Source organism: Chlamydotis macqueenii, chromosome 7 (assembly GCF_036417535.1).
Source record: "Chlamydotis macqueenii isolate bChlMac1 chromosome 7, bChlMac1.mat, whole genome shotgun sequence".
Classification (NCBI taxonomy): Eukaryota; Metazoa; Chordata; class Aves; order Otidiformes; family Otididae; genus Chlamydotis; species Chlamydotis macqueenii.
The window spans coordinates 13,120,259-13,245,254 of record NC_141562.1 but is presented as its reverse complement, the minus strand read 5'-3'; the positions used below and the strand labels follow the sequence as shown (position 1 = coordinate 13,245,254).

The 124,996-nt window shown below is 38.5% G+C and overlaps 6 protein-coding genes across 15 annotated transcripts; 5 read left to right on the top strand and 1 right to left on the bottom strand.

Moving 5' to 3' along the window:
* Positions 1-10,872: 10,872 nt before the first annotated feature.
* Positions 10,873-27,748, top strand: SLC25A16 (solute carrier family 25 member 16). 5 transcript variants are annotated; one of them, XM_086752324.1, is made up of 9 exons: positions 10,873-11,090; positions 11,842-11,934; positions 14,152-14,285; positions 15,936-15,999; positions 21,827-21,948; positions 22,484-22,550; positions 23,361-23,523; positions 24,379-24,447; positions 26,131-27,748. In XM_086752324.1, the coding sequence occupies exons 1-9, from the start codon at positions 10,997-10,999 to the stop codon at positions 26,285-26,287; spliced, it is 963 nt and encodes a 320-aa protein (XP_086608450.1). In that variant the 5' UTR covers positions 10,873-10,996; the 3' UTR covers positions 26,288-27,748. The 5 variants fall into 5 exon arrangements, with proteins under 5 accessions (XP_086608450.1, XP_086608453.1, XP_086608452.1 ...); XM_086752327.1 differs by lacking the exon at positions 14,152-14,285 and having other exon boundaries at positions 21,870-21,948; XM_086752326.1 differs by lacking the exons at positions 24,379-24,447; positions 26,131-27,748 and adding an exon at positions 24,087-24,366.
* Positions 27,749-29,552: 1,804 nt separating this feature from the next.
* DNA2 (DNA replication helicase/nuclease 2) lies at positions 29,553-50,347 on the top strand. The gene is made up of 21 exons (XM_086752453.1): positions 29,553-29,563; positions 30,423-30,602; positions 31,651-31,834; positions 33,132-33,277; positions 34,845-34,970; positions 35,847-36,066; positions 36,597-36,714; positions 37,022-37,187; positions 38,462-38,656; positions 39,627-39,857; positions 40,344-40,460; positions 40,559-40,668; positions 41,741-41,850; positions 42,680-42,904; positions 44,019-44,212; positions 44,325-44,414; positions 44,505-44,697; positions 48,534-48,623; positions 49,230-49,412; positions 49,541-49,687; positions 50,291-50,347. The coding sequence occupies exons 1-21, from the start codon at positions 29,553-29,555 to the stop codon at positions 50,345-50,347; spliced, it is 3,093 nt and encodes a 1,030-aa protein (XP_086608579.1).
* A 2,109-nt stretch (positions 50,348-52,456) lies between these two features.
* RUFY2 (RUN and FYVE domain containing 2) lies at positions 52,457-78,625 on the top strand. Of its 2 annotated transcripts, XM_086752352.1 has the most exons (18): positions 52,457-52,573; positions 54,923-55,096; positions 55,584-55,701; positions 57,200-57,301; positions 58,631-58,754; positions 60,946-61,007; positions 61,596-61,661; positions 63,488-63,557; positions 64,819-64,920; positions 65,686-65,802; positions 66,417-66,584; positions 68,048-68,145; positions 72,072-72,191; positions 74,013-74,142; positions 74,733-74,827; positions 75,453-75,501; positions 76,144-76,221; positions 77,045-78,625. In XM_086752352.1, the coding sequence occupies exons 1-18, from the start codon at positions 52,570-52,572 to the stop codon at positions 77,186-77,188; spliced, it is 1,821 nt and encodes a 606-aa protein (XP_086608478.1). In that variant the 5' UTR covers positions 52,457-52,569; the 3' UTR covers positions 77,189-78,625. The 2 variants fall into 2 exon arrangements, with proteins under 2 accessions (XP_086608478.1, XP_086608479.1); XM_086752353.1 differs by lacking the exons at positions 72,072-72,191; positions 74,013-74,142; positions 74,733-74,827; ... (1 more) ...; positions 76,144-76,221; positions 77,045-78,625 and adding an exon at positions 69,013-70,433.
* A 1,570-nt stretch (positions 78,626-80,195) lies between these two features.
* Positions 80,196-87,698, bottom strand: HNRNPH3 (heterogeneous nuclear ribonucleoprotein H3). Of its 5 annotated transcripts, none has more exons than XM_086751772.1 (10): positions 87,519-87,698; positions 86,131-86,267; positions 85,465-85,603; positions 84,724-84,911; positions 84,226-84,312; positions 83,760-83,878; positions 82,361-82,496; positions 82,011-82,091; positions 81,840-81,926; positions 80,196-81,566 (listed from the first exon to the last, which is right to left on the bottom strand). In XM_086751772.1, exons 2-10 carry the CDS (start codon positions 86,246-86,248, stop codon positions 81,553-81,555), a joined length of 969 nt encoding a protein of 322 aa, XP_086607898.1. In that variant the 5' UTR covers positions 86,249-86,267; positions 87,519-87,698; the 3' UTR covers positions 80,196-81,552. The 5 variants fall into 5 exon arrangements, with proteins under 5 accessions (XP_086607898.1, XP_086607895.1, XP_086607897.1 ...); XM_086751769.1 differs by having other exon boundaries at positions 80,196-81,531; XM_086751771.1 differs by having other exon boundaries at positions 80,196-81,531; positions 84,769-84,911.
* Positions 87,699-87,893: 195 nt separating this feature from the next.
* PBLD (phenazine biosynthesis like protein domain containing) lies at positions 87,894-106,911 on the top strand. The gene is made up of 9 exons (XM_010129642.2): positions 87,894-88,425; positions 90,726-90,825; positions 94,739-94,837; positions 95,384-95,493; positions 95,651-95,680; positions 96,205-96,293; positions 97,498-97,676; positions 98,690-98,752; positions 104,566-106,911. Exons 1-9 carry the CDS (start codon positions 88,342-88,344, stop codon positions 104,676-104,678), a joined length of 867 nt encoding a protein of 288 aa, XP_010127944.2. The 5' UTR covers positions 87,894-88,341; the 3' UTR covers positions 104,679-106,911.
* A 16,488-nt stretch (positions 106,912-123,399) lies between these two features.
* ATOH7 (atonal bHLH transcription factor 7) lies at positions 123,400-123,855 on the top strand. Its single transcript, XM_010129653.2, has one exon. It carries the CDS (start codon positions 123,400-123,402, stop codon positions 123,853-123,855), a length of 456 nt encoding a protein of 151 aa, XP_010127955.1.
* The last annotated feature ends 1,141 nt before the right edge of the window (positions 123,856-124,996 follow it).

The following is a 124,996-nucleotide window of genomic DNA, read 5'->3' as shown; positions in this document are numbered from 1 at the left end:
AGTCTTGTAAAGAGGCCTCTCCCTCTTCCCAGGGCAGGTGGTGGGATTTTCCCAAGCTCCCTCCAAAGAGGGAGGTTCCCCCCTCACTCACCACCCTGTAGCCCCCCAGACCTCTCCTCCTGCAGTCCTGTTTCAAGTGGTGTTTCTGCAGTCTCACAGGCCATTCAAGAGTACTGTTTTCCATTTTACTACATGTAAATTTTCTGCTTTACCTTCCAGGATTATGCCACTCAAGGTATACTTTATCCACATATATTAAACCTTAAGTCAATATTTTCCAGCAGCGTAACTGCAAATCTGGGACAGGCACTGCAGGATGCCACCTCAGTTTCTCACAGACAAAAGCATACACTTAAAGCATAATCCTTTTCCCACTGACATCAGTAACACCAGATGATGTTGAGCAGACCAAGGACCATGGCCTTCATCCTAAATTTCTGATCTTGCTGGACCCAGGAGGCCACCTCTGTGCTTAGAGGATAAGCCTGGATAAGGCAGGACTGTGCCACCACGCCCCACTTCTCTCCGTTGTGTGGGGAGCTGAAGACTGCTGTGAAATACGCACTCTCAACAAATTCAGCAAGAGATGTCTATGTTTAGCATTTTGCAATGTCATGACTTCATGCACCTTGAAGCCTGCACAGTGAGTGATACAGAAAAAAAAAAATACCACAAAAAAAAACCCCTCTGGCTTTAGGGAAAGCTCTATTAGAATGATAAAAAAAAAGCATGGCAAGGAACCACACATGCTTAAACCACAAAACCAGATTAAGCCTCAGACAAACAACTGGCACCGAAAATCCATTGTGAAGACTCACACCGCATGTGCAAGCATCCTCCCTCCAGCCTAGGCAGGAGGCACCGGCTTGCTTTAACCTCTGCTCAGCCCAGCCAAACACTGATCTTAATGGGGGAACGCTAAAAAGTAAAAAGACATCAAGTAATTTCTAGGAGTTCAGCAAATGAAAGCCCATTCCACCAGAACACTCCAGGTACTTTTGAGTATTAAAAAAGCAAGCAGAACAAACAAAACCCCTCAGCTAATCATATGCACCTCTAATTCTGCATTTATGCTGTTTCAAACACTGCATTTCTTTTTGATAACATTTGACTCCATTCTTCAGGGGTTTTGCCTTCTCTTAAAAAAAAAAAAAAAACACCACGGTAAGTGAATTACCTTATCTCAAACTCAATTAAAAGAAGGGGGAGGTGGAGGGAAGAACCTTCAGGCAAAGATTAAGCCTGGAAAATTTCAGCCTGAAAGGTGTTTTGAAATGTAAGTAACTGAAAACAGAAAGCAGGATGGAAATGCTTAGGCCAGTTTTAACAGCCACGGGTAGCACGCCAGCCGTAATAAAACACTATCAGTGGGGATTCTGAATTATCACACAGTGAAGATACCATAAATATCAGAAAGTTCCCCCATTACCTGCTTTTCGCAACCCAGCCGGCCCTTGTCTCCTCCAAGCACAACCAACCCCTCCAGCCCAGAAGGACTGAGCCTTATCCTGAGAGCAACCACCACCCACCCTTGTGCTGCTGGAGAAACTGCTTCTGAAAAGCATAAACCAGCCTTCTCTACCTTTACAAACAGGGTCGACCAGGCTACCTGTTCAATTTTGCCCAGATCAAGAATAAACGTTGTGTTTTCTGGATTCAATCTCTACTCCTAATTTGTGTTGACTGACATTAATGAAAACAAGGTGATTACTGCACAGAACAGCTTTCTGCCTCTCCACAAGAGCACCTTAAAAAATAATACCGAGCACAGCTGGGAAGAGCTACTAGTTGGAAGGTATTTTTTTTTCCTGAATTATTATTTTCACAGGTTTCTCCACTGGCTTTAAAATTTAAAGAGACATCTTTGCCCTAGAAGTCTGCTCGGTCACGTTTAAATACCGAATGCTGCAAGTGCATCTTTGCCCAGTTTTGCCACTACAGCATTAAGGCTTTAGAAAGGAGCTCTTTGGCCAGATCCACGCTGGTCCATCTGCCCTGGCCAGCCTGTTTACACTCTTCTCTCCTCTTTAAAGGAGTAGCATCTCACCACACTGGGCTGCTGCTGCTACGTCGCTTTTTTAATACCTCTGGGGTGCAAGATAGGCTGGCTGGGTATAGGACAGGCAAGGCACACGACTGGTGTGACTGACTATCACTGTGCCTGGTCCCTTGGCAAACCCAGCATGCTTCGCCGCTCCCAGCTGCACCTTTGTCAGGTTAACCCGTCCTCCCTCTCCAGCAGGCCGTCTGCTCCCATTTTTCCTTACCCATCCCATTCGGCGGAAGGCATCCTTCTCCCCCGGCCCCATCACGAGCCCGACGGGGACCATCCCCCGCCAGCACCAAACCTCCAGTTGCGACAAGGCCACCACCTCTCGTCTCCCAGCTCCGAGAGCGGCCGGTGGGGGCTCTGGGCGCCCAGGAGCACCCCGAGGGGCTGCAGCCCCGCCGGGCTCCGGTTCCTTCAGCACGGGCAGGCGGGGGGTGAGGGGGAAGGGAAGGGGCAGGCAGGGCCCGCCGAGGGGGGGGAGGCAGCGGCTCCTCGTGGCCCGGCCCCACCACCGGCCGTGCCCCCTCCCCCGGGGCCGCAGACAATGGGGCCCGGCCCCAGCGGGAGCGCCGGGGTCCCGCAGCGCCCAGCTCCCCCCACCTCCAGCCCCGCACCCCGGAGGGTCGGTCAGGCCCTCGCTCGCCGGGGTGGAGGGGTGGCCGTGGGGGTTTCCCGGCCGGCTGGGTCCCTTTAATCGTCCCCTGCCCTCCGCTGAGGCTGCAGGCGGTTGCTCTCGCCTGGCGGGTTTTTCCAGGCAGGCTCTGGCTGCCGCAGCGCAAACAGGCTCCAGCACGGCCAGGGGGAGAGACCGGACTTTTTCGCTCTTTCGGCCAACAAACTGCGCTTTGCGTTTGAAATCAGCCCCTAGCCCGCCCGCCCAGAGCCTGCCTCCCTCCCTCCCCGCCTCGAAACGGCCCCTCAGCCCGGCCACGGGGGTGCCCCTGCCTCCCTCTCCCCACCCTACCTCAACTTTGCAAGCGGCTAAGCGAGAGGGGGAAGAAAAAAAATAAATAAATATGGGGGGGGGGGTCCGAAAGCAGAGGTCTCCCGCCCCCCGCCCCCCCCCCCCCCGGCCCCGTCCCGCACACGTACCAGGGCTCACAGGAAGGGGCGATGCTGGCATGGCTCGGGGGCGGGGAGGGGGGAGCGGGGAAGCGGGAGGGGGGGGTAGGCGAGGCGCGGTTCACGGCCCGGGCCCCCGTGGGCGGGCGGCTCCCATGGCGCGACGAGCCCCGGGCCGCGAAACGTGCTCTGGGCGGCGGCGGGGACGCGCCTCGCCCCTGGCCGGACCCTCCGGGAGGGAGCGGGGAGTGGAGGGGGGGGGGGGGGGCGGCTCGGCGGGGCGCTCGCCGCACCGAGCCCTCCCCGGCAGGCGGTAAAACGCGCCCTGGATCCCCTGCGGCTGGAGCGGGATTCACCGCCCACCCCACGCCCCCGCACCGCGGGGAGAGGCGGAGAGGGACCGGGGGAAAAGGGAGGGTGGCGGCGGTGCCGCCCCGGCTGCGCCCCGAGAGCCGCGGTCGGCGTGGCAGGCTGGGAGCGCCCGGGATTGTTTAACAACAAGAAAAATAAATAAAATGACGGTAATAAGAAAAACGCAAAATTACTCTGTTACTCGCAGAGGTTGAGGTTTGACAACACATACCTCCCGGTCAGCAACGGAGGTGACACCCTCTGAAATCACACCCCCCCCCTTTTTTTTTTAATGCTGGAAGAGGAAAATTCTCGTCAGTGGTGAGGGGTTCACCGGGGGCCAACCCCCACTGCCCTTACACGTGCCACCCAGGAGGCCCCGCAAACACCAGCGTCCACCCCGGCGTGGTTGTCCCACAAGTGGAGCAAACGCCCAGAAGCACTGGGGAAGACGCTGCTTGAGAGGAGGAAGAGCTGCTGAGCCACCCTCTCCCTCCTGCAAGGAGGAGAGAGAAGAAAAAAAAAAAAAAAAAAAGAGCCTTGCTCTCCCCATCCCCCACCTCATCCATCCAGAGCCACTGATGAGATTTGCTGCTCCTTCCCAGAGGAATCCCACTGAGCAAAATGGTATAGGAAGAGTCAGGTCCAGGCTTCTTACACAACTGACTATCACCACAGCCTTGTGTCGGAGTGGAAAGCAGGCCACCAAGTCTCACATCTCTTCAGACTGGAAAACAGATGTCAGAAATAGGATCTATGAAACAATATACTCTAGCAGTACTTTTCTTACAAAAAAAAAGAAGCTTCATTATTATTAAGACCCTAGCTGTTGTACTATAAAGCACTTCAAATGTGGACCAACCCATTCAAATGCGAGCCTGCAGAGAGGCTTTTCTACTACATACAAGAGAGCCGTACTGTCCACATCCACTCCTATTAAACAAAAAAAGCTTTAAATGCCAGTGTTTCACTATTTGATTGGCATGTGGGAAAGGAGAAGCAGTGGCACAGATCTGCACTGACTGTTGTTACTGCTGCAGTTCAGTACCAGCAGGTAGGTACCCCATCACCAATTTGTACCCCCATCCTCTTCTCTCCTCCCAGCTATTTCCTTGCAGTGAAAAAGGAATACAGTCTGGAAATCTTAGCCAAGCTTGCAGACACATTTCAGATGCAACAAGGTGAAACCAACAACGCATATACCTGAATTTTGAACATTTGCTCTCAGTGGCAGGTAGTTTTGGCAATGCACATGAGTTCTTTGCTAGATGTAACCATACCATCTCCTCCTTCATCTGACTGTTCAGTGAAAAGACTACTTTTCTAGAGGGCCAGATATCAATACTCCTGTCACCCCAAAGACCTGCCTTGCTAAGAGAAGTAATAAGCTATTTTTATAAGATAATCAGATTATTTGAGAAGGAACCATTGCTCTCCAAGTGCTGCACACAGGAAAAGTAGAAGGAACTGGAACTTAATGACAAAGCTCCACATAAACTGAATATATTTATTGGGAACATGGTAATAAGTTGGAAGTTACAGGCTTGAACAAAATGCAGAGCAGGAAATTAGTAACTTGGAGGAAAACAAGCAGGGGGGCTAACACTTGGTTAGAATAAGCAGGGTAATATGAACACCCAAACACCAACATGTACAATCACTGAACCATTAAAAACTCTGCTAAAAGCTGTGAAAAAAAAACCCAAGAATTAACAATTGTTCATTTTCACAGCCACAGACATATATGCTTGTCATCTGTCTCCTTCAACACTGGTTAATATGCTAGAAAGCAAGCAGCACCAGGGGCCAGTCTTTCCCAGAAACACTAAGATACTCAGCCTACTAAAACTAAAGCTGAGTATAAACATTTGAAGAAAGAGCTCACAGTAGTAACTGCCTAGGCAACAAAATGGTGGATTAAATTCTTTCACTAAAATGTGAAGTGAAGCACAAACCATGGAAATCACAGCCTCTGAATTTTCACTACCATTCAAAACAGAGATCCTGGTACTGTGACAGATACCTCTGTGAAACCATTCTGTGTTGCTCACATGGAGCATTAAGAACCACTAGAGAAGCAAAGGAGAACAGAACTGGAAACATCAATGTGCCATCGATATTTAGTCCAGATCTAGCATTTGCTTACATCTTAGATATACCATGCAGTTCTGGTCTGCTTAAAAGGCACAAAGTGGAACCTAAAAAGGCACAGAAAACAGTACTAAGGATGGCCAAAGGTACAAGGAGCAGCTAAGTTGCTTTCACCCTGGAAAGAAGGCAGTCTGAATGAAGTGGCAACCAGTGTATTATAAAAACAAGAGCCACATGTAAAGTGTTATCAGAGAGTGATCACTCACTGTTTCTCACAAGTAGAGGATATTAAGTCAAACAGATTTATAAGAACAGAAGACACCTACTGTTTCACACAATGTGTTGTCAAACAATAGAACTCACTGCTACAGCACACTGTAGATACAAAAAGCTCTTCAGGTTAAGGTTTTGTTAAAGCAAAATTAATGGAAGAAAGTTTAATTAACAGCTACATTACACAAAAGTACTATTTTGGCTATACATTACTGGAAGAGCATGTTGAGGAAAACTCCCCTGTATGCTACTCAAGCCTTCTTCCCTGGGTGTGTGGCTAGGCAAAGTTTAAAGCTGGTGGACCTTTGGTCCAACACAGTGCTACCATCTCTCTGGTTTTATTCGGAATAACACATTAATTGGTACTGACAAACAGAATTAATAAAACTGGATAGCATAATACCAAAGTGCATAAACCTGTAAGTAGTTCCTCATTGCAGGCAACTCCAGCAAAATTTGAGTCTGTGGTGGGTATCAGGGAGCCGTGAGGAACAGCCGCTTCCTGACAGACAGGGAGCCCCACACAATAACAGCGAGAAGGATAAGGACCTCGCTAGCCAGCACCCAGCCCCACTGTATCCACACAAAGCAAATAGGACAAGCCTGGGGCAGTATCCAGATTCAGCCAGGAGTCCAGATAATATCATCTTCCAGACAATAACACAGGCCTGAAGTTGAAGAGAGAAGCCAATCCGCAGGTCAGTGGCAGGTCTGGTGACCCAGCAGGCAAGTACAGACAGATACAATTCAAGTAGATACAGAACAAAATCCACAATAACCAAAAAGAGTCCACAACACACATCAATACTCCATGGCTGAGCTTAAATAGAACTCCTGGGCCCATGGGCAGAGGAGGTGGGTGGAGACCCCAGGTGCAGCTGGTCAGGCCCATTAAGGCTCTCCGGGCTGTGATCCTGGAAACAGAACTACCCAGGTACCTTGGCCCTAAATCTTGCAGAGTCATCTGGATCAGACCTCTGCAGTGGGCATGACGTCAGTCCAGGCTACAGAAGGTTAGACATGTCACTGACGCTGAAGCTGCATTAAGCCCTGCACAAACCAAAAGCCGTAGGAATTATAATGCAAAGACACCCATGCTGTCTCCTTGTGCGATTACAAAGCCTGGATTAAAGCATCTATCTTGCTAAGCCTCCCTCACATTTATCAGCTTGGACTCCAGTGTGACCAGCCTGCTCCCAGAACAGACATGACCTAGGAGGACGGGCAGACATGTCTGTCAGGTATGCTGCACTGATGTGGTGCTGTGCCTGTGAACCCAGCTGAACGCAAGCCAACCCCTGCTAATGCCTTTGTATTTGCAACACAGATGATCAGATAAATCACCCACAGCATTGTTAGTTGGCAGTATCTAAAGAGAAAAGTCTTGAACAACATGAGTTTAATACAGAAACTCTTTAATTCTAATTGTGGTTTTGACAATGACTTCCTTATTTAGTCTTTCTTGGCCTTGGTTCTGTAGATAGTATCTACCTGCCTGATTGGCACTGAAAAGAAGCTCACAGTTGCAAGCGTGCTGAGCACGGATAATTTAAGTGCTAATACTGTTTTACATGAAGTAAGGCCAGAAGGGACTGTGATTTCATCTTCCGATGCCCATTATAAGGGCCCATTGCATTTATTCTAAGCATTTCCTATCAGATGTTCCTGGCCCGCAGTGGACAGCAGTTTGCCCCCAGTTTCTGTTTTCATCGGAAATCTTGGCCCTTACTTCACTGCATGATTGTGCATGAGCAATATAAAGCATGAGTGCAGAACGATTGTGTTGTGCCTGGCCAGTAAACGCTACATCTGGGAAGACATGGCTAATTTTGCATGCACTGACCTGGCATTTTTGGATGCTTAAAGTCTACCGCACTTCTGCAGTAAGCCATGTGATACCAGAGGGCATGAAGTGTGTGCCTCTTCCCTGCACCTGAAAGAAAGGAAGAGGCTTGCTTAGCTTGAGAAATTTAGCACCACTGTATTTGCAGACTCAGTGACTTCGGAGAGTCAAGCATTTCTGTTCCTTAAAAGACCTCACTGACATGCTACAGGTAGGGACAGTTGGGGTCCTGAGGGTGCCAACAGGCATAAATGGCCCTGACCAGCCTCACCTGGGGCCTCCACCCACACACCTCCTCCATGGACCCAGGAGCTCCATTTAAGCTCAGGCCTGGTCAGGCCATCACTCCTTGTCTAAGCTATGCTATAGGTGTGTTTGGTTTGAGTTCTGGTTGTGGGGTTTTTTCCTTGTCTAATTATAGCTGCTAAATGGACCTCAGATTTGTCTCCAGTCTTGTTTTGGGCCTTATCTCCTGCTGTTCCTGACTGGCCTCTCCAGAGGGCCCTGGACCTCCTTTGTGCCCTTACTGTGAGTGTTGATGGAGCCTGTTCCCAGCACCCTGTTCTGCTGTAGGACTGTGCCCTATTTGAGTGGATGCCACTTGTGCTGTGGTTACCCTTGGTTCATAGCTCATCTCACCTCAGGAAGCAGCGCTGTCCTGTCTGCTTCCTGACAGAGACAAATAGAGCTCAATATGCCACACTGGCAAGGAACTGAGAGTTGTTCAGGTATTTCTAATCTGCAAGCCATAAGGCCTCTTGCAGAAGAAGGCAAAAAAGAATCCTCAAATTCCTGAGTCTCATGTGGGAAGAGTTCCGTACTTATAGTGGGTTTGGGGCAAATGAACTGACAACTAGGTAGATGTTACTTCAGGTTGCTAGCTGGTAAAAACCAGAAGCAATTATAAAGTGGGGAAAAAATCTGATTATTTGTATGCCTCTCTCAAAACAGAGCTTGATGTACATCAGCATTTTAAGAGCACTGAAAATCATCTTTTCAGCAACAGCTGCCATGAGAATAGCTTACCTAACTTTAGCCTTGATAACTTATTTTAGTTGATAAATACTTGAAACATGTTTACAAAACCAAGCATCCTCAATAACAAAAAATCCAGAAACAAATTATAGCTATTGGTTAAAACTACCTACCTGCTTGAATTTTTCTTGAAGTTAGCAGCGACGTATCTTGACTTTAATGTCTTCTCCTGTTTATCATCAATCTGCCAGGGAAGGATGACATAGCGTCAGATGTGAGTGTAACCTCAATGGCATTAAAAATGCTGGTGACTTTTAAGATTGTGTCATAAAAGAGAAGTTGCCAGAGAAATTTTGTAAAGGGCATAAACACTCCAAGGTAATAAGATGAAGTGACAGCAGTGAGAATATTAAGATCTGAATGTGCAAATAATGAAGTACTACAAAAGCTAGCAAAGAGAACAAAACTTCAGAGCATTTTATACCAGCAAGTATTTAAAAAAAAAAAAAGCTATACACATAAAGCTTCTTGCTGAATTCCAAAGTGTGTTAGTATATCTCTATGAGATGTTCTGTTTAATTTTGCAATGCAAGTTTCTTATTCCTTTCCTAAACAGTATGTGCTCATGGTACACAACTCCCTAAATTACAAGGGTTGACAAAGCACCTTCCTGAAACATCTTGCCTGTGAAGAAGTAACAGCCCATTTACGGAGTTATCTGATTTTTGTAGTCACTGGTGAAACTCTAGAAACTAGCAGACTTTCAGCTGCTAGTGTTGTTGCAACGCCTTTCTGTGTGAAATCAGTAAATAAATTAAGTTTCTACAGTTGGAGCTGTTAAAGCAGTATGATTGCTGCAGCAGGGGGGGAGGCTTTTCCTGAGCAGAATCCCAAAAGAACACAAATTGGCTGGGGAAAACTCGCCAACAGTAACTATGAAGCTTGCTTCAGTAACTTGCAGAACAGTTGCTTTTCCATCAGAGCTTTAAGTATCAGAGTGACTTCAACAAAAATTATGAATTTCCCAGGCATCTTAAAAAACTTTAAAAGGTCTTGAGAGTTTTCTGCTATAAAGGACATATTCCATACTTTCTGGAAGAAATCTGTCCTCCTTTGCTATATATTTTTTATTATTGGAAAAAAATGTGTGTTGTAACAGCCATTTCCCAAAGATATAAATGACATAATGATCAAACAGAGCAAAATAAATTTTCCCCAACGCTGAAGCAAACTTAATTTTAAGGAACGTAACATATTAAAGGAAAAAATGAGTAATTTCTGTTGAAGGCAGTTTGACACAAGCAGGAAGGAAAAAATATTCCAGCCAATCTATTTGGAAATGGGTTCATTTTACCTGTGCGAGCACTGAGATGTTTGACTGTCTTAATGTTAAAAGACTGACTTTTAAAAAAGGGATTTTTGGTATAGGAAATACTTGAAACTCGGGTCAAGATGTATGTGGCAAAAAGTGTCTAAGAAATATGTGAGTAACTGCAAAAACCAGAGAGAAAAGCTGACAGCATTAACTTTCTCACCATTGTCGGGCGTCAGGTATGTTCTTCTTCCTTAGACTGTGCACCAGCATTCAGAGAGTGTGGGGTTGTTGGTTTTTTTGTTTGTTTTTGTTGTTTGTTTTTTTTTTTTTTTCCAAGAGCTGAGGACAGAAGTTTAACTAAATGCCTCCTGGAAAGCCATATACACTGTATTGAACAGCCACCTTGCAGAAAACCTAAAAAAAATTGTAAAAAAATGTTGACAGCTGCAGAGATGATACCGAGTTTGACCTTCCTGATTCTATAAAAGCTGCGTGGCTTTTTTTTTTTGTATGTGATATCTACTTCCCTTTCTGATGCATTTTGAAACTTGACTACTAATGCTGAGTGTTTTTAGGTAGCTATGAAACTACAGACAAAAGAAATAGTAATGTTCTAGTACGAAGCTGCCGTAGCTGCTTACATGTTTAGAATAAATCGATGTCCCCTGTTGTATGGCTTAACTCAAGCTGGTTAGGCTTTGGCTGCACACCCCTACGGATCTAAAACCAGGTATTGGTTGGAGAAGGGCCTGGATGGCCGGTTTCAAGCAGCGGCCCCAAGCAAACGCCGCGCACCGGCACCGGGGGCGGGGAGGCGGTGGAGGGGCGGGCCGGGCCGGGCCGTGCCGCGCCGCCGCCGCCTCTGACGCGATCGGCAGGCGCCGCGGCGCGGCCCCGCGGTGCTCGACCATGGCTCGGCGCGGCCGGGACGGCAGTGACGGCGCGGGCCGCCCCGAGCTCCGCCCCGGCACCGCGCCTCGCCCGTTCGCCGCCTGAGGCAGCCGCCGCCGCCGCCTCCCGCACCCAGCCCTGCCCCATGGCTTCCCCGGCGGCGGCGGGGCCCGGCGCCGCGTTGCCTCCGGGCGCGGCGCGCCGCGATTTCTACTGGCTGCGCTCCTTCATCGCCGGAGGTGGGTGCCCCGGGCCGGCCCCCGCTCCGTCTCCGCGGGCTGCCGGGGGCGGGAGGCCGGGCTTTGCCGGGGGAGCCGAGCCGGGGGGCGGTGCGGCGGAGGTCACTTGCGTGTCAGCGCCCCCGGTAAAACTGCGGCGAAGAGCCCCGAGCATTTCGCCCGTTCCGAGAGCCCAGAGCCTCCTTGGGCGCGGGGAAGGTGGGCTGAAGATGAAGGTGGGGGACAGCCTAGCAAGCACAACCCCGCGTGATTCATCTCTGAGAGAAAAAAAAAAAACCACAAAACCCTGTTTGTTCGTCCTGTGGGGTGCTGTGCCAGCTGTCTGGTTTGCGAGGGGGCAGGAAGGTGTTGTGTTTATTGAAAGTTTTCACGTCAGGCTGTGGGGTCTGGCTCGGGGGTAGCGCAGGGTGCACGGCCGACACGTAGGCTGCTCCTCTGGGAGAGCAGCTATGGCTGTTTTCCACAGAAGGGATGGAGGAGAACTCCTGGGTAACTTTATCTGAAAGGTGTAGCTGAGCGATGGTGGCCTGGGTTTATATAATCAGGAAAAGTAGCTTATACATTTCATTAAGGCTTTAAGGCATTAGTAACATACTTCTAATAGAGGCTCTTTACCTGTCATTGAGGCTTTTTCCAGTTCCTGAGTTTCCTCTCCCTTCCATTTAAAAGTACCTTAGAAAAATTCCTTATTTTTCTGCTGATGTAAAGAACTATTGCATCCGGTCACTTTTCTTTTTCCCCTCTTGGAAAGGTGTTGCAGGATGTTGTGCCAAAACAACTACTGCACCACTGGATCGAGTAAAGATTTTGCTGCAAGCTCATAACCACCATTACAAACATCTAGGTAAGATGGCTGCTGCCTGTACAATTTTGGGTTTTAAATGCAATGTGTATGGTTTGGGTATGCTGATTTATTCACTGACGTGGCTGATCAGAAAAGGCGCGCATCGGACAGAAGGCTGTATCTGTCTGATCGGTCTCTGTGCCACTATTTAAAAAGAAAAAAAGAAAGCCTCATGTGAGTGAGTTGCCACATTGGTTGATGCGTTTGAGATTGAGATGTCAGAATAACTCTCAATAAGGCATGTAAGAGCTGGGCTTGGTCTTCCACTTCCCGAAGCCAGCAGGAGACTGGTGTTCACAGGTTCAAAGCTTGGATCGTTTATGTAAAAACTGGCAGGGCTGGTAACTGCTGCAGTCTGCTAGAGTGACTGCCAGTTCCCAGGGGCTGTGGGAACCGGTGCTTTGCAGAGCTTGGTAGCCCTCATTGCGAGACAGCGACCGCCGAATCTTGCAAGAACTGGCTTATGCTTGCAAACAGCAGCGTGGCTGACGCAAACTGAAGATAGAAGCGGATTTATGCTTGGCGTAAGGTACAGGTGATCTGCATGCGGCGTCTGTGTTGCATCATGGTGAGAGAATAAACTTGGGGTTGCCAGTACGTTCAGAACCATTCTGTGTGGGGCTGTAACAGTGCCCTCTTGTGCATAGTATTTGAGTTATTTTATGTCATCTGCTCTTGAAATATGTCATAATTTAAGTGTGTTACGGTTGTCAAGGAAAAGAAATATTTGGGTTGGTTAATTTTACATGTAATGAAACTTTGGAATTTTTAACTTAGACACTAAGTTTTTTTGAAAGGCTAGGAAAATGAATCTTGAAACAAAATTCATTGGATATGTATTCGCTTCCGCATACCAAAAAGGGAAACACAAGTAATGTGGTATTTTGGTGACACAGGCGCAAAAGGATGCACTAAAATCTGCAGTCTAAGAATTGAAGGCTGAAATAATTGATTTGACCGATACTTTAAAATTTTCTGTTTCCTTTGTACTGTGTCATAATTGGCAAGTAAAATCTTATGCTCTTCCCTGTTTGGGGGTTTTAGATATGATGCTGATTATTAAAAATGTGTCTGACTTGAATGCATGTCCTTGTTACATGTAGGCAAAAAAGAAAATTGAGTGGATGGGATACCTGTAAGTGCAGAGACACGATGGATTAGTTCATCGAAGTCCTCACTCAGTGTTTTTACTGCCTGTGCTCTGTGGAGTTCGTGCCACATGGATCTTGGAGCATATCTTTTAAGAAATAAAAACAATAACTCATCATTGCAGGGTAGAGAGAAATTCTAATCATGGCATAAGTATTTTCAGAGGCATATAATAACCGTGACATCTTAAAAATACATTCAATACTGTATTCTTAGAACCTCAGAGACTAATTAATACTTGTTTTATTTAAACCTCTAATGAAAGTTTGTCAACTACTTTTTTTTTTCTGCCTGAAAGATGTGTAAGCCTTTTTATTGTTCAGTTCTTAAATTATTAAGTAGTTGCATATGAATGAAAACTGTTTAACTGTTACATATTATTAATTTAAAAAAAAAAAGTCAATGTGATAGTAATTGTGTATAACTAATGATATGTTTATAATAAAACTGTAGGTTTTGCCCAAACTTTGTGTGATCTTGCATTATTTCCCACCTATTAAATGGGAATGGGATTGCTTCTTGTTGCAACAACTCTGGGACAGGAAGTGTTTAAGTTACAAGTAATGAGAGTCTTAAACTTGTTTACTTCATTTCCTCAGTGCTGGCATTTGATCTGTTACTTAGCATGTAGTAATGTTGGATTGCTTTCCCATAGTTTTAGATTTTTAAGTATTTATTTATTTATTTATTTCGAATTGTCTGACTAGCAAGTCAACTGGTTTCCTTCCATCTGTTGCTCGTGTGAGTTTCTGGGGGTGGATAGTGTCATCTGCCATAGGATTGCATGCAGTCCAGGCAAGTCGTGGGGCCTTGAATTGCGTGAATTCTGAAAGAGGTCCACTGCGTCTGGGAGGTGAGAAAGCTGATAAAACTTAACCTGAAACATCCTCCTCCTGGCAATGTTTGGGCATTGAAAGTGGATTTTCCACTCTCCCTAGTTACATAAGCAACATAATCCAGCCTGAGTTCTATGCATACTTTCTTATTGTCAGTTATATTTGCTTGATTTTTTTTTATTTCCCTCCCTCCAGTGTAATTGTTAAATACCTCTTTTTGTATTGCTGGCAGGAGTGTTTTCTACGTTGTGCGCTGTCCCCAAAAAGGAAGGTTACCTTGGGCTGTATAAAGGAAACGGGGCAATGATGATTAGAATATTTCCATATGGCGCAATTCAGTTTATGGCATTTGACCAATATAAAAAGGTAGTTGAATTTATTTTGTTTTCCTTTTCTTATTTTTCTGCGTACAATGAATACAGATTCTAAGTGATCAAAACTAACTGTCTTATTAATTAGCTGCATGTCTTTTCTAAGGTTATTTAACTTTATATGAATCTACCCATTAAAAATGTCAGGGCAACAGCGAAACTTTTTTCACTGTTGCTTAAGGAGAAAAAATCCCACTGATTTTGGTACCTTTGTATTGTTGAGAATAATACTTTTTTTTTTTTTTTTTTTAACAGAAGGAAAAGGTAATCTAAAGTCTGCTGCTATTTGTATTGCTGTAAGGGTAGCCCTTTGTGAATAATGTAGGAAAAAATGTAAAATGGAACCTGTTTATTCTATCGTGTTGGGATTCTTAGTACTTGATGGATGGAATAACTTGAAAGTTTGTCTGGATATGACTGTTACATTTGACCTGGCAAATGACTATGTCAGGCTCTAGATAAAAATTATCCGGAAGAGCAAATGCTCATTTCGGGGTCCCACAAGATTTGTGGATTCCTTTCTGCTCTCGTGCATTTACTCTTTAATACTAAGTACATAATGAATCCCTGCAACATCTTCTGGAGGTCAGGTGTTAGCATGAACATGTTTTTAAACATTGCTTGTATTTGGTGACAAATACCGTGTTAGCAATGAGGAATTCTGTGTTTGAAAGAACAGATTTAGTACCCAGTAAAGTAAATTGCATGATCTTTACTGAAGACAGTGAGATTGAAATTGTGATTCTCTTCCCTAAAGAGCAAATTTCAGAAGACTATTACAGAAAAAGTGACTGTAATGAGTTTCATGTGTTCTTTTTTTTTGTGGTGTAGTCATAAATGCTGTTGTTCTATGCTTTTTTTTTTAATGTTACATTGAATAAAAGACTGCCTGCCATGCTTCATAATGAAATGACTTATAAATCTGCAAATTTCAAGAAACCATTTAGCATCATAGCAGTTTCTTTTACCTATTAATTGATAACAAACATTAAAGATGTTTTGCAGGAATGCATAAAAGGGAAAAAAAACCCCCAGAATTCTTAAAGAAGGAAGATAACTTCATATCTTCTTTGTAGTAGAAACTGCTTCTTAAATAGTCTGTTATTTGATAAAAGCCTGGAAACTAATTTCTAACTTCCTTCCAAGACATAATGTAACTAAGGAAGTTCTTGCTCTCAAGTGCTTGTCTGATTTTTCTCTTTTTTTTTTCTTTTTTTTTTTTAAATCCAGTTAAACAATGTCTTAAAAATTATCTTCATAGCAGTACATTTCACATGCTGCGTATGGGAGAAAAATTTGCTCATCTCAAAAGTGTCACTTTTCAACTTTGCTCAGTGTCCTTTGCTCTCTATCATGCAACAAGGACAGTACTCAGTTTGCCTTGTTTGACACACATTAAAGATAACTAACTAAACAATTAATCTAGTTTCTGAAGTAAGCAGTACAAATACTCTCAACCAATCATTCTGCCTTGTTAGTGGAATTCTAGCACTTTCATGTTTTTAATAAGCTGGTTACAGCAGCAATGTTCAGAAAACTGTTCTTGGAACGAGCTAGAGTTTGCGTTAATGTGCTAATAAACTGTGTGATGTACTTCACTGTATCTTCTGGTATACAGCTATTGTAAATATTCCATATTTTGTAGGTAATAAAGAAACGACTTGGGATTTCAGGCCATGTGCATCGATTAATGGCTGGATCCATGGCAGGTATAGTTTTGTACTTGGATTTCAGACACCCCTTTTGCTGAAAAGTTAATATTTGTTTAGAGGATGATTTGATGTGTTTTCAGGTCAAACTGTTGCAAATTTGTATTAAGCAAAAATACTAGTAAATGGTTAATGTAACAAGTAGTTGCCTAATTGAAAAGAGTATTCTTTAAAATGTATTTGTTCAAGCATTGAATTCTGTGCTGTGTTGTAAAGCACAGCTTTTACAGTGTGTTTATTATGGCTTTTAAAGAATGGTAAATCCAGTGTCATCAAAACGAAGTATAAAGATGCAAGTTTTAGTAGAATTGGCTCGTCAGCCTGTCTGCCATTACTACTAGGTTGAATACAAGCCCCTCTAAATAGAGAGAAGTGCAGCACCTTAGATGGATGGATTCTTTGGGTTTGCCAGAAATGTCTGTCCTGTTCAATATCCAACGCAGTATTGTCATGATACTCTTTAAATCATGTGTGTGAACATTAAAAAACATCATTTATCAACTAATGTAATAGTAGTAGAAAAACCCATTTGTAAACTGCCAGTATATAGTATGAGTATACATTTCTGTTTTCTTCTCACTAGTCATTCAGCCACAAGTAGCAAAGAAAAAACAGGGAAAGGTAAATAATAGTGGACTGATTTTTAATCAAGGTGGTGTGCTTCATGTGTTTTTACTTTGTAAAACAGGCTTAATACTGCCTAGTGACAGTCCTTAAATAGTTGTGACATGAATATTGATATTTAGCTTCTTTTGGAATAAAAATAATGAGGTTTGTTAATACTACCTTTAGTTAAACTAGGGAGACCTTATGAAAGTATTTTGGCTTTGCATGCCATCATAGGAAAAGGAAAGAGAGGTAAATGAAACAATTCAAATACCCTAAAAACTAGCAAAAGTAATTTGGCAAGATATGTTCCAGAACTCGACTGGCTTTCTGTCTGAAAGAAGTGGAAAAAATACATAGGTTTTTTTTTCTTTATTTCTTTCCTCTTGGCTTTAATAGTACTAAAAAACACTTTTTTTTTTCCTTTTTCTTTCTCTTCCCCCCTCCCCCCCCCCCCCCCCTTCCCCAAAAGCTTATTAGCTTTTTCAGGAGCCTTGTCAAAGACCTGGGACCTGGCTTGTGAGGCACTGTGAAAACACTGAATAATCAGCTTAACTCTGTCAGTGTTGGACATGCTGGAATTCTTTGCATAGATAAATTAATAGCATCTGGCATAGTTTTAATCACCTTACTGGTTAAATCTGTTTTGTGTGGTTAGAGTACAAGAAATAAAATTAATTTACAGTACTATCTGGAAACCATGCTCGAATGAAATGCTTTGTGTGTTGCATTTAAGTACAATATACTCAATGAAGCCCAAAACTGCGTAGATGAGCTAGACTTAGGTGTGCAGTGAAATGAATGTAGCAGTCAGGAATAGTAATAGCATCACATGTGAGTGTCCTACTGTTTGTTTATGAGGTGAGGTTAACCGTTTTTTTCGGATATTCATTAGATAAAAGAAAGGAGGGTTTATATTGAGTATGCCAAGAAGATATGGAGGAGGAAGGAGGCATTAAGAAGAGTGTAGAGTTTGAAATCTGATACAGAAGTTCGTTTTTTTGTTTGTTTGTTTTTTTTCAGATTGAGGACTTTTAAAAGCATTTGTTAATGTTTCTTGCTTTAACTCCTGTGGCTTAATCTCTTGCTGGCTCCCGTACGGGATATTATTCTGTTTCTTCCAAGTTTAAATGAGTAAAGGAGAAGGTATGCTGCATGCACCCCAATGTTGGTGGAAAGGGCTCTTCACAGTTTCCTGGAACGCAATATTATGTAGTTGAAAATGGGTAACTTGTTTCCTTTTCCTTTTTGTCCCCTCTGCACCATCTAGCCGCACAACTGTCTGCTTTCACTTCCGTGTACGGTACTGGTACTTAAATCTTGCTTATGTCAGTGTTTCCGACATTACTAGCAGTCAACAGACCTGAATCAACTTCAAAGTAGTGGGAAACATTTGAGTATCTTCTGTAACTGATAAACAGGATCAAAAGCATATCCACGGGGAAAAACAAGGCAATGAGGATGGGGGTCGTGGAGTGAGAGAAAAGAAAAACGTATTGTAATGCATATATTTAAGGAGGCCAAGTTAAAGTTACTGTGGAAACTTTAACTCTGAATTTCCTGAGTCTTGTGTGATTCAAATTTCAGCTGTAACACCTCATTAACAGATAAATGGTCTATAACTTCTTTTAAGGAAAGACAGAGCTGGGGAGAAGATAGAGAAATCATAGAGGTCAGCGGGGTTTAGGAAACAAAATGATCAAGTAACATCTGTATCATAGGATGATTTTGCAAATCTCATTTTTGTTTTGTTTTCTAATTGAAAAATCTGAATTAGAACACAGAAATGTGTTACTTTCTCCCCGGCACTTAATTAACTTAACATCTAGGGTTTTTTGGCTTTTTTTTTTTTTTTTTAAAATCTAGAATAAACTCAAGTTTCATGAAACTAATACAGAAAGCATGTTTTTGTTTTAATCTTTTTACTTTTAGTAAAAGTGATTGGAAAATAGCACTGATCTAGGAGGATACCGTCTCAATTTTAAATAGTATGTAATTTACAGTTACCTATTTGAGTCACCATTTTAAAATAACCTGTGCTGTTTATTTCTGAATTGCACCTGAAGAAAGAATCAGAATTCTATATAGGAGGTCTAGAAATATTAGGACTTGTAAATTAGGCAGTTCTTTAGCCTGTCTGATAAATATTCTTTTGTCATTAGCTATTTTTCTGTATGTATAGTTCCCGAAGCTTTGTTTTGTTCAGAAGATGCCTCCTTGGTAAATTAATCTTTATACTAGTTAAGAAGGATATCTTCTGCAGTTCAAGGCTGTGACTTGTGCTTATCACTTTTTGAGCTGTATATCTCTGAATCACCTGGTAGTACTTAATTTGATCTACATAGTTACTGTTAAAGTACAAAGAGCATGATACAGAAGTCATAAAAACTTGTGTATCAGATATGTTTGCGGTACCTGATCTTTGTAAATGTATTTCACTTGGGTTTTTTTCTTGCTCCAGATGTTTTTTTTTTTAATTTTTATTTAAAAAAAAAAAAGAAAACTACTGAGAATAGAGGAATAGTAGGGAAATCAGGAGACAGAGAGAAATCCCTATACAGCTAATCTCACTGTTAACTCCCGGAGCCTGGGAAGAAAATCAAGGACAGTCTAATTCCTGTTGAGCTTCATTTACACTAAGTCTCAGTAAAGTTCTGTGTAAACCACTGTCTTGTTGCCAAGAGTGGTCAAAAGTGCTTGAGGACAAGATGGTAAATGAAGAATGGTCTTTCCCTGACTTCCAACTCAGCATTTGCAATGAAAGTCTGCTGTTTTTGAAGCACTTCCTTAAAGAAGGGAGAAGCTACATTATTATGATTGTTTGAGATCAGACACTGGGAATTGCAGTGTGTTTCTCAACTGTTGAGAGACTTCCAATTCTGTCCTGTTTAACCAACCATGGGAGAGATTTTTATTTGGCTCAACTTTCATGATTTGCAGTAGACTGTGCTTCCTGGAGATGAGGAATTAGCCTGAAGATGCTTTGGTCAGACTCCTGGTAACTCATAATATTTAGGGAGTAGAGATGTGTCCCAAAGCTGGCCGCCATTCCTCCCAGAAAGGACAGTGTCTTTTCTGAGCCCCAAAGGAAATCTTGATCCCTTGTATGGACATTTTGCTTATATGAACAGCAAGTAGTAATGTGGCATCTCCCAGTTGCTTTAAGAAAGCCTATTTTGTGGCTGATGTTAGAAAAACTTTTTTTTTTTTTTCCTTCAGAATTAATGGCTAAAGGTTTTTAAGATTTTTTTTTTTAAAGATCCTATCTTAATCATTACTACGTATGGTTTCTTTCAGTTCCATCTGTTTTTTTTTTTTCAATTGTACTGTTTTTGACCTGTGTTCACTAGTTAGTCCTGGATACATATCAGTGCATGATTGGGAAGAGAAAAGGGATAGAGTTGTCTGTTTTCTGAAGTGGGATGACTTTCCTGTGAACTCCCAAGCTCTGTAAAAGCTCTATTTATCTTTGAAAATTTTTTAACCTGCTTGAATTTGTCAATTTTACAATATTTCTGGAGATCTCAGGCAATTCATTAGGAAAATGCTGTAGTCTGAGGGATTGCATTTAATAATGTAGGTCAGAGGAAACAGTCCTAAAGTTGCTTTAGTGTTTTGCAGCTTCCAACTTTTGAACCCTATGGGTGAGACAACATCAGAAATCAACTACAGATGTCTGCTTTTTGTTCAGAGGAATCATCCAAAATCTCTGGAAGACATGTTTTTGTCTTCCAAAATAAATTACTGGCAGGATACTCCAGAAGGCAACAAAATTTATTCTCAATTGACAGCTGACCAGTGTCAGCTTTTTGGATAGCTCGCTTAGGGTGCTCTTTTTTTTTTTTCCTCCCCATCTAATCCTGGTATCTTCTGTTGAAGTTGTTTGGGGTTTTTTTTGTTGTTGTTGTTTTGGTTTGGTTTTTTTTTTGGTTTTTTTTTTTGTTTTTTTTTCTCTCCAGACATAAGTTATGAAGAGTTTATTTGCTGGAGTTGTGTTCTGCTTGGGATTTGTTGCTGGGTGTTGTTTTGTTTGGTTTTCTTTTGTTCCCCCCTCCCCCGTTGTGGTTTTCTGCTGACCTTGTGGAAAGGAGGGGAAATCATACACCTACAAAAAGAGATATCGTTAATAGACTCTTAAAACTTAAGAGGAAGTGGCAATTTCCTGTCAGCATAAAAAGTGTGCTTATCTTTTGTATGACCAATTTTAAGGATGATGTTTAGCTAAATCAGAGTGGCTGCCAGAAAACAATATCAATCACAAAGGTTTTTTGCTCTCTTGTTCTCCTTTTCCCAATTTTTTTGTTGTTGTTGTTTAGTGATGGTGGTATACCACCAGAAAATGATGACTGTTTTTATTACATAGCTTTAACTATTCCCTTCAAGACATTTGTTACCAATTGAGTGTTTTACCTCAAAAGCTATCAGTAGGAAGAAATCTGTTATTCAGGTAACTGTTAGAGGAGTTGTTCTCTGTACTGGAGTTATGTTTCCAAAATTACAAGTTGGTCAGCATCTAATCAGTTTTGAAGCAGTTCATAACTGGATGAATCCTAAGGTTTGATTTTGTTGGCATCTTAAGTCTAGAAATAGCTTTTTTGGTCAGAGTTTTAAAACAGGAATGCTGGTGTAACATCAACTATTAAAATGCAGTAATGCAGCACAGTTAAGTACTCTTCATCAGTACAATTCTGACTTTATTTTAAATGTCATTAGAATATATTTAGTATTTTCAGATGCAGTAGGTAGATCTATGTATCTATATCCAGTAATCACATAGAATTCTGACACAACCTTTTTGAAATTAAACATGTAAATTTGGTGGTTTGATTTTTTTTTTTTTAAGGTATGGTAGAATTAGGCTTCATGGTTGCAATCCAGTAAAGCTGATGCACTTGATTAGCGTGATGTTTCAGAGCCATGGACTTAAATAGGGTGAATACATGTGAATACAGTTAGGCCCATAAATCTTTGGAGAATCAAGGCCTAGGTGTGCAGCTTCAGTGAACACCAAGTATACACATAAATCTCGTGTGTGTTGCTGAAGTTAGTGTTGTGATTTGCTGATTGTAAGTGTCTAAGTCTTAAATCTTTAACAAAATAATTTGTATATGCTACTATATTCACTGCCACAGAAGGAAATTCTGATTTTCAAAGTAATCCTAGAATCAGATAAGGTGTAGGTGAGTTTTGTTTGCTTGTTTTGTTTTTGTTTTTAATAAAGGTATTACAGCAGTGATTTGTACTTACCCTCTTGATATGGTTAGAGTTCGTCTGGCGTTTCAAGTAAAAGGGGAACACAAGTACATGGGAATTATCCATGCATTCAAGATGATTTACACAAAGGTATTTTTTCTTTTAATCTTCAGTCCTGTCAAAGCAAAATACGCTCTTTAGAATGTTGCACTGCATTGAAAATAGTGGCATGGTGGAAAATAACATGACTTCGTTGCGTGCACATTGGTTTTTTTAATGTAAAAAATTATCTGGATGCTTCCTTCTACTTAGGCTGCTAAGATGTAGCTAAGACTCATGTAAGTGGGAGGTCAAAAACAGCAGAAAAGTTGCTTTTCAAGAACAAGTAGTAATAATACAAAAAAAAATTGGGGAGGAGGGATATGTATAATGCAGAAATGTCTCCTAGATTTTGATGTTGGATGTGGATTTTTCTCCTTTATTTTAACTTCTTTGTCTCCTATGAAGCCAGGCAGTTGTGCCCTCAATTCTTCAGGCACAAGGAATGGAACTTGATGTTAGCTCTGTGGTGCTAGATGATGCTAGTCAGATTGCTGTCATCTGAATCTGTAGGAACAGTCGTGTGACTTGTTAAGATATTTGTTGTATTTCTTGCCACAAATGTACTTGTATTTTTCTTTCAAAGGAAGGTGGTTTTAGTGGGTTCTACAGAGGGCTGATGCCAACTGTTGTAGGAATGGCGCCATATGCGGGTAAGTTAAAAACGGAACATAGCAGTCCTTCAGAAGTTATGTGCGCTACTAAATTTAACTAATATACTTGCACGTCTTGTTAATTAGCTTCTGTTAAAATAAAGGATTCTCATTTTTACTCGAATGGAGAGGGGAGGCCAGTAGAAACATTTGCAACTCTTCAATCTTAATCTAGAATTGATCGATGCGTGTTAAAGCATCTTCAGTAGGCAAAAAGTCTGGCTTTTCTGAACCTCGGAGTTGAGAGGGAGAGGAGTAAAGCAGTGGTTCTTCCTCTTCTGCCTCCCAGTTTTCCCACAAGAGGGCATGTAGGATATTTCTCTCAAACAGGTAGATCCATGAGAGAGTGCTCTATGCGTGGAGACTTAGAGCCTCTGTATTGGCTCCATCTCCTGGTGACTTTTATGTAAATACTTACACAAGCTAAAGCAGTGGGTGCCGTGGGATGGAGGAACATCAGAACTGCCCAGCTAAACTACGCTCATTCTTAAAAGATGAGAGATGTTCTTGAGTTAAAAAGACTTTAGAAGCTATTCTTAACAGCAATCTAGTAATTTAAAACCCGCAGTCTAGCTTATTTAAAGCATTATTTTAATGTTAGTTATAAACACTAATTCATTTGGACAGAAGTTACTGGAGAAGTTAAAAATATTATTTGTCTCTTTCTTTCTGCTTAAGAAAAACTTCTAAAAGAATTGGAAAATAGTTTCATTTTGTAATTGCAGCTTTTTGGTTATGATGATGATGCATCAACAAATAGTTTGCGCTTTTTTTTTTTGTGAAAGTACATAAAATTAAATTTCCTTTTAGGTTTTTCATTTTTTACCTTTGGTACCTTAAAGAGCATTGGACTTGCTCAAGCACCTAACTTGCTTGGACGGCCTTCATTAGATAATCCCGATGTCTTAGTTTTGAAAACACATGTAAATCTGCTGTGTGGTGGCATAGCTGGAGCAATAGCTCAGACGATATCGTAAGTTTGGGTATTGTTTTATTTTTCTATATAGCTGTTAATTCTAAAAAAACTTTTACCTGAGAATATGATTTTATATAAGTCTAGTTATTAGTAAGGTTTTAAAATCAGGTTAATCGGACACTGAAATTCAGTTATTTCCTATTGTTTCACTTAGTAAATATCTATTTAATACTCTATATCTTTAAAGATATATGCATTGAGTAAATTAAAAAAAAAATCAGATAAATCTTCTAAAATCAGTTGGAATCTTGTGCTATGAAATTTTGACTATGAAAATAATTTGCAGAATTTTATTATTCCAATTTGTTTTCAAAACAATGTAACCCGTGAAGCCATAGAATTAAAACAAAACAAGTCTTAGATATTGTGTTTGGCATTACTTTTTGAAATTACTTTGCCTGCTTTCTCCATTCTCATGCTGTCCTTGTCATATTTTATTTTGTCCATAAAATAATTTAATTTAATGAACTTACACAGCATCATTTTTTAAAAAAAATCACTGCATTACAAATGTCATTTTTATATTAATTCTTAAATTGTTAATTTTATTTTTGATTCAGGTGTCTTCTCCCTCCAGCATTTTACAGACTGTTTTATACTCTCACCTGATCTTCATGTGTCTTCCTTACTCGTGGCAAATTGAATATATTAAGAGATCTGATTTGCTGGTTTTGGTTGTATAAGGGAAGTCTCCCTGTTAGGAGAACTTTCAGCTGTGTTGAGAATCTGAGCCGGATTCCTTACTCACTGAAAAGGGAGACTGGAGGTTGCACATGGACTTCTTTGTATTCTTTTAAAAACAATATTCATCACACATCTGGTTGAACTGCTGTTCAAATATCTCCTCTGTAGATATCCCCTTGATGTAACCCGTAGGCGAATGCAGTTAGGAGCGGTTCTCCCAGACTCTGAAAAGTGCCTGTAAGTATTTTATTTTCATCTGTAGGAACTGAATTCTTTGGTGTCTGAGCAAAGTTAAATTCATAGTTTTAAAGTTAAAACCAAACAAACAAATAAAAAAAACCCCCAAACTACTATGTTGTTGATTTCTTCAGTCTTTTAATGAATAGGTTTCCACAGAGACATTATCACTCTGAGGTTAAAAAAACCCACCTGAAATCACAATGGCACTTCTGTTATTAATACTGTGTTTGTATTAGTAACATTTTAAAAAAAAAAATTAACTCAACTTGCAATGTCTTTCTTTAATTTCGGCAGGATCCCTAAGAGAGACTGCATGCTTCTACTGAAATGAAATGTTTGAAAGTGTTTTTTATGGTGCAGAATCTGTTCCATAAGATGATTTTGCATAATACTGTTTTATTTGATGTTTCTTGCATTGATGGTAATGTCCCACATCCCACACGTAGTTGGGTTCCTTCAGTAGAAGTGCAAGTACCGTAATATCCTTAAAATCATAGTATTAAATCAGCTCTCATCTTTAAAAACTTTCTGAATTTCAAATTGCCTCACCCAAATTCAATTCCAGGACAGTTTTCTCTTGGTTACTTTCAGTCTTGTGGAATTGTTTGAATCCAGAATGATTCAGTGTGAACCTCCCACTTACTAACAGTAGTCTGTCTTAGTGATCTTTCATAAAGAACCTAGGTGTTGCTTGCTGTGAAAGTTGCTGTTCTGTTTTCCTTAGCAGCCTTAATGGTTTTTTGCTTGGCTATTTCTATTCCAGATATTTCAAAATAATAATGTGTTAAATGTTCTTGGGGTTTTTACTTTCTGCGTTTGAGAACTACTTTAACAGATATTAGACTTCCCACTTTAACAATATTGTTGTGACTGCGTTTGGAGAGAGCTATACTTTAAAGGAGAGTAGACATATATGTCTTTAGAGGATGAGACAATTAAACAACCAGGAAGTCTTGAAGCTTTGAGGCATATGGAAGATGTTCTCCAAGGGCAATGTCTTTAATAGCTTGGAAATATTGAGCACCTTATAGATGTTTGTTTTTTTTTTTTACATTGCTTTTAACATCCATTTGCTCAGTTTCAGTGTAAGTGTGTGAGGAAAATCGTTCTCCTTGCATATACACTGCAAATTCTGCTTTTAATAAGGTCAAATATTATATATGTAAATTCTAGCACTTCTTGTTTGAGAGAAACTACTAGGTCTTTGTGATGGTGGAGGAAGCTACACACGTGCAAGATGTAGAATACAAAACTAAACACAAATTTTATATGCAGAGCTTTGGAAGGATGGGTAGTATGATCGAGTGTTCCAAGAAGGAGATTGCAATACAAGCCTAAATACTGATCTTTAACGCAAAAAGTGTGTGCGCTACATTGGGCAAATTATGCTTCTGTTACTCTGTATTAGATTTGTAAGTACTGATTCTTCTCAGCTCCTTCCTGCCAGATAGGGTGCCATTCTGGTGTAAAATGTCACAATACAGCTTCTTTCCAGTTCCCAGCCCTTGTGGCCAAATCTCTTGCAGAAGCTCAGAAAGCCTTAAGACTGTAATGCTTTGCTCTATAGAGTCCCAGGGGGTTTTCTCCATAACAACCAAGTAAAACAAGTGTTTTTAAATGAAGTTATTTTGACTATTGAATATGTGTATCCAATAATGACTTGAGTTCTTATTTTTCCAGTACGATGGTGCAGACTCTGAAGTATGTGTATCAACAACATGGAATACGAAGAGGATTATACCGTGGCTTATCTCTAAACTATATTCGTTGTATTCCTTCCCAGGCTGTGGCTTTTACCACATACGAACTTATGAAACAATTCTTGCACCTGAACTAATGTTTTGGTTTTTTTTTTTTTTTTTTACAAGACTTTCCTGTTAAATACACTATCAGCTCTCAAATTATATTACTTGAAGTTTAAAAAAAACCAAAACTATATGTTACTGTGGAACTGCTATTGTCTGACGTTTTTATTTGCCAAAATGTGGTTAATTTCCTGGAGTCAAACCAGCAAGACAGATCAAAATAAACCTTAGTTAGCTATAAACATTTTTTTTTGCACTTGATCTTCTAGGCTTCATTAGATTAATGTTAATAATGACACAGTTTTAAAATTACACCCACATTTTATATGGGTTTCAAGCTGTTAGTTATTTAGCTTTATCACCATTCCAGGAGTTACACACATGGCTATGTTGCTTTTTAAGCTAGTAGTTAGACATCTGTTCTTCAAGAATAAAACTGAACAAACTGATTTGAACGACATGCAATGATTTTCATACTCGGAATACTTGCCAGCTCTGTAGAAGTTGAACTCAGCAGACCACAACTTAAGCATTTTTTAATTCTTTTTTTTTGTACAAGTTTTCTGTTTGCAAGAACAATGCATATATCCTCAGATGGGTACATATGGAAGTCTCTTCAGACATTTCAATTAAAAATGTATGACAAGATGTAACGTTATTAGAAATCTTGCAATTTGGTAACCAGTTTCTTGGCATACACTGTATTCTGAAAAATGCTGTATCTTCACAAATAAAACCAGGGGGAACTTTTACTGTGACAAGTGCTAGAAAAGATCTCCTTAAGGCAGTTAGCATGGGCCTAATCTTACAAGGCATTCCTGTACCTTTTCTTTGGAGCTGAATGTTCTCGATCCAGTTTATTGAAGGCTGAGTTTTTTATGTACTTTCCAGTACTAGCTCGTGTAAACAGGTTTGTCCCTACTGTAAAACATGGCGACAAACAAGACTGCATGCTGCTGAATTTACTTATTTAGGCATATGGACCATATTCAACTTCTCGTGCAGGAAAAGAAAATGAAGATTGTATTGGAGTACTCTATATGTGTATATGTACTGTTTCTGAAGTATGGTATGCAATAGACTATTACATGTTTTCCTCCTCATACAAAAGGAATTGTGTAGGGAATTGTTTTCCAGACTTGTTTATACATGATTTGCATTTGTACTCTTGATTTTACTCACCCGATTCAGGAAACTGTAAAACATTTACTTTAAGTGATGTAAGTTATTTATTTATTGTAAATATTTTAGCAGTGTCTTTTAAGAATTGGTAATGGTTATGTTAAGTGATGGATGGTAAGATCAATTTGCTTAATTTTGACAAATTTGACAAACTGGATTTTGGGTTACATATTCAATACCAACTTTTGTGGCTTAATCCCCCCCCCAGTTTCTTAAAAATATGTATTTCTTTGATATTTAACAGTGTAGCTATGGACACAGAGAATGAGATGCATTTGAATTTATTTTATTAAAAATTTTCAACTAATGTCTTTGTGTGATTTGTGTGTGTTGCAGCCAGAAAGAATGTGTATTTCTAGAATTATCTGTATTTTTGCCCTTGTGGGTAAATTTGCATAACATTGTCATTCTTAATTAGAGACAACAAATAACATTTTTCATCTGATCTTTAGTTTCACTTAAAGGAAAACTAACCGATATAATAGTGAATTTTAATGTTTTAAAGTCCTTGTAATACAGCTAAATCCACTGTATTTAAAAAAAAAAAAAAAGAGGTCATTTATTTTCCTGTATTGTTTTACTGTGTGAACAAATAAGCGTCTTCTCAGGTTCTTTGTCATGTTAATACTGTTCAGGATGTTTAAATTCAGAATTTTACATCTTAATTTTACTAAAAGTGCTATATTTGAGGAATTCAAGTAAGTTTGAGCTGTTATGAAAAGTTAAGCAGTTTTTATGCAGAATAAAGCAGAATCCAGCATATTTGCTCTTGAGAGGGAAAGAGCACTAAAAAGGTTTGGTATTTTTCTGCATTTCACAGACTCTCTCTGGAGATTCCCCAGACTGCTTGGATTTTAGTGAACTTCAAAGAAATATTTAAAATATATTTTGTACTTTTATAACCATGTTCTGTTATTTTTTTTTTTTAGTGTATGAAATGTATCGGCAACATGCAAGGCTACAGAACACGAGGTTATCAAGTGTACAAAGGGAAAATATTTATGTAATCTCTTGTAGTACCAAATTGTGTGACTGTGCATTTAGTAGTATTGACACATAACTGTTACACTACACGTAAGCTTATATTAAATGCTCTGCAATGGAAGGTGACATGAATGTAGATTACTGCATGTGTTTCAGGACCATCCCAAAGAAAATTAAAGGGGCTAATTAAGTACGTTCTCACCTTTTAAAATTCAAGCATTGATCCTGTGGGGATGTCTGACCATGGGCCAACACTGTTGTCTTTGCAGGACTACAGCCTCATACTATTTCCCAACGCTTGGCTACATTAAAGAGATATAAAACCAAAGTCTTAATACATCATTTTCCTGACATTTAAACTAGAGAGCAGTCATACTGATGTGTTAAAGACAGATTTAATACCTGTGTCGTTCAGCCTTTGCTAGAAGTGATAGTTTCAGATCCAGAATGCTTTGCTGAAGCAGTGGTTTTGTGGCCAAAAAAAAAAGCAAAGAAAGGACATCGGTGTATCTGAAACGCCTGTATCGCCTCAGAAAGCCTCTGTCTGTCAGTGAATAGCCCCGAATGTAACGCCACATTCTTATCAGCGCTCGAGCTGAGATTCACCCATAAGCAGCTGGGAGCAAAAGCCACTTCTGATTTTACCTCCTACTGTTGCACTGCTATCAGAAGAGGGGCCGCGGCTGCGGCAGCCCATAGTGCTGTGGCAATAACGGCAGGGGGGGCTGGGGACGGTCCCCTCCGGCACGGCACGGTCCCGGCCGCCCCGGGCCCCCTCCGGCTCCCCGGCGGCAGCGCCTGCCGGCCTCGCGCACCACCCGCCGCCTTCAACCGCCTCTGCCCGCGCGCGGGAAGCGCGCGCCCCGCCCCTGTGCAGAACCGCCCTCCCATTGGCTGTGCTAGCTGTCCCTCCTAGCCAAGGGGACGAACTGGGAGGGATAGGAGGCGGGGTTTCTGCGGAGGCGGGAAGGGATCGCGGCTGTACCGCGCATGCGCCTTGGCGTGGTGGGGGGGGTCTTGTGAGGCGGCGGCGGGGGGGCGAGCGTTTCGCTGTCTGTGGGCGTCGGGAGCGGCTGGGCACTGCAGTTGAGGCGGGACAGGGCGAGCCGTGCGCGGCAGAGGGACCTGCTCATGGCGGAGAGGTAGCGGCCGAGTGGAGGGGAAGAGCATGGGGGCGGAGACGGCCGCAAGCGCGGGGGGTTTGAAATTTCACCTTAAAAAAAAAAAAAAAAAATTAAACTTCCTTGCCTTGCGCGCCTCTGCGTGCGGGATGGCGGAAAGAAGTCCTGAGGGGCGCCGGAGCGGGGATAGGGCGGCATGGTTCTTCGTCGGGCGTGGGGGAGAGGTAGGAAGCGCTGGGAGCTGCCTGGAATGGCCGGTGAGAGGAGCCGCCGCTGCTGGGCAAGTAGCGGGCGTTTGCGGGGCAGGGCGGGCTGCGGGGCCTCTGTCCTTGCCCGCGCCCTGGGGCTCTCTAACAGGCATCGTCCCGCGTCAGGAGAGCGGCCTGGCCTGTTGGCCGAGTGGAAACTGACCCTTGAGCATCAGTTTTCTAGTTATCTTCATATTGAGGTTGATGGGGGAAAAAGTTAGTTCCCTGTGGTTCATGTACTTGGGTGATTGTGGGAATTCTTATGTACTTTACAGCGTTCAAAGAGATAGCTTTCTCACAAGCACAGGGTTGTAGTATGGTTATAATTAACTTCTAAATGAATACGAGCACTAGCTGCAGTAAATGGCAACTTAATATTTATATCTCCTTTACTATGTCTTATATGTTGAAATGCTTGTTTCTCATCCCTGTCATCCAAAGAGACAATGCAGGAACGTTACCAGAGAGAACGTTTCCTACACTCTCCCTGTCCAGAAATTACAAACCATGCTAAACAGATATAAGGCTTCAAGTTTGGTTTATATTTGAAGCTGGCCCTCCTCCTGTATGTAGGTTGGCTGTTTTCTTTTCAAATAGTGTCGTGTCTGTGCATTAATGAATTGTTATTTCAGTTTTCAGAAGAAAGTGACTGACTCCCCTGACACAATACTTAGGAATGGGTTGAACAACAGATACCGTGTGTTGGAAGTCAGCGTAATACAGAGAAACGGAAGTGACCCTGAGAAACACTTGACAATCACAGCCTCTCAGACACTGGAAGATACAGAACTGTGCATTCTTAGGAGTGGCTGGTAATCCATACAGAAATGTAGATGTCTGAAAAGACAATTAAATACTGGGTTATTAAGTCAATTTTCTTTGTGTTGCCTTTAAGATGAGTTTTACTGTCTTAAAAGTTATAGGAAATCCTGAAACAACCTTTCTCTAATGTAATATTATCAGTATATTAGTGTAAAGTGTATTAATCTTGAGAGAACTGATGTAATTTAACTGGTGTTGAGTGAATATTGCTGCTTTAAAGTTTTGATTTGTCCTTGTGCTAACAAACAAGCAAGGCAATAAACTCTAAGCAGGCTATTTTCTTTAAGTGTTGTCTTGCAACAATTAGAAGTATGCTTCTAAATGATATACCCCCATTGTACATATCTATGTCTATAAAACATGAGGCTTTATACAGTCTGTTAAAATCACCTTAGCTTGAGCTCTATTGAAAAGTTGTTTGGTTTTTTTTTTTTTTTCAGGTAAAGCTAGGATTCTAATTCAGGTGTTTGTGCATTGCATGATGTGTTACAGAAGACTAGCTTAGTCTTTTGAAACACATGGATGTGCACATGCTATTTGGCACTCCTTTTCCTTTTCCGTGCAAGCCTGAAAGATAGGAGAAAAGTATAAGACTCTATTGTTCAAAGGAAAAAAATATAAAAGATCTTGAACCTTGAAATTTCTAAATCAATCAGAATATTTTTAGATTTTTCTGAAACAAGTAAAACTGTTAAGTAAAAAGGTAGATCTCATGTAATGAAAAAGTAGTATACCAATATAAAGCATAATGATGCTGAAGTGACTCACTACATGGATCTGGAATGACCTGAGGTCCACAGGATTTCCCTACATTCAGGCTGTCCTGATGCATGATCCAGTACTCAAAACTATTAAAGTTCTGTCAGTAAAAATTCCTTTATTCACTTTCAGAATTTGTTGAGGTCAACTTTTTAAGAAAGAATCACGATAACCTCCTGCTTCAAAGTATGTTAATCTGATATTATACATATTAATGTATGATTTTTAATGTGTTGCGTCCGTAGCTTGCAAATGATTGTTCAACGTAATGTATTATAGGGAATCCGTTCCAGTTGTTCCAGGAGACATCATTCATTTAGAAGGGGAATGTAGCTCCGGTACCTGGGTCATAAATGAACAGTCTGGATACCTGGTTCTCTACCCAGATCTGCTGCTTTCTGGCACTACGATATCAAATAGTATTCGATGTATGAGAAGAGCAGTGCTGAGTGAAAGGTTTAGGGTAAGAGATAATTCTAAAGCATCAATTGTATTAATGGATTACTGTTCCATTGAGGGTGATGGTTTAGCTCAATATTAAAACTGTCTGTCTCTGTTTGAACTGCTTGTGTTTTTTGAGAACTGCAGCTGAAATAATCCTATGTTCTTAATATAGCTAATGGGATAAAGAAATGGTCTTCCCACTTAAAATTCTGGCAACTTTTTTGATAATCTCCTGCCACATCTTGTGTGGATGTGAGAGGTGTGCCTCTTGTTGACCATATGAGAACATAACCACACTTGACCAAGTTAAAAGCCTCTGAAAAAAACAGCCAATTCAGTTAATAATTGGTGTGGGCTAACTCTGGAATCTGACTCTAGCTGCTGGAATTTAAAAGATTACAAGTTTCTTGTGTAGTGTCCTTGCTGATATGTGGACAACAGCGAAACAACAGCTGCCAGTTTCAGCTGAGGAAAACTTCTAAATGTGGTAGGAATATAAATCCAAACGGGCAAGGGAATTGTAATGCAGTGGTGAACGGAGTGGCTGGGAGCCTGTGACTGAAACAAGAAAACTAAGTACAGGAAATTAAGACTGTGAAATGGTCTACATTAGAGGAGTAATGGGAATAAACTAATTATTTGGAAGGGACAATGCAGAGGGTCCTGACTCTGGGATAACACCATCCACCAGTCATGAGTGCCAGGTCTGTAAAAGATACCAGTAAGTACTTGAGCCACAGTGAATAGCTTTCCAGTTGTTTGGTGGTGGCTCATGCAGAGGTCATAACTTACTACCACTTTCAGTTCTTACGAGTCTACAGAGCCCAGTCCTGGTGGTGGTTAGAAGGGTTTCTGAGCCGTTTTGATGATAGTTGGAATAATTTTGTGTGAGTTGGTAACACGCAGGAAACTGCTTCATGCAAAAAAATAGTATCTGTAAGATTGTAAAGGTAAATATTTGCATTAGGAAATACTGCTATTAATACTGCCAACAGGCAAAACTTGCTCAAAATTCACTTTAATCTGTGCCTTTGTTTCTCACTTCTCAGTCACATAGGGATTGTATCCTAACATTGTCAGAGTTGGGATAAAAATGAGAGATAAAGCAATAGGAGAGAACATGTCAATTTGGCTGTTTTCGCAGTCAGGTTTGAATAGATACTAATTAGCAAGGTGAAAGCTCTAACGATCTTGCAATTAAATAAGTGCAGTCCATCACATGCAGCAAACAAACCCTAGAAATTTTATAGAAAAGTTGGTATGAAGTGTGCGTAAATCTTGATGTGTATGTATGTGCTATATAACATCTGTTGCAGAGCTCGGAGTCTGGCTCGCGCCAAACACTCGTTGGTACAATTCTTCATGAAATTTTCCAGCAATCAGTAACAAATAACTTGTCACAAGAAAAAGTAGAAGAACTAGCAAATAAAATTGTATATGGACAAAAGTATCTTAAAGAAATGTAAGTAGCCACTGTAAGTGTCTTTTATGTTTGGAAAACAGGGTAGGAACACTTGAACTAGCAGTTAAAGTTCTAGTTTAAAAAATGTAGCACTGGTATCAGGAGAATATTCTGCCAAATGACCTTGCTTAATGGAACTTAGGTATCTTTTAATAAGATAATTCCTTGTTTCATAATGTAGTTTAATTTGCCTTCCCTGCTGAGCTACTTCTATAGATCTGAACTATCCTTCTGGAGTACCTGTATGTGTGGGTGGTTTTTTTCTTTCAGGCCAAGCAGATTGGAATGCTTGTGCCTGTAACATTAGATTTCCAGGTATCTCCCAAAGCTGAGTTGAACATGATAAGCATAATTAATTTTGATCCTCAGGAGATGAACTAGAACCTTGTGACTGACCAAGCGTTGAGATATCTGATACTTTGATATTCTTTATCAGGTTCCTTAATGGCTTGGTTGTTAGAGGATCTTTAACTTATTTTCTCTGCAAAGCTGATAAAAATGGTAGCCAGATAAACAGTCTTAATATTTCTGTTAGAAAATTGCAAGGTCCATGGCAATCAGTTTTAAGATTTTACTGTAGACTTGATTAAAATCTAATTCAAATCATGTAAAAAAAAATTAATCTAGAATATTATAAATTGTATATTGGGCACTGTCAGGAGCTCTTAGCCCAGATAAGTTGGAAGTTAAAATTGTAACAAGATTTATTACTCTTGTTCTGTTATGAAGGCAGATGTTTTGAATTGTGACCGCTAAGATTACTTAAAGGCTTTTGCATCCCTCTGGGCCTTTCTGTTTGAAACTGTTGATTTCCAATTCCTCTTTGCATGTGTAGGCTACTATTTACTGGGATTGAAAAGTGAGTTACATAAGTCTGTTGGCTGTGGTCATTTTCACTTGTATGAACCTTTTTGTGTAAAACTCACTTGTATTTCTCTGTTGCTGTAGAATAATGAGATTATTTACAGTGAATGCCAGCACTGAATTATCTAATGTCACATGATTAGGTTTTGTTTAATGAAACTTCTGCTTTCTTGTCTATTTGTAACTGTAGCAACTGCAGAGGATCATTATTCCTTTCCAATTAATGTAGTATGAAGCCTGTAAAAATGTACGTGAAGAACAAGTAGCAGATCCGTGTATTTGGACAGACAGCAAATGGTCTTTTAAAAAAATTTTTGTTAATGCTTTCAATTTTGCATAAAGCATAGGAATAGCCATTTTAAAATGCATGACTGGTACTCTTTTCTTGCAGTCTAACTTAGTTTAGTTTCATCATATCTACTGTGCTGATGCTTTCATTGAGCTATACCTGTTGTTTCAAAAGTTACATCAGAAATGCACATAATGTATCCATCTCTTGTAATGGATGTTCAGTTATAGTTTTATGAATTAATCCATTGAGTTGAAACCTAATGAATCTGCTGTTATCTACAATTTATAGATATTTATTAAAACTTGATAGTTATTTCCATTAATCTTATTGCTGCTTGAGGCAAAATCTTGTTAGTACCAGCAGCAAATCTAATATTTCTGTCTCCTTAATGTGTGTGGCTTTATTTTTTAGGTATTACTTAAATCTGAAACAAACAGAAATAATGCAGGAAGTGGAAGAATATTTGCCATCTTTTTTTAAATGGGCGGAAGACTTCATGCGCAATCCAGCTAACCAAAATAACATGCATCTAAAACTGTAAGATGCCAGAATTAAAAGTTAAAACTGTTCGAAGTTGTATATCGTATTTGGTTCACATTTAATTCTTAGAACAACACTTTTAATACAGATCTGTTCAGTGATACGGAGCTAATTCATGGCCTCACTGCCAAAATAGCCAATCTAAGGAGCTGTATGTTTCGCTGCCGTTGTGAGTACTGGGGAAGATGTTAAGACTGAGAGTGAACTGAGATAAAAATCTTACTGGTCTTAAAGTCTTTATAAACAGTGTGATACAAAGTAGAAATTTTAGTTATTAGAGAAGCAAGCATATTTGATCTACTGACTAAGCTAGAAGTTACCTTATGTGCAAAACTACAAATTGGAATGTGAAACTACTTATTAATCAAATGTAATTCTTCACTAAAATAACAATTTATTAGTGAAATGGTGATTTTATTCAACTGCTGCTGAGCTGTTCTTGTCCATGGCTTCTCGCTGTTAATTTTACCAGCCACAAGGTGTTAAAGTTCCAGTGAAATGGCAGGTCTGAGTAAAATCTGTATACTACTTTCCAGTGTGTACCATTAAAATTCTTGAAGAAACAAAGTGTTTTAGAATGTGGTTATTCGGAAAAAACCAAGACCTATTAAAATGAGTTTGATTTTTTTTTTTAACTTGGAGATTTAGGTGAATGGCAAAATTAAAAATCAATAACTTTTTGATATGATACTTCTTTCTCTGTTAATAGGAAGATAGTTTGAGTGAGACTTGATGCACTTCGTATTTCCAAAGTTAGTGTGTAAAGAGTGCCTATAATGCAAAAATCTAAAATATTTAATTACAACTCATTTTAATATTTAAATAGTAAGAATTAAGGGACATTTCTAACTTCTGATTTATTTTTCTTTCTAGGTCAAGTGGTGAAAAAACAGAAGATTCCTCTTCTAAGATCGAGATTGTAGATGTATTAGACATTGAAGAGAATATCTGGTCTCCTAGGTTTGGGTTGAAGGGAAAGATTGATGTTACAGCCAGGGTGAAAATCCATCGCCAGTCTGGAGTACAGTCTAGGATAATGCCATTAGAGCTTAAGTCTGGCAAGGAATCTAACTCCATAGAGCACAGAAGTCAGGTACAAAACCCAAATGTCTAATTTCACCATCAGTGGCTATGTATACTTTTTTTGTTTTATTAGATATCTTATTTTGTCTTACGAAAGTTGAACACGTTGTACATGGTATAATCTAGGTTTCTGGATGGCAGATACTGGCATGCCCGAAGCTGCTGGTACAAAATAAAAGTGAAGTGAGGAGTGAGGTGTTTGCACATTTACCACTTTCAAACACTTCTAGTTTTTATTCTGAAATATCTACTCTTTAGTCTCTTCTTACAATATTCAAGTATTAGGTTGAGGCAAACTGCTTCAGGGATTAGTGTTGTACATCTTTCCAGATAGCTGGCCTGATCTAGAGGTTGTAGCCTTATGTTAAGGAAGGTGCCTTTTAATTGAAGTCCTCGGTTAGGTGCTTACTACTTATGGCTTCTAGATTACTTGTGACAGTAATGGCTGCCTAACCTTAGAAATTGTGTAAAAACTAAGTACAGCTTATAACACATTTTGGTTTTAATACATTGTAATAAATTTATCTATAATGTTTGTAGGTTATCCTGTATACGTTGTTGAATTTAGAACGGAGAGTAGATCCTGAAGCTGGATTTCTTCTTTATCTTAAAACTGGTACTATGTACCCTGTTTCTGGAGCTCGCATGGACCGAAGAGGTAAAGTTGTTCCCCTTCCCCAGAAATCATAATTAACTTAATTAAAATGAAATGTTTTAGTAATAGTTACAGGGTTTACTCTCATGAGCATAGCTATACTTAGAGATGTATTACTTGTTGTAATGTTACTAATTCCAATAAGCTTATGTTAAAAACTTAATTGTTTTATTAATACTCCACTAGGACTTTGCTGTATGAATACTTACTTCTTAACTGACTAAGAAGTTGATGGCCAGTTACTTTTGAGTTAGAATTTTTTCACAAACAAACCCAAAACAATCAAATTAGTTTGTTCTTTTCTTGACAGAATTAATGAAGTTAAGAAACCAAGTGGCCTTCTACTTAACGCACAGTACATACAAATCTGCCGTGGGAAAACAGCAGTCACAGCTTGCTGCTTTGCCTTCTGTCATTGATGACAGTCAAGCCTGTAAATTTTGCTCCCAAATACACAACTGCTTTCTGTACAGCAGGTAAAAAAAAAAAAGTTTGTTTTTAAATAAGCTTGAATAATTGCAGCTTTTGATACTGTGATTTCATTTTTGTGGTCGACAGTTTATATTTCTTTATTGAGGACTCTTGCACCCCAAAAGAATATTCACTAGACCTCACTGCAACTTTTATAGTGCAAGTCCCTGATCTGGCAAAGACTTAATGTTACTCAGGTACACTTTCTGCAAGACAAAACCTCAGATAAATCTCCACAGAATACTTGATGACAATAACAAATTTCTGTTACATCTAAGTTAATTATTATTTTAAAAAGCTATATTCTTGCAAGTCTTTGAAATGGATAGTCTTTTGGGGCTGAATTATGTCTGGACAACAGCCCTTTCACTTGGACTCTGTTTCCCTGTAGGGTATCACACAAGTAATGACACATTGATATTACTCTGCTGGAGTGTTATTGCATCTCCTCTTAAAGAGAAGTCATGAGTAAATATTTGATAGACTTTCACACCAAGTTATTGAATTATTTTAGAAACTTTTGTAAGTTTTAGTCTTTATGCTGCACAAAAAAACCAATCAAAATTGTATACTGAAGAGCTCAAACGAGATATTAGAACAAGAGAGCTTTTGAGGTGGTCTTGTGTAAATATAATGTCCGATGGTTATTAAAATTGTAGGAGTAAAAGTGTGTGTTGAGGGAGCTACTTTGTGGGCATACAGGATATGTTTTTGTAAACTAGTTTTTGTGAGATATTACATCTGATATTCAGCTAGTACAGCAACAGAGTTGTTACTAACTGTCTAGCTATTCACTTGTGAACTAACTTTTTTCTCTTTGGCTGCATTTTGTATATGTGATAAGGTATAGTGTCTATTGATACTTAGTTTTGAGATACACAAGCAGACTTCAAGTCAATTTATTAACTATTAAATCCCCTTCACTTAGCTAAATCCCAATATAGTATTCATACATTACAGAAAAAAGAATAGAAGATCAACTGCCTAAATAGATATAGTATTATCCTTGAAAGATCTTTAACTGATCTTTGACTAACTTATTGTCCTTAATAATAAGTCAAATAATTCGATTAATAATTCAAAATCAGAGATTATGTAAAGTTACTGATAGGAGATTGTTCATATGAACAAAGGATACAGATTTAGCTTAACTTTATTTCAGTGATGATAGCTTATCTGCTATGTTACAGTATATGTGTAGATTGTCGTTATGTACATATAGACTTCCAAGAAAAAAATATACAAGCTGACTCTTTACTGTGTTTGGTTCTACTCCTAGAGCTGTAGAACAAAAGATGCCTAGCGTGTCTTTTCCTCCTGCTATGGTACCCATTATTGAAAAAGAGGTTCAGCACCTGAAACCCTCCCACTTGGAGTATTTTAGTCTGTGGTATCTAATGTTAACCTTGGAGTTGCAAAGTGGAGAGGGTAAAAAGGGATATAAAAATATATGGATGATACCCTCTTTGGAGAGGTAAGATGCAATTTCTAACCTGGTACAAGTAGTGCTCCCTTCGGTAACTGAAAATGAGACATTATCAACTTGTGTTTTCATTACAAGTACTAGAAAACACCTAGTTTTCCATGTAGAAATAGTCAAATACACTGCTTGCATAGGTAGATTTTTTTTGTGAGATGTGACTTAACGGAGACATTGGCCTACTAGATTTATTGGTTTTGTATTTACAATGTGATATTTGGTTGTGGTGGTGTTAAATCACACAACTGCAAACTGCAGGCTCAGTCTTCAGAAGCAAAAGTGGTATAATTCTGTTTCATTTGTGTCTCTGGGGGTTGAGACTGGGTGGTGACTGTGAGCCCAGCTCTTTGTGCTGGTTACCTGAGGGTTTACTTGACCACGAATGATAGGTTTTGGACCATACTCCTAGGCGTGGCTGGGAACATGGAAAAAAGCAGACTAAGGGCTCTTGTTGGCCGAAGCAGCCTGTTGTTACACATCACCTAGTCCAGCAGCTGTGGAAAAAACAATTGGCAATTTGTAGGCCCATTTCAAGGCATCTGTAGAAGTGAAACAAGCAATTCCATAAGTGAATATGGAACATCTTAGTGAAGTGAATCCATACGTTTCAGTATTTTTTAACAGGAAATTATAGGTAGCTTTAGCCTAAATATCAGTCTGTTATTGGAACAAGTACAAGAGTTCCACACATTTTACAATCCTTCTCTGGTCCAAGTTGCTACTGTAAAGTGACTATTTAATCTTCCTGGTTCTTGTTGTGGGTATTTGTGTGGTTATTTTTTTTGCTGTTGTTGCTTTGGGGATTTTTTGGGGTTGTTTTGTGTGTTTTTTTTGTTTTTTTTTTTTTTGGTTTTCATGACTGGTTGTGGGGTGGTATGGCTTTTTACTTGTGGTTGGCTTTTTTTTTTAATATTTCTCTTACTGAGATGATCTTAAAATATCTTTCTTTTTCTAATATCTTCAGAGAGAAGGCTGGAGACTGTGTTGGAAACATGATTAGAGTTGACGAAGTGGAGGAAATTTCTGAGGGACAATATCTACATTTTTTCCAACGTAGAAATGGTGCCATACCTGGAACAAACCTATTGGTTGGTGATCGAGTGGTTGTGAGCGGAGAGGAAAACGGTTTACTTGGTTTGGCTACTGGCTACGTTAGAGAAGTCAGTGTGACAAAAGTCTCCTGTTTGTTGGGCAGGTAATAGAACAAAAGGAAAAATATTGTTTGAAGACATTATCATACTGCCTTCAGGAAGGGTACTTCCAGGTGTCCAAAAAGCTCTGACATGCTCTATCTCTTCTTGTTGAGCTTGGAATCACCCTTCAGAAATTCTCTTATCTTGGTTGACAGTGTCAATACCTGGTCAGTGTATATGCCTGTCTGTTTAGCTAGGTTGTTTGCATAAAGGTGTGCTTGCAAACCCCACTCACTTTTGTATCCAACACGAGACTGTATGGATACAGTGATCACTGTATTAGTAGTAACTTTCATTATTCAGATTATATTGTCTCTAAATTGCACTCTGATTATGTTTTATTTAGATCAGCTAATGATGTGTTTCTTCTGGCTGTTGCTTCACTCTGGGACCTCTGGAAGATAGCACTTAACACTTAATAAGTTTTTAATCATCAACATACTGCTTGTAAACAGAATTGTTTTGTCCATGTTACTGTTGTTCTTCAGGAATCTCTCAAAGCTCCCCAAGAGCACTGTATTTAGGTTGGATCATGAAGAAGGAGATTTTGGTATGGGAGTCCCTTTTGAAAACCTTTCTAAATTGATGAAAGATTGCCCAGTCAGGTATGAAAAATCAAATTAATTTCACGCTTCCTATATTTTCCAATCATGTTTCTCAACTAGTAACTTTTGTTGGTTTTTTTTTTTTTTTTTGTCCACAGTGAAAGGCTCCGAAACTTGATAATTGACTTCCACAAACCACGTTTTATTCAGCATTTGAGCTCTGTACTTCCTCCAGAAGCAAAGGAAACTGTTGCAAATATTTTAAAGGGTACAAAATGTCTTTCCCCCAAACCCTCTGTTTAGTAGTATGTCTCTCTAGCCCAGGTGTTTATAACACTAAATATAAGGGTTTTTTCCTACTTTGGGGTCCAGTGATAGTGTTCTACTTAAAAATTAAAAACAAGCTCTTAACGGCATGTCTTCCTGTGATTAACTTAGTCTTAAACTAGTTGGAAGACCTGAGGAGATACTTGTTTACAACTTTATTTTACTTTTGTTAGTTGCTGCAGCTTGCAGTTTCAGAGTGTCATATGATTACCCCTCTAACCTTTACAAAAGGAAGGAACAGGAAAGGCTCTCGGGAGAGCCTCTTGAGGGAGAGAAAGGACAAGAGCTTTGGTGTAAGCATTCACTTGTATAATCATTCTGCATGACTTGGTGTCTGCTCTGTAGTATGTGATACCTTGTGGCACTTTTTTATTTTTTTTTCTTTTTTAAAAACAAAATTTTTTTGAGTATGTGGCAGTGTCTTATATTTGAAGATATTTAATTGTTCTCTGACAGTTGTCTGTGAAAACAGAAATTTAACGGAATTTAACTTAGAGCAAATAGAACTTTTTCTAAAATCTCGATCTGAAGGCTTATATTTTGCTTGAGCTTTGCCTAGTCCAAATAGCTGGAACATGTTGCCTATTTGCATCAGACTGAAGAGAAACAGCTCTGATGTAACATTTCTAATTAAGATGATGCTATATGAGCAGTTCATTTCCTTTTGCTGTGAGCCATGTTTGAACGTGACAGTGGGTGTGATAAAATAGAAATGTTTATATGAGTTATCACATGGAGATGGTCATTTAGCATATTGGAAAAAAAAAATCACAAAAGTCTAAGAACAAAGATGTCTTTAGTGGTTTACTTCTCGGACTAGTGTAGACCCTGTACTAGTTGTCTGTATATTATGTTTGATATCATTACTTCATTAGAACCTACAGACTTACTCTGCTCAATTCTTTACTTTAAGAGTTTTAGTGGAGAAGGAAGCTATAGTTTTGTTTTATTAACATAGCAGTTATACAATTACTATGAAGTATCGATATTTACATTTTTTTTCTTCTTTAAAGGTCTGAATAAGCCTCAGAAACAGGCAATGAAACAAGTGCTACTTTCAAAAGACTACACACTTATTGTGGGTATGCCTGGAACAGGAAAAACGACTACAATATGTGCTCTAGTAAGATCATGTACCTTGGTGTTGGTGAGATTTGGGGGAGAGCATTAAAACAATTGTGTATAAAGCATACTGTCCAAAATTGTCATGACTGTCTACTGGCATAACTTCAAAGCAGTATTTTCTTTTGCTTGTGTAGGAATATATGTGGGAGGGAGGAGACTAAAGTGTGATATTTAATCACTTCTGTGACACTTTAATGTTAAAATTCTTTAGCCCCAAATCTCTGCAAGTCCTCAAATCCTGAGTTACAGCTCAAAAAATACTCCTTGGGTAAGCCAGGAAGCTGTCCACTGTAAATTGTATAAACCCACGGTGCTGAAGCATGTGCAGCTGGTAACCATCTCTAGTTGGTGGTTCTCTTTCCCCAGGAATGGACTGGAGGAGCCTACTGGATTCAGGCTGTGGGCTGAGTGAGTTTTTCTTGAAATAGCAGTGCCATCTCACTTTCAGTTGTCATCAAATCGTGGGGAAGGAGGAGGCTGGAGAGCAAGCAGCTGCTTCTATTATCAGATCAGCTAATTCTACTGAATCTGTTCTGACTGGTCTGTCATGGAGAGCAGTGTTTGTGCAAATGGGCTGCATGACTTGTTCTTACAGTGAGGATCTTGAGTGCTGCCTTTTAAGTGCAGTTGGCCACTGTGCATGGATATTCTTGCCTCTCAGTGTTTACAGCATGCGTAGTAACCCAGCTGTTTGAGAACCATCAGATCTGTTGCCCGTATTGCTTTGACAGTAGCTAACTGTCAGACTTGGCCAGAAAGACCGATATAAATGAAGTCACTTGTATGTAAATGAATGTTTTTGTTTGTTTGCCTTTGCCTCTTATTAGGTGAGAATTCTTTCTGCTTGTGGCTTCAGTGTTCTTCTGACTAGCTTTACGCACACTGCTGTAGACAATATCCTGCTGAAGTTAGCCAAATTCAAGGTTGGTTTCTTGCGCTTGGGGCGAGCTCAGAAGGTTCATCCAGATATACGGAAATTTACAGAAGAAGAAATTTGCAGGTCCAAATCAATTAAATCTGTAACAGATTTGGAGGAAGTCTATAACAGTCAGGTGAGAAAAGTGTTTTTGCTAGCCGTGCAAGTTATTACGAATAAGTACATTAGTATTCTGGTTGCTTGGATGCTGCAGGGAAGAAACTCATCCCAAGGGGTATGTTACTGCTGTAAGAAATCTGAGCTGAAAAAGATACTTGATCGCTGCATCCCTTCAATTTCTCTATAGCAAATAATGTCCAACATTAACAATCTGAAAGCTGAAAAGTATTTCTTATGTTTACACCAAGTAACTTATTCTGAGTAATAACTCCTAAAGACTCTGGTGCTTTTATCTGAGATCTTGTGTCTGGGGGTGGTGATTCACTGCTGGGACAGCTGCTATGTGTATCCACATATTGCTACTGTTTATTCCTCCTTCCCTCCCACTTCTGCTGGGTGTACCATTTGTACAGTCAGTGGATAGGGAAGGGGAAGTGGTGTGCTGTGCAGCTGAGCTGGCCAAGCACTAAGTTTCAGTTGAAAGATTAGTGCTACCTGTGTGAATATTAATGCAAGCTATAATGGTAGCTGAGTAAACTGAGTCAGTGGCAGCTTTAAATTAAATTAGTTGCAAGAATGAAGCTTCATGGTAGTTGGAGTAAATGCCAACTTTACAGAAGCTACCATTTACTTTTTTTTGTTGGTAGACGTTGCAGGGGAATGGTTGAAGTCATAAGGGAAGTGACCTAACATTTAATATTTTAGTAATTTCAGATTGCAGTTGAAGCACAGTGCTAGGAAGAACTATGCTGCCGTTTTATCTTCTCTTTAGAATTAAAAATACAAAACAAACCATGTAATTTTCTACAGTAGTCATTGCAGGACACTCCATGAGTTGTATATGCATAAAACATGATATCCCCCTCAACACGTGGCAGGAACAAGTTATTTACTACAGTCTGCTCTAAAGCTGTTTTTTTTTTTTGTTTGTAATTTGCAATCAATGCAAGAATGTGAGGCCAATATGTATCTAAGGTGTGCTGGTCTGATTTCAAGGATTAATAATCGATTTATTATATTTTACATTTAAGTTTAGTTTAATGAGAAATATTTTTTTTTTTAACCTGGAAAACATAGTGCTGAAGGATATAAGATGTGTCTTATCCTTAAAGGGTGTCTTGATTTTTCAGCCAGTGGTAGCAACGTCTTGCATGGGAGTAAATCACCCCATCTTTGTTCAGAAGCAATTTGATTTCTGCATAGTTGATGAAGCTTCCCAAATAAGCCAGCTCATCTGTCTGGGCCCACTATTCTGCTCCAAAAGGTTTGTGCTGGTAGGGGATCATCAGCAGCTACCTCCACTTGTACTGAATGCAGAAGCAAGGTAAGATAAAAATGCTGCTGGACAATTATTAGTAACATGAATTCTGGGAAGACTCTTGCAATATTTCTCTTGACACATTTTGGTTTTTTCTTGTTTATTTATTTTGTAACAGAGATCTTGGCATGAGTGAAAGCTTATTTAAAAGGCTGGAACAAAATCAAAATGCTGTTGTCCAATTAACTGTGCAATACAGAATGAATAGGTATTTTAAACTTTTATTTATTACATTGGGCTTTTAATGTGGGATTGAAGCTGCAAGATTTGACACTTTTTCTTGTTTTTAAATTTGTAGTAAAATTATGTCACTGAGTAACACGTTAGTGTATGAAGGCAAACTGGAATGTGGCTCAGAGAAGGTGTCGAATGCCACTGTTAACTTGCCCAACCTAAAAAAACTGAAACTGGACCTTGCAGATGCTTCAAAAACATGGTTGAAAGTGGTACTTGATCCAGACACACCTGTGTGTTTCCTGAACACAGAGAAGGTAAAGTTTCTTATGTTCTCCTTTCAAAATTGTATTTTTGATGCAAGTTCTCAACGCAGTCAATATGTAGATCTTCATACAGCTTAGGTAGGCTAAAATATAGAACTTTAAAAAATGGTTTTCCTAGTTATATGTAAAAAGCAACATGCAAAAATGTTGTTAGCATAGCTGATCCATTGAGGTGGTACAGCTACTACTGGAAACATAGCATCTAAGAGCAGCTGAAAAGTTTAATTCAGATAATGCTGAATGTTTGTTCTCGTGTGCAGAAGGTAGCTCAAAGTGTATAGTCATATTGGATGCCCTTGCAACCATAGAGCAACCTCATTTCCAGTGGCTGAGGGTCAGCGGTGTCTAAGCTGTGTGCCAGTGGCAGCAATAATTGTAATTCTCCGTTGAATTTTGCGGGTGTTCTAGAAGCAGAAGTGTGAGGGAGGAGTGTGTTGGTTTAGCTGTGTCCTTTCATAGAGACTCCATTTTTTGCCAGAAAATAAAACTCTAGAATGGATAAGAACTCTGCAAAAACCCCTGACTTCTAGGTAAAATGAGGAAGAATTTAGATGCATGTGGAAAAAAAGATTAATAAATAGTACATACTTGAGGTCTCCAGTACTTGCTGTCACTTTAGTGACTGGATTATGAAGATTTGAGTCTATCTTCCTCTCTAACAGGTTTTATGTTGGTTCCTATTAATACAGTGTTTTGCTAATAATTGTATCAACTGATGATATTTTATGCTTACCCAGGAAAAAACTCCTCAATCTTTCTGTACTCTCCAGGGCATTCTATAGGATTCACTTTTAAAAATAACAATTCTGATAAAATATCTTCAATGATCTAAAAAGAAACACTGTGTTTACTTTAGTTACTCAGAGAAATTTCTAAAAATGCCTAAACTAAACAGGGGGATGTTTTCCAGGAATGCCTCAATAGCTGATGTCCTTTTCACAGAAAAGCAGACAGGATGTCCCAGGGAAGAGGTTTATCCCAACAGGAAACTGGCTGATACACTGTTCATCTATTAATCAGACCAAAGTTGGTAATGTGAAAGCTAGAGTTTCTGTTCTGTTTTATTTTTTTTTCTTCCCTAGAAAGCCCATCTCAATTGTAAGACAGCTGTTCAGTTTGTAGAACCAACAGTTCACTTTCCAAAATACTTCTGGTTTTGTTAGACGTTAGACTATAATGTCATATCTCTTTTTGGGCTTCTTGTCAAAACTCCATGTGTTGTGGTAGTCGTAGAGGGTAAAAAAAATGTAGTTAAACTCAAACAAACCAACCCACAACCCCTAAAAAAACCCACCAAACACAAATCCAGCATTTATTTTGTTTTCTTTATAGTATTTTTTTTCCCAATATACTATTGTTCATAGCATAACCAAGAAAAGCTTCTAAAGAAACATACTTGAGGGGGATACAAAAGAGGAGAAGGGAGAGAAACAATATCATGTGACAATACCAGGAAACGTGCATTACTTGCATTTATTTTGCTTGCTTTAAAATAAAAAAGCCTCTATTGTTTTCTGGTTAATGAGACATGTTTGTGACAGTAATCAGAAATATGTTTTTTTTCCTTTTCTGCCAAACTCTGTGTCAGTCAGCACTTCCTCGGACAGCTTGGGTCTGAATGTTGAAAAAATACATCCTTTTTATGCCAGTCTTTTGAGTAACTCTAGACCAAACTTGTTGTGGGTTTTTTGTTTTTGTTTTTTTTTCCATGTACTATGTTAACATAATAAATATAAATGTAAGCGTGTGTTCTCATCATCAGCATGACCTAGCTTTTAGATTTTTTTTTTTCCCTCCTAAAATAATTTTTGTATAGTCTTTGACTACATTGATGGTAGTGTGGATAGAAACCAACTGTTCATTAAAACAGTGCTTTTTCTGCTTGAAGAATACTTGAGCATGTATGGGTTTGGAGGCTTTTTAGGTGTGATGTTTTCAGATTAATACATTTAAAAACAAACAAAAAAACCCCAAACAAAAAACTGGACAAACCCAAAACAGCACAGCTATAAGAGCAGAGCTTAGTTCAGTTAGACTGAGTGCATGATGGCAGTGTAAAAACAAGTTAGCTTACAGTAAGTGTTAAGCTATGTAGCTGTTGAGACGAGCTATGGAGAAACTGCTGGTTTGGAAAAGGCAATGGAATCTTCAGATATGAAGGAAAATATTTTCTGTTTCCATAATCTACGCAACATATTGAAAACAGTATGTCATGGAAAAGAAGCGTGGAGCACATGTTGCAGAAAAACAGGGTTCTTGATGAAGTATGTAGTATCCTACTTAAGCAACACAATACAGACTACTTTTTTTACGTGTGGGTGGAATCCTAAAATAAACTTGCAGATGCAGTAGCCTCCTATTAATATATACATATATATATATACACACACATACACACACATATATATGCTGCCTTGAGAAGACTGCTATATAGAGTTGCAGCAGTACGAAATATGGGTTTCTCAAAGTGTTAGATTATTTTTCTATTCATTTGCAGTGCTTTATAGTATGCTAGGCGTTGAACATAGGTTACACTTAATGAGCTAGCCAGTCAGTTGAATTCCTGAATTTGGGAAGCTTTTGATGCATATTGTACACTGTCAGGTTCTATACATGTGCAGTGGTACTGCTCTAGCAAGCAGAAGCCACTAACCTGGAATACTCTTGAAAATATTAATTGTGTATTACTTTACCCACATTAAATGTGCTAGTGATCTCCAAATTCAGCCGTTCAGATGATATTGGGGTGGTTGTCCGGAGAAGTAGAATTAGTTGTAATAGGGTTCTGAGAGCGTTGCTTGAAGTCAGACTATACCACCTCCCACTTTAAGTGGCAATGCTGTCATAAAAATTTAGAAGGAAAACTGAACAAAATAACGTCTAAGAAAACAAAGTTGATGTATGTCATTAGTGACAGAGGCAAATAGTGGGATGGGTAAAGTAATAAACGGCAGTAAATTGATAAGGTAGTGAAGGGAATTCAGAGCCAGAAAGCAGAGGTAGATTTAGTGTATGCTCAGTTTTAGACTTTTAAATCAAGAAATTTGCTACTTGACTCCAGATGTTTAGCTGCATGCCAGTTTACTAGGATAGCATCAGGGATACATTCGTTGCTAATGATATTACTTAAACTTTAGAGAAGGCAAGAGCTAAGCAAAGAGAATAAATCATAAAACTATGATACTGAAAATACAAGAGTGTACATTATAAGCTTGTTCTTGGCTTTCTGGTCTCATTCATACATGATGCAGGGAAAGGGAGTTAATAGTTAAGAAATGGTGAAGACAGTGAATAGATTGGGTTTTTTTTTAATCTGGAAGTTAAATTTAGTACTACGACTTTGGATCGTTTTTCCTGTATTTTTTAATTTAGGCTTTCAAACATTTTTTTTTTTTTTTAAATCCTTTCTTCTACAGAAATGGGGAAATTCTCTGTAAACATTGTTGTATGAAAAGCCTTAAAACTAAAGTCTCATGTAAAATACAGTTTGCTATTTTACCTTGTCAGACTGGGAAATGTCTGGGTTTTTTTTCTCATGATATATATTGTGTGAACTGTAAAGTCAGATGATCAAGCTTTGACAGTTTCTTTTGAGGTGACTTGCTAGTACTAGAAACTTATTTCAGCAGTTTATTTCAACTTGTTTTGCAAATGCAGGATTCTGAAGTTACTTTATGGTATAGGCTCTTGTACTCTGTAAAATTTAGCCTTAGTTTTTATTAAAACTGGTACTATAAAAACACATACGATACAGTGAGTTAGAGATCAGAATACAGTATGCCACTGTAGACAGCAAAAGTAATTATTTGCCATTTATATTTTTAAAGGTCCCAGCACCAGAACGTGCAGAAAAAGGTGGTGTGAGTAATGTGACAGAAGCTAAACTAGTACTCTTCCTCACATCCTTATTTATTAAGGTATCTTTTAATTTATTACACTGTTCAGAGGGTCAGCTTTATAATAATTTTTACATTGTTGTAGTAATGACGACTTTATGTATTGGGTTATTCTTTGAGCGATAACCTTAAGGATAAATTGAAAGTTGGCTACGTGTCACTGTAGTGAGGAGCTTGAGGTCTGCAGTCAGTTCCCTGTCCCTTGCCAGGTTGAATTTGGGATGAAAAAAAAGTCTGGCCGCTGAATTCTTTAAAGAGATGAGGACTTTCTTGTGAGGGAGGGGGGAGGATTTGCCTTTCTTATTTCATCCAGTCAGCTTCAGGAGTAGTACAGACTAGGAGTTCTGAATGTTCACCTTGCAGTTTGAGGAAGAAAGAAAATTGTGCATTTCAAGGATGTCTGTCTTTGTGCTAGATTAAGACAAGGCTTGGGAGCTTGCAGTAAGTAATATTTTCTGTTTTCTTTAATTAATACCAGTTACACCTAGAGTTCCATTGACAACTTAGTGTAGGTACAATATCTTGCAGCGTTTTTTTTTTTTTTAAAAAAAAAATCCTTGAGGGTCTTCTGACAGTAATGAGTATCCCAAGCTAACAATTTTTTTCCACCATTTCTTCTTCATTCAGGCTGGCTGTAAGCCTTCAGACATTGGCATTATATCACCATACAGACATCAACTAAAAACAATCACTGACTTGATGGCAAAATTGAAGGAGAGCAGAGTGGAAGTCAACACAGTAGACAAATACCAAGGACGAGACAAAAGCATCATAATTGTGTCTTTTGTTAGGAACAGTAATGATGAAAATGTGAGTTGGTCTTATTAACTTTGTTTAAATTTTAATAGTTAAAAACCTCATTTTCAAAATGTATCTAGGCACATTAAATTCTGAAATTTGAGTCAAAAAAATAAAATCAAATTACGTTTATTTAACAGCTTGGCACCCTCCTGAAGGACTGGCGACGTCTTAATGTTGCTATCACAAGAGCCAAGCACAAACTAATCATGGTGGGCTGCGTTCCGTCCCTGTGCCGCTATCCGCCTCTGGAGAAGCTACTCTGCCATTTGCAGTCTGAGGCAATGATATCCTTTTTCTTTGTGCTGTTTTGTGAGAGGGGAAAGGTGAGATGAACTTATTGAAATTCGAGGTAAGGATGGGAAGATCTTTGATTATTTAGGTTGTACTTTTAACATTGATTGGCAACACAGTACAAAATGTGCTAATTAATAAATATGCCAAAAATATACTTGAGATCAAGCTAATAGATGGATTTAGAACTCTCACTGTCTTCAAAAGTAGAAAACATCCATGCTAATTCACAAGTCAACTTTGACGTAATTTATGCTAATTTTGAGGACTGAATTTTTAATGTTTAATGCTTTATCGTCTTGGTTCTTTATCATCTTAATGTCATGGTGATTCTTTTCCTCAGAAGTACCATGCATTTAAATACATCTGGTGAGAGAACAGTTCATGAATAATGTCACTAGAATGGAAAATGGTGCAACTTTCAGATGACTTGTTAATTTTTTTCTTTCTCTCTGGCATTGTACTGAGTTTGCTCTTGCTATAGCTGTTTCCATCTCCTGTTTAAACAGGAAAGACTTTGTTACTACTTTCTTTACAAACAGTGATACATACTGAAACATGTTTTGTGTTATCAAAATGCTTCCTTAACTTGCTACATCTTCAATCTTCCAGCAGGGGCTCATGAAAGTATCCACAAGTGTAACATTTTATGATTGTGAAGATGGAGAGTTTTACAGGCGTTTGTATATTTTCTTCTGGTGCTGCTTAATGTAAATAGCTGGTTAGTGGGGCACGACTGCTGATGTGCGCTGTTTAATCAGAATGAAGCCAAAATAGAAATCACATTGAATTATTTTAAAGGCTTCCTTTCAGTAAAATAACAATACATATTTATTAAATAAGCTGATTGTTAAACTGGTTGTTTTAGTACCCGTATACTTATTAACAAACCAGAAATAGGAAGTACTCTGTTCCTTCGGATACTGGACAGCTACTTCTATGTTCACTTTTATCTTGTTAAACAGTTACCTGCATAAGTGAATGGGGAAACACTGGAGGAGGAGGGGGCAGTAAACCAATGCTGCACTGAGTCATAGTTTTCTGGGCTCAGTTTGGTTTTAAAGACTTTAAAATATAGTTTACATACAGTAATTCCGTTTGTTAAATAAAGATGCTGTGTCGTTTTGCTGTTTGGAAAAAATAGGAAAAACTTTATCTTCTTCAAAGCCTCGGGTTCTTCTTTAAAGTGTGCTTCTGTTTTTTTTTAAGTACTGAAGTCTTTTATATCTACATATGTAATGTAATCAATATCTCATATGAAGATCCCTTGGTGACTTTTCTAATCTCTTGATTTTGCATGTCTGGGAGAAATGTGATGTTGATTCACTTAACTCCCTTTAGTGAATTAATGTATTTAGCAGACAAACCTGTTGAAGTTAAATGCTGCCCAGCTGAAGATCTTAAACTGAAACTCTGGTTTCAGTTTAAGATCTTTAGGCTTTTCTTAAAAAAAAAAAAAGCAAACAAACAAAAACCAAACACAAAAACCACAAAAAAAGCAAATTGCCCCAAGAAACAAAACTAGAGATGCAGCCTGATGACTAAGAAGTTTACATGCTCAGGTTCTATTTTTTGTAAAGATGATAGCTTATGTACAATACAAACAATCCTTTACTTGACAGATCTGTTTGTACTACCTCATACTCTAGACTATTCCTGACAAGTTTCTTTCCCAGATTGCTGGTGGAAACATCAATTTCTTTGGATTCTTCAAAATCATTAGTATTTGCTGTCTCTTGGATCAATGTCAAGTAGCTGTGTGCGTACAGTTTCAGGTGAACTTTTAGATGTTAAATGTGGACACTTTTACTCTTTGTTTTGTTTTTTTTTAAACTGCTCCCTAACTCTTGTAATGTTTGAAATAATAAAATTTGCTGTTGGTTTTGTTATAGTTGTTTATACTTTGTTAATACTTAGCTTTATATAATACAAGTATTTTGAACAGTACAAAACCAGTTTGAATAGTTGACAGGGTATCTGCTTTTTAAAGTGAAAATACATGCTTCTTAATCAACTGTGTATATGCTCTGAGTCCATCAAAAGGTCAAAAAATTAGAGTAAAATACAGTAGTGATGTTAGTATAACATATCTTTGAATAGAAAAGTTTTATTTTCTTCCATGTTTAGGATTTATGTGTACAAAAGTCTTAACATTTGGCTATTTTCTTACACCAGTAGATTATCCCTATCCAATAAATTATCCGTGTGCTATTTATAGTTAATTAAAAATAAATTAGAGGTATTACCATCCCTCCACAAAGTTGCGTTAGAAATGGGCACAAGAAAATCCAATGTTTCCTTGTCTAGTTCTACAGTGTCTGTTCTTGTTGCACAGTAAAAATTAGACTGAGGAGAGATCTATTATTAAACAATGTTTTGAGCTGGTAGTCTCGAAATTGAGATGTGATTCTCTGAAACACTCTTGCATTCTAATAACTATGTTTTAAAACGGCTTTTTTTTTTTTTTTTTAAATGCCTGCCCAGTAGGCTAGGTAGGCGTAGCCAGGCAGTGCTGTCCTTTTTTTCTGTTCTTTTGTGTCTGGTCTCTGCACTGGCGCCAGGGGAGGCACGCCTGCTGGGTAGCCCTTTCCAGAGCAGGGGAGCGGGAAGAGCCTGATCTAGAGTGGTTATTAAGCAGCCATTAGCAGCCGTGTGGGTAAGCCCGGCTGCGGGGATCATGATGTCCCAGTAGCCACGACCGACCGTGAATGGCCGCAGCCGCGGGGCGGGCCCAGCTGCGGGGCGGGGCGGGTCCTCCCGCCGCCGGGGGCGCCGTTGGGCGCGGGCGGAGGGGCCGGGCGCACGCAGCGGCGGGACGGGAGGAGCCGCGGGGCCCGTAGGGAGCGGCTGAGGCGGCGGCTCCTCCTCTCCAGCCATGGGTGAGCGGAGGCTGGGGCGCCCGGGGAGCGGGGCTCGGCTGAACGGGGGGACACTGGGGACCAGCGGTGATGGGAGAAGGCGGCCCGCGGCGGCCGCCGCCCCTCAGCCGCCGGGGGTAACGGCTGCGAGCCGCGCAGGCAGAAAATGTCCGCTGCGGCGGGAGCGGGGTGGGGGGCGGCGGGCGGCCTCGGGGGGCGGCGGCGGGGTCGGCCCCGCGGTTTGGCCGCCGGTGCGGGGCCCCGGGCGCTGGCGGCCCTCCCTGTCTCCCTCCCTCCTTCCCTCCCTGTCGCTGGGAGGAGCAGCCGGCGCTCATGGAAACCAGGTGGTGTGGCGGGGGACTGTGCTTTGGGAAGGATGAGGGGTTTAGGCCGGGGAGGACGATTTCGTGGAGGAAAATACTTGTTTTTCTGCTAACTGTCAGGTGACACAGGGAGACTTTGTTTAGCCTGTAGCCGTAGCGACTACATGCTTGGGTTTTGGGTTTTTTTTGTTTGTTTGTTTTTTGGTTTTTTTTTTCCACAAATACTGTTTGCAGAAAGGGTTTAGCTGCTCATCTGAACTGTGAGCAGAATATTGTCTGTTGGTCCAAGCCTTGCCGGTCGGACTCTGGTGAGGCTGGCGGCATCAGTGCCACCTGCAAATAATCCTTTCGGAGGCTGCTGCTCTGCAGTGAGGAGAGCCCTTCATAGCTCCTCTGCACCATACGTGTGCAGCCTACCCCGTACAATCCCTGACCAGCGGTTACTAGAAAACGTGCCATGTGACATTCTAAATCTTCATCTTTTTTTTTTTTTAAGAAGTAGGTGCAGAAAAATAGCTATGTGCAGGTAGAGCACACTTCAAAACGGACCTCAAATGTGTTTCTGCCTCAGGAGAACCAGGCAAGAGGGCTGAGAATTAGAAGGACAGTAGACGTGGAAGTCTGTGGGGAGGATCAGCTCTAAAAGTCGAAATGAGGTCACCTGAAAAAAAGAATTTGTAAGATGCCTTTGGGGAAATGGACTTGAATATGTAACGAGGGAGTGCTATCCACCTCAAGTCTGAATTGAATAAAGGCTTTTTCCACAGTAACATTTATATTTAGCATTGTCAGTAAGAAACCCAATTAAAAAAGCAGAAATCTGACATGAGTTTTACCCACAGAAACACTCCTGTTTTGAAAGCCTCCATCTGTTCCAGACAGGGGCACTGATGCTGCTCTTGGTAGGGTTGGTTCAGTCCCCGGTGGCTGAGCAGGCAGGAAGTCAAGAGACAAACTAGTGAGCTGTGACTGCTAACTAGGTACATTTTTGCCAGAGCACTGTTGCTAACTGTCTGCTGTGTCTTCTAACATCTTTTAGTGTTTTCTGTTGAAGTACTCTTAAATTGAGAGACTATAAAAGTAGTTTTTAAGCTTGTCTTGGGTACGTTATCTCAGTCATATTTTTTGACTAAAAAAATGAGAGAGATTATATTGTATGGTAATAGGGTAATTTTATATTTGACAGGCAGCTAGGAATAGAGAAAATTAGAAAATAATTTTTAAAGTTTCTAATATCTGATATCTAAATACCCAAAGCTGTGATATGGAAGAAATGAGACAAGGAGTTTCATTGCTGTTTGAGGAACCGAGAAACTATCTGTCTGTTATAATGGTTAATTTTTGTTTGTTTGTTTGTTTTGGCTTTAATGTATACAGTTCTTTATGCTTGCTGGTGTGCAAGAGGTAAGGCCATATACCAGTATTCAAATTTGCAGAGGCAGGAGCTCACATTTTTTCTCAGATACAAATCTGTATAGCTATTTTGACATCTGTGTCTTAAGATCTTAAAAAGATTCTCTGTGTTCTTAATTTGTTTGATTTTAATTTTATTTGTTAGTTTTAATTGCAGAAAACAGTAATCATCATCTTTTTTTTTTGTTTCTTTCAAAGTCATTTTGATAATAGTGAATAAACAGAGGGTTGTTTTGTCTGTTTCAGTTTGGCAAAATAGAGAGTGCCCTAAATGTTTGAACTGCTTCATTACAAATGAAAATAAACTAAGAATCTCCTGAACACTCTGGTTTCAGTAGCAGGCGGATTAAGAAGAGAAACCTTGTCCATTCTGTCAGATTAAGATAATTTTAAAAAGCTATGGGTCTTTTACTGCCTAGATTTAATCCCCAAATGTATTTTTGTAGTGTACATTTTGTGAAGTTTACCAAGTTTGCTTTAAGTTAAAGCAAAACCTTTAGTTCTTAAACTTTCCTGTGTAGAAAACAGATTAAGGTAAGCTTTTCTTTGAACAAGGTGGCCAAGAAGCATTTTATTTTGCATCTCTTCTAAAACTTGAACCATACTTTTTTTTTTTTTTTATTTATTGTTTTAGCTGTAAAGGACCCTACAGCCGTAGAAAGAGCAAATTTACTGAACATGGCTAAACTGAGTATCAAAGGACTCATTGAATCAGCGTTGAGCTTTGGCCGAACTCTGGATTCTGACTACCCACCTTTGCAGCAGTTCTTTGTTGTCATGGAGCACTGCCTGAAGCATGGCCTTAAAGGTGGGGTAATGGCTCTACCTGCGTATTTGTAATTCCAAAGAAACAATTTTTCTTCCTTTCTTTCCTGAATGAGATAAAGCCACATAACACACTTTGATTTTAAGAGGCGAAGAAAATATGTAAATTGTCACCTTTTATAATGAATAGTGTCATTGTTAATACTTGACAGTAATATATTTACACGTTTACCAACTTTTTCTTTTGTATACCATTTGTTGTAAGTGGTTCAGGGATTACCACAACTGCGTATGTGTAGGTAGCTTATATTTTTAGCTAGTCGTCCTTTTTATATTATTTCGTTCTAGCACAGCAATTTTATATTCACAGCAAAATCATTTGGAAGATGGCTTTGGATACTGGTGACCTGACCAGTGTGTCAGTTAGCTGGAAGTCTAGGCTCTGCGGTTAACCCTTTAATCACAGCAACTATTTTGAAGGAAGCTACACCTGTAATTTAAATTAATTCAGTTAATTTTTATTTTCCTAGTAAGAAAATCCTTTCTAAGTTACAATAAAACCATCTGGGGTCCTTTGGAACTTGTGGAGAAATTATATCCAGAAGCTGAGGAAATAGCAGCAAGTGTCAGAGATTTGCCTGGTCTTAAGTAAGTAGTATTGGTAAAATACAGCAAGAAAATAAAGGACCTGATTGAAAATCTACAGATGTCTCGATTTCATTTGGCATTAATCAAGCCTTTGAACAGCTAGTACATCTTCTTAGGGAAGAGCAGAAGTGAATCTTGCTAGCTTTTCATGTTCTGCACAAAACTGCTAAAAAAGTAGTATTTTTTGTGTTCTTTTCTGACATTCCTGGGAGAAAAATTTTTTGAATGGTGGACAAAAATGGTGCAAAAAGGAACAGGTTGTGTATCGAACAGCCTGCAGTCTAGAGCTGCAGCAAACACTTGAGTCTAGTCAGCAAAGGCTGTACAAAACCAAAAAGTAACATACTGGAGAGGAAAGCATTAGGCAGCTTTTCAGATTCTCGTGTGTAGGGTCCTTCTCAAATGTGTTTTTATACTGTGAGCTACAATCTCCTCCCATTCCTCTGCACTCTGCTTTTGTGTTTAGCTTTAGAATTGGCCGTACATTAAATTCCAGAAGGGTTTGGTTACATTGTGACTGATACATGGCAACATAAGGGTTGTAATTTATAGCTTTAGACCTTATCTAAAGCACATGGATGTATAAATTATTATTTACTCTTGTATCAGATGAGATGATGTGGCTTTGCCAAGTCTGTTACATTGTTCCTATCCTGATATAGCATGCAGATTTTGGTTGGCTTTTTTTTTTGCGTTTATGTGCTTACCACTTCTAAGTGCGCAAGCACTGGAAGAGGAGGATCTAAAGGTCCAGGTTTAATTTATTGGATGTTAATATTTGCCAGTTACATACATTTTCATCTTTTTTGAATTGTCTTTCTAAGATACCACTGAATTTGTAAACAAGCATGAGTTAAAGCTAGGATTCAGTACGTGTTGTGTAGACCCAGAGAACAGGATTGGAAAGGGAAGCTTGCGTGATGAGTTGGAATGGGCATTTGGTTGCTCTTCTCACAATTCTTCTGAAGACTTTGTAAGTAAGTTGCAGAAAGGAGTCTGAATTATTGCAGACATTTTCCTTCAGCTAGAAACAGATCTTTCAAGGTTATCTTTACAGGCGTTGTCAGATTGAGAAGGAAGCACTTAACAGGAAAACAACATCACTCTTGAAAATTCTTTCCACGCTGCTAGCCAGGTACTGTGTGAGAACAAAGCACGTGGAAATACAACAGTGTGGAGAAGGCTGCATGTTTTCACTCTCTGAGCAAGCCAGTTAACTTTATTGTCAGGCTCCTGTGCTTTCTCTGTTCCTGTTTTTCCAGGGTCTGTTCCCAGGCTCAGCTGAGTTGATGAAGTTTTTTCTGATATTATCCCAAAGCTTGGAGTTGAAGCCTAGACATTATTCCCAGACTGCATTGCTCAACTCTTAGTTTAAAGTAGCCTTTCAGAAATACCAGTTGCTCTACTAATAGACTGATAAGATGTTTAAGACAGTGAATTACTTCATATATTGTTGATTTGGGACTATTTGTCTTCACACTCTTTTTTTTTTTTTCAGAACACCACTAGGCCGTGCCCGGGCCTGGTTACGGTTAGCACTAATGCAGAAGAAAATGGCCGACTATCTTCGCTGCTTAATCATTCAGAGAGACCTTCTCAGGTAAACAATTAAGTAGATTTTGTTTATAATTTATTTTTAAGGGTTTAAACTCCTGGAAAAAAAAAAATTGTTTTCTGTTTGCTACTTTTAAATGTATCCTTAGTGTAGCAAGATGTAGGTTTTGGCTCCTGGGATGATTTCTTCCAGTCCTCAGGGTAGAGGGACTTGCTGCCTCATTGAGATTGAGGGCCAGCTGATGAGTGAAGAGATGTTTCCTCCCCATCATGTAGGCAGGCCTTCTGCAACGTTCTTGATTGTGCTTTCACAGATGAGGATGATGGGGAAGGTCTCTGCCTGCATTCCTCCACCATGCAGAATGTGGACTAGAAGCCTCTGGATAGGAGATGAATTCACCCCTACCATATCCGTGGCTTCCTACTGAGCTACTGTTGCATGGAGGACGATTTCTTTGAAAATTCCTTTCGCAGCTCTAAAACTAGCATTGCTATTTTCTAGTATAACTTCTCCTTTCTGATAGAATAGTTGAAGCACAAAGGGAAAAAAAACCTCATCATCTTAATTTCAGTTCTATAACCTATGCACATTTTTAACACTTTTCTTGTATGCCTTGATAATACTGGTATGTCAGGATGACATTGGTGTTCAACAGCTGTGGACTTGTCCTTTGAAAGCACAGTTTGTTTCATAGAGCCTAAAACTTTATTTAAAAAAATGGAAGGAAAAGGAAGTAAATGTTGGTATTCTGTTGGCTTTTGGAGTGTTTTTGTTTTAAAAACCTTTTTAGCCTTTCAAACCTTTTAGCCTTTTTAGCCATTTCTCTTCTCTTACTCATTTAATTTCTTCCTTGGCTTCTTTAAGTTCAAGCATGTGTTCATTAAAGTCCAGACCTTTTCTCACACAAGGTAAATTTTTTACCATTCTTCTTCGACGTTCTGTAGTGTTTCTTAACAACATAAGAATTGTCTGACTCAGTGTGGCCAAGCGTCCATCTGTTGCAGTATCCTATTCAAAAGTGGCTAACAGCAAGTGTATAGGGAAGAGCCTTTTTTGTGGCGTTTGTTTTTTTTTTTAAATAAATAAATAAGTCTTGGCCCCAAAATTTCCCAGCCCTCCAGCAGTTTGTGGCTCAGATTTCTGGAGCCAAAGGTAGTAGTATTGTTTTTAATAGCCTCTGAGACAAACCATGCACTTTGAGTTTTTAAATATTTATGGAGTGAAAGGATGGGCAGACCCAGTTTGTCTTTAGGGATGCTGGAGTAAGGCTAAAATAAGAGAAACAATTCAGATTTAGATGTCACTTTATTAATAATTTATTGGATGTAAATATACTGGATATACCAATAAGATGCAATTTTCTTCTTGTAACAGTGAATTTTATGAATACCATGCACTAATGATGGAAGAAGAAGGAGCGGTTATTGTTGGGCTGTTAGTTGGGTTAAATGTGATAGACGCTAACCTGTGTGTGAAGGGAGAAGACCTAGATTCACAAGTAAGTCGATACAGGTAAAGTAACCTATGTGCAATCCATAAGATGTTTATGTACAGTGGATGTTGTTACTGTGGAGTTGTGACTTGTTACAAATCTTACTAGAGACTGTTCAGGGTGTGATCCAGCTCTGGATCAGTGGGGGCTGTTGCATTAACCTCAGGGTCAGTTGGGCCAGACCTTTAGGTGGTGATAATTGTCAGAGTGCAAGGGTAAAGTTTTATGCTTTGTCATCAAATGGATGCAATAGTAGCAACACAGAGTTTTTTCCATCTTAATTGCCTAGCTCGTCCTTTTTCTTTGGAGGATAATTATAGTTCCATGATCAGTTTATCCCGTTTGGTTCATTTATTGTTCTGGAACATAATAGGAATGTTTCAAGGACCTGAAACAAAAACTTGCTTCGCATAGTGTAATAAAAGACCTTACAAGAGGGTGACTGCTCTCAATCTGCAAAACAAGATTTAGAATTCTTCCTCTTTTGCAAAGCGGTTTGACTTTGAACTCTGATCTTTTCCAAGAAAATCTCGGCAGATTCTTTTTAAAGGCAGATGCACAAGTATTTATAAATAAATCTAGGCTGTGTTCACTCCTCTTTTTTTTTTTTTTCTTTTTTTCTTTTTTTTCCCCAGCTTCTCTGTGGAAAAAATCATAATGGTTTAAGTGATTTCTACTGTATTTTGGCATATATTTGATAAAAAAGCAACTTCTATGGCAAAGAAAAGTCACAGCTAATTGGGCATGCGTGCTGTTGAATCATAGGGTTAACTTGTCTTTGATTGTTCATTCTAGTTACTGTTTAATGTTTGAGCCACTGATCTTGTGTACCAGAAGACATTGAAAGGCCTGTAATTATAGAAGACTTATCAATGTGCTGCTCTTAGTACTGAGAATTATATGTGTGTATCATAAATCACAAAATCTATTGCTAGCTACACCTTTGTTGTCTAGGTCGCTTGGTGGCTTTGCTGTATGAGGGGAGATAAAACTTGATTTGAGAAGGTATAGTGGCTGTTCAGATGAGGTTTTTAGAGTAATTCTGTTTGTGAAGAGTAGTATAAATAAGGCACCTTTTCAGAGAAGCCAGAAGAAGCGAGTTGTATTGAGCAGAAAGAGAAACCTCTGAAGGATGATGGAAGTTGCATCTGGGAGCATAGTTTTGGTATGTTAGACGAATGCTATTCAATGGTGAAATGTTTGTATGCCACATGGACAATCAAAACAAAGTGACAGAGATAATACTTTAATTTTTAAATAGAGGTAGTATTTTGCTTTAATAAGCAAAACACATTTTTTAAAAAGCTGTTGGAGAAGAGACTTTTTAGAAGAGGTATGGAAAGAACAAGTGGAAGACCACCACAGGGAACTGACAGGACAGCATTGTGTAAACCAAGGAAATGTTAGACTTAGCAAGTTACTTCTATTCAAAAGCTAAAGGGAGCTCAAGAAGGAAGCAGTAGATCAGAGAAATTGAAATACTTTTGGGAAGAGGCTACTAGAGACCAAAAAGGAAAGGTTTTGATAAAGCGAATGTGGTTAAATACCTGTGTTAGTGGTTCGTGAATGGAGTTGGAAGCAGAACTCATGGAAATGTTATTTATAGTATATCTGATTAAATTACAAGTGAATAGAAAATAAATTAATTGGACTCAGATTTAGCAAGGTGTACAGAAATGAGTGCAGTTGAGTTGGCACACCTGGGAACCAGCAAGTGTGGAGTGAAAGTATTATTTGGCAAGGAACATTGAAAAAAACAAACATGGGGGTAACAAGTGTGGGAGATGTGCTGTGATAGGAAATAATATGAAACACTATAGACAAATTATCACAAATCTGCTCAATCAGTGATAGGGTTGAGTAGTATCTGATAATTCCCCAAATGAAAGTATTCCTGTAAATTCTGGGCTAAGCTTAGTCAGAGGTAGGAAGTAATCTTTTCTTTGGTATTCAGTACATGGCACATTGTTAATTTTGTTCAAAAGTAATATAATTCTTAACAAATACATGAGACTTGACTTAAAAAAAATCTTGTTTAAAATGTTACAGTTCAGTCAGAAGCTCAAAAACCTGAAACTGGACCCATCTTAAAAAAGCTGGTGTAACTGAGATTTTAGTAATGATGTAGATAGAAGACAGTGAGTATCAACAGCAGTTATTTGTATGGTATTAAACTGTGTGTATTTGCTTTCCCTAGGTTGGAGTGATCGATTTCTCGATGTATTTGAAGAGTGATGATGACATTGGGGGTAAGGAAAGGTATGTCCTCAGCAAATACCTCAGATTTTGCATGTTAACAAATGATTTATTGACTGGTGTCTGGTTCTTTGTAGAAATAAGTCTACTGATCTCACTGTCTTGGGAAAAATGGCACACTACGTTGTTCTGTATTACTACTTAGCTGGGAGAATATTTGCACTCTGAAGCAAGCCTCAGCAACATTACCTGGCTTGCTTTACCTGATGGACAGTATCGGAGGATTGCAAGGTGGCAATGAAAAGGAACCTGCTAACCTAACAAAGTAACCTCAGCTTGGGGTTTAGTCAGTGTTTCAAAGAAACAGAATTATGACAGAGTAAATAAACTACCTTTTTCTCTTGAGACTTGTATATATTCTTATGTTTCATGTAGACAATTTGTGTGCAGTTAAAGCATTCCGGTTTTTGTCTCTCACTGATGTTACAACCTGTAAGTTGCTGACTTCATGATTGTGAGATGAAGTCACCTCCTTTCTTTTTAAAAAGCACAATTAAGATGGACATTTGCATATGATAGATATATCTATTTTCAGTACATGGTTTGCTACGTCATTTTGTTAAAGCTAATTTTATTATGTCCTTGCTTTAGAAATGAACAGATTGCTGCAATTTTGGACCAAAAGAATTATGTTGAAGAACTAAACAGACAACTGAAGTAAGTATTACTTTGAAGTATGTATGTCACTCCAGGCTTACAGGTGAAACACCTCTAATTCCTTTTATACCATGGCTTTGTGAGAGAACCTCAGAGAAAGGGATGCAAATTATTCTTGTTTAGACTGAGGATGTAGTGAAGTTGAAAAGGATACGCTCTTCTGGGGACACTCAGGAAGTCTCGGTTTTCATGCTTTTGTTTTTGACAGTCAGAACCTTTGTTCTTCAAATAAATGAAAAACAGCAGGCCAAAATTGATCAAGGTCCTCACGATTCATAACTTCACAGGAATGAAAAGCTTGATCTGGATTTGAACTGCTTCCTATCTGAAGGTTTTCAAAAAGTATTATTGAGTGTTGTGGGTGAATTCGCATGTTTTTGTTTCTTTGCCTTTCATAATGTTTTAGTTTGTAGCTTTAATGCCTAGGACCGAAACTGAATAGGTTCATTGCTTGCTGGAAACTACTTATACTTTGTAGGTTGTGGGTCCTGTGAGAATAGTTTTCAGGAAAGCAGCCTTTCCCCCTTACTTTGCTGGATGGAGCAAACCTAGTCCACTACTGTGTTTGTTACTGTACAAACGGAGGAAGAGTGATTGTAATTCTCTGAGGAGAATAGTACAGAATTAAACGGTGTGAGGAACTGAACAAGAAGAAAAACCGAACAAACCCAAACAACAAACGGACAGTGTAGTATAGCTGATCTTCTTATCCCTTTTTGAAATGTAATCATATTTTTTCATTTTTAATGCTGATAATCTTGATCATTAGTTACTGTATGGCTACTGTTAGGGTAAAGATATTCTGATTTGAAATTGTGTCAGGCACTGAGCAGGAACCTTCAACAGGACAGAATAACTGAGTGCATCAAATATGACCGAAATGAAAGGAAGTTAAGGAGGAGAAAGGAACTATCACAATTAAGAATAGTGGTGTTTGTGTGATGATAGCTGTCAGTTTTCAGACGAGCCCCTGTGTATCGGGTGTATTTCTGTATACTAGTTTAGGCACGGAATTACTCACAAACCAGTGATTCAACAGCTCTCTTTCATTTCAGGTCAGCTGTTCCTTTCCACACATCCTAAAATGCATTAATCTCCTCTACTTGCCATTCTTGATGAACTGGTAACTTCTGAGGACACCGTAGTAGAAATATGTGGAAAAGTAAATGTTGTTACAGAATAGTTTTGTTTTAGTGGTTTTTTTTTTTTTTTTTCTATATGTAAACTGCAGGCTAAAAATGTGCTTACAGCAGAAGTAGGCAATCAGGTAACAGAGAAGGCCTGGCTGTAGTTTGATATGATAAAAAAACCACAGAGTAATAGAAGGGAATAAAATTCGGATGAGACTTATAAATGAAGTCAAGAAGCATCAAGAAAGAGCCTAAGGATAAATCTCAAAAAAAGTGGAGAAGCAAATTATTTTATAAAATAAATGGATTTTGGAGGAAGAGAACCTGGAGAATTATTTCATTATATGAGGAGGGGAAAAAAAAAAAAGGTGGTGATTGTAAACTGTCTTTTAAGGGAACTCATTAAACTTTTGGATACAACATAGTTGTGAGGATAAAGGAAAGGGAGAATACATGTAAAGTCACACCCAACCAGGAGTTTAAGTGACAGGGAGGACATTGGGAGTTGGAAAGAAATATAGAAACGTTCAACAAAGGAGACTAATATTCTTGTGTTTAGGAGAACCTCAAATAATGGGAGCAGATCTGTTAGCACTTACCCATTAGTCACTGTATCTTGCATTAAAGCTTTTGAGCTTGGTTGAATGAGTTTTGATGTAATTTTGAATAATAGTTGTTGTTTTTTTTCTCTTTCAGTAGCACAGTTAGCAGTCTACATGCAAGAGTTGATTCATTAGAGAAATCAAACACTAAACTGATTGAAGAGGTATTTGATATTTTTTAGTAATGTATAATATACATTATTTACTGTTAAAGACAATTTTAATAAATATACTTGTGCTTTTTAACCTACATAAGTTTTGTATATATGTTCACATACTTTTATTTTGACTTGAAGAAAAGATGTGCTAGCAGCAGGGATCTGAAGTCAGCTTGCCTAGGTGGCATGCAGCATCAGTAAATGAATTCTGTAGAACATCACAATTTCCCACTTCAGACTAAACCAGAAGAGAAGCCTTTCCTAATGCCAGCTGTCAGTCTGATTTTGTGCACATGACTAGTCCATAATGGATGACACCAGTTGAGTGAGAAAGGAGACAGAAAAGTAGTTCACCAAGCAATTTCTGTTACTGTACTCAGCTTTAGCCAAAGGATTGTTTCTTGCTTATTTACCATATGCTTATTTACAGTTTTTAGACTTATCTGGCTCTAGTTTTGTATTTATATGCTATATTTCCAATTGTCTTTGATGCTTGAATATATTCCAATATTTTTAGCTTTATAAGAGAGAGGTTTTTGGTTTGTTTGTGTTTTTTTGTTTATTTGTTTGGTTGTTTTTTTTTAATCTGAACTGCTTAAGAAATAGTTAATGAAGTGGAAAGATTATATATCTAACTTCAGCTGTTGAAGGGATAGTTAGCTCACTCTGGATATTAATGTATCCAGATAGAGGTAAAACACTTTTTTCTCAGTGTTAATTCTTAGAGTATTCTGGTTCCTTTACAAGCCTTCAGCCCAACTGTCCACCTACTTTGATGGCTTATAATTCTAGCATTAAGGTATATACTATAGGGCCCAGCTATAACATTTCCTTTTTTGTCAATATGTTTTCTTTTCATCTGGGGGAGGTTTTCTCATGTAGATTGTTCTATATGATATATTAAGATGTGCAAAAAAGAACAGAACTGGATATATTTGAATCCAAATTGAATGAAAAAAAAATTAGGATGAGGAAAGGGAATTGAGGATCTTTTAAGTCATAATGGAGCAATGAAAAGAAACCATATTCTTCACCAGACACGAAATAACAAAGTATCTAGAATACGCATGCTGTGTGTAATGAAAGTGTCTCATTACGAAAACCAGGAGCTTTATGTTTTCTTTAAGCCTCTGTTTGGTAGACAGCAAGAACGGGACAGATAATGTCTTGGTCTTGCATTCACCAGAATATTTTTTTCTTTATTTCCACTCACAAAACTAGTCACACTGCTTTTCCTTTTTTTTCTTTTCTTTTTTTTTGTTTTCAGTTAGCAATAGCCAAAAATAATATAATTAAACTTCAGGAAGAAAACCATCAATTAAGGAGTGAAAATACCCTTATCTTAATGAAAACACAGCATCATCTAGAGGTATGTTAGTTTTACCACATTCAACGTGGTAATGTCGTGTGGTTCTGTGTCATTTGAATGTTCTTATGTTGCAACTTGAAGTAAGCAGTAGCTAGGCCAGATCTAAACAACTTTTATTAGGGAAAGGACCTGATAGATCTGAGAAGCTTTACAGTGCCATAAATGTAGCAAAATGATAGGACACTAAATTTTATAACCACATGCAAATTTTGTAGCATTTTTCCTTGTGTTCTTTCTGGTTTCCTTCCCTTTCTCCTTTTTTCTTCAAATTGTAAGCTGTATCTAAGACCATTTAAGGCAATAATATCTGAAAACATTGTCAAAGTAGTGTGTGTTTTAGTTGGCAAACTGTCTACTTTGACCTGTCTCATTGTGTGAAGTGTCATTTGGAGTAATCGTGTATACGATTGCTGAACTTTTTTTAAAGCTGTGATTTGTAGCTCCTTGTGTGACTTCCTGTATGTGTTTTACAGGATAATTGGTAAAAGCACAGGTTAAGCAGGTGTTTGGGTTGCTCAGTACCGAAACAGTTGTGTATTAGAGTGACCTTTGGAAGGAGGACTGTACTGCAGTACAGGTGTTTATTTTGCCAGATTTACTTAGTTCTTGTTATAAAACTGATGACCACATAGCAGAAACAGCTTTTTCCCTCTTTGTACTGTGCTTGGATAATGTATTTTTAAGCTTCCCCCCCCAACTATTAAATTTGTGCTATTAACTGCTAAACTTGTGATGAAGAAAGATAATTTCTCTGTGTCTTTGTAGGCAACTAAAGTGGATGTTGAAGCAGAACTTCAGACATACAAACAGTCCAGGCAGGGTTTAGATGAAATGTACAATGAAGCACGTAGACAGCTTCGAGAAGAATCACAACTTCGACAAGTAAGTATTCTTTTCTAGAATTATACAGCACTTCTATAAAAGACTATGCTTGAGAAGAGTCACTATATAAATATTTATAGTTTTGCTTTCACTGAGCTTAGATGCTGCCTTGAATCGACTTCAATTGCCTTTTCTCTGACTGCCTGTAATAAAAAGGGTGTTTTAACAGAGCAATCAACACATCAATATTTCTGTGACAATGTTGCTAAATCATAGTAAAGAAAATATGTTTTCTTTGAGACATTTTTAGGGAAATTGCTAGGAAGACAGTATGATCTGTATGTATGCTAAATCTTTCCTGTGAAAATACAAATTCTTTAGTTCTGTTTTTGTAATTAATACTTAGGCAACTCTATGCAACACTGGCAGGGTAATTTATAATGGGAGTTGTCTTCTCCTGAAGTTAAGAAAAAAGCATTTGTAGCTAAGTACACGAGAATGTAATGTTTATGCAGTGGATAATTTGCAAAGTTAAAGATGGGCAGAATTTCTGAAGAGGTGAAGTAGGTGGTGCTGCAGCTCTGTTAGAGTTAGCTTTGTCTTTTTCAAAGCAGGGATAAAATGTTGCATAATTATTTAAAGATTCTGTGTTGTGTTGTGTTTGTGTTTTATAGGATATGGAGAATGAGCTAGTGGTTCAAGTTAGTATGAAACATGAGATAGAACTTGCCATGAAGTTGCTGGAGAAGGACATCCATGAGAAGCAGGATACCCTCATAGGCCTTCGGCAGCAGCTTGATGAAGTGAAAGCAATTAACATGGAAATGTACCAAAAGCTGCAGGTAAAGGAATGGTCTGCTGTTAAACTGATGAAATGCCTTTGGTTGGAGTGAGAGAGGTGCATGACCATTTTGTTTATTTAAATGCTGCTGTTTCCTTAATTTTTTGTTTCTTTCCACTTCTTAGATCAGCTTGTCGTTTTTGAACGTTACTAATGCAAGCAAGATTTCACACAAAGCAGTTCTTTAGGCAGTCACTTAATGTTAGTGGGTTTGTTTGAAGAAAAGAGCATGAGAATAAGATGATGGTCTAATAACATGCTGTGTGGAACAGAGAGAGTAATAGTCTATCTCGTTATAATGATAGTTTTTGGCTTGCATTGTATAAAAAACCCAAGAGAATGTAGGCACCTAGTGAGGAGTGAAAGAGGAGATCTGAACTTTCAAAGTAAGGAAAGACATTTGGAAAACAAGGTTGTGTTAAATGGAAAAAGCTAATTACAGGTTTGTTTTTTAAAAAATCTGTTAACAAATTAAGAAAATTTGTAACAATGCAGTACTTCTTCGGGAGAATATGGATCTCAGAGATGTATGTTAACATACAGATAACAAATGAACAAACATTAAGGAAGTTTAGCAGTGAATTATGTGTGCAGAACATAGATTAGATTTCTGCAATAAATTCTCAAAAGCAACACGAGAAACCAGTCAAATCTGTGGCAGAATGAGGGGGGGGAAATGAGGATGCTGCAGAGGGATAATTCAGATGATGGACAAAGGATGCTACTTTACCACCTACAACTGTGAGGAAACTGGACGAGAGAAACAGAAGTATAAATAGAGCTGGAAAGAAAAATGAGAGGAGAATGTTCTTCAGTATGTTAGGATCTGTACTTTTGGGGACTGTGGGTAACACTGATTTCACTTAATGACATTCAGACCCCCTTCCTGGGCAGAGTGAAACGTTTTAGTCATGCCGAATCTCTGCTGTTTAGGGACCAGTTGATAGTGTTGATCTGTATAGCAAGGATAACGATCTTACCTTTTATTTTTAGGCTGCGGATGTAACAGCTCTGCAAGCAATCAGAATTGTGAAATGTGTTAATAAAATTTTTAAGACATTTTTAGGGACGTATGGTAGTTTAGTAAGAGTTGGAGAACATCAGTGAGTTCCAGGACTCAGCAACTTAGTTTAGTTCTCTATTGGTAAGGCTCTAATGAGCTACTTAAGAAGAGGATCAGTGAATTTAAGTTGACTTGCAAAATGATTAACTAAGAAAGGAAAACAAAGTGAAAAATGTATACTTATTAAATAGCATCTACACTAGCAAAGTACAAAACTACAAATTTGCTAGGCATAAAATTTTAAGTACTGTAAACTTTTTTTTTTTTCACAAGGATGTTTAAAAAGAATCAAAACCTGAAGCCATTTTAACACTTTTCCCTTCAGATATTGAAGAAAAAAACCCCATGAGGTAACAATGTAATATATACCTACTTCAATTTTAACCTTTTTTGTAACACAGGTTTCTGAAGATGCTATGAAAGAAAAGAATGAAATAATTGGCCGATTAGAGGATAAGACCAATCAAATTAATGCGACTATGAAACAACTAGAACAAAGGTACAGGCCCATCTTTGATTGTTTTCATTCGTTTCTCCATCCCCTTACATTTCACTGCATTCCTACACAGTTGCCACTGAAAAGTAACTTTCAAACAGAAAATTTAAAAATAACCTTTCTGAAACTTTAAGTAGTGCTGTACTGTTTATTTTTTTCTTTTTAACAAATACACTTACTTTAAATACAAGCTTAATCTTTCATTTTAATTCCTCTGCCATCTTTCTTCTGCTCCTAGATTTTTGTGCTGATATCAAAAGTTGTTCTTTCAGCTGTTTCAAAATTCTGATTCATTATTACCTTTTTCTTTTTGTCCCCACTTGAATGAAATGCAATAGAAACCAAAGCATTAATCTTGCTTATACTTAAGCGTGTGCTTAATATAAACATTTAATGCCTTCATGGATCATTGCTGTATTTGCTGAAGCTATTAATTCTTGTCCATTGCTTTGGAAGTGCCATTATTTTCTATGATGTAGTGTGTTTTTACTCTGAAAGATGGAAAACTGAAAGACTAAAATTTCCAGTATATAAATTTACATGATGGTTTGACTGCATGTATGGCATAATATTGACATGTGAGTCTTACGTTTTAACTTAGTGGCCTATATGCAACATTGATCTTTTGAATTGTAAAATATAACATATCCATGAGCCCTGTCATGTTGCTGTTTGACATGTCTTTTTTTCATTTAAATCTGGTTATTAAAAACATGGTTATGTATTTAAAAAATTAGTGACATGAATATTCTTTTATTGACATCCTTTTTTCCTCTTTTTTCTTTTCTTTTTATCCTTTGTCCCAATTTTTGTTTTTACTGTTTTGCTACCTTCATCTGTCTTTGATTTTTGTCCACTGCATTCATGAAGTGACAAAGATCTGTTAACTCAAACCAGGACTATTGCAATGTCATTCATCAAATGTGCCAGCAATGAAGCCCAGCACCAGTATAAACTTGTCAAAGATATATCATTCTGAAAGCTCCACCAGATCTGTTGTGTTTAAATAATTACTGATAAAATACAACTTAAGAATTTTAAAATTACAACTTTAAATAGAAAATTATATTAGAAATTCTGCACTGTAAGAGATAATAGCTGGGTTCTATTTTGTTTTCTGAAACAACGTAATATCTGATCTCACTTTACCCCTCTTAAAAAAAAAAAAAAAAAAAGGAAAAAAAAGTAAATCATTGCACTATTATTAACCAAATGTAAGCTAGTTTTCTAATGCTTATTTAATCACTTCTTAATTGTCAAAGTTTATTTTAAGAGGTTAGCTATCTTTACTTTGTGCATTTTTGACATTTGTTTTTAATCTAGTGGTTTTTCCTATTCTTTATGCTACTAAGAGATTTAAAAAGTAGCCCCTGCGACTCGTATTTCCCTTCTGCTCTGTTTATTGCTTTCACTTTTAGGCTATATTTATCCCAAAAGCATGCTCTCTGTTGGGTTTTTCGGTTGTAACTAGCACTGTTTTCTTGAGCAGCGTGACAGGAGTTCAGGGGAAGAGGAGTTAAATGCTATGTCAGAACTATACATTTAAAGAAAGAGGGCAGTGTCAACATGTGTGTTCAGTATGTGCAGTGGAAGAGTTACAGGGTTTGGGGATAAAACAGCTAAAGCACAATTCCATTTTGCTGAGATTACATGGGGTAAAATATTTTCACAGAGTTAAAATGGTTTGGAATCTGGACTTGGATGGGGCTCCAGGCAGGGAGGGCAGCGTGCTCTAGCAAATTTTGTAGCTGGGACTCCTGCCGAGAACAGCTGCACCGTGCTAGCTACGGTGGAAGCTGTAGTAATAAGTAGGATTTACATTTAGGGCCCAGATCCTGAACTTGTCTACCTTGTTTGTCAGCTGAGGATCTTGCCTGTGCGTGGCTTTGTCTACGCTGTAGTCATAATCCGTGGTTTTGCTCAGCCCCTTTTCCCTCCCTATGCTCATCATTAGGCAATCTTTACAACTCGTATTTCTGTTTTGAGCTGCTGCTTGCCTGCACTGCAGAAATACGAAAGTTTTAGCTTCTGACTGCCCTCAATGCTCTTCCCAATGTTTGCTCTGAAGTGTGGAGTGGAAGTTGACTGGGAAAAGAATCTTAGGGTCTTTCAGCAGGAGATGTGTTTGCAAAAGTGGGGGCAGGGTGTAATAATACAGAAAGGATTTATACTCCATGATTATGTATTACCTTATTGCTTGGTTTGGAATCAGAAAGAGCCAACATGGGTTGGCTATTAAAAAAATCTCCCATTCTCAAAGACAACCCAAACCGGAAACACTGGATAAAACAACAGGTAGACTATAGCAGCAATGGGAGTCTTAGCCATCTCATGGTCATCTGTGCAAACAAGTGTCTGCCTCAGTATCGTCTGAATCGCAAACCCTGCTGCGGACTTGGCCCGGCTCAGCATTCGTCTGAGTTACAGCCGTGCATTTAGCCTTGGTGCTGTAGCCTGGGTTGGCTAGCATGTTTCCTGGGTGGCAAGCTCCCTTTCTACCTTGGCTGTGGAAACTACTCGGCAGTTTAATTTGTGATTTAGCGAGGGGTTTAACTTGCTTTTGGTGTTTCTGTGTTGTGCAGCTTCATTCAGCTTCTTTTGCTCGGTGAATTGACCCTGCTTTTTCCCAGTGTTCTCCTTTCTGTGCGTGTTTTGGCCCTCTGTGCACTACCATTGCAAATGTGACTGGGAACGTTCTTAAAACAACTGGTCTAGCTGGATCAGTTAGTACAGACTTTATAAGGTAGTTTAATTCCGGTTGTCTTTACCTTGTTTACTGGCAGTGTTTGGAAACTCCTGCTGGTGCAATTTCATGAGCAGAAGCACAAATGTAGACATATTGCTGACTTCATTTCTTTTTAGCTGATGTTGGGAGTTGTGAGTTACACTGCATGCAGCTAGCTGCTGGGAAGCGAGAAATCAAGCACAGAGTATCACAGATTTCTCCCACTTACCTGAGAGGCCCTTGAAACAGTTTTGTTAAACACCACACAGCAGGTGGGGACACTGATATTTTACAGGCTCTTTTACTCTCCTGCCTTTTCGTCAAGAGAGGTGTAGCCATGACACAGCACAGTTCCATTTTAGTACCTGTACTTTTGTTATGTTACATCTATCTTTTTTTTTTTTCTGGGCTGAAGAGGTGACCAAGCTGAGAGGAACCACAGTGAACTAATGGATTCCAAGGGGAGTACAAACTCCTGGAATTCAGAAAGGAAAGATTAATTAAAAAAAAAAATCCCTCCCTTCTTGATTAATTGGTTTAATTTATTTTGTCTATAGTATGGAGCTATTTTAACCAGTGTAAGAATGCATTATTTTTAATACAGATTATTTAAATTAATTTCATAATATGGTGTAGCTGAGGTAGTTCTGTAAATGTAGTGGGACCTGTCAGAGTGTGTCTTGTTGTATTAGGCTAAGTTAAGGTTTTTGCTGTCTGACTGCAGTGCTCTGTGTTCAGCCTTACGCCTGAATTGTTTTGAGCTGCTTTTGCACAACACATGCTCTGCCCTGTCTTAATGGGTAATTAGTACAAGCCAGGTACTTCTACAGCATTTATTTAAAAAAAAAAAAAAAAGCTTCCAAAAATGACACGTGAACGTATGCTAAAGGAAAAAAAAAAAAAGCATTAAGGTATATGCTTCAATTCTGAAATATGTATCATCGTGCTTTGGCATCTGTTATTTCATGAGCATAAAATAAAACCGTGGTTACTTACGGTGATTACTCTCTTCCTGTATGAAAAACCAGGAGCTAGTTCTCTAGGCATTGTATGGATTTCTCGTTTGAGTTTGTGAGTTTCCCCCAAACTTTGTTTTTATTTAGAAATGTTTCTATTTCCCCATTTTTCTTTTATTTGTCTTCTTCACCCTCTACACCCTAGTTCTAGCTTCAGTTTTACCCAAAGTTGATTTGAATTACACCAGATTGCAGCAAGCAGAGAAGGCTCAAATGGAGGCTGAGGCCGAGGATGAGAAACTTAAACAGGAGTATGTGAATAAATCTGAAAGTCTGCAGAAAGAGTTCTCCCAGAAGGAGAAACAATTGTAAGTATATCTTTCCTGTTTGGAAAAATATACAGCAGTAAACACTCTACATCGCAGTATGTTTTGTGTCTTAATACAGGCTGGTTGTTGATAAATGGTTTTGAACAGAATGTAAATAAATACAAAACCTCTTCATGCTAGGTGCTGGAAAGGTGGAAGAAAATGTGCCATTCTAAGAAAGTCAGGCTAACTTTGGGTGCTTCTAAAATGATGTGCAGCTTGAAAGGAGGGGGAAGAACAGCCTTATTTTGTCTAAAAGTGCCAGCTTAATTCACGAGGAAATGATGATAAATGGGGGAAAATATGTAGTGTAGTAGTAGTGATACACACTTTTAACAAAACCCACAAGCACGTAGTAGTATAAATTTAAACAGAAATGGCATAAGAATAGTTTGATTGATGAGGCTTATGAATAAGGTAGAAGTGGTTTAACAACTGTGCAGGAAATAAAAAAATAAAAATCCACTGGAATAATAAATATTAAAAAGTAATGTAAAAGCCAACCCTCTACCCTTTCTTCTATTTAATGCTTCAGTACTGATTTAAATAAATAAATAAATATGTAATGTAAAAAGCTCCCTGTAAGGTCAGGTGTTTTCCCTGTTCAGAAAGATAAAAAGTAAATTATTTAAGGCAGTACAAATCTGTGGCACGACAAGGACTGAGGCTTAAAAGTCAGTGATTGCCAATCCAATTATTAGCTCACCCTGCCTCTCTTACAACTTGGAATGTTAATAAACTTGTCTAACTGTCTTGACAAATGTTCACTTTACTACCACAGTCATCTTTGCAGATTTTGGCAAAAGAACAGTTCACACCCCAGCCTTAGAATTCTGCAATTCTGAAACCTCAAGGTCATGTTCACTTCTGATCTTTTCCAGCCAGATGCTGAGGTAGTGTCCCAAAATGTAAGTCTTTCCTTTAAAAATGGGTTTGATTTAAAACAGGAAAATTACTGCGGATACAGGTTTTCCATCAAAAGACTTTGCATGACTACTGTCAGATTTTTTCCTCTTTTATTGTGGTGGCACAATTTAAATCTAGAAGGTTGAACAGCGTGCTTCCATCCTTTAGTTTCTCCATAACATTCTAAACACCAACTCCTCCGTGAGCTGATAGTGAAGTTCCAGTTAGAGTGGTTCTTCCATCAGAGTAGCCCCGATTCCTTTAACTGGACTTCAGTTAAACTCATAGAATTTAGATCCCTCTTAACGCTGAACCTCAGTTACATAGAAAGCTCAATAAAAATAGTAGTTTAAAGTCCTTCCTCCTTTATTTTCAATTCTGTTCAAAATGTCATAAGCCTTAGTCTAAAATAGAAGATTCACATCTAAGGATAAAATACTAAATAACTTTTATAAGTACCAGAGATAGATGGTGCAATCATTGTCTGCGTCACCAGTGGCAGTGTGGTTGGTTGGTTTGTTTATTTGATTTTAGAAACAAGCTAAGTAAGGTTAAGGAGGCTTTGTCTTATGCCTGTTTTAAAAATAGTTTAGAATTTTGTGGTTAGTCTTCTCTTGCTCGTTTATTACGAAGGTCAGCTCTTCAAAATTATGACAAGTTCTTGGTCCTTTAAATACGCTTCTTCCTAAAAGCATTTTCCAAGTGACAATTTTTTTTAATTATTATTTTTTATTACACTGATGTCTAAAATGTTATGATATTGATACCTACTTTTGTTTTAGGAAATGTGTAAGTTGATAATTTGTTTATTATGGTAGGAGTATATTGCACTGAGAAATAAACTCATTTTTGCTTTTTAAAAAATTATACTCTTATGCACAGTCATCTTTTGTTTGTTTGCTTTGGATATTCTAGGCTTCAGCTGGAAACAGATCTGAAGATAGAAAAAGAGTGGAGGCAAACCTTAGAGGATGATCTTCAAAAGGAGAAGGAAACTGTAACTCATCTGAGAATAGAGACCCAAGAAATAATTAACCTTAAAAAAGTAAATTCTGCAGTAAAACTTGACTAGTAATCTAGAAATTGACTGCAAAGTTAATTATGGACTTAGAGGTGGTATTTTTAAGAATTTCTGCAAGTAGATAAGAAAGATTAATGTGTTCTCACAAATAGATTAAGAAAAAAAAATGTGTTTTTTTACTCCCTATTTAGTCCTCAGATCAGAACTCAGTGCTTTGAATAAGGAAAAATGAAATCCTTGTTTTCCTTTATTAGTTGTGTTGGAGGCTTTGTCTTCTCATGCTAGGCCGGAAAGTGCCTCAGCTTCTCTCTGGCTGTGTAGTCTTGTTGATCTCTGCACTCAATCGGTTTTGTTTTCTTCCTGGAGAGGACTGCAGAAGCAAAAATACTTTATCTCTTGAGGTCTAAGAGTGTTTAATCCTGAGTTGTTGCTGTTCACGTTGGATTTGGGAATCTTAACAGAGAGCGTGATGGATCATGACTTCACTTGGCTTTCTAAGCAAGATCAGCTTTGGGTAGTAGTAGTTTCCTAGGCAGTAGGCAAATATAATTTTTGAGAATAACTGGGGGCTTTTGGTTTTTTGTTTGTTTTGGTTTTTTTTTTTTGTTTTAAAGGAGTTCCTTAAACTTCAGGAAAAAAACAAGCAACTGAAAAGGATATGTCAAGACCAAGAAGCTGCTCTCCAAGAATTGGCATCCAAGCTGAGCGAGTAATTTCTTTATTCATGATAATTACTGGTTTTGTCATATAAACTTGAATTAAGAAAAATAATAGATGGTGGTGGTGCGAATTAGACTGTATATGATGATATTGCCTAGCCAGTTGTCAAAAAGAAGTATGCCTAGTTAGGTTAAGTCTGTTGATTTTTTTTTTTTTTTTAGCTGGTGGGCTAGCTGTGGACTCAGTGCTCTGAGCACAAATCCTGGTTTGAAAGGGCCTGGGGGCATAAAGAGGGGGGTTTTTGCATTGAAAACAATTTGCTAGTTTGCATGTTGTGGCATTCCCAATTCTGGGTTTGTACCAATGCTGTGTGCTAGCTTTAAGTATTTGCACAGAGCTATGCTGCTAAAAATTTCTCTTATCCGCACAACCCCCAGCAAATTTACAGCCGTTCAAAGGACTCTGAGCTCTTGGGAGAGAGCTTGGCTTTGTGTGGTGCTTTATGCAGCAGGGCCTGACATTGATCGCATCTCCTGGGTGCTGCTGTAACACAGAATACTAACTGAAAGTTCAGAGTACTTTGCTTATAATTTTTAAAATACTTCCAGCTTTTAAAGTTGTTAGACTGTGACTGGCAATATAGAAGTCTGAAATAACATTATTTTATTTTTTAGATCAAAGCTGAAAATAGAAGATATTAAAGAAGCGAACAAAGCATTGCAGGTTAGTGGTGTTTGGAGGAAAAATAAACTTTTTTTTTTTTTTTACTGTTCCCTTTGAAATAAAATATGATCTGTAATGTTGAGAGGTTTGGAACTTTCTTAAGAGTTATGCAGGGAGAGAGCAGAGACTGTCTGCACGTGTTTGATCACGTGGTATGTCACCTTGCATATTATTTCAAACCAAGTGAAGGTGCCTGAAATGGTTTTGTTGAGCAGATTCCTATTTTTATCAAGTGGTTTAGGCAGAAGGAAATCAACAGTTCTTGACACTATGCTGGTGTTTTTTTTTTTTTTTTTTTTTACTTCCCTGCATCTTGGGGACTGTTCCTGTGTGATGGGCAGGGAAATGGGCTTCAGTACTGGGACTTGGAGACCTTTCTGCCTTTCCCAGCTCAGCCATTGACCAGCTTTACTACCTCAAGCATATTCTCGTTGCGCCTATTCCAGCTCTGTCCTGTCTCCTAAGGCTTTGCAGTGTTTTGGAGCGGACTTGTACTGCTCTAGAGTGCCTTTGTGACATTATACTGGTCTCAGGGCATTAAGCAGTTTCAGCAGCAAATGTACTGCTTTGGTTTGTCTTGTTCCCTGGAACCCAAAGTTTAACTTCTTCAGATACGTATAGTTTGGATAATTTTTTCTCTAGGGCCAGGTTTGGTTGAAGGACAAAGAGGCTACACATTGCAAGTTATGTGAAAAGGAATTTTCTCTTTCCAAAAGGAAGGTAAACAAAATTTCTTCCAACTGGCTTACATGTAATAAGAAAAAACATGAATTATTTTAGAGGAGTGGCAAGAAATGCCAATGCTCAGATGAATGCATATTTTTGAGATGTCTTTCTAGTTCTTTGATACGTACAATGCAGCTGGGCCCTAATTTCAAAAGAAATGCTGCATTTTGGGGAAGTGCCACAAAGGAACATACCTAAAATTATTTAACCTACTTTGTGGAGTCATCATCTCCAGTGCTTGCCAGCTCTGGCACTGTTAAAATTTGACGCATGGAAGTCGTCTTAGGGCATTTTTTTATACAATAGACTAAGAAATTATGAGTTTATAGTAGTTTTAAAGTAAAATGTGATGTTAATTTCTGTGCTTTATTAATATGTGCAGGAATTATTATATTACCTTTTAATATTAAATCTGAATTAGCTGCCTGACAGAATCATCCACTCTCTTGAATATCATTGCTTATATTATATTTTTATATAGCAGAGTGTGTTTGTAATCCAAGGATTGAACAAAATCTGCAAAACATACATGTATATTAAAAATATATATATATATATACAGTCCTAGACAGACCATCTATCTATCTGTCTATGATGCAATCACAGACAGACCAGGTTCTGTCTAGGTTTGCATCATGGATTGGGATTTTGATGAATTATCTTTTGAAAACTGATTCCATGCTTAGACCAAAGAAGTGGAAGGAATCACATTTCAGACTGCTCTGTGTATTGTGTATGAGTATCCAATTGCCAAGTATATTTCCATTGTAAATTTTACATTTTTTTTCCTTCCCCCCTCCTTTCCCCCATTATTTAGCATCATTGTAGAAACTGTGGCGAGATCTTCTGTAACGCCTGTTCTGACAATGAGCTGCCTCTGCCTTCTTCACCAAAGCCGGTTCGGGTCTGTGATTCCTGCCATGCAATACTTATACAGAGGTGCTCTTCTAATGTGCCATAAGATTGTTTTACAAGATATTTATTACCTTTTGGTATTTAGCTAATCCTGTAAAAACAAAACAAAACCAAACCACAAAGAACTAAAGAATGTACAGCACTATTTCCAGAATTTCAGGTAAGCGGTCTGGAGTTGCATTTTCAAGGTACCATGGAGAAGTTACTGGTCTGCTTCCTGTTGAAACAGATGGAAAAGATGGGACCAACACACAGAAGATGCATGTGTTAAAAATACAGATGACGATGTTATTTTAACAAATGGCTCAGAAGCTCTTTTGGAGGACACAGGGCGGTTTATAGAGGAGACTCAGTGTTAAGATGTATTTGATGAGTATCTTAGTTGTTAGGAGGATCTTGAAAAAGATTATACACTTACCTGCTTTTCCAGGCTGGTCTGCCACAAGTCCAACCTAGTTCTGCTGCAGAATGTGCCTGTGATACGCTGTTGTGAAGCAAAACTGTGCAGTAGCTAGTTTTAAATTGTACTTCAAAAAAGTAACGCAATTAATGCAGCGATCTGGTAAGTTATTGCCAAATACTGTATTTGTTTACCTCCCCTCACTTAGTCAAGATTTGTACATCCAAGAGTATTGCACTGACAGCTCTGTCCTCTGTAGTCACAGGTGTAAGGGGAGATTTTGTCAGACAGCTAACAAACAGCACCTCTAAGGCACTGGATGAAAGAAGGTGCATTTTGCTGAATTATTTTTTAAAATTAACTATTAATTTGACATTTCCGTGTTTCCGTTAAAAGAGAGATGTCCGTGACAGAATTTTTGTCTGACGTTGCCTGTAACCTCGAATGAACAAATATCTCTGCAGTATTTTCATGTAAGTTGTGCTTTCAGTGCTGTACGTGCAGTCCCTGTACAGCTCTAGAAGCAGAGTGAATCTGCCACCAAAAGACAAGGATTCAGTCCTGGGGACCACGTCCTTTCTGTGCAGCCTGTGTTGGACGGGAAGGTTCTTCCCTATTTTGTCATCATCCTTCTCAAACCTTCAGAATTTGTTCCTAAACTTCATTTTTTTACAGAGCACTTTTGAGTACGTCTAGGTCTGACCACTCTTCACACTGATGGTAACTTCTGCTGGAATGTAATTATTCTTCCTGTCATCGGCAGAATTACTGGCCCAGTAGTTCCTTCAGCCATGGGTTTGGAATATTCTTACTAACAGGAGAAGGGCGGCTTTGAAACAGGTCTTTTAATTGTTCTTGCACTTTGTTTAGCTTAGCTTTGTCGTTTGAGGATAGGCGTTTAGCTGCTATTCTAAAAGCTAATATAGCTGTTTTTAACACCTCCAGGTAGTTGCTTCTGTAGCTTTTGTAAGGAAAAATGTTTTTAAAATTATCTAATGTAACTTTTTGTAAAATACAAAACAAACACTTGTAAATCTGTAAATAGATTTTGGAAAAAATAAATTTAATTGATCTGCAACTTAACTGTGGGAATAATGTAACTTTATTTGAATTGGTAATTCAGACTATTTTGAGTATTTCATTATGACTTGTTCGAGTTGCTTAGAAAGTCTTTGCGGTGTGGGGGAGCTACCCTGCTAATGATGTAACAAACCAGGTGCTGCTCACGTGTCCCCGAGAAAGTATTCTGAGGGTGTTTCCAGGTGGGCTTCATGTGTGGCAGGTGTGGAGGCAGCAGGGTTTGATCTAGGATGTAGATGATGCTAACCTGGACTGCTTTAATCAGTAACCTTTCAAAAATTTTGCAACTAAACAAAAGTAATTTTAAAATAGGCAGTCTTTTGAAACAAGAATGTAGTGTGTTTCTGTAACATACAGATGCAATTAATTAAATGTCTATTAAACTGCAGTTTCTTCCTCTCCTCTGTGCTGCCCTGTTTGCATGGGAAAGCGTCACTGCAGTCGTGTATAATTATTCTGATTGCTTTAAGTAAAACTTCTGCCTTGAACAAAATGGTGAATACTGATACTCTATGTGGTCTTATTTCCCTTAGCAGCAAGCAATGCTGGCCTGCTTTTAGCAGGTTTTTGGACCATGCTATCATTAATCCTATCCCTTGTCTTGCTATAAAACCCTGTTCTTTCACAGACTGTGATTCCAAATAATTTTCCTCACAGGGCATAGAGGAAGATTCATGAGGTACGTGCTCCATTCACACAGTTATCAGAGCAGCCTAGTTTGTGTCTTTGGGAAATTATGACTTCTGAGTTAATGAAGGGTTGGGGTGCAATTAGCACATTAACAGAATAACGTGTCCCTCCTCCCCACGCAGGGGTCGTACTTGCTGTGCCGTGCACACCTTCTTGGAAAGGCAGTTCACTTACTGGAATTTGCATACAGGGATTAAAACTTCCTCACTGACTGCTTTTTTTTTTTTGCTTAGCTTTTCTTCTCAAAAACAATTCCTCTGCCGTTTAAGTGCTGCTTAAGTGACGTAGAAGCTGAATGCTGCTCTTGTACAGGGTGAAGTGTCACTGTGGAGGGGGCAGGACAGGTGGAAGGCATTCATTGTCCAGGGGAGAATTCATTTGTCAGGACTTGAATTCTGTGTACTTTTTGCAGATGGCTTGGTTGTACAAAATAGCTCAAAGCAGAACTCCCACCCTGCCCTCAAAAGGTGAGTCTTAAAGAAGTGTTTGTGTTCCATTTTATGAGAAGGAACACCAAGCATGGAAAGGGTAGAGCTGACATGTATCTGCTATGCTTCTGTTTGTTAGGTGCAGAAGTCCTGTCTTACTGCAAAGTATTTTTTCCTGCAACTGGGTTAAAACTCGTCTTGACTTTTGCCGTCTTAGTTTTATGAAACACACAAGCGTTTTCAGCAACAGAGCAAGAACCCGCTATTTTTCAAGAGCACAGAGTTGAAACAGCCCTGTAAGGTAATGGGTGTTAAGACTCCTCTTCCCTCCCCTTCCTAGACAGAAATACTCCCGTGCTGGGAAAGCTTCCTGTGCCAGTTACCCTTGCAGCTGGTATTTCCAGTTACTTGGACACAAGAACACACTCTCTACTGAAATAAACTCCATTCTCCTCTCCCACAAGAAGACATTTATTACAGATATAACACAGTACTAGCAAAACAGGTGACAGACTTTCAATACCCAAGATCACAGTTGACATTGTAAGGGAGGCATTGAGGACAAAGCAGTTAATTTGGGAGATCACACTGGCTCAGAATAAATACCTTTTTTCATTACACATCAGGTATGGCAAGTGTCTTCAAACAATAGCTTCTTACATATCTTACATGTCACAAATGCACAAAGGTTTATCAATGTGTTTGGGCTGCGTTATTCAACAAGTATTAGGCTTAGTTTTTGTTTTAGACATAGCTTTGCTTCTAATGAGCTCATCCCTATCGATGGCTTGCCAAGTTTTGAACAAATACAGACCAACGAGCTCTGTGCAGCAAAAAAAGGCTGGGTCATGTTTAAATACAGTATTTTAATGAAAGAAAGAAGTCTAACTTGCTTGCAAATTCCCCACTCTTCCCAAAAGCAGTGTTTGTGGAGAAAAAAAGTAGATAGATGCAAAGTAACTAGTATTTGACCTATTTCATGTTAGCCAAAAGCTGTGCTAGTGTTGTAGTCTGCACGTTACACCTGTGAAATGCAGAACTGGGAGCTCTACAGCAAAGCGCAGAAATAGATGTCGTTGCTTGGTTCAGCCGAGGCAGAAGCCTTGGGCGCTACTGGTTTATGCAGCTGTGCATTTGAGGGTGGTGGCAGATTCTGGTAGTACAAGGAAGAAAGCTGGAACAATGACTCTTAGCCTCCACAGCTTTATGCTGTGTTCAAAGTATTACATACAACTTAACTTATCAAAAGGGCTTAAGAAAGAGCGTTACCAAATAAACTAAACTATTCATCTACCTTTTTCCCCTTAAACAAGTGAAATTTTTCAAACTCATTCACTACACCAGGATTACATAGAACTGAATCAGTGTTCATAGGAGTTACAGTACAACCACCTTTATTGAACCATAGTACAACATCTTAACCGACTGTAGTCCTGAATATGTAATACATCCTTAGGAGTAACTAGTATAAAAAGTATCAACATCAGTGGTTTGAATATAAAAATTTATTTAAAGTCAGAGTATGCAACAAATAAAACCTACAGAAAACAGATTTTCCCATCACAATCTGTTGCTTACCAAATAATATTGTGAAAACACATTCCTTCAGTCATTATAAAGTTCTTAAAATACAAAAGAAATTTAATTTTGTAAGAAAGTCTAGTAGACCAGAGACTGTTTTTTCCAGGATGTTTTGCAGGAGCAAGGCCATCCTTCAATACATTCCACGCCATCCTCCTCCACCCATACTGCCTTGCCCATAGTATCCTCCACTATTTCCACTGCCACGACCTGCAAACAATTGACACAAGGTCACGCATACATACCTTGAAAAAAGAAAAAATGTGATGGGTAATACGGAACAGTTGGTTGAAGATGACAACTTATACTAAAACAATACTTCACTATTTTTCTCAACAAGCATTTACTGCAGTAGCAAAATGCATAAACCCCCAAGCGATTTACAGTTTAAATTCAACCACCACCCTCCTCCCCTTTCTCCCAGCACACAAAGCCCACCACCCTTCCCCACTGTCCGTCAGAAGACGGACAGCAGCAACATCTTCACAAAATACATTTAAAACAGAGCTTGTACTTACTGTATCCGCCCAAGCCGTCAGGAGTTCCATATCCGCCACTGTAATTGCTACCCATTCCCATTCTGCCAACAGAGCCGTAACCTTGATCTGGAAAGCAAAAAGGGCACCGTTACAAGCTGAGAACTCATCGGGCTTAGCAAAGCGTCAGCCAGCTCTGGAACTGATGCGTACCCATTCCATCTCTGCCGTAGCCTCCCATTCCAGAGCCACCTCCAGCAGTTGAATTCAGGAACAGCTCAATATATCGATGCTCTGTAAGAAACAAAGCCGCCTGACTTTGTATTGTGTTTCAGAAAACAGGAACACAGAGCTACAAAGCCAACCCCCCCCCCCCAAAATAAGAGTTACAAGCCCACAAAAAGTGAGCTTGAAATGTGATAAATGGCAAAAGGTCTTACGATGTGCATATTTACTGCAGAGCAACTGAAGTTAAATGCAGTTTAAACCGTGATATTTGATTTACCCTGATACACCCTGCTAAAGCCTTGTCCACGAAAGATTCGGGTGAACACAACACTCACGCATGTGATTTTTATCCTTAGACATGGCAGCTACTGCATCCTCATGTGTTACAAATTCCACATCTGCCTCTCCTGTGGCTCTTCCATCTGCCCCAATATCAATGTGAACTCTTATAGGATTCAGTGGTGAGAAAAACTAAGAATAGAAACAACAAAAAATTTCACACTAATGCAGAATTCAAGCCCAGTACTTTTTTTTTCATCCCAGTGGATAGTGGAGCACTGCATTAACTTCATCTCATCCTACCACATAAACGTAATTACTAAATTTTCAAAGTATTACTTAGTGATAACAGACCTCCAACATTAGGTGAATCTACACTTACAATCTATTATTATTACACAACTTCAAGAGCTCCAGCTACAGAGCTTGAGGAGCTCCTGCCCACACACATCACTTCACACAACAAGTTCTAATATAATGCCATCCTGCAAAAGGAAAGTAATTACTTCACTTTCCTCTGCTTCTTCAAAAATAAAGACGACTGTCTTCCTTGCTACTGAACACCAAGAGATACAGTGGTATTGCTGACCAACAGCCTTTTTAGCAAACAGTATGTGCAAACAAACCTTTGGTACGCTACTGAAGTACTATCATCAGCTGGCTCGGAATCAAAGCCCGAAGTCTGTCCCTCGCTCTCACACAGTCTTTAGACTAAAGAAAACTATCAAACTCATTAAAAAAAAAAAAAAACCCATAAAAAACTAAAGCAAAAAGAGCCAAAAAGGCAAATAAGCACAAGCTTAAGAACGGAGTTCTGCATATATATTATATAGGTGCAGCTAATAAAGACGGAGCGCCCCTGGCGAGACGCCACGTTTAAACCAGCCCTTATATCCCAGCAAAACTTCTTCCCCTACAGACACAAGAATGTATTCCCACATCTTGCAGATGTGCTTTTATCCGCTACCCTGACTGCTTCGGAGTAACGGGATACCTTCTCCTCCAACTGAACACAGCTCCCTACAGTCTTCCTACTCTGTCTCTCCTAAAACAAGTCTGAGATCAACACACAAGCACAAAAACTACGGTTTCACATCTGCTATCGCTCTTCTACAAAATCATAAATCTTCAGTTAAGCTTCTAAGAGCCTTAAAATGAGGATATTGATTGCAACAACTGTTCTCTCTCCACAACACCTTTTATGGAAATGAGAAGACAGAGTATGGAGATTAACGTTAAATATAGTCTGGCTGACTTCAGTAGTCTTATCTCAGACGCTGCCTTTACCAAAGCTCATTTACTACTAACCTTCACAAAACTCACGTGAAGGGCCACGACTTTAGTTAGCAAATGTATTGAATCACTTGTTTGAGAACTTTAACTGAGTCTGGAATAGGAAACACAAGAACACGCAAACTCTTGGCACTGGAAAGCCCTTTTTCCCATTGTACTTACATTAGCAATATCATTTTCCGTTGCTCGAAAAGGCAGTCCTCTCATGTGGACAAAATGACCGCCACCATGGAAACCCGACCCTGCATCTCCAGCCCCACCATAGCCATGTCCTCCCATGCCTATGAAGAAAACCCAAACAAAACCACACACCTGTAAGATCACCATGAAAAGCCAGAGAAGTTATTACTACTGTTTTTCTGAATGCACTGACTTTATACCACTGAATGCAAGATGTTTGCCCTTCCCACGTATCAACCCAAACACTTAATCAGAAGACATCCTAAGCACTGTCTTTACCTTTTCCTAGGACTCCCCAATTCCCCACCTTGTTAAACAACCTCCTTTCTTCACAAAATGATCTAGTGCAGAAAGCAATTACTTCCATCATGGAAATACTATGTCTTAGAACTCAAACAATATAAAAAACCTTTTTAAACAAACTATTAAAAAAAAAAATTGTTTTTACCTCTCCCATCCCTCATTCTGTCATCATAGCCATCGTTTCCATAGCCATAGTTATTATAGCCACCATAATCATCAAAGCCACCATATCCTGCGCAATGGAGAGAAAGAGAGGAACGATTACATTATTACCCAAAATTCACAGTGCCGTGCACAAGAGTCAATTTTTCAGTCTTTGGGCACCCAGAAGTTCGCAAACAGCCTCTAAAAGACTGTTCCAAAATCTAAGTTTAACAGAGTACAACTGTAAACTTCCTTTTATACAGTAAAAGGACTGAAACATGCAATGAGAGAGTGCTGAAAATACAGTTTCCTTATTATCTCCATTAGTCTTAAATGCTAAGCCACATTCTTCAATAGATTACAAGTAAAAAAAAAAAAATCTTTGAGAATTGTGTCAAACCTAATGAGTACTGCAGCTACTGCCATTTCTTTATCTCTTGACAAAGATGTCAGAAACATGAAACTGCCAACAGAACCTCCATTCATTAGATAAACATACCACCGTCATATCCACCACCTCCTCGACGCATTCTGTCATACATACTTCCACGCCCAGCTCCATAATAACCCCCTCTTCCTCCTAATGGTCTATCATATGGTCCAGGTCGCTGTTGTCCCATCATTCTTCTTGGCATGTCACAGAATCCTCTGATTTCACTCTTACTACTTTTGAAGATTTCAATATATCTAATAAAAGAGGATTTTCAAGGTACCAGTAAGAATACACGTATAAGCTGTCTGAATATTATAAAAGGCCACACTACATTTTCTATAACTAAATGTACAATCCAAGTGACTACAGATACCATACAACTTAAGTTTCTCCTCAAAACTGTAAGAATCTTAAGTGTATTAAAAAAAAACAACCCAAAACACTTTACAGTGGCAAAAATTACTACGTGAAAATTCTAGCTGTACAAATTAAGCATAAAACATGTTCTTCCAGTATGAGAAACATACTGTTGAAGAACAATGTCTAGCTATAGTAGCATTTATCACAAATTACCCTACACAAGAACAACTGAAATTTTCTGAGTTTAGCAAACTACCCAGAGCAATACTGTCTCCCCCACCCCCCAAAATCTACCGTATTCCCCAAGTTAACTTAGGATCACTTATAAAAAAAAAAGCTTAAAAACAGCCAGTTCCATATAATGGTCCCCAACCCCCCCAAAAGCATTACTGACCCACAACCCCCAAAAATAAGGATTTAACACCATCCCAAACTCTCCATCCCCACCTGTGCCCTATTCTTTCCTTGTGTTTCCCCAGAGCATTTTCTGCTATCTCCTTTGAAGCAAACTGCACGAAGGCCTCCCCTGTGCTTCTCCCCTGGTAGTCCAGCGTCAATGTTATCCCATTTGGCACGATTTCCAACCCTTTAACCCAAGGACAAATAACCCCATCAAGGGGAACAGTGTTAAAGGCTGAAACATTCCCATCTGTAGCAAATACTTAAAGCATATCTAAACAACAACAACAAAAAAAGAAAACCACCTTGTTTCCCCCATCACCCAACCATACAAGGTAATGATCTTTCATTAAACATTTATTGATTTAGCCATATTTCTGATTAAACTATGTAACAATAAACCCACCTAAATTACATGAAGAAAACATAGCTACCCACCAAGCAATTTAACTGATCCAAATGCTAACATTCAGGTTATCCCAATATGCAAAATATATTTACCACCTCGACAAAATTAGGTACATACTGTGTTTTACTACATCTACGGTTACTTGTACTTCATTTACAGGGCATAATGCTTACTTAAGATGAACTAATTTAACACAATCCCTCCCATCCATCCCATTAACCGCTATCACAAATTAAAGTGTTCGAAATATCGCATAAAAGACACAAGAAAACTCAGTCACTATATTTTGACTACACTAGAGGTACCTTGGAAAAACTGAACAATCTCTTCTTTGCTGCAACCAAACGGCAGGCCTCGAAGTCGTACCACTGTTCCATCATTAGTTGTATCATTTGGCCCATTATGTTTTCCAGTCCAGTCCATCTTTTATTTAAATCAAACCCTACAATAAAAAAGGAAAAAATTTGGCATTCCATATATGCCTAGTTCTCTCTCCTCAAAAGAAATCTAGTAGTTTTTCTTCAGGTAACTAGTATTATAAACAATGAGCTCTATTTCTGTTATGTATTTAAAGTTGTATTTTATCACATCTACAGCACGGACACATCTAAAATCGCCCAAACTGATGGGGAAACAGAGTGTAGGGAGGGCAGCACGTGGGTAGGCGCAGCACAAAAAGCTCATTATTTACTCAGAGTACACTGAACATCCGTCCTACAAGGCTTTGTGGATTTGTTTTTTTGTTATTTTTGGGTATTTTTTTAAGTGTGACAGTCGAAAAAGGGATAGGAACCACGCAACGCTTCCTGCGTGGAAACACAAGGCCTTCCTTTGTCTGCAAACAAAGCACCACGAGCCACGCTCCCCATTGGTTTTTGTTTGAGGGGTTTTTTTGGTTTTGTTTGGTCCCCCCCCCCCCCTCCTTTTCAGAAACACTGGCGATGCGCTACCTCAAATGAAAAGCGCCCATGACAAGACAGTGAACCGCAGGATCACCTTGGGGGGAGAGCGGGCAGCGGGCACGGTGCCGCCCGGGCTGCGAGGCGGGTTCCGCGCACCGAAACCTCGATGGGGAAGGGGGAGGTCAGCCTCGCACCGCAGCGGGTGTGCGTGGGGAGCTGGTCATGGGGGTACCAGGAGTGCCCAGCAAGAGCGAGAAAAACGCGCCCGCCGCCCTCCCTCCGATCCGCGGCGCCGACTACCGCCGGAATCGCGGCCCTGACCCGCCGCACGCTCCCCGGCGCCATTTACCGCGCCTCCCCACGGCCGACCCCTCCCGCCTCCCCCGCTCCCGCCTCGCTCCCCGCCGCCACCTCTCCGCCTCGGAAGAGCCGCTCGGACGCCGCCCGCACAGCCTCAGCCCCCGCAACCCCTCCCCGGGAGGCCCTCGCCGCCGCCCGCCACTCTCCTGGGGCCGTCGCCGCCTTCGCCTCCACCACTCAAAATGGCGGCCGCGCTCCAGAACGAGGCTCCGCGAAGAGGCGCCACACCGCCCCCTCCCCCCCGCCCTCCCCCCAGCAGCGCTGCGGCCCAGGGCTCCCGCCGGCAGGCGCCGGCCCCAGCACCGCGCCGAGGGGCGGGAAAGCCCGCCCGCTTTAGAACTCGAGCCCCCGCTGCCGTCGCCACCGCGCCTGCAGGCTCCCCGGCCGGGCTCAAGTAGGGCTGGCTCAGCCCGCTCTCCGTCTCCGCTCACCAGAAGACCCTCGCACACCCCTCGGCGCGCCCCGGCTGGAGCTTCTGCGGGAAGGACGTCCCTCCTCACTTCCAACCGTCTGCCGGGCTCGGAACCTACGCAACGCAGACGAGCAGGATGGCGTCCCGGCTCCGCACGTATCGCGATAGGCACGCCGCGCTCCTGAACCCCGCCCGGGCGGCACCGGCACATGCGCGCCTCTGCTGAAAGGCAGCGACAGCGCATGCGTGGTAGGCGGGGCAGTTCCCGCCTATTCTTTTCCAGCACTATGGCTGAGGGGTGCCGGGGCGCATGCGCTTTAGGCCTGCGGTCGCGCGCGGCCTGTGTTCGCTTGGCGCCAAGGAGGCTCGCGCTGCCTCAGGGTCGTCGCCATGTTTGTTTCCTTCGGTGTAGGCTTGGGAGGGAGGACGGGGAGGGTTTGTCCGGTATGGGCGCACGCAATGGCTGCTCGCGTCTCCTCGGCTTTACTATGGTAAACCCGCGGCAGGGAGAACCTCGCACAGCCCCCGCTTTCGTAGCGGGAGAGGCTGAGCCGGGCGCTGGTGTGGAAGGGCCTGTTAGCGTGGCCTGCAGCAAGTAGCAAGCGGTGCAAGAGGGAGGTTAAAATTCTGTTTTGAAGGCTCGGAAAGAGTCAGCGGTGAGGGCTGGGGGTGTGGAAGGAGGCTCGAGTCCATGTATGTGCTCGGAAGCGGGACGGGGCGCCGCTGGCTCCTCCTGTCGTTAAGGAAACATTAACCTGCAGTTCTTGCTGTCCCCTGCGGGTAAAACAGGTTAGGAAGTAACTTGCAGAAAGCGGCTTAGGACTAAATAGGCGCAAACGACAATGCAAATCCCCATTTTTACGGTCGATGCCTTTACAAACCGGCCATTTTCTGGAAATCCTGCGGCAGTGTGTCTGCTTGAAAATGTAAGTTTAAAAAATAACTTTAATGAGGGACTGCAGTGGCATTTATCATTCTGTACTTGACCTGAGCACTTAGTGCTGCATTAGACTGTGCTTCGTTTACTCAGGAGTTCCGCTTGCCATGTGTTGTTTGCTGTTACTTCAGAATACAGAAAAATTACCACAGAGGTACTCCTTTCCCCCCCCCCCATCAGAACGATTTCATACAAGACACACTTTGTATTTTTGCGCGTTTCTTTTTTTTATATATTGTAAGGAATATACTCGTTTTATTCTGAGTTAAGCCGGAAATAAATTACTTAGTTTCTTAAGTCAATGGATTCAGAATAAAATATCTGAAAGGAATTGCAGTAACATAGAATCAGTACTCAATAGTTTTTTTGAATGAAGTGTGGGGTTTTTTGTGTTCCCCCCTCATTTTTTTTCTTTCTTTAGTTTTTTTTTCTCCTGTGGAAGGAAGGAGAGAGACTACAGACCTGGATCTGAGTCTTTCACCGTTAGTGTGTCAAGTTCAGCTTTAACCAAGCCGAAACAGCCAGTTTTTATTACTTCGATGTTGCATGGTAGTTTCAGTGCAACTGGGGGTAGTCATGTTCCTCATCAAGATGTTCTGAACAGTTGTACTAATTGATACACTATTGACAATTTATACCAAAAACTAATTGTTAAGCTAGATTAGAAATGTATGGGCCTTAGATTATGTGTATAGTAACACTTCATGAAAATTCTAAGTATGAAAATATATGTAAAACAATCAAGGGCAGTAGCTTGTACTGACAATATGAATCCTTTCTAGTTGTTCCTAAGCCTATCAGTCTCCTGCAATGCAGCTTACTTACCAGATCAGCTAAAGTTATGACTGAGAACATCTCACTTCAGAGGTATTTTTGGCCCCCTGAAATCTGAATACTCCCTCTCAGAATGAAATTACTTTAAAACTATGAGCTTCTGATTAAATTTTTATATTAATTTTACTTTATTACGTTAATATATTGTGAGGGCAACTTAATTGCATGTTGTCTTTGGAGTGTTGAGATTTTAAGGTTTTTTTTTTCTGTAGTACTTGGGGCTAGAGGCTTTAGTGTCAAAGGAGAGATTCTAATGCATAATTTTATTCTAAGCTCCAAGAAAGTATGGTGCAGCTAGCAGCAGTATTTCTGTTCTCTGTTCCCATCAGAGTCTCAGCAGATGCCTTACAAAAACTATTGCGGGTAATGCAAGAATGGCAAAACAAGCCCTTTCTGTGTTTCAGAAGTGCCACAGGATGGCAGTATTTCGATAAAGTTCTGTTATTTTTAATGACATTTTAGTTGCGTTTTGTTCTGGTTTAGTATCTTTGGAGTACAGTCAGAAAAAAGAGACATGCTTGTTGCTGTAAAAAGTTAGGGTATTGTTTAATTGTATAGAATTCACTCTGCAAATACAGGTCTATGCTATACATGAGTAATTGTTTCATATCTACAGCATGGGATCCTTGGTTGAAAAGGATTAAAGTTATTAAGGGAAATAAGTATAGTTGGCAGGGCAAATTTTTATCTGTCAGACGTTGGACCTGACCTGACCAGGTCCGCTCTGTACTTTGTTTCATTTGTGTTTCAGTATTTTAAAGACCAGATTCCTAAACCTGTCCAGTCAGCATAATGGTGGGGAAAGAGCAATGGAATGAGGGTGAAGTAAAATTCTGTACAATCACTACAGTTCATATATATCGTGGGATCAGTGGTCACTAATTTAAATCTGCAGGCAGCTAGAGCAGAACGTGATGAGCTCCAGCTTTTTTGTTTTTCGGTTTATCTCGTCTCAGCTTCTGCTGACTTAGCGTATTGTTCCCGTTGTTCAAAGAGTAGTATCGAGGGTACAGCCTTAAGCGCTCATCAACTTCCTTGGCCGCTGCCCTAGCCATTGCTGGCGTGGAGTTTTCAGGGTTATAAAAAGAGAGTTGTAGTTATTTTTAGATTATGTTAATAATAACTTCTTGGTGTGACTAATCATAACTTTAAAAAAAAGATTTGTGTTCATGGAAAGACTGACTTTAGGTTTTTTGGTTATTTTTATTTTCCATGTGTTCCAAGAATTTGTAAACCAATAGGACAGATATTCGAAATGCTCATGTATCACAATGATTGAACTAGTTATCCCATTTTTATGCTTAAAGTTTTTTTTATTCTTGGAAAGAATTTTGAACTAAAAATGAATCAGTGTTTTATTATAATAAAAAATTAAATTACTGTATTTATTTGACAAAAAGTTTGATTCTGCATTTTTTGCCCTGCTTTTATTTGGATTTGTTGTTTCATCATTAGGACTTGGATGAAGATTTGCACCAAAACATCGCAACGGAAATGAACCTTTCAGAAACTGCTTTCATCAGAAAACTACACCCTGGAGATGACTTTACCAAAAGTGAGTGGTTCTGTTTACCCAGCACAATCTTTTCTGAGAGAGTAGGAGGACACTGTGGGTGCATTTATGAGGAGTGGTGCTAGTTTGTAAGAGAAACAAAGCAAAATCTTGCAGTTGTGCTGTGTCCTACTTAAGATAATGATAATAAGCCTTTTGCACATGGATTCTTTGAAGTATTTGTGCTCCATATGAAATTCATTTTACATTATACAAAGATTTATTATTCATAAATTAAATCGTTTGTTTTAGTGCCTTTTACTAAATAAGCAAGTTGTACATAGAAAATATTCTAGAAATGCTATGCAAAGATCCTTCAATTAATACTTCCATTACTGCTAATAATCTCCTGAGTTAATTTCTTGTTATACAAGCAGAACAGTAGGGATGGAATGTGCTTATGCCATATGCACAAGACTGCAAAGTGAGTAGAGTCTGGCTTGGCTGTTCATCACTGGGTAGCTGTAAGCTACTGTTTGAGTTTGTCACAAAATCTCATGAGCTGTCTGTGGAGCCAGTATAGGAAAATACAAATTTCTTATGGAACTGGGAAATTGATTTATTTGAGTGGAGACTACACTGGTGTCCTTTGGTAGGGCATGTATATATGATGGGAGAGGAAATGGAGAGACACTAGACAAGACAGAAAATATCAGACAAATACAGGGTCCAGTCAAAATTGCTATGTGGATTAGTTTTCAGCTGAATCAGTTTGCTGAATCTGCTCACTTTGCAGTTGTGTGGTGACAGGAGCCAAAGGGAACCCCACTAGCCTGGAGTTAGGTTCCAGGTTAAGGTATCATGTTGGCATGCTCTTGCTTTAGTATGATATAGTGGCAGAGAAAGATAAACAGCTTTGGGGTTATCAGCTGTCTGAAAGAGGCCCTAGAACAGTATGCAAGTAAATTGTTCTTTATAATTTCATTTTTTGGTCAGGGAGTGGAATTTTGTATAGCCTCTGTAATTAAAGAGGATTTTCTTAAAGTAGTAACTATTATCACTTACTCCTACTGTTAATAAATTGGAATTTCTTTTAGGGTTAGACTAATTGCTTGAATCAAGAAGCTGTAATACTTTTCATTTTTCATGTTAACACCTTGTCAATATGTTTAATACGTTTATTTATTTTCAAGTCATCCATAGAATCATAAAATGGTTTGAGTTGGAAGGGACCTCTAAAGGTCATCTAGTCCAACCCCCGTGCCAGGAGCAGGGACATCTCCAACTGGATCAGGTTGCTCAGAGCCCCGTCCAACCTGGCCTGGAATGTTTCAAGGGATGGGGCACCACCTCTCTGGGCAACCTGGGACAGTGCTTCACCACTCTCAGTGTAAAAAATGTCTTCCTTGTGTCTAATCCAAATCTACCTCCTTCTAGTTTAAAGTCATTACCCCTTGTCCTATCACAAGAGGCCCTGCTGAAAAGTTTCTTGTAGGCCCTCTTTAAATATAAAATGGCCACTGTAAGGTCTCCTCAGAACCTTCTCTTCTCCAGGCTGAAGAGCCCCAACTCTCTCAGCCTGTCCTCATAGAGGTGCTCCAGCCCTCTGATCATCTCCGTGGCCTCTTTTGGATCATATCCAGCAGCATATAAAATGCCCACTTCTTTCTCATTGAAGTGGGAGGAGAGTTTGATATGCATGTATATATGTATGTATGATATGTCGTATCAGACTGACACAGCTGATGAAGAGGTGCATAGGCTTTTTCTCAGAAAATTAGTCACTGAGAATGTGTGTATTGAGGGGTGGTGGGAGTGAGAGGAGACCAGGAACATCAAAATCTCATTTATGAGACTATAATCTGCTTCTGGAACATTAATTGTTGTAGTGGGGGCTCCTGGGCAAAGAGTGTGTTTTTGCAGGAGTATGAGATTGTGATCAGTGCATTTAATTTAATTTAATTTTAATTTTTAAAAATCGACATTATTTTAGGGATACATTGATTTCTGAGACTATAAAATGTCTTCTCAGTCTGAGTACAGCTGTCTTAATCATCCAGGCAGGTGTTCTGGGTCACAGAGCTTCTCTGTCTCCCGTCGGTCATGGCTGACTCCATTTCATCCTGCTTTCAGCCACAATTTCCACTTGGGGGAGTGCATTAACAACACAGGGGAGCCTCACAGCTGGGTTCTGTGTCTGCCCTGTCTGGGACCACTTCTCTGCCATGTCCATTAGTTCCATCCACCAGGTTTTGTTGGTATTCTATTTGTTTTCATTAGCTAGGGGACTGACCTTAATGCGCTAATTTTTCGCAAGGGCAATGGCAAGGCTTGTTTGGGTTTTAAAAAAAAAAAAATCTTTTTTTCCTTTGCACCTTTTAGTTGTGTTTGTATTGTAATTATTCACTTAAAATATATTTTCATAAGTATTATCTTGAATGCCGTGGTGCAAGAACACTGGAAAAGCTACAGAAAACCAAGTATAGTACATATTGAAAAAAAAAAAACAACAACCCAACAAAAAAAAAAATAGAAAGTTTATTTCTAGTGAAATGAAGGGTTAGTAAACATTAGAGACTTTTTACCAGACTTGACTGGTGGTTTAAGCAAAATAGTTCCTAACTGGTTGCTAGCTCTGATACAGATTCCGTTTTACCAAGGAAACTATCTTCAGCCCCTAAAGGGTAACACAGCCTGCAGGTGTATAGAGATCAGAACTGTGACTTCATAGGATTCCATAATACACAAGTACACAGAGGCTTTATCTTCTGAGTTCTCTGCTTTATTACAGATTACCACAAAAATCACCACTAGGAAGTATGCCTGTGATTAATAAAGTAAATATCTCTATCTCTCAAGCTATTATAAATTATTATCACTGATCAATAGGATAGCAGGAATCAATACTAGCAGCAAGAGGTATATATATAATATTACATGTTACCGCAAACTTATCACTAGTCAATAATCAAACTTATCAGTAATATAACAGTAGGTATACTTATGATCGATTACTTATATGTATATATATGGTACCAAGCACATTAAATAGATACCAGAGGGAGAACAAACAGGTCCCAGAAGGGGACCCAGACATCCCAGAAATGGGAGGACAAAGCAAACCAAGCCCAGAAGTGTGCCCAGGGGAAGAGCAGTAAAATAAGAGTCTCACTTCAAAGCTGATCTGTGTCATGGACTTTGGAGTCAGCCATGTGTCCCCAGCAAGGGTCCACAATCTCATAGAAAATTTGTGTAGACCTGTTTAGGAAAGGGAATACATGCAACACAGAAAGTTCTTGGAGAGAGGGGCTCCATTTTGGGTAAAAATTAAGTAATTTTTAAAGGAACGTGGGACACCACCGCTTTAAGAAGCCAATAGATGCTGTTAATTTCTATTTTTCACCTGATGTAGCCGATAGATGATGATGTTTTCTGTTCTCTCAGGCCAATTTTTATTTTTCCAGACTATTCCTGTTCTTTCAGTTAGAACAACTGGTGGCAATTACAGATTCTTACTTTCTCAGGATATTTTCCCATTTTTCCAGACTATTTTTCATGTTTTCAGGTGATAAGTTGCTGTTACGGTTTTGTGCTTATTGATGGTATCTTGTCATGTCTCCTGTTTCTGGCTACTCAGCAGCACTTCAAAGGTGCCAACTGCGCTTCTCTGGGGTGCTTCTGGTTTGCAGGCCTAGTTCCCAGGCTGGCAGGCATTTCTGCTCTGCAGCCCCTTTACTCTTATAACAAAGTAGCTTTCTTCTATTAGCAGTAGACTCCTGTTGTTGACCTGTCGAAAAGCAATAGCTATTCCAAAAATCGGTACAAAATAGGTTTCTAAGAGTGTGTTTAAGACCAAAACTAATTATAACATGCATTTTGAGTAACTAAAATGTCATCACTCTGTATAGAGTTGTGAGATAAATTGAAGAAATAGATTTCTTCCACTTAATAACACTAAATAAACTTTGTTTTCAAGGTTCCTGCTTTGGACTCAGATGGTTCACCCCAGCCAATGAAGTTCCTCTTTGTGGTCATGCTACACTTGCAGCAGCTGCTGTGTTGTTTCACATACGGAGTATGTTTACAAGCTATTTATTACTACAGCTTTTTAGAAAATTTACTTCTAATTAAGATCATCTGTGTTTTCTACAACAAAGGCAATTAAATGTTCAGAACATTTAGAGAACACATATGGAGATACCTTGCGTATTGTATTTTACAACTACTCTGTAATTAAAAGGTTATAGGCTGATGGCTGCACTTGGATTCCAATGCCCTACTATTATTCTTGTCTAAGAAAAGTGCTAAATATACAAATGTCATCTGGGAGAGGTACAGTAGAATTTGATGAATGGGGGTATTGTTCTTTCTGTTAAAAGGAAATTCCCATTCATTCTAGGAAAGTACAGGAAAGATTCAATGGCAATTAATGTGTTTATTAGCCTCAGCAGATTATTTATTGAGCTAGTTGGTGATTTTGTCTCAGAATGCAGGTTTACTGTTGTTATTATATTTTAGCTGAATAACTAGCTTTTTGTGAATATACTGAGCTACTCTAAGAACTATAGTAATTTAAATTCAAATTCTTATGTTTTATAATGTTGCAATGTTCTCTCTCTAGAAAACACAAATTCAGTTCTCACGTTTGTGACTTTGAGTGGGGAATTAAAAGCCAGACGAGCAGAAGATCATATTGTCCTGGACTTACCACTTTACTTAACCTACCCACAGGTGACTCAAAGTTTTATTCATTAAGCGCTTTCAAGGAAAGTATATGTTTATGTTAGTATGTGTGTGTAAGTATATCTATCTATAGTTGGATAGATACATACATATATATGTTTTATTTTTTACAGTGTGGGTTTTTTTTGTTGTTTTTTTTTTTCAGGTACTTCAGGAAGTAGAGGAGTTAATAAAGGTAAAACAATCTATATGTGCTCTTAGAAGCACATTTACAATAGCTATACTTATTTTTGCATATTAAAATGTCTGAAAAGTGGCAACAGGGAATTGCTTGGTGTACTCTTGAACTTGAAACACTAAGCTCTAAAGGTTTGGGTCATGCAGCTCAGGAAATGGAATTCTCCAAAATGCTGCAGTTGAACTTTTGTCTCCCACTACCATTAGCTGCAGTGTCAGTATTTATTTCAGTAGCATTTTTAGTCTATTGTATGTATGTGCAGGCAATCTAGTGTCCTTGCCCTCCTCTAGGTCCCTGAATTTCTTTCCAAGTTGACATATACAGAGCTCTTAGCACCTACCCATACCCATTCATGCACTTAGTGCCTTTTCTTTTCTTGCTTTCACTTACCTGAGGGCTGCATGAAAGACCTTGCATAAGCCCTGTTGTAGCAGGGAATTTGTGTGATGAAAATTTAAGGAAATAATATTTCATGTTCAAATTATGATGTCTTTCGTTGTCTCCTTTAACTTTTCCACCAGGCAGCCGTTGGTGACATGATTGTTCAAGATCTACGTTATTCTCCTGATACAAAGAAACTCTTAGTCCGCCTCAGTGATGCTTATGAAAGGTGACTTACACTTTTTTTTTTTTTTAAATAATCAAGTATGCAGAAATTGAGTCTGCGTGTTTAACCTCTGTAAACCTCTGTTTAACCTCTGTCTGTAGTGCTTACATACTAGGCTCTTTTATCTAGTTTTGAAACAGGTGGGTATTAAAAACTCTAAACTCCTGTGTTAAATACTTATTTTATCTTCTCATGTGAGCTTCTTGAATCTGCAAAGCTGGATAAGATCAATGTGAAATCTGTCTCCAAGAAAAGGAAGTGTAGGAATCAGTTTTGACAATGGTGTGTTTTCCCCACCCATCTGAGTTAAAAAAAAAATAAAAAAATCCAGTAACCTATCAGAAAGTTAGCAGTCTTTCTTGTCAAATTAAGAAGTAATAGTTGCATAGCTGTAGAGGTCTGCTTAGTGAGACAGGGCACGTTGACAGAATGCCCTGGATTCTTATTCCCATTCGAGTGTAATCTACTTACACATACTTAACAGTATCATAAGTAGCTTTATAGAGGAAATTCCAATTCAAATTATTTCAAAGCATGTGTTAATCTTGGAGAGCTGAGATTAACTTGTTTGATTGACTTGTTAAGTCAAGTATGATTTGGATATATATTGCCGAAATACAAATCCTTTGGTCAGGCCAAGTTCCTGTTTTCACTTGAAGTTTGGCCTAGCTAATGTTTAAACATTGGGCTAGTGGGGAGATAGAAGTATTCGCAGCTGAGTACTTATTATTTTTATTCTTTCAGACTTTAGTTTTTAGGGAGGTTATCTGTGACTTCAGATTTGAGACTGTTTCAGAGTGCTTTAGAATCCTGTGAAGATCTGAATGGTGTTAGTTGTTCGCTTGCTCTGAAAGGAGGTGGAGTGCTTACTGTTTACATTCTGTAATGATTTATTTCAATGATTAAAATATTGAAACAAAAGTGTGCATTTTTATAGCTAATATTCCAGGATGCTCTGTTTCCAGAAATAAACAGGAAATACATGGTTTGAACTTTTTTCTCTGCTCAGAGTGTATTATATTCAGGGCATTCTTCTGTCAGATGACACTGGGAGGACAATGCTAGGAATCTCGTCTCCTCTAACACTCTGCCATGGTTGTTTTCGGGTTATGGAGAAGATAATTTTGTAGTTCTGTTTCTTTTCAATACTTAAATTAATGTAGAAATGAAGAATGTGGGCTGTTAAAATTATGTAATTATATTCAAGGTCTGTGTTGGAAGAACTGCAAGTGAGTGCACAACGCTTTTTATCAGTTGAAAAGACAGGAAAAGTGAAAGGACTCATACTCACTCTTAAGGGGAATTCTAGTGGAAAACATAAAGGCCATGATTTTTACTCCAGATATTTTGCACCTTGGTATGGAGTTCTGGAAGACCCTGTAACAGGTATGTGTTTGTGTGATAAGTGATTCTTCCTCTTGTTTCAGTTCAATTAAAAGGTTCTTGTTAAACTTCATTAATCTAGTTTTGTACTTTGGAGTCTCTTCTATATTACTGTTTTATACGGACAGCAGGAGTGTGCTCATTAAACTGAAAACTTCCCTGACTGATGCCAACTCATTCAGGAAAAAAAACAGCTTCTTGCTGTCGTCAGGCCAGATGTTCCTGTGTCTCTTTCAGATCTTTTCCCTGAAGTATTCCAATTAGAGAAAAGCGAGAGACTAGTTTGGTATTGAATGAGCATTGCAGTAGAAGTTCATACCCACTTCTGTTGGTGTTCCGTATTTTTCTTGCACTTCAGCTGAGATCTCCTCTAGTTTCATGACACTTATTGTGGATATTCTCAGGCCTATGAATAATTTGAACTCAGGTAGTTGTATATTTAGGGGCAAGAAGGCTGGGTCTCTGCCCATTCCTTTGATGTTCCATTCAGTAGGTGTTGATGATGATTGCTGCAGAACTATCTTATTTGCTTAGGTACCAGTTAATCACAGGTTAATTATTATTCAGCTGAGAACTTGGTCAAAAATGCTTATTAAATGTTTTACTAAATAAAGAGAAAACTTTCTTTGTTGGAATAATGCTAGTTATTCAGGACTCCTAGCAGAAAGAAAGGTTTACAAAGAAATATAAGCCATGTGTTTCAGTTGTTGGTTTTTTTTTTTTTTTTTTTTGAGCTTTCAGTCCTGTTTTCTTGATAAAGCTGAGGACAGTCTGGTAGACGTATCTAATTCCAGAGCTCATTCCTTAGGATTTCTGGGAAGACTAGTATCGATATGTAGGAAAAGCTGGAAGTTTCCTGAAGCCATAAGTTCTGTCTGCTGTGCAAACTTTTAGTTGTTTTTTTTTTAAATATGTGGCACTTGATTTGTTCATGGCATTCGCATTTTGAATGTGCTTGCTCTGTAAAGCAATGATTCTAATTTAATTTTGTACTTTGTCTTGCAATTTATTTTAAGGATCTGCCCATGCTGTTTTAAGCAGCTACTGGTCAGAGCAGCTGGGGAAGAAAGAAATGCTCGGTAAGAGAAACTGTTTTCTTGCAAAGCTGCCCATTGATATAAAAGCTACTAACTAAAAAAGAAAAAGTTGTATTGTTACTACAATCCAAACTATAGCAATAGCTCGCTATCCATTTTCTCAATATGAATAGAATATTATGTAATATTTTGTGTGCGAGGTAATCTTTAAGAAATTGCTTTCTTTCCTACCCACCAACATTACACATTGTGCCTGCAGGGAGTTTGAACTGCAAGGCTGGGGCAGCCCTTAGTATCAATACAGGGATGAGGGGATTGAGTGCAGCCCTGTCAAGAAAGGCCTGAGGGTACTGGTGGGTGAAAAGCTGGTCATGAGCCAGCAATGTGCGCTTGCAGCCCAGAAAGCCAGCCCTATCCTAGGCTGCATCCAAAGAAACGTGGCCAGCAGGTTGAGGGAGGTGATTCTCCCCCTCTACTCTGCTCTGGTGAGACCCCACCTGCAGTACTGCGTCCAGTTCTGGAGCTCTCAGCACAGGAAAGACAGGGACCAGTTGGAGCGGGTCTGGAGGAGGCCACAAAGATGATCAGAGGGCTGGAGCACCTCTCCTGTGAGGACAGGCTGAGAGAGTTGGGGCTGTTCAGCCTGGAGAAGAGAAGGCTCTGCGGGAGACCTTATAGCGGCCTTCCAGTACTTAAAGGGCACCTGTGAGAAAGACAGGGACAAACTTTTTAGCAGGACCGGTAGCGATAGGACAAAGAGTAATGGTTTTAAACTAGAAGGAGGTAGATTTAGATTAGACACAAGGAAGACGTTTTTTATGAGGGTTGTGAAGCACTGTCCCAGGTTGCCCAGAGAGGTGGTGGATGCCTCGTGCCTGGAAACATTCCAGGCCAGCTTGGACGGGGCTCTGAGCAACCTGGTCTGGTTGGAGATGTCCCTGCTCTTTGCAGGGGGTTGGACTGGGTGGGCTTTGAAGGTCCCTTCCAACCCAAACCATTCTCTGATACAAGAATGGGGACAAGATTAATGGGCATTGGCAAATTTTATTTGTTTGTGATTTTATTTGCAGTCTTATGATTAAGCCTTAAAAGAATTTGAGATGACTGGACCTCTGAAGTCAAAAACCAGATTTATTGGTATGCTTTCAATCAATGAGATATGTTTATTAAATCACCTATTTGTTGTTAAGCAATACAGTGAAGAACTCAATGGAAAAAAAAAAAAAAGAGAGAAACTGTTAATGTATGACAGCACTAGATAAGTCCTATCTGGTTTCCTAAGGGGGGCAGGGGATTACAATTCTTTCAGGCATCTGACAATAATTAAGTCTTTGGTAACATTTAGTTTAGAACAGAGATTGAATCCTTGATCTAATAAGGTTCCTTGTCCGTAAAAGTAAATGCTTTTCCAAACAAACAGCTACCTTGAATATAAGCCTTCATATATTTGGTCAAATGAACCTCAAAATTGATTTTCCTGAGAATGATAAGGTCTTTAAAAGATCTGTTTGCGCGCCATAGCTCAGTATGGTAATCCACAATGACTGAGACCTTCTCCATTGTTGATTGTAGGAAAGCTTTTAAGATTGTGTTCAAAAGATCTCATATTTGCATTTACTTCAGACAAATCTGTGATAGTTTCTATAATGTTGGGGAGAAAAATCGCAACATATTATCTGAAGAGGAGAAACTGTCTTTGGTAATCCGTCCTTAGGGACTGACTGTTTCTCAGGAGATTTTGACATTTTCAGATGTTAATGTGGAATTTGAAACTCTTCCATGACATCTATAGATGCTGCTGCTTCTTTAAGTAATCAGACAGGAATTCTGTCTGTATTTTTAAATGATACTTTCTACCTGTTTTTGCATTTTTATATTTTTTTATATGTACTATGCCATTTCCTCTTTTGGAGTAACTATCTCAAGCGGCAAAGGGAATTGATGCTGTAATCAGCTTCTCTAATGTGTTTAGTGCAAAAAAGGTCCTATCTTCCCACGAGAGAGAGAGTTGGGGTTTTTTTGGGTTGGTTTTTTTTTTTTTCCCCATCTCATATTTCATGCATGTATGTTCTCAGATTTCTTTTGTGGTAGAAATCATACAAAACAGATTTAAAGAGAACAAGTTAATTTGACATCTGATTAACATGTGGTCTATATGTGTGTTTATGAGAAACAACTTTTCCTTACATGCACGTGATAAAGGGATATCAGGTAGTACTGGAGCAAATTCTATTACCAATGAGATTATTTGGAAAAGATGCCTGGCAATCAAGAAGATTCCATATCACCAAAGATTAATAAATGAGAGCATCTTTTGACTTTTTAGAAACCTTTGCAGTAGCTTCTGTATTATCCGATAGCTTTTATTGCCAGAATAAAGGAAGATTTTCTTCCATAAAATGAAAGATCTGTTTGTTCCAAAATAGATCAGATATGAAATAATATAAAAATGAGGAACGTTAAATCTATTGTCAGATTTCTCTGAGTATTATGACCTCTAGGAGGTGGTCAGCTGTGTCTCTGCTGAAGTATCAGACATAATTTCCTGTGTTTTGGTTCTCTTGCTACTGTTATTATATGAAATTGTCAAACAACCACTATGCCTGCCAACTACAAAGAGAATTTTCCAGTCTTTTTACAAGATGAAATACTTTATGATCTTTCTTGAAACTATGTCTGTGTCCTTGAGTTTAAGCTGAGTGTTAAATTAGAGTTCACTATCAGTCCTTGCCTTTTTTTAATTTGAAGAGTCTCTGCAATATTTAAAAAATTATGATCCTTCATATCAGATGTATAGACCTTCATGGCTGCTAATGAATGCAGTGTTTAGCGACTGTTTCTGTATTCAGCTCTCCACATAGTTTTCACATTTCTGAGATAACATTTGTAACATGCATAAGGAATGCGATATAACCAAACAGGTTATAGAGGACTTCCCAAATTCTTGTGAAGAAAAGGGGCTTTATCCTGGACAATTTTAAATCTCAAGCGAACCTAGAGGAATCTTTCTGTACCTGTTTACTTCAGATAAATGTATTAACTTGTGGCGAAATTTTGGTGGTTCTTACTGCTTTTAACTTCTCCCTTTCTTTCCCAGTACAGAACAGATTTATAGCATTTGAAGGATTTTGGTGAGGAATAAAAAAAAAACAAACCCAAAACCAAAACCCAACCAAAACCCAAACCTTACTTTGATAACTGTAAGATCATCCTTTCACAAATGATACCAGGATTTCTTTCAACACAGAGTCTGTCCTATCTTCTAACTTTCCAGTCTCCTCACTGTTGGGTTTGTTTTGTTTTGTTTTGTTTTTTTAATGAAGAAGTTGCTTTACTAATGTAGAATAAATCTACCTGTATTTAAGTTTTAGCTAATTTGAATTCTCATGAAGTGAAGAGTTTTGCAGAGTTGTAATTACAGCCTTCATCTTTCCAAGGTAATCTCAACATACAGATTGACCACATCAGATTTATATACAAGTGTAACATTTCTGCCAAAGCAGAGGTGTTTCCCTCCATTGATCACCAGATTTAGCTGCCTTCTTTCTTAGAACAAAAAAAGTCTTGGAGACCTTAACTTCACTTAAGCTCCTTAAGTTAAGGAATAAGTGCTTCTTTCATCAGTCTTTTTATAGAGTTTAGAAATTTGACCAAAATAATAGTGATTTATAAAAATAGATACTTTTACAAGAGTGGCAGTTGTTCCTGAGTTGTCATTGTGCTGATGTAATGAAGAAAATCCATTACTTCTCAAATTCTGTATGCAACAGTCATTTGGATGCATTTAGGCTGATAACAAGCGTATCAAAACAACAGGATAATATTAGTACAGGGCCACTTGCTGCCTTATGAATGCAAGGGTGCATGATTCTGTGATGTCAGCATGTTCAATCTCACAGTCCTTGCACCTGCTCTTAAACTTTCCTCTGTCTCAGGTTAATCACAGAGGAATTCAGGGCACTGTGAATGCAGCTGTTAAGTATTATTTCTACAGATCAGAATGTACATACCTATTGTTATACAAAATATATATAAAATATACATGTGGTATGAGATATTCCTACTAAATACAGACATGGAATGGATATGCAACAACTTTGTGATCCAAAAGGTGAGTGTACGTCAGAGATGCTTGAATGTCTCTGGAGACATTGCTATTAAATGAATTCCTCTAGTTATTGAAATGTTCCATGCAGGTCCGTTTGCTTTCAGGTATAGTGTGAAATATCAGTGCTTCTGTGTGAGAGAAAGAAAATATCAAGTATTATTTTCGTATAAGCTTGGGTAAAATTTTCTTTTGTGTTTTTTTTTTTTTTTTTTTTTTTTTTTTTTTTCCCCTTCTACTTTGGAGGTTTCTTTAAAATAAAATGGACTAGTATCAAAACAATCTTGGTAATCCTACCGTGAAACAAACAGCACTGGTTCCACGTTTAAAGAAAGAAAAAAAAACCCAACCAAACAACCAACCTCTAAAGATTTGAAATAATTGATCTCTTTTATTTAAATCTGCTATCACGAGGGAGTGGGAGAGTTTAGCTGTTTGCTAAACAGCTAAGCTATTGCCACACTTGGCAATAATAGATGACCAAATTTAGGATGTTCTAGATCTTCAAGAGTCAAAAATACTCAATTGAAGGCATTATTCTCTACATAGATGTTGTTTGAACAAGTTAAAACCAGTAACTGGTGGTTCTATAAATGGACAAGAACCAAAAGTAGCAATATCAATCTTTATGTAGCTCCTGTTTCCACTGTTTTGGACTGTTTGCTTTGTCTGAGAATCTAATATCCTGTTAGAAGGAAGAGCTTTCCTGTCAGCTGTGGCTGAGAAATTGTTTTAAAGCGTACAGTATATATGCTGTCTACTAGAGATCCTATACACTGTTGGGATCTGAATACAGTCTCTACCCAATTGACAAATTGTGGGTTTGTGAGGAAAAGCATGCCCTTTGGCTTTGAACAACTTTTGTAGTAGTTGGAAGTTCATTGACTAAGGAGACACCAAATATTAATGCCTCATTATCTGTTTACAGCCTTTTACAAAAACAACACTATATGAAACTCAGCCTTTTGCTAAATGCCATCTGAACCAGATAATTTTCTGATCAAGTAGTTGGGCAACTAAAATTGGACTACTGAAACAAGTCTGCAGGCTCACCTTGCTAAGGGAGCATTATTGTCCCACCTATATGTGACTCCACAGCTTAGGCAGAAGTTTAGTTCTGTAATTATTCACAAGTGGAAGACTATTTCTACTTAAACTTTAGCTGTATTAAGTTATATATTCAGGATTCACTGTATCAATCAATATCTGTTCCTGGCTCTGTAAGAATTTGGTCTCAGTTTGTGACAGCTGAAGCAGCGTCTGTGTTCCTTTGTAGACTTCTTCCACTGCCTGCTTAAGCTTTATTTACCCATGAGGTAAACACATTCTTTGAACCTACTATCCACTTCAGGTGTTCAATACTGGTGAAGTGGTTCTTCATTCTTATGCAGATTATACTCGGTGTTCTTCCTTCTTACTGAAAACTGTCTCTCTCTTCTCCGTGAATTGGAGAATTCAGGACTTCTCTAGATATACAAAAGAAACTTGATTGGCGACATCACAGCAAGCTGTTCTTCACTGCTTGTATTAACTAGCATCTTTGTCAGATGCAATGCACAAGTTCTAGTCTGAGATACGCTCTCAACTGATCTTCATCCATAAAGACAGTTCATCCAGGGTGCCCCTGGTACAGTGCTTGCCCTGGTGCTGCTTGCTTTCTGGAGACAGAGGCCTCATTTCCCTGAGTTTTCATGGATTTTTAAATAATTTATGATGAGTTTTTTAACTGTGGATTCTTGTTTCCATTTAGCTTTTCAATGTTCCCGCCGTGGAGGAGAGTTGAAGATTTCACTGCGTAATGATGGAAGAGTTGACATTGCGGGGCAAATTGCTATTGTATTAAAAGGAAACCTGACTTTCTGAAGAAATTGACACTAACAATTTCATCTCCTACACCTTCAAATTACTCATATTATCCTGATTATATCTTAGCTCTAGGCAATGAATCACCACTGTCCTCAAAAGGCATTGATTACTTACTGTCCGTTTAAAAAAATGCTTGAAAAAGCTCACTTCTAATCTTCAAGATTCTTAAAATTGTTTTTTTCACTTTCATCATTTTCATCTTGCCACTTCGTATGAACACTGACCTAAGAAACTGTCCAAGAACATCTACCTTGTTTTTCTGCTATTAAATGATTCTTTTGTTTATTTCCAGTTTCCATGTTAAAAGCTGTTCCTGCTTCCTGTATTGAATTATAAACTTTTCCAATTGATAAAGTGATCAAACTTTTTCCATATTCAGTCATTCTCCTTGAAATCTGACTAAAATCCTTAAAAAAAAAAAAAATTCTCTACCTTATATTGAAATGATGCTCATATGTTCATGAATTTACTTGAATATGAAAAGAAATATAAATGGTTTAGAAATATGCTTCATGGTTCCCTTTTATGAACAGTATTTTTCAAAAATGAATGGTATTGCAGTGGTTCGCGGTACTGACGCTTAGTCAATATTTTTAATAAAAGATTTAAGAGGTTGACATAGTGATGCACGTAAAGGTGGTTAAAAAATGAAAGAAAACTGTATTGGTTACAGCAGTATAACTTACTTTTCGAAGACTGAAGCTTTGCTCCTAAATTAAAAATTTCTTCTGTAATTTTCTTCATGAAATGTACTGCTTCAGATTTTGTCACTTTTTCCTTCAGTGTTCTCATCTTTCTCTGGATTTATTAAGAATATTGAACTGTTTCAATTACTCTAGCTGAAACATTGTTTTCCCTTTTAAATCACTTTTGTCTTAAGCTTTGCTTTAGTTCATCCTGAAATATTGCAAAGAAAAAGAAGTATTTTGAACTCAAAGGCATTTTCATACTGTGGGAACAGCTGGATGTCAGCCCCTTATAAATGATGAGGAACTTAGTTGTGCTAACTTTCCCTATTTCCAGTTATTTTGAATTTTATCATAACTTGTAACTTAGATCTTACTTAAGCCCAAGTAGCTGGAGGCAAGTAGCAGTGTAGGAATCCTAAGATTAATTTGAAATAAAAGTTTCTAGCTCCTGCCACTACAGAGAACATATCGAAAGTATTGTTTAAATGCTTTACAAAGCTCAAGAGCTAGATGGCGAGCAAAAGGAATCGCCAAATGGAAATGCATGTTCTTCCACATTCAATCTTGCTGAAGTTCATGGACCTGAAATGTAGTTTATAAACATGGACTCATCATCAGTTGCAAGGCCCCGCTCTGGAGGGAGCCTAACAGCAATGCTACAATGGCGTGTTTAGCAGCCACCTTGACCTTGCCTTCTCACAAAGCAAACTGCTCACTTTAAGGCTAGTGACCTGCATCTTCTTGAGGAGCAATACTGCAAGCTTGTTTGGCTGTGTTTACTACTTCCTGCTGTCTCATGCAAAGAGTGACTCTGGCTCCATAATGTGAGATGTTTTGGAAAAAAACAACCCTCCTTAAGAATATAAATGAATATGAATTCTTTAGAAGGAGTTATTTTCCACCCATCCACATTTAACAAATAGTATGATTTTTTTTTTTTATTCAAGGGGATTAATAATGAACAAAGCCCAGTAAATTTTAAATATACTTGCTATCTAAATTTCCTGACCAAACCAATATCTTTGCTACTTAATGCTTTTTTTTTTTTTAACAGCTTACTAAGTCTCTGTTTCTCTTCAGAATAGAAAAATCACCAGAGCTCAGGTGGGAGACTGTGCAGTAATGTGTTTGTAATCAACAGATTAGTTAATCAGCTGTGATTTATTAATGATGAATTAATTATACCTGATTGTGCAGTTCTGCTGCCTAAATGGAGCTTTAAAGGAGTTATTTTATTAATCATCATTGTGCTAATTGCAGACACTTACAGAGGGATTGCTAATTAAACATGCAACCATATGCAAAACAGCAAGGCTGCTGAGAGTGGCAAGAAAACGAGCATTCATTTTCTGAGTAGCAACTTTATTCTCATCAAGTGTTGTGTAGTTGACCTGGTGATCCTAATTACTAAGACTTATTTCAATACATAGCACATTTTCAGTCAAAAGTAAAGGAAATTAATTGTTGTGACAAATTCTGCCCATCTTTCCTAGTGCAAAAAATAGGTTGTGTGAACATCAAATAAAATTATTTAGCATTTGCGTGGCCTTGTTTCATGTTTTTATGTGAAGGACTTACCTGTTGTTTTTATTAGCTGTTTATAGTTATTCTAACTTAACTATCTTAACTTTGAGCAAGATTCTGAATGCTAAGTTACGTTAGCACCAAATCAAATGTCTGTTCATACTTGAAATGAGAATTCAGACTCAAAGTTGCATGAGTTTCACATCAAGAAAAAGAGGAACACAGTGATGTTTAACTAAGAACCAAAGTCAACATGTAAAAATGCAGAAAGGGAACAGTACTCAAAGGTAGATTTCTGTGAAGAGACTACTATAATTTGAATAAACACTCATGCCATTTGATCTTTAACCTATGCAGCACAATGTGTTAGCTAAATACAGTCTTCGAGTGCTATGGAATTTCATGCAGGCATCATCGTCATGGACTTCCCATGGAGTCTTTTTAACGCGAGTTGCTAGGCCTCCCTCATTAATTAAATAAAACGCTGGTTAAGAGAGAATTTTCTGGAACTGGTTGTATAATATTACAGTTATTAACATTAAAGTTTGGAGTTTAATGTTTCTCTAAGAAAGTAGTTAACTTGCATTGTTTTGCTTAAATTAAAATGTTGAATCAAAACTTAAATGAAGTGAAGATACTAAATGGAAGGTTGGAAAAAGGCAATGTCTCTTTGTTTAGTGTTTCTGCTACGGAGGATTTGCAGAACTGTTTTGTGCTGCTCTTTTAATTAAGACTGTAGCATAGAAATGTATTGAACCAAGAGCAAATTATGCAAAGGGAAAATGCAATTCCAAAAATTCCTGTGTCCTTGGGAATTATTTATCATGAGAGTGTCCAACAGAAGGTCAACAAGTTATAGGCCACTGTAAGTTTTCAGTAAGTCCCTGGCTAGATCCAACAGCCAAACCATTAAAGTTTGAATACATGTTTTTTCATTGTACTTCTTTGGTGTGTGCCTCTCCAGAGGCGTAGCTCATGTAGGAGCCAGCAAGAAAGCACATAACCACAAGGAGGGAAGCAAAATAAGGAAAAAAAAATACTGAGCAACAGAAAGCGTATAAGCTTGTTGCTATGGAAATGAATGTACAGCTAAAAGCGATGAAAATAAAATGGGAAGGCATTTTTTTATTCAGTAAGCCATTTAACAGATTTGCTTAAAGGATTAATGAAAACTTTGCATTTCTTTTGTGTTCTGTAGATAAGGATAGACAGAAAACATATCAAAAAGTTGTTACCAAAATTGGAAATTTTTGCAAAGGGTAGGAATAAAAGATCTCACAAATGTGTACAGAGCAAGGGTCATAAAAAGGAGCCATGTGTCCCGTAAGGGATAGGAAGGGAATTTTGCAACAGATGAGGCAGTTTTTTCTGGGAAAGGAAAGATTTCTTTGTCTCAGTATTCATCAGAGTGACAGGGAAACATGCCAGGAACAGAAGAAACCTTCCCAGAAGTGAAAAAAAGGAAACTAAATGAAAATTAAGGGTGATGTTACATCAGGTAAATTAGTTCAATTAAAAACTGAAAAATCTGCCAATTAAGCAGTTTGATTCTGACTTCTTTTTTTTTTTTCTTCCTTTTTTTCCTCCAGAGGAGTAGATCTGTCTTCAAAGTAATTACCAGACTTAAAAAGACGGAACAAGGAATGCTGAGTCTCTGTTCTTTTATTTCCTAAAATATACTGCCAACCATAATTAAAAATTTTCCAAAGAATGGGAAAGTAGAATGAAAAACCCCAATATATTACCAGATGTTTGAAAAGTATGAAGTTTTTTTGTTTTTTTTTTTTGCTGTTGGTCAGTTTTAGACTAAGGCCTTTAGTTTAGACTTAATGTCTAAAGCAGAATATTAAAAAATAAACATTTCTAACTCTGTTAGTTTCCTTGGTAAGAGATTCACTTTGACCTGTGTTTTTGCCTCACTGATTGGCAAAGGAGGATGTTCTCTGGTTTTTAATGTCATAAATCATATAAACCTAAGTTTTATTTACTTTTCAGTTTTCTGTGACTTTTTTTGATGATACACCCAAACCAAGAAACCGTTTTCCCATATATCATTTTTGTCCTGTTAAGAATTACGGAGTGGATAAAATACATTAAGCAAACCCCAGGAAAAGTCTCAAGAACATGTCTAGAACTGTGAAGAGGAAGGAACTTGAAGGAGATGAAGTAGGTCTGTGAGGAGTTGGAAGAGGAAAAGGAGGTGTAAAAGGAGGTGTAGTGCCCGTGTAGAGACTCTGTAATACATGAGCATAGTTAAAACACTTAAGGTTTTTTGTCACTCGTTGAAGTTAATGATTTAGAGACAGTTTGTATGATCTGGGAGTCAGGTTGAGAGATGTTGGCCTAGAAAAGAGATTATAGTAGAGCTGGAGCAGAGTATGTGAGGTGCAACAAAGCCAGGAACCTGAATTTTAGTCCAAATGTATTCTCTACTGGCCTGATGCTATGCTTTCGATCCAAACCAAAGGGGGCTTATGAGAGCACCCATCCCACCAAGCTCAATTCAGGTGGGGAATTCCAGCTGGAATTCTTGAATTTTTCTTTTGTGTCAGAAAGCCTCCTTTCTCCATAAGTATTTATGGCTGTAAACAGAAATAAATTATAGTCTTAACGACTATGATAATTTCAGTCATCGAAGTTCAGAAAGACATGGCTCCTTTCTGAACAAAATAATTCAATTTTAAAAACAGACTTTTGGACTTCAATGTATTTATGCATAGAAGCTTTCTGAAGATGTGCCTGATTGACTTAGGTATTTAACATCACAGCATCTGTTCTTACCTGTGTTTTTAAGGAGTTATGGTTACTACAACTTTCAGAAACCTTTCAGCAGTTAGTAGTTGATAGGAACAATAAAGTATGCTCTTAATAACAAACTGCAGGCACTTTCTCACTAAAGTTACAATTTCAGCAGAAAAAAAAATGTAGATTAAAAGGAAACACCTGCTCCTGTAAATTACTATGCTGCAGATACCAACCCAGGAGACTCTGCAGATGGTTCTGTATTTGCAAACCTGACCTCACCACCCCTTCATCAATCTCTGACTGATTGATTCTCTCCGAAGTAGAGCACGCCATATCCCAAGGTACTAGGAGACACCTTTGAATTATTCCCAGTCAGAATACCAATTAAGTGGAACTTTTGTTTCATTTTGGAATTTCTTAACAACGGATTTGATTGTCTCATCAAGCATTAGCACTGACTAAAAGGTGGGACAGCCAGACAGTTCCAGGAAGAGGTCCCAAGGGAATTGTATTTCAGAAGGTGTAATCTTTGCTAGATTTCTGTGCTGACTGGGAGTATGGATTAAGTTGTACTATGCCCTGGGATTTTGAGATGGAGAAAAAGAAGTTAGAATCTTGATCCTTAAAATGGTACAATATTAATTCATCACTTAAGTTAGCCTGTCCTGCCAGCCGAGAAAACAGAGATGAGAGATCGTAAGTTCTGTATGTTAATTTTCCTTCCTCAACTGTTTTCAACCATCTTTCTTCTCCTATTGAGACCTGTTTTGTCACACATACTCCTCAAAATTCAGAGAAAGACAGAGTGATACAGTGATACATTTTGGGCTTCGATGATAGCAGTAAAATATTTGGATTTGTTTGCTCTTCATTGAGGACTTTGAATTTTACAGCTTCTTTATTCTCTGAATGCCTGAGTTACATTGAATGGCTTCCACTCACCTTAAAGAAGGCACATGCTTTCCCTAAGGAAAAAGTTTTAGAGAGTAAGGAAAATTAATCTGTATGCAGTTTGCCAGAATTCTTTGTAGTTTCAGACTCTTATTGAGTTGCTGTCTTGGATTATTAGGTGACTTTGGTGGTCTTTTCTGCGTTTCATAGATGCATATAATAAGGCCATCATCTAATCTGTTGACCTGAATGTGTATTGCAGACAGTCCACAAAGCAGTCTGTGCACTGAAGGCAATACATTGTGATATAGGCATTGCAGAAAGACATCCAAATTTAATATAAAAATGTAAGCTTATGAAGAATCTATCATATTCCTTGGCAAAATACTAGAAATTTTCTGTTGAAAATATATTCTGTGTTTCCAGTTCATGATTTTCAACCTTTGTCCTCCGGCTATTAGATCTTTTTATGGGTTTGTCTGTTAGATTAAAGAGCCCTTGCTGTAAAGCTTGCATTCTTGACTTTTTGATGTGCAACTTGGGTGAGAAATTTTCCTGGTGTTTGACTCTAAAAGCATAGAAATATACATATATATATAAAAAAATATTTACATAAATATAAAGTATATTTAAACTGATAACACTTTATTCAATGCACATTTTTCAGACACAATTGCAAAAATATAGTTATTACTATGCTCGGACACTTTTTTAAGCTGTAAAGAAAAACAAAGTAATATATACCTTTTTGCTTCTCAATTGTCTATGAGGAAGACCAGCTGCAACAGAAATACAGCTGCCTTACTGCATTTTTTGCATTAGGAATTGAGGTCTGTGAGTAGCTGATGACATAAACCACAACGTATGGAATTAAATAAGCAAGATTGTGTCATTTATTTTCTAAATCTAAAAGGAAATCTGTTTAACAGAAGTAGCTGAATATATTGCTGTAAAAGCTTTTCTTTTGCAATTTCCACTGTGATATTAATTAAGTCTGAGAAAACTTCCCCATCCTCAAGTTTGGATAATGCAAGAGAAAATTCCACTAAAATCTGATCGAATGCTGTTGTTCGAGATTGAAATTTGTTGAAATCTCTGAAATAATAAGGAATGAAAAGAAACAACTAGCTTCATGGGAGAAAAAACAAACAAGCTTTTTGATACCAAATATTCAGTCCTTTTTGTATATACATTGGATTAAGTGAGTTTTTTGCTCTTCTAGTCATGGTTTAGCACTTTTTATTCTCATGCACCTAATGGGAAACATTGTCCTTTGTGAATTCTAAATTCAGCATTATATTTTATCAATCACTACATTAAGTGTTTCTTTATTCACAACCAGCTTTACTAGTAGCTTTCAGAATATACCCGTCACATCTAATTCATTATCGTTTGGAAATGTGACACTTGGGAGATTTGAAAATCTGAAACATCAAATGTTACCATGTGCCTAACTAGAACATCTTAATCTCTTAGAACTGCGTTTCTTTTGATGGAACAACCTCTGTGGCGTCCTGCTGTCCATTTGGACAAAAGAGCAGATGTGTTCTATGCGTGTGTGCCTGTGCAGTCATCTGTCTATGGCAGGAAGCAAACCAGTATAGCTACAAAAGTTCCTAGTTAATTTGGAAAGCATTAATTACAACATCAGCCCTTACAGTTAATAATGTAAATTTTTACTTAAACTCAGTGTGGGTTACTTAATTGGCATAACAGTTTAATTATAAAGTAAAAATCTAATGGTAAAAAATGAAGTGAGATGTGTACATATATATTGTATGTGTATGTATGTGGATATATATGTATCTATAAATCTGTTTTAAGATTTCTTTTACCCATATATTTGATCCTTGCCATTTTTCAGTAAGTTTCAAATTTCAGCAAGTAAAGATAACCTTATTGTAGAGGTTTTTTTTAAAAAGTGAAAAGAAAAGGTGAATCCTATGCTGTCATTAAACACTTCGTAGTTCACACTAACAGCATTACGAACTGAGGTCTGGACAACAAAAACGTACAACTATTTTTAAGTTGGACACTTGATTAGTCCCATTAACTACAGTAGGATTACATAAACACGTGAAGTTAAGCATGTCTATAAATTAGTGTCTAGCACATCTCATTAGAATTCTCATTTTCTTTGCTAACGGGATTTCTGTAGGACATTTCTTCACTTAATATTCTAAAACATATTCATGGAATATTTGTGTGATAACTGTTATACATTACTGGAAGAAAAGTCTGCAGCAGTGTATATTAAAATACAGTGTACTCGTATGGACAGATAATATTTAAAATGGCATGAGAGAGGATTTTTAATTTACACAACTGAATACATTAAATCTGAATGATATATATCAAAAGCATTTGATCCATTGTTTAAATAATTTAGCTGATTTATTTAAATATACATTATTCTGTATTTAAATAATTTAACTGATTTCTTTATCATTTATCTATTCTTCTGTATGTATTCTTTCTATATTTCTTTAAATAGAAGTGCCTTGAAAGGCACTTAGCTAACAATTTTTTAAAAATGTTACTAAGTATGTTATTAAATAAGATAATTCTTCTGTTTCATTTTTATGAAGCACCACTTGACAGTTCAGATCCTTGAAAATGCTACTGAAAATACTGCCACTTCTTATTTTACATATTTCTTTGAGTGGTTACATTTATTTTCTGTATTTTTTCAGTGCAAAAGAGAAAGTTAAGAGTGCTTCCAAATAAATGTCTGGACTGCACAACTCTTACCCCAGAAATGCTGTTGTGAAATACTTTGAAAGCTGATAGTAAGTACATTTATGTAATAGTTTTGCAAGTATATAAAGTGAAGGATAATCGACAAGAGTCTCATTTGTCTAACAGCTTTGACTCATTAGGGGCTTTTAAGTCATGCATCAGTGACTTCAGGGTTGCCGTTGTCAAGCTACTTACAGATCCTAGTTAAATCAGGCATTTCGTATTTTTGCCCTCATTCGCTTTTGTTTACCAGCAGGAGACAAAATATTTAATTAGTTTTGGGGCATTTATAATCTCCTCTGGGCCAACTCCAGCCACAATGCTGGACGCCACTTCTGAGTTAATTCCAGTCAGGCTGGCCCCTCCAATACAACATATGGGTAACCTATTAGCCTTTAGCAAAAGTTGCAACTGAACTATTACAGGGGAGGGACCTCCCTGCTGGGAAAATACTGCACAACAAAGCAAAAAGGGGCCAGCGTCACCAGTGGAGGTCAAGGCAACACTTAGACCAAACAGCATCTGGCAAACTGTGCCAAGTAGAAATCAATGAGAAGCGGGGCAGTGGGCAGTAATTTTATGCCTCTTTGCACGAGAAAATAACTCCTTTTGAAGTGAAAAAATATTTTGTAAAAAGCTTAGAGCAGCCTTTGGTAGTATTCTCTCCACTGTTGGTTCATATATTTTTATTTCAGTCAATAAACTATATGGCACGATCTAGACATGATTTTGTTCTGGGCAAGTAACGTTAATTGTAGCGTTAATAATGTTTTGAGAGATGAGGAGTTTTGAGAGTCTTCTTCCTAATTGGTTAGGAACCAGATGTATAGCTGTAATTAATTTCCTAAGTGCATTACATTCTCTTCTTCATGTTACAATGGAGAGTCCAAGGGTCTGAGAAGAAAAAGAAAGACAATTCCTAATATTATAGACTACAGATTCCAGCCACTAAACTATTGCAGCTCAGCTCACTTGAAACCTTCCCTTCTTTTTTCGTCTTCCTTCTATTCTCACTTTCTGTTCCTGCCTGTATCTCTGCTTATATCTCGTCTTCTGACCTTTGTTTTTCCCCGTTGTCTTTCTTTGCTTTTTCTCTGTTCCCTGAAGTTTCAAGTGCTGATGTATATCTTAAATATTGTAAGCAAGCTGCCATTGAATTCGGTGTGAATACTCAGGGCTTGATATTAAACATACTCAAGTCTTTGCAGGTTCGTGGCATTAGACACCATATTTTATCCCATACGGAGCTTCTTGTGCACTTTTCTGCTTCTCAAAACAGGGATCATTCTCTATGGTTTCTGGTTTTTGTCTACTTGTCAAGAATTATTTCTATTTTTAACAATTTCAACACTCATTTTCATATTTGAATTACCTAGAATTTTCCTGCACATTAATTCTTTTTGTACTTTGAGTGAAGCAGGTTGCAGATGAACACATGTAGTAGTGTGTCATGAACAGATTGACTATCTTGCAGCACCCACTTACATGTCTCCTTAGTGTTCTGTGGTTATAGGTGCTGGGAAGATGTCAGCTTCAGTCTGAGGGTCTTTGTGACTCTTAATAGAGAAAAGAGTAGACTATATAGTGACTTTTCACTGTAGAGAAAAACAGAGAAAATGAATGTTCCAGCACTTTGATGGAATAGAGTGCTGAGTGTTTGTAGACTCCGTTGTTGGTCCTGTCCCATGGAAGGCTGCCATATGAGGAAAAAGAACTCACTAGAAATGGATTTGCTATTGGTGTCTGGGGAGAGAAACAGTGCTTTAACTCAGAGAGTACAATTTCTTGACAGTTACAAATTAGACAGAAAAGTTTTTTTTGGTTCTGCTTTTGAAGTTTGTCAAGTTACTTGCTTGGCCAGAATCTGCATGTGCAAGCAGCTTGTTTGTTTGTTTGTTTGTTCAATTTTAAATAAGATTTTTTCTGCTGATGTATCTGGGAAACTCAGTGGGAGCACATTCTTACGTTCCTCTCCTTTGATACCATGAAGCACCTTTTATATCTCCCTTTCTCTGCTCCATTTTCTCCCCTCAGGAGTAAACAGAAAGCTCCACTAATGTAACAGCTGTCTCTTCCCTAGGCTGTGATAAAATAAGTTAATTGCCAGTACAAAGAGTCTATACTACTGTATGAACAGCTTTAGTTTTCTCCTATGTATCAGTGTTGTGGTTTAACCCAGCAGGCAGCTAAGCCTCACACAGCCGTTCGCTCACACTCCCCTGTCCAGTAGGATGGGAGAGAGAATAAGAAAAGAACCCTGAAACTTGTGGATTGACATAAAGATGGTTTAATAGGACAGAAAAGGAAGGAAAAAAAATAATAGTAGTAGTAATAATAATAATACAAAACAAGTGATGCACAATGCAATTGCTCACCACCTGATGACTGATGCCTAACCAGTCCCTGAGCAGTGGTACCCCCCGGCCAACTGCTCCCAGTTTATATGCTGAGCGTGATGTCATATGGTATGGGATATTCCTCTAGCCAGTTCGGGTCAGCTGTCCTGGCTGTGCCCCCTCCCAACTTCTTATGCACCCCCAGCCTCCTCTGTGGTGGGGTATGAGAAGCTGAAATGTCCTTGACTTAATGTAAGCACTACTTAGCAACAACTAAAAATATCAGTGTGTTATCAACATTATTCTCATACTAAATCCAAAACAGAGAACTATGCCAGCTACTAGGAAGAAAATTAACTCTATCTCAGCCAAAACCAGGGCAGTATCTGCCCCTTATTCTGTACTATCTATGTCATCTCCAGGTCCCACACTTTCCAGTACATTCTAATTTATCACCACCACTTTTACTGTTCTTTGATATATACACACAGATATCATTCCCTTAATCCGTGGGCCATCCCTGTAAAATGTTCTTTGAGTTCACTTAGTCTGTGACTTTGGGCTCCATCTGTTACAACAGTCTTCCAGACCAGGAGAGATGGTGTGTGGTGTTGGATTGTTGAATGCCGAAGCCAGTTCTGGATTCATTACTGCTGCTCTTTGCTTGGTTTCATCAAAGGTCATTCTTCATTAATCCAGGTGATTCTCACCCAAAATCAAATTCCCTTGAAGTACACTTTGGACTTCCCCATCCTCCCACATCACCCACCAAGTGCGCCCAGGTCCTTGACAAAAGCAATCCCATGAAGGCTGGAAAGGCAGGAATAACCCAGACTGTCTTCCCTAATATATTCTTTATATGCAGTACGGACACTTTATCCCGTTCTACAGCATGTGGAAGTTTTGACTGGGCAGGGACAGCTTGATGAGCAGATCCCCTAGTGTTGACTAACCAGATGGCTTTTGCTTAATCTGTATCCCAATGTTGGAATGTCCCAGCACCCATTGCTCACAGTGTAGTCTTTAACAGTCAGTTGCATCATTCAGTTTTCCCGGAGGCTGGTGCGTGGTAGGGGATGTGATATACCCAGTCATTGCCATGCTCTTTGGCCCAGGTGTCTATGAGGTTGTTTTGGAAATGGATGCCATTGTCTGACTCAGTTCTTTCTGGGGTGCCATGTTGCCATAGACTTGCTTCTCAAGGCCCAGGATAGTGTTCTGGGTGGTGGCATGTGACACTGGGTATGTTTCCAACCATCGGGTGGTTGCTTCCACCATTGTAAGCACATGCTGCTTGCCTTGGCGGGTTTGTGGGAGCAAATAGGTAATTTAAGAGTTACTACAATGTAAGAAAGAATGTTTTTTTTTCCACAAAGTTAGCTTGGGGAACTGACTTACCCTGTGGCTGCATTATTGCCTACCTTGCTAGCATTTGGGAGGAAGCAAGCACCTTGGGACAGGAAAGGAGTAAGACCACCTGTTTCAGCAAAAGCCTGGAGTTTCAGCAGATAAAATGTAGTAACAAATCACACGCTCTGCTAAGAGGGGATGACTTCCTAAACTCCATTATCTTTGTTACTTGAGATTGTCTAACCATATTTTTTGATTAAGGAAGAATACTGAGCTGATTTTCCAGTTAAAAAGTTTTATTTCATCCATCCTTCGTAACAAGCTTAGGATTTTTTTGGTTTATTTTGTTTGTAGCACTGGTGTTGCTTCAGTGTCAGGGATCTCATTAAATTTAGTTATATTTATAAACTTTTAAAAATAAGTGCATGAATCCTAGTTCACATATGCAGGTTCCTAAATTGTTGGGCTTTGGCGGTTACCATCTCTGCAGAATCCATTTGGAGGAAACATCTCTGGTTTGAGGTTAAAAGGACCATCTCATTGTATTTGGAGAGCAGTGGGCACAGGAGGTGAAACACAGGAATTTCTCTCCCTGTAATCTCAAAGATCCCCTTGTGTTTACAGAGGTGATTGTGATGCTCAGAAGTGAGGAATGGGCAGGATGACAATTAGATGAGAGACATCTGAAAAAGTTAGAGAGATTTTAAGGGCCACATCAAAGGGAAGTCAGGACCAAGAGATAAATAATCCCTGGAGTACTGCTCTCTCCAGAATCTGAAGTTGAACCCAAGAATCTTGAGTTTATACTTCCTTCTGCTGTGAGGAGGTATGGTCAAATCAGCTGATGAAATCTGTCCCAACTGTCTACTTAATCTTTTTAATTCTGAGGTACCTGTTATATTAAAATATAATAGTTTGCCACTTCTGCTGGTATTTTCCCTGTTAGAGGTTTTTCAGAACAGGTTAGAAAAATATCTGTTAGAGATCATAAAAACAATAATTCCTGTCTGAAGTCAGGAGGGTAAACTAGATCCCTTCCCTCATCTGTTTCTCAGCGCGTAGCATGCATATTGCTTTTAGTAAGTCTCGGGCTATGTAGTAAAGGAAGATCTCTGGAAGACTCTTACCTCATTGAGATTGGGTATATAGGAAAATAAAAGGTGGTTAAAGAAACCGAATTACATCTTAAATAGATGGATTCTGCTCTTGCCTGTGCTAGAATACCTATGTAATGCCTAACAAGTAATTTTAATTTTTTTTTAAGTGGTTGCTGTGGGCATATATTTACTGCCTGGTGCTACTGAAGCTAGTGCTGAACAAGTGAACTCATATTTGAAAGATGAACACAGCATTGGTGTTTTGCCCAGGCTAGTTAGTTCAGTTGTAGAGCAAAACTTACCCCGCTGTACTGCTTCAGCATCCAAGCTTCCTTGCATAATGCTGGTTGAATGGTGAGCCGTGAACATCGTACCAGGTAACTGTGTTACACAAGACCTATTGTGTGTTGCCTGTAGGTCCCTCTGTGAAAAACTTTAGGCCAGCTTTTGCAGATTGCTGAGCATGCACAGGTGGAATTGACCTTGATAGTTAACTGTATTTTTAAGTGCACAAGAACCTGTATGATTATCAAGTACTCAGAAAATTTGCTAGCTTTGTAATGTTATGGCAAAGATTTTTTGCTGCTTTAGTGTTGCAATGGGTCGCAATACCATTCTGAGTGGAAATATTTCTTTTTGTGAGCTGTCTTGTGTGTATAGATATGTTTGTAATAGTAATCATATTCAATATATAATATAGGTGAGAAACATTTGAGATAGTTAAGGGTTCAAAACATGTGTCTCTAGTACCATGATAAAATGAATCCTTTCTCTTTTTTTTTTTTTTTTTTTTAGGAGGTTTAGACCTCCTGTTGTAGAAGCATGTTTTAAAACAAAGTTAAGTTGAAAGAGTGTTCTGTGCAGGATCACTGGGGAAAGCTCTGCTTTTTGAGTCTCACCTGAGGGAAAGCTATTTAAGAAACAGACCGTGAAACAAAAAAGGATAACTGGTAAGGAGAAATGGTTAAATTGAGAAGAAGCAATAGCTGAAGCTACTCTGGCAAGTGGAGCCTTAAGTGTGGTTGGGAGAATGAATTGTTGAACTATTAGAAAGAAAAGCTCACCCCAGAGAGACTTAAGAGGAAAATGAAATGTTCTAAGCACTCTGTAGAAATGGGTGTCGAGTATGAGGTTGGCAAGCCCTTGGTGAAGTGATTGTAAACTCATCTTGCTGTTTTTGATTGCTATTCAACTTCCCAGAATGAGTTAGCATCTAAATTTCCATGCAGTTCAGGATACAATATTCACTTGTGGATTATTCTGTTTTCTGATTCTCCTATAGCCATAATAGGAAAAAACAATTTGAAAAACCATGAAAGGAAAATACATTATTCTGTACACCATGGATATCTAGCCTGTCTCGTGAGCTGAGTCAAATATTACTAGAAACTGGGCCCTTAAGGATGGTCATATTTAGGTAGTTACCCACCTGCTCTTAATTAAGTGGCATACGGCATGCCAGTCTTTCAGCTTTGCTCACTATAAACTACAGTGGTAAGAAGTCTTGATGAGGCTTTTAGAAAGGGGCTACCTGAGATGAAAGTGAGTTCTGGCTAGAAGTAAGATTCTTGCTTTGATATATTGCTTGTAGATGTTATTTTTAGTACAACTAGAAAAGAGAAGGTATTGAGGAACTAGACTTTAATGAGGAATGTTACTGTCACTTCCTTTTTGTATTCCACAACAAAAGTAATTAGATTCTGTTTTCCATAGTAGTACAGGTGGAAGACATCCAGCTCTTTTTAGTAGGTGCTGTGATAATCAATCTGAGTTATTAACTTGGATATCTAGCAGACAATTTTAAATGTATTTCTGTATATAGTCATAAATCCTGAAACCAGTTATTTTCTTTAATGAATTGAAACTATCCTTTATTTTGCTAATATTGGTGGTGACTTAAAGATGGTAAAATAATTTGGTTTATGACTGAAACAGCATTCTTACCTGTCTGTCTTGTTTTTCTCTGAGAAATATTTTGATTGAAGATACTGTTTCAGAATTAAATTGCGAATCAAGAATAATGCTACTGGAATCATGGAGTAGCACTAAATTTGTACCTGCATAGTTAGAGAGTCAAAGATTGAAATCTGAAAAATTGAGTAGACACAGAACTTCTTTCTGGTGATTCTTGTGTTCTTCTGGCTTGAGATTATGTTACGACAATAAAAGAAGAGTAAAAGGGAAATTCTTCAGAAATTATTCACGTACAGTAAAGATGAGACTAATATAAGTTGAGATCTGGAAAAGTTTTTAGCATCACAGCAGTATATCACATCAGAATATATTAATAGCTTTTTGAAAACATATCATAAAAATCTTGAGAATAATTTGAAAAATTATTTCAAAGAATAAGATCTCTAAGAAATGATTAAAAATAAATGGAAGAGGGAATAGAATTACATAAGCAATAACTGAGACAAGCTGAAATGTAAAGGAAATCAGACCAGATGAAGGAAACCTGGGAAAATTTCACTGATACCCTTTCTGTTATTGACTGAGCAATAAAACAATTTTCTAGCTTGAGATAACATATCTTCATATGGCTGGCAGGCTATGCAAAGGAACTAAATTAATTGATGTGGATTAGACCTTAATACTTACTTTTCTTTTTTTTCTCTTTCTTAAAGCAGAAACTTAAAAAAAAAAAGTAAGTGATAATCTTTGATCTGCCACAGAAAAATTTTTAGCCTTGCCTATAAGCTATAAAGTCCTGTTAGGGGTTCGTTATTTATCCAGATGGATTTGGGTCCTTGTCCTGTGATTTGATAGTAAACAATTTAGGGTAAAGTTAAAATTTGTTCAGGAAGAGAGAGAAATCACAGCTTCTCCCCTGAGATTACATCAGTGTGTTAGTCAAAGCATGATAATGGTGGTGAATCAATTAGGAAGGGGAAAATTAACAGCACTGTCATGTGCTATGGTACTATGCATTAGTGGAGTAAAATACCAAGTTTGTAAGAACCATGATTTTCATTATATTTGAAGTCTTCATCGTAATTCATACTGCCAGGGCATATTAAGTTAAAAATAGGAAAACTCCTGACAAATTAAAAAATAGGGTATTATGCCATATGATATTTTAAAGGGCTTCTTTTCATATTTCTGGTATGAAGTTAACAGCACTCTTAACACTTGGAGTGATTAATTGTCTGAGCTGAGTAATAGCTATCTCATGAGAATGCACAATATTTATTAACTTGCAAAACACCTTAATTTTGTTGTGTTCTTTTACATTGAGACTCCTTTGAGATTCATTTTAAGAGAGAAAAGATTTAACTAACAAACTAATGTTTGGGAGAATAGGTCAGTGCACACAGAGAGGAATATTGAACATTTATGATTAAACATGATGCCGTTGTACTTCTTTAAAAATTGAAGATGTGGCATACATTTTGATAATGGAATAATGGAGACTCCCTACCCCAACTATCATCTCTGTTCAAGACCATTAGGATTCAGAATATTAAGAGCAGAGCAACTGGGCGTAACAGCCTACGTTCAACATCTGTCATGCTGGAGTCCATTAGTGTTCAATTGCATCCTATTGTTTTTGGATTATTCAACCTCATTTCATTGTCATTGCTTCTGCTGGGGATTAATCAGCTGTTTACAACTACACCAAGTTTTGGAGTCATAATGAAAACAATTGAGCTACAGTTCTAAATAAATATACAGTATTCAGGCTCTAATGAAAAAAGTTACTAATTTATGAATGCTGGTAACAGTTTAATTAAGTTTGAAATCAATACAGATAATAAATCGTGGTGTGGCAGGGTTTTTTTACCTTTTGAGTATATCATAAAATGATGATATTTCCTTGTAAGTTTATGTAGATAATTATTTTAATAATGTAAGTACAGTAAACCAAAGATGTTTTGATTATGGAGTGTGAGTGTGAGTACGGTGGCTTCTCTATCATTACAATTGGTAGCAGGAATGATCCCTTACTGCCAGCAAGCAGATTTTTTTTTCACATCCTCTTTTGTTCTCTGTACCTATTTAGGGATATTCTTGAAAAGACACAGTAATTTTTTTAAAAATTCACATGGAATACGCGTATATTCTTTAATATGGTGTATAAAAAAGGGCAGTTTTCAGACTATTTGTGTACTTTGTGTATGTCTATGTCCCAGCCTATCCAAATATTTTACAATCTTTATTTGATAAATGCGTATCTACATTTTAACTGTTTAAATGTATTTTAAATTATTTTAATGACATTGGATTTGCTGAAATGCAAATACATAATCTCCATTTATCTTAAGGTACCAGTCTCTCTGCAATGTTGCGAACTTTATATAATATTAAAATTGTGTATCCTGAAGGGTTTATAATAATTTGAGTCTACTTATTTTGGTACTGTATAGTGAAGAACAGTAGTATTCTCAGCCATGTACCATTAAGCTAATTTTCCTCTGTTTCATTAGAACAGTTATTTCTTCTACCCTTAATGCTATCTAACCAGAATGTAAAGATGTTTTAATGTACAAATACTACAATGCAGAGTCATTTTTTTTTTCCCTGAGTTGCAACAGCTTATCCATTGAAAGGATCTTTTGCTTAACTGCCCAGAGTCTTGTGGGGCCAGACAGACACTACTCCAGATGGCAAGTTATTAGGGCTGGACAGAATGGCTTTAGAAGACTTCTCAACAGATGAAGGCTGTAATGTTCGGATTTTACTGTTTTGTTTTTTTTTTTTTCCCCTGTAGTTCCCAGGGTGGGAAGGTACTGGGATGGAAGCAGAGTGCCGCCCGCCCACCTGCTACCACCTGTTTAGCTTTTGCAGTTTCTATAAAGCCTCATCTTGTCTGTAAGACACAATCATTTCTTGCCGGCAGGAGTCAAGAAAGGAGAGATTTCTGATACGAAGTTACGTCTTTAGGTTGCAACAGTTGATCGTTTCAAAATACTCTCCTAAACTGAACCGGAACTTCTTTCATCTGAAATTATCATTTGGAATTGATGTGATTTTAATCCATTAAGATCCTTTTTGGATTAAATGGACCATTTTCTTCAGTTACATACATTTTGACAATGGAGATTTCATTGTTTTCTGTCTCTTAGAGTTTAAAGGAATTAAAAGAATGAAAGCATAAGACATTAAAAACTCTTTATTCTTTAAACAATAAGAAGCAATTTTCAGACATTTCCAGAAGAACCAGAAGACTTTTTATTTTATTATTATACTTTTTTTAGATGCTAAGAAAAATAACCCATCATTGATATCTGGAAACCAATTCAAGAGGTGCAGAAGCTACTCACATGAGAGCTTTCCATAACACTTTTTAGATACTTAATTTTTAAAAAGTAATCTTTGTGTGTGTGATCCTGAAGCTGCATCGAATATGAAAACCTGTAAATCCAGTCATTTGGATTCAGGCGTGGAATCAGACATCCAGTGCAGAAGCGGACCAGGCTGTGTTGTGAAGTGCAGTTCTGAAAGGATGGAGAATGCTGCAAAGAGAAGACTGGCTGCCAATGCCAGGGAGAGAAGACGGATGCAAGGACTGAACACAGCCTTTGATCGTTTGAGAAAGGTGGTTCCACAGTGGGGTCAAGATAAGAAGCTGTCCAAGTACGAGACCCTTCAGATGGCTTTGAGTTATATCATGGCTCTCACTAGAATACTTGCTGAAGCAGAAAGATACAGTTCTGAGAGAGAATGGATTAGCCTTCACTGTGAACACTTTCATCCGGAGAGCTACCACCATTACACAGGACAAAAAATGGCAACGGACAGTGATCCTTACGCACAGCGAATATTCAGCTATCACCCTGAGCACTTTCAAATAGCTAATTAGAACTTTTTGCGAACTAAGAATATGCAGCAGGCCAGATGTGTAATTTAATAATTAGCAAGAGTTAATCTGCTCGAATAAGGTAATATTGGCATTATAATAGCTCATTCTTGTTTGCATCTTATACTAATTTGACAAAATAAATTTGCTTTGAAAACTTTAAATCAATATGCATTTAAAAAGATTGAATTTATTTAATGCTGGTCTAAAATCTTTCTGGCAATTGCTTCCTAGTTCATCTAGTTAATTTGATTCTTTTATTAGATAAGTTTTTAGTGTTTTTTTTAGTGTGATGAATGATGACAATATTTTCTACAGATCATGGGCCAAATTGACCCATGGTGTAACTGAATGGAGTAGCACCAGAAATGAACTTTATTCCATGTTTTTATTTTAACGTCAGCTTTAAAGGTTTTTATTTTTGTTTGTTTGTTCTCACATAAATGGCTCCCATGGAAAAAGTCTTATAATGTATGGAGTTCTAGTCCTCAGAGAACTAACTTTCTTAAACTTTGTAAGTTTGATGTATGGGTTCCAAGGTTGTGTAGGTTTGCTTTAATCCAATTTATGGTGTCTCTTGTATGCTCGAAAAAGAGCTGGTTTCAAGTTATGGAAGGAATGTTTTTATTTTCAATGGCTGTAAAAGTACATGTGATTATATACCATAAATGAATATGCTCACGTGAAAATAATCTAAACGTCTAGATTTTTGTAGACTTTAAATGTTTGGATTTTATTCTTTCATTTTATGTTATCTGGAAACAATAACAGATTTTGTAAATCATAAATAAAGTGTTTTCTATGATATGTCCTCACCAACTACCTGAAATTCCTACTCTAGGAGTGAATTACTAGCGGCTTTACCACCCTAAATGTTACACTACTTCCAACACAGTCCTAGCAGTTTAATGTACAGAAAAATAAACCAGCAAATGATGCTTGCTTCTCAGTTAGAGCAAGAAGTGTGTTTTATGTACTTGCTGAAAAACAGCCTTTTACAGATAAGAGTTTGGAAAAAAACTTATAGAGCATTCTTGCAAAGCAGTTGAATTCATTTCAGCCCTGGTGATGCCCTGAATTGCCTTTTGTTTGCTTACTTCTTTTGCTTGTGGAGGATAGAGGGATCTGGCTAGAAAAGGCAGAA

Coding starts and splice junctions, on each gene's coding strand:
- SLC25A16 (XM_086752324.1), top strand. CDS start 10,997: ATGGCTTCCCCGGCGGCGGCGGGGCCCGGCGCCGCGTTGCCTCCGGGC. Junction 22,551..23,360: donor AGGAATGGCGCCATATGCGG/GTAAGTTAAAAA, acceptor ATTTCCTTTTAG/GTTTTTCATTTTTTACCTTT. Junction 24,448..26,130: donor CCAGACTCTGAAAAGTGCCT/GTAAGTATTTTA, acceptor TTATTTTTCCAG/TACGATGGTGCAGACTCTGA.
- DNA2 (XM_086752453.1), top strand. Junction 31,835..33,131: donor TGCTGAGTGAAAGGTTTAGG/GTAAGAGATAAT, acceptor CATCTGTTGCAG/AGCTCGGAGTCTGGCTCGCG. Junction 36,715..37,021: donor AGCTCGCATGGACCGAAGAG/GTAAAGTTGTTC, acceptor TTTTCTTGACAG/AATTAATGAAGTTAAGAAAC.
- RUFY2 (XM_086752352.1), top strand. Junction 55,097..55,583: donor CCTGAAGCATGGCCTTAAAG/GTGGGGTAATGG, acceptor TTATTTTCCTAG/TAAGAAAATCCTTTCTAAGT. Junction 65,803..66,416: donor AAGAATCACAACTTCGACAA/GTAAGTATTCTT, acceptor TGTGTTTTATAG/GATATGGAGAATGAGCTAGT.
- HNRNPH3 (XM_086751769.1), bottom strand. CDS start 86,248: ATGGACTGGACTGGAAAACATAATGGGCCAAATGATACAACTAATGAT. Junction 83,879..84,225: donor CAGAATGAGGGATGGGAGAG/GTAAAAACAATT, acceptor TTTTCTTCATAG/GCATGGGAGGACATGGCTAT. Junction 82,497..83,759: donor CGGAAAATGATATTGCTAAT/GTAAGTACAATG, acceptor TTCTATTCTTAG/TTTTTCTCACCACTGAATCC.
- PBLD (XM_010129642.2), top strand. CDS start 88,342: ATGCAAATCCCCATTTTTACGGTCGATGCCTTTACAAACCGGCCATTT. Junction 94,838..95,383: donor TGTGTTGTTTCACATACGGA/GTATGTTTACAA, acceptor TTCTCTCTCTAG/AAAACACAAATTCAGTTCTC. Junction 96,294..97,497: donor CTCAGTGATGCTTATGAAAG/GTGACTTACACT, acceptor ATTATATTCAAG/GTCTGTGTTGGAAGAACTGC.
- ATOH7 (XM_010129653.2), top strand. CDS start 123,400: ATGAAAACCTGTAAATCCAGTCATTTGGATTCAGGCGTGGAATCAGAC.